A 129,837-nucleotide genomic window follows, 5' to 3' on the forward strand; every position below is an offset into this window, starting at 1 on the left:
CAAGGATCCAGGGAGATAATACTCATACATTGTTAGGACGGCTCTGGGAAGCTTGGAGAAAGTGATAGCACTCACTAAATGAGTAGAAATGCCACAACTATCATGGTTAATAGTAAAGAAGGGGTCAAAAGACTCAGAGACGTAGGCATGCTAGAGTGGAATATAAATGGTAAAAATGAATGCATAAATGAATAAATATCTTCCTTTACCTTGGAAAGACACATTTATACATTGCTGCCAGAATTTTCTTTCTAAAACTCAAATCTGATCACATGACTCTTCATTCTCACATACCAAACAAAATTTAATTGTTTTAGATTTATTCTTTTTATTTTTATTATCTGTGCCTGGCATGTATTTGCCATATCAAAAAATACTTGTTGAATAAATGAAAGGACCTGCTGAGCTCTCAAGACTCAGTTCCTCCCGCTACCTTCTCTTCTAAATACCTCTCATTTGAAAGGACAGACACGATGTCTTTCTCACCACTCCCCAAATACGACAACCATTCACAGCCTGGGCCTCTATATAAGCTGATCACTCTGCCTCAAATGCTATCTCAACCTTCTTTCATCCATTCACCCAACAAATATTTACTGAGTGCTACACACACCCTCCCTGCCAACTCCAATTCACTCTTTATGACATCCTCTCTGAGAAGGGATTCCTGTCTTCCCCAAGATAAGCAGGCTTCTCTGGGCCACGGCACCTTGAACCTTCCCCTCTAGACACCTCCCCTTCGAACTGCTATTTGTCAGTTTACATGTCTTTCTCTCCACTTCACTGAGTGCACTCAAAGCAGGAAGACCACCCTCTAGCTCGGACCCCAGTGAACAGGAAGATGTGTTGCAGATACCTATTTCTTTCATCTGCCTGGTCTCATTTTCAACGTTCTTGTAGCAACACTCCTGCTTCTTTGAGGAACTACTGCACTCTCCCCCTGCTCCCCACTCTGTGTGGCTCCAACTTCTAATCCCAGTTCATCAGTCATGGGTATCACACATGCCCTTAGTCACAGAGGTGGGCATGTGACCCAAGCAGGGACCTGTGTGGTCCCTGCACAGGAAGGAGCTCCCTCTTCCCAAGGAGTGGGGGGGTCACTAACTTAAAGCAGCCTGTGGCCATGACCTCCTGCTCTCAACCACATGAAGGAAGCACATCTGAAATAGGGAGAATGTGGCCAACAAGCAGAGAGAAGTAGAGCGGGGATAGCAGACCTAACATTGTTTTAGTCTCTGAAGTCCCTGAGGCCGGATGCACCCCGAGTCATTCAGGTAAATCATCCCAAAAAATTGTTGAATGAACACAAATGAAATTTTTAAATATACTTTCAAAACAGTGTTCATTGTCAAAACTCAAATCAAACATATTAAATTATTCGATAAATTATTATCGAGCCTCTACTGTGGGCTGGGCCTTCTTTTAGATGTTAGGCTGGCACAAGCCACTTACTCTTTTCATAATATAATGCTAATTCGAAATTAGCACTTACCTCCCAAAAAGGAAACAAGCCCTTAGAATTTTATTAAATATTTGTATTTTAGAGTGATAAGCCCAGTCTTTTTTATTGTATCTATTCTTGGTTATTGGGATAATTTATGTTCTAATGTGAAAGCAAATAATAGCCCTCCAAAATGGTATAGATATTGGATCAGTCATGCAAAAGTCAGCTAAACAGTAAACATAATATATCAAATGAGGTCAGGAATAAAAATGTATATTTTACCCACAATTGAATATATTTACCCACAAGAATTAAAATGGATTTGATTCTCAATAAGGCAAGAATGATAATGTAAGAATCGTATTACTTGTTAATAATCTAACTAACTTGCCACCTAAAGGTGCTGACACATTTCTCCTGAAATAGAGTAGCATGGAGTGGAGGTACCAGATGGCACATTCAAAAGGTCAGTGTTCTCTTGGAAAGCATGCAGCCTGAAACTTAACATCCCTAAAGATGTGATCTACCCCAAACAGAATACAAGATTCCTACCACCTGGTACTGTGAATCCTGACTGTAGAATTTTGGCATTCAAGGATTAAATACATGACGTATAAACTCTTAGAGAATAACTCAAATCAGTGACATGTATTTTTCCCAAGGCACCAAATAACAAGGCTGGTAATTTCAAGCAAATCTCTTAGCTAGACCTATGTGTGTTTCCCAAATCTGGCTATGTCTCAGAATCACAGCTTTTTAAAACTAAAGCTATCTGGGTACTTACCTACCAGTCAGATTCTGAATCAATGGATCTAAGATAAAGCCTGAGCACCAGTATTTTTTTTTCAGTTCCCAAGATCAAAGCGATGTAAAGCCAGATTTGAGATCTAGGAAATAGTCCAGCACTCCTATCTGAATAAATCTTTCTTTTTCTCTACCAGTCATCATGCACACTCAACTTTTTTTGATGTCCATTAAGTGAGAGATAAAATTTCAGCTAATATTGGAGAGATGGTTAACTTGCGTCATGAAGCTATACTTAGGAAATGTGATGTTTTTCCATATCCAAGAATTGGGGAATTCATGAAGATCTTAGAACACAACCCTCCTGAACATCAAGAGTCTACTATATCTTATAAATTTTAAGATTGCAATGGCAGCTATATTATATTTAAAAATCTTGAATTTTAGAACTCACATAGACTTGGGAACTCATTCAGTCTAACTTCCTCATTTTACAGAAGAGAAATCAGAGCTATTGATGTTAATGTATTAACATCATTAATGGATTTCATTCGGATGGCAGATGAACTCTGAAATGTATATTTTAGTGTAAATTTTTCAAATTCTGCTTTGGTGAACACAGCAATGTCCTAAATCACAAAAGCCTTCCAAAATACTGAAACTGATCTGTGGAGTCCACTGTGCCATTGGGTCAGTAAATAAATTGGGAGCTGATTCCATCTGTAAAAGCCTCTCAGTTGGCAACCATGACTACCTTCCACCTATTAAAATGGTCAGTTGATCATTTAGATCAACTGATCATTTAGAAAGGCTCTAATCTGAAAAACAAGGAAATTTCTATAAATCAAGTTGAAAAAAATGTTGACAGAGTACTGTGTTCTAAGATGGAGCATATTCTAAAATGGGGTGGATCATAACATAGGTTTGTGGCTCAGGGTTACCTCCAGGAAACACTCAAGGCTTCTGAAGTTTGATTAGTGAATCTGAGCAGAACATGTAACTTTCTAATCATAACAAACATAATGTTCAAAAAGAATACTACTTATTGGTTTTCAAGAGAATTCTACCTCAAGTGAAACTGATACAACATTTCTTGTAGACATGCACAAATTGGTTCATTTGTATACAGTGCCAGCTTTTATAACATTGAGAATAAATACACTACAAAGTTCTCAAAAGTTATCTTCAGATGTTTAATACCTGTATAATTGAGGAGGCTTGTGGCTCTAGGTGACTTATAGTATGTCACCATTTTATATAGCAACACTCCAAAGAAATCTGTCAAGTTTAGACTAAGTTTGTACAAGGCAAGACTCAGTGTGAAACCTATCTCAGATCACTTCAGACATTTTTAGCATACATACGAAGCTGGCCAGAGACAGAATGCCCACACCAGATCTACAGCATCTACCATCTGTAGCATATGTCATTGGTCAACTGTGCTTCAGACCGTGGGGGAAATATTCCTGAGATGCCGGTGATTTTCTAATTTGTAACAAACAGAGACATAGAACCAGGCCCAAAAGGGTCAGAACTTGAAGGGGGATTATTTCTTTTGTTCATTAATTTGTTTATGCAATAATCCCATATTAAGCACATTCATTACAAATACAAACTAGCAACTTAGATCTGGAGCTTTCCATTGATAAGTTAACAGGTTATATAGTATAACATTGTCTGTTTGAGATTTACTGAACTGGAAAAAGAAAATTTATTATTTCAGTGTAAAAATTGACTTAGAGAAAGAAAAATACATATTCTCAACGAGTTATTCATACTGTAGAAATTATTGAAACTGTTATTTAGGAACTATCACAAGACTGTGCTCTAAGATTTTCCCAATAAGGAAAATAAATCCTCCCCTGAGTCTCAAATCAAAACCAATAAGTTCAAGTACAAAGTCAACAAGTAAGGTCATCCCATCTGTGAAGATTTCTTTAAATAGTGACATAATACAAGGTGGATCCCTCCTATTACTTATTTAGTAATTTCATCTTAGCACATCTGAAATTTTAATAGTAATTTTTTTCTATGCCATCAAGTTTACTGGTTATTCATCCATGAATAATATCAGAGGTAACAGATGCTACATTTAGGAAAAACAATGTCACATGCTATACCAGGAAGTTTTTAAAAGAAAAGAATGGTTTGGAAAAAATAGAACTCAATATCACATTAAAGAAATTTTTATTCTAAATATATTAGAGGAAGTATTTGGAGGGCATAGGCTCATATTTCTAGTTCAGAACTTCCTTTCAACTCTTTCTACTCAGTCAACAAGTTTCTCATTCCAAAAACACGTCTAACCTCACCTAGGCTGTATAATTTTTCTAAAAGCACTCAGTTCTCAAAATGGCCAGTGTCCCAAACCTTTCTATTTGAAAAAAAAGGGCAAAAGACAAAGAAGAACTCAATCTAATCATCTGAATTTCTCTTTTTTCCTATTCAAGAATGAGAAGTATTTCAAAGTAAAAGGTTAGTGACATGTAGAAAAATCCTTGTGCCATAATGCACAGTATAGAAAATACTTAGGACACTTATAATACAATATTGTGTTACCATAAAATGTTTTATTTAAGTCCCTCATCTTTCTCAAAAATAAAAAAGCTTGGAAGAACCCAACAGAAAAAGACATCTTAACATCTTAACACTGATTAAGAAATGAAATTATAAAATAAAAACTTAAGTATTGAGGAGAAAGCAAATATTCTAAAAACATAATTGAGAGTGAAATTTATCTGTGATCATCCTGAGAGGTAGGGATAAAATAAGAAACACAATCACCTATGTTGACCCTTTGAATGTAGAAGTGGAAGCACATCAATTTCTTGACTAAAATAGTATTATTAATATCATCTAGGATTTTATACTGTGTGGCTCAATAGCTAATGTTCTTGACAATGGTTTTCCAACAAATACAGAAGTCCTCTTTAAATGACTCTTTCTTATATAACCCCCAGCTTTCCAGAGAACACATCCTGGAGATAAAAATAGGGTCATGAGAAGAGTATTCTCCAATTCTATGCCAATTGAGAAAGTGCAACCCATGGTAAATTCCTCAACAAATGAAAAGTCCCCAAGAAGGGCCTTCTTGGCTACAATTTGCCATCCACAATTTTCTTTCTCTCCTGTTCTATAGTGACAGCTCTGTCACTGCTGAGGCCAAAAATGGTGGCTACATCACTGTAGCTCACAGAAGTGGCCATCACCAATGGTTAGCAAGGACATTAACGTTGTTGCTAAGAGTTGATGTCTGTCCTGAGACTGCCACCTTCCATTTGAATACACTAAGCTTGACTTTACCTTCGGGGCTTGCCCTAGCTATTCCTCTGCCTGGGAAGCTTTTTCTTCATGTCTTCATGTGGCTAACTCCCTCAGGAGCCCGTGTCTCTGCTCACTATGTTTCCCTGAACATGCTACCTAAAGTTATCATTATCCCCTAGTCCCTCTCTATCCCATAACCCTGTTTTATTTTGGACTTGGACCTAGTCACCAAAACAATCAATCACTCCTTCTTTCTGATTCTTCCTAGAGGACCAAAAAACAAAACCAATCAAATCAAAACAAACAAACAACAAGAAAAACACTTAAAGTTGGCCAAGTTAATGGGCAGATAGTGGGATGAGTTCCTGAAAGTTGTGCAGCATCAAATAAATAAAAAGCAGTCAGTGCCCTCCTTCTATCTGGTTTTGAAATTCAGGTTTACTTCCAATGGGTCCTGATTGGACCTTGTGCAGCAATATAGCAAAATGTTAAAAGGTAGCAAGTATATTTCAGGAGGTTTTTCCCAAATTAAATATCTGCACAAGGGGCTTCCCTGGTGGTCCAGTGGTAAAGAATCTGCCTTGCAATGCAAGGGATGCAGGTTTGATCCCTGGTCAGGGAACTAAGACCCCACACATCACGGGGTAACTAAGCCTGCAGTGCCTCAACTACTGAGCTCACACACCTCAACTAGAGAGCCCACGTGCCACAAACTACAGAGCCCACACGCTCTGGAACCCGTGCACCACAACTAGAGAGAAGCCCGCACACCACAACGAAGAGCCCACGCGTCCCAACGAAAGATCCCACAGGCCTCAGTGAAGATCCCACGTGCCGCAACTAAGAGCCAATGCAGCCAAAAATAAATAAATAATTAAAACAAATAAATAATAAATCTTACCCAAAATATCTGCACAAATTAATAAGGTTAATGTACTACTAACCTCAAATTTTCCATTTGTCCCCAAAGTATGATCAATTAAACATACTTTTTTAAAAGAAAAAGTGCTGATCTCTAGAACAGAGGTGTCGGCACATGTGGTACAAATAGGAAGAATTTCGACTGAAACAAGTACATCTCTGAGAAACAGGCACTCTAAAACTTAGAGCAGTGAGGAATCCAGAAAGTTTGGTTAGGTGTGAGAGGAAGTTCTTTACTTAATGGCAAGCCAGAGCATGTGAAGATGGCAGAACTATTTCATAAGATTACACAGTGGCTCCTTACAAACTGAAAGGATTATTTAGCCATAATCTCCGTACTTCCCAAAACAATGACACTGTGATTACAGCGCATGCCCAACACCAATAAGAATATTTTTATTACTCACCAAGCTGACTTCAAAAAGGTTCAGGATTCGTTTGCAGAATTTAAGACAAGATTTAAACAAGTAAATAAGTATTTGTTTAGGTTGTCCTTTTTGAATGTTGGCATGAAATTGAGGCTGATTATGAAATGTTAATATGCTGACCGCCATGGTGTTACCTGAACTGGATGACCTGGCATTGCTGTTGAAGTCTCAAGGCCACAACAAGGTATATTAAACTTTGGGAAATACAGCCACAGGACACACCAGCAGAACTTGCAAAACTCTGCTGTGATATCGCAAGGACTGTTTAATTAGTATTTATAGTTGATGTTTCCCAGCCAAGTCTCTCAGTACAAAAAAGTAGACTTGGCATTGCAAGGACTCATCTACCCTCTCAGACTTCCAGCACCAAGTATTCATGAGACTTCATGACAGTAAACTTAATTTTTTTCCATTAATGTGTTACAAAATTGGTGAGTGACTTGAGGAAAATATTTTGACCAAATCTAAAGATCATAAACAAAAAAGAGTTGGTGGGGGGGGATTCAAATTACACTTTTTCCTATTTCCTAAATACAAATTTGTCCTGAGAAGTAGAATCAAACATCTTTAGTTTAAAAATAAAAACTAGGTTTAAAAAAAAAAAAAAGAAAGATATACCATGCTCTTTGATAGAAAGGCAAAAGTATCAACTTGGATTTTTCCTAAATTAGTATGTAAATTTAGCTTAATTCTAATAATCATGCACATGGATTTTTTAAACTAGATATACTAAATGAAAAAGAAAATAAAAAATTAGAAATAAAACAACAAAAATAACCACAAAATTTGATGAAATAGCAATAGAATATTTCTATATGGTAAAAAAAATATGTGTATATATATATATTAAATCAAGTCAAAATGCTAAAAACAAACTGGAAATATTATTTGCAATTCATGTACACAATGGGGAAAGGACAGTCTCTTTAACAAACTGTGTTGGGGAAACTGGACAGCCACATGCAAAGGAATGTAACTGGACCACTATCTTACATTATACACAAAAATTAACTGGAAATGGATTAAAAACTTGAACCTAAGACCTGTATCCATAAAACTTGTAAAAGAAAACATAGTCGGTAAGCTCCTTGACACAGGTTTGGATGATGATTTTCTGAATCTGACACCAAAAGCTAAAGCAACCAAAGCAGAAACAAACAAGGGGGACTACATCAAGCTAAAGAGCTTTGGCACGGCAAAGGAAACCACCAACAAAATGAAAAGGCAACCTACTGAACAAATGAATGTATTTGCAATTCATATATCCGATAAGGGGTTAATATCCAAAATATATAAAGAACTCATACAACTTTATAGGAAAAACAATTTTTTAAAGAGCAGAAGATGTGAAAAGACATTTTTCCAAAGAAGACATACAGATGGCCAACAGGCACATGAAAACATGTTCATCATTAATCATCAGGGAGATGCAAATCAAAACCACAATGCGATATCACCTCACACCTGTTAGAATGGATATTATATCAAAGAGACAATAAATAACATGTTGGTGAGAATGTGGAGAAAAAGGGACTCTTGTGCACTACTGATGGGAAAGTAAATTGGTGCAGCTGCAGTGGAAAACTGTATGAAGTTTCCTTAAAAAATTAAAAATAGATCTACTGTATGATCCAGCAATTCCACTTCTGGGTATTTATCTGAAGAAAATGAAAAGACTAACTCAAAAAGATATATGTACCCTTGTGTTTATTGCAGCATTACTTACAATAGCCAAGATAACCTAAGTGTCCATCAAATGGATAACTGGATAAATAAAATGTGATATATAAAATATATATATACACACACACACATCACACATGCGTGCGCATGCGCACACACACACACGTGCACACAATGGAATATTACTCAGCCATAAAAAAGAAGGAAATCTTGCCATTTGCAACAACATGTATGAACCTTGAAGGCATTATACTAAGTGAAAGAAGTCATTCAGAAAATAGAAATACCATATGATTTCTTGTATATGTGTAATCCAAAAACAAAACAAACAAACAAAAAAACCCCACAAAAAACAAACTCATAAATGCAAAGAACAGATTGGTGGCTGCAAGAGCAGGAACAGGGGATGGGGAATGGGTGAAATGAGTGAAGGGGTCATTAAGTAATTTTTTTATAAAAAGAAAAGTGGCATTCTTGGAATAGGCTGCATACTCACAAGAAGCAGAGAGATAAAAACACTAGATATACTTATTTATTATGTGATGTGATACAAAATGGTTTGTGGAAAATGCTTTTAAGACACCATATCTATGGTGGTAAGGAACTAATTTTGGATCTAATCATCATTCTTTAGAAAAGACTGTAATCCAAGTTAGAATTAAATAAATAAGTAACCTTAAAACAAAACTTTTTAAAACTCAGTACGGAAACTTACGTTATAACACAACACAACTGAGATTTTATGGATGTGGGTGGTTAAACATGTGGGCCACTGAAAATTTAGTTAATCTGAAAACTTTCAGAATATATTTCCTTATATGTATTTGTCCATAGTAGGGTTAAAGCTTTTAATCTGCAGTCTGTCTAGTGATCAGAGAGGTAATAGTTAAGGAAAAAAAAGAAAGAAAGAAAATGCCCAAAACAAACTGAGAATAATATTTGCAATTCATGTCAAAAAAAAGTCTAATTTCTCTAATACCAGGAGCTTCTAACTATCAATAAGAAAAGACCAACAAAAAGCAATCAAAGTTTAGAAGCAGATTAGTCACTGAAGAATAAATACAAATGTCTCCTAAAAATATGAAAAGATCTTCAATAAAGAGTAATTTTAAAATGCTGAACTCTACTGAAATTCCATTTTTCACCCACCAGATTAGCAAAGTTCAAAAAGTTTGATGAGGTACAGTGATGGCAAGTATATAGTGAACCAGGAATTAAATTGCTGCTGGGTGTAAATGAGTCCAAACTTCATGGAAAGCAATTGGCAATATCTATCAAAATTTACATGCACATACTTATGGAAATTCTGCCTCTAGGAATTCATCCAGTGGAAATACTTGCATATGTGCAAAACAATATTTACATAAAGATCTTCACTGTAACATAGTTTGTATTAGCAAAAGTTTGGAAATTGCCATCAGTAGGGCATTGCTTAAATAAGTGACAAGTCATCTAAACCATGGCAGCACTCTTGCTTTTCTACATGATGATCATTCTCCAACATCTGTTTTGCTAACAGGCCGTACTTCGCTAATCCTCTCCCCAGCCCTAGGAGATTAGTCTTGAAGTGTGCAAATCGATCATGGTCATTCCATTCTCCCTGTTGGAATACAATAAAACCTCCAGACCACTGTCTCTGGAGGAAACCAGTGGCTGAGGGATAGGAACTGAAAGGAGATTTACTTTTCTCTAAATGCCTCTTTGAACTTTCTGAATTTTTCAACAAGGACAAGTATGTATGAAAAAAAATACATAAAATTTGTAAATAACGTCATCTTCCATTTCTAATTAAGAAAACTGAGGCCTAAAAATTATATTTTTGAAGGTTTTGAAAGTAGCAGCAGAAATGAAACCTAAGTCTATGTACTCTAGCTGTAAAGTGAGTCCCAGCAAGGCCCAGCCTATCTGGATATAAGGTCTGTTGTTATTTGCTTTAATATCATCTCTTTTCCCTGGTGAATATGCAGAATGGTTTAAAAACTGATAACCGTAAATTCAGGCAAAAGAGTTCAAATTCTATCTCTGCCACTCCTTGAGAGCTATATGAGTTTAAACAGGTAATGTACTTATTTGCACCTCAGCTTATTCATCATCAAACAAGATAACAATGAAACCTCAGGGCTGTGAGTATTCAGTTACAGTTGACCCTTGAGCAACACAGGTTTGAACTGCAGGGGTCCATTTGTACGCGGATATTTTTCAATAAACACGACAGTACTACTTACCCCTCCTTGGCTGAGTCTGCGCACGCAGAATCGTGGATGCGCCCACCTTGGGACTTAAGTAGCAGTGGCTTTTGATATCCATCGCGGGTCCTGGAACCAATCCCCCAAGATACCAAGGAAGGACTGTGGTTTAAATGAGATAAATTAGAAAAAGCTGTTAGCCTTGTGCTGGGCTTTAATGAGTGCTCTAGTGGACATTGGTTGTTGTAATGTGCTCACTTAGTGAAAGTAGATTCAAATGAAGTTTTGGTTCAATATTTTGGGAATTTCTCAGCACTCATTAAAATAATCTGAAATACCGCATCAGGGATCGTAAAACTAAGATTGGGATAACTCCTTTTAAATCAGCTAAAAGAGTATTCTGAGCAGTATTTCTCACACTTAAGCTTTGCCTGAACATTGGAATCACCTGAAGAGTTTTTTTAAACTACTGATGCGTGAGTCCCACCTTCAGCGACTCTGATTTAATTGGTTTGGGCTGCAGTCTGGGCAGCAGAATTTTTAAAGAATTTTTAAAGGTCTAATGTGCAGCCAAGGTTGAGAACCACTGGCACAGACTCTTCATAAATCATCTGTTCTTAAGTTATAGCTATTCTCATGGTGTTGGTAGAGGTTTGAGGGCTTATATATTTCCCTCAAAGATTACAAGTTTCATCAGGACAAGAATTATCTCTTTCTTTTTCTTTTCAACCTCTGCTTTCTATTTTTCCTTTCATCTCATTAACTGCCCAGGTGAATCTTTTATCTTCTTCTGTTGATTGATTGGCTATTAAAGATTGCAAACTCTGACAGCAGCTGGAAGCCTCCCTCCTTAAGAGTTTTCTTCAGGCTCTTTTCTGGGGCTAATGGCGGACTCCGGGAGGACTTATGCCAAGGAGTACTTCCCAGAACTTCCACTGCCAGTGTCCTTGTCCCTGCGGTGAGCCACCACCACCCTCCGCCTCTGCAGCAGACCCACCAACACTAGTAGGAGAGGCCCTTTAATCATCAGCACAATGTATGGCACATGCAGAAATCGTTTAGACAAAAAAGTGTTTCAAGAGAGATTCCAGGAGAGGGGGAAGATGGTGGAGGAGTAAGACCCGGAGATCACCTTCCTCCCCACAGATACGTTAGAAATCAATCTACACGTGGAACAATTCCTACAGAACACCTACTGAACGCTGGCAGAAGACCTCAGACCTCCCAAAAGGCAAGAAACTCCCCACACACCTGGGTAGGGCAAAAGAAAAAAGAATAAACAGAGACAAAAGGATAGGAACGGGACCCGCACCAGTGGGAGGGAGCTGTGAAAGAGGAAAGCTTTCCACACACTACGAAGCCCCTTCGCGGGCGGAGACTGCGGGTGGCGGAGGGGGAAAGCTTCGGAGCCACTGAGGAGAGCACAGCAACAGGGGTGCAGAGAGCAAAGCGGGGAGAATCCCACACAGAGGATCTGTGCCACCAGCACTCACCTGCCCGAGAGGCTTGTCTGCTCACCCGCCGGGACGGGCGGGGCTGGGAGCTGAGGCTCGGGCTTCGGTCGGAGCGCAGGGAAAGGACTGGGGTTGGTGGCGTGAACACAGCCTGAAGGGGCTAGTGCGCCACGGCTAGCCGGGAGGGAGTCCGGGGAAAAGTCTGGAGCTGCCACAGAGGCAAGAGACTTTTTCTTCCCTCTTTGTTTCCTGGTGCGCGAGTAGAGGGGATTAAGAGCGCTGCTTAAAAGAGCTCCAGAGACGGGCGCGAGCCGCGGCTAAAAGCGCAGACCCCGGAGACGGGCAGGTGACGCTGAGCCTGCTGCTGCCACCGCCAAAAAGCCTGTGTGCGAGCACAGGTCACTATCCACACCCTCCTTCCGGGGTGCCTCTGCAGCCCGCCACTGCCAGGGTCCCGGGATCCAGGAACAACTTCCCCGGAAGAACGCACAGCGCGCCTCAGGCTGGTGAAACGTCACGCCGGCCTCTGCCGCCGCAGGCCCGCCCCGCACTGCGTACCCATCCCTCCCCGCGGCCTAGAGTGCGCCAGAGCCCCCGAATCAGCGGCTCCTTTAACCCCGTCCTGTCTGACTGAAGAACAGACGCCCTCCGGCGACCTACACGCAGAGGCGGGGCCAAATCCAAAGCTGAGCACCGGGAGCTGTACGAACAAAGAAGAGAAAGGGAAACGTCTCCCAGCAGCCTCAGGAGCAGCGGATTAAACCTCCACAATCAACTTGATGTACCCTGCATCTGTGGAATACCTGAATAGATAACGAATCATCCCAAATTGAGGAGGCTGAGCCGTGTGGATGAAAGGCTCTTGGTGCTGCACCAGGAGTCAGTGCTGTGCCTCTGAGGTGGGAGAGCCAACTTCAGGACACTGGTCCACAAGAGACCTCCCAGCTCCACGTAATATCAAATGGCGAAAATCTCCCAGAGATCTCCATCTCAACACCAACACCCAGCTTCGCTCAACGACCAGCAAGCTACAGTGCTGAACACCCTATGCCAAACAACTAGCAAGACAGGAACACAACCCCACCCATTAGCAGAGAGGCTGCCTAAAATCATAATAAGTCCACAGACACCCCAAAACACACCACCAGACGTGGACCTGCCCACCAGAAAGACAAGATCCAGCCTCATCCACCAGAACACAGGCACTAGTCCCCTCCACCAGGAAGCCTACAAAACCCACTGAACCAACCTTAGCCACTGGCATCAGACACCAAAAACAACGGGAACTACGAACCTGCAGCCTGCAAAAAGGAGACCCCAAACACAGTAAGATAAGCAAAATCAGAAGACAGAAAAACACACAGCAGATGAAGGAACAAGATAAAAACCCACCAGACCTAACAAATGAACAGAAAATAGGCAGTCTACCTGAAAAAGAATTCAGAATAATGATAGTAAAGATCCAAAATCTTGGAAATACAATAGACAAAATGCAAGAAACATTTAACAAGGACCTAGAAGAACTAAAGATGAAACAAACAATGATGAACAACACAATAAGTGAGATGCAAAATACTCTAGACGGGATCAATAGCAGAATAACTGAGGCAGAAGAACGGATAAGTGACCTGCAAGATAAAATAGTGGAAATAACTACTGCAGAGCAGAATAAAGAAAAAAGAATGAAAAGAACTGAGGACAGTCTCAGAGACCTTTGGGACAACATTAAACGCACCAACATTCGAATTATAGGGGTTCCAGAAGAAGAAGAGAAAAAGAAAGGGACTGAGAAAATATTTGAAGAGATTATAGTTGAAAACTTCCCTAATATGGGAAAGAAAATAGTTAATCAAGTCCAGGACACACAGAGAGTCCCATACAGGATAAATGCAAGGAGAAACACGCCAAGACACATATTAATCAAACTATCAAAAATTAAATACAAAGAAAACATATTAAAAGCAGCAAGGGAAAAACAACAAATAACACACAAGGGAATCCCCATGAGGTTAACAGCTGATCTTTCAGCAGAAACTCTGCAAGCCAGAAGGGAGTGGCAGGACATATTTAAAGTGATGAAAGGGAAAAACCTACAACCAAGATTACTCTACCCAGCAAGGATCTCATTCAGATTTGATGGAGAAATTAAAACCTTTACAGACAAGCAAAAGCTGACAGAGTTCAGCACCACCAAACCAGCTTTACAACAAATGCTAAAGGATCTTCTCTAGGCAAGAAACACAAGAGAAGGAAAAGACCTATAATAATAAACCCAAAACAATTAAGAAAATGGGAATAGGAACATACATATCGATAATTACCTTAAATGTAAATGGATTAAATGCTCCCACCAAAAGACACAGACTGGCTGAATGGATAGAAAAACAAGACCCATATATATGCTGTCTACAAGAGATTAACTTCAGACCTAGAGACACATACAGACTGAAAGTGAGGGGATGGAAAAAAATATTCCATGCAAATGGAAACCAAAAGAAAGCTGGAGCAGCAATTCTCATATCAGACAAAATAGACTTTAAAATAAAGACTATTAGAAGGGACAAAGAAGGACACTACATAATGATCAAGGGATCGATCCAACAAGAAGACATAACAATTGTAAATATTTATGCACCCAACATAGGAGCACCTCAATACATAAGGCAAATACTAACAGCCATAAAAGGGGAAATCCACAGTAACATATTCATAGTAGGGGACTTTAACACCCCACTTTCACCAATGGACAGATCATCCAAAATGAAAATAAATAAGGAAACACAAGCTTTAAATGATACATTAAACAAGATGGACTTAATTGATATTTATAGGACATTCCATCCAAAAACAACAGAATACACATTTTTCTCAAGTGCTCATGGAACATTCTCCAGATAGATCATATCTTGGGTCACAAATCAAGTCTTGGTAAATTTAAGAAAATTGAAATTGTATCAAGTATCTTTTCCGACCACAACATTATGAGACTAGATATCAATTACAGGAAAAGATCTGTAAAAAATAGAAACACATGGAGGCTAAACAATACACTACTTAATAACGAAGTGATCACTGAAGAAATCAAAGAGGAAATAAAAAAATACCTAGAAACAAATGACAATGGAGACACGACAACCCAAGACCTATGGGATGCAGCAAAAGCAGTTCTAAGACGGAAGTTTCTAGCAATACAGTCCTACCTTAAGAAACAGGAAACGTTCGAATAAACAACCTAACCTTGCACCTAAAGCAATTAGAGAAAGAAGAACAAAAAAACCCCAAAGTTAGCAGAAGGAAAGAAATCATAAAGATCAGATCAGAAATAAATGAAAAAGAAATGAAGGAAACAATAGCAAAGGTCAATAAAACTAAAAGCTGGTTCTTTGAGAAGATAAATAAAATTGATAAACCATTAGCCAGACTCATCAAGAAAAAAAGGGAGAAGACTCAAATCAATAGAATTAGAAATGAAAACGTAGAACTAACAACTGACACTGCAGAAATACAAAAGATCATGAGAGATCATTACAAGCAACTCTATGCCAAAAAAGTGGACAACCTGGAAGAAATGGACAAATTCTTAGAAATGCACAACCTGCCGAGACTGAATCAGGAAGAAATAGAAAATATAAACAGCCCAATCACAAGCACTGAAATCGAAACTGTGATTAAAAATCTTCCAACAAACAAAAGCCCAGGACCAGATGGCTTCATAGGCAAATTTTATCAAACATTTAGAGAAGAGCTAACACCTATCCTTCTCAAACTCTTCCAAAATATAGCAGAGGGAGGAACACTCCCAAACTCATTCTATGAGGCCACCATCGCCCTGATACCAAAACCAGACAAGGATGGCACAAAGAAAGAAAACTACAGGCCAATATCACTGATGAACATAGATGCAAAAATCCTCAACAAAATACTAGCAAACAGAATCCAACAGCACATTAAAAGGATCATACACCATGATCACGTGGGGTTTATTCCAGGAAATCAAGGATTCTTCAATATACGCAAATCAATCAATGTGATACACCATGTTAACAAATTGAAGGAGAAAAACCATATGGTCATCTCAATAGATGCAGAGAAATCTTTCAACAAAATTCAACACCCATTTATGATAAAAACCCTCCAGAAAGTAGGCATAGAGGGAACTTTCCTCAACATAATAAAGGCCATATATGACAAACCCACATCCAACATCATCCTCAATGGTGAAAAACTGAAAGCATTTCCACTAAGATCAGGAACAAGACAAGGTTGCCCACTTTCACCACTCTTATTCAACATAATTTTGGAAGTTTTAGCCATAGCAATCAGAGAATAAAAGGAAATAAAAGGAATCCAAATCAGAAAAGAAGTAAAGCTGTTACTGTTTGCAGATGACATGATACTATACATAGAGAATCCTAAAGATGCTACCAGAAAACTACTAGAGTTAATCAATGAATTTGGTAAAGTAGCAGGATACAAAATTAATACACAGAAATCTCTGGCATTCCCATACACTAATGATGAAAAATCTGAAAGTGAAATCAAGAAAACACTCCCATTTACCACTGCAACAAAAAGAATAAAATACCTAGGAATAAACCTACCTAAGGAGACAAAAGACCTGTATGCAGAAAACTATAAGACACTGAAGAAAGAAATTAAAGATGATACAAATAGATGGAGAGATATACCATGTTCTTGGATTGGAAGAATCAACATTGTGAAAATGACTCTACTACCCAAAGCAATCTACAGATTCAATGCAATCCCTATCAAACTACCACTGGTATTTTTCACAGAACTAGAACAAAAACTTTCACAATTTGTATTAAACAAAAAAGACCCCGAATAGCCAAAGCAATCTTGAGAACGAAGAATGGAGCTGGAGGAATCAGGCTCCCTGACTTCAGACTATACTACAAAGCTACAGTAATCAAGACAGTGTGGTACTGGCACAAAAACAGAAAGATAGATCAATGGAACAGGATAGAAAGCCCAGAGATAAACCCACGCACATATAGTCACCTTATCTTTGATAAAGGAGGCAGGAATGTACAGTGGAGAAAGGACAGCCTCTTCAATAAGTGGTGCTGGAAGAAAACTGGACAGGTACATGTAAAAGTATGAGATTAGATCACTCCCTAACACCATACACAGAAATAAGCTCAAAATGGATTAAAGACCCAAATGTAAGGCCAGAAACTATCAAACTCTTAGAGGAAAACATAGGCAGAACACTCTATGACATAAATCACAGCAAGATCCTTTTTGACCCACCTCCGAGAGAAATGGAAATAAAAACAAAAATAAACAAATGGGACCTAATGAAACTTCAAAGCTTTTGCACAGCAAAGGAAACCATAAACAAGACGAAAAGACAACCCTCAGAATGGGAGAAAATATTTGCAAATGAGGCAACTGACAAAGGATTAATCTCCAAAATTTACAAGCAGCTCATGCAGGTCAATAACAAAAAAACAAACAACCCAATCCAAAAATGGGCAGAAGACCTAAATAAACATTTCTCCAAAGAAGATATACAGACTGCCAACAAACACATGAAAGAATGCTCAACATCATTAATCATTAGAGAAATGCAAATCAAAACTACAATGAGATATCATCTCACACCAGTCAGAATGGCCATCATCAAAAAATCTAGGAACAATAAATGCTGGAGAGGGTGTGGAGAAAAGGGAACACTCTTGCAATGCTGGTGGGAATGTGAATTGGTACAGCCACTATGGAGAACAGTATGGAGGTTCCTTAAAAAACTACAAATAGAACTACCATATGACCCAGCAATCCCACTACTGGGCATATACCCTGAGAAAACCATAATTCAAAAAGAGTCATGTACCTAAATGTTCATTGCAGCTCTATTTACAATAGCCAGGAGATGGAAACAACCTAAGTGTCCATCATCAGATGAATGGATAAAGATGTGGTGGGCTTCCCTGGTGGCGCAGTGGTTGGGAGTCCACCTGCCGATACAGGGGATGCGGGTTCGTGCCCCGGTCCGGGAGGATCCCATGTGCCGTGGAGCTACTGTGCCCGGGAGCCATGGCCGCTGAGCCTGCGCGTCCAGAGCCACAGCTCCGCAACGGGAGAGGCCACAGCAGTGAGGGGCCCGCATACTGCAAAAAAAAAAAAAAAGAAAAAAGAAAAAGGAAGATGTGGCACATATATACAATGGAATATTACTCAGCCATAAAAATAAACGAAATTGCGTTATTTGTAGTGAGGTGGATGGACCTAGAGTCTGTCATACAGAGTGAAGTAAGTCAGAAAGAGAAAGACAAATACCGTATGCTAACACATATATGGAATATAAGGAAAAAACAATGTCATGAAGAACCTAGGGGTAAGACAGGAATAAAGACACAGACCTACTAGAGAATGGACTTGAGGATACGGGGAGGGGGAAGAGTAAGCTGTGACAAAGAGAGTGGCATGGACATATATACACTACCAAACGTAAAATAGATAGCTAGTAGGAAGCAGCCACATAGCACAGGGAGATCAGCTCGGTGCTTTGTGACCACCTGGAGGGGTGGGATAGGGAGGATGGGAGGGAGGGAGACGCAAGAGGGTAGAGATATGGGAACATATGTATATGTATAACTGATTCACTTTGTTATAAAGCAGAAACTAACACACCATTGTAAAGCAATTATACTCCAATAAAGATGTAAAAAGAAAAATTTTTTAATTAAAAAAAAAAGTTTTCCTCCTCAGGTGGTTACCTGCTTAGTGAGAACCACATCAGGTGGGGCACATCTGCCACACTGCTAGGGCTCCTTCTACAGGCAAATATTTCAGAGATGCATCTGGTTCTCAGCCAAAGCAGTCAAGTTCCCTGTTGTTTTTCCTTTCCTCCCATTTGTTTTCAACTTTTACTGAATTAAACAATGATGCACATGAAACCGTGCCCGGAAGTAACTATCTTGGTTCTTGCCTTCAGGCGTTTAGGGAAGGAGTGTGATACAGCAGAAGAGCACTGGATTTGAAGTCAGGGTGTGGTTTCAAGTCCTGGTCTACCACTTACGCTGAACAATCACTTTGCATCATTGCTAGGTCTCAAATTCCTAATGCATGAGATGGGTAATAATAATATAGGGTTGTTAGGATAATGAGATTAGGTGTCTGGAAAGCACTTTATAAAATATAAAGCATGTTTCAAATAATAATTATTATGATTGTGAAAGGAATAAGTGAAAACCTCAGGCAAAGGATTAAATCGGTTCCATATAACAATCATTTAGCATCCCTCATTTAGAAGAGAAATAATTTCCCTTAAGTCTTTCCTTGTTTGCCAAATCTATCAGATCCTACATTCCTGTCTAAAATTTAACGTGGTTACCCTTATTCCCAACCCTGTAAAATTTGTCATCTAAACACAAAGCAAGTATGTCATTGTTGAGATATTCCTTTTCCCAGTGAACTCTTAGAAGGAAGATATGATGTAAAAAGCAAAGGGAAGGCAGCTAGTAGGCATTCGCTCATTTATTCATTCTGCAGGTGTGTACTGAGAACCTGCCATGTGTCTTGAGAGCCTGCCGGGTGGACAGGGCTATGTGAGGAACTGTGGTGAAGTACCAACCAGGACGAGCGGGGGAAAAGTGATAAATGTTACAACTAGGAAAGATGGCGATCATGAGCAGGAAACCTCACGGAGTCAAAAACTATAGAAGTGGGCTTCCCTGGTGGCGCAGTGGTTGAGAGTCCGCCTGCCGATGCAGGGGACACAGGTTCGTGCCCCGGTCCGGGAAGATCCCACAGGCCGCGGAGCAGCTGGGCCCGTGCGCTGAGCCTGCGCGTCCGGAGCCTGTGCTCCGCAACGGGAGAGGCCACAACAGTGAGAAGCCCGCGCACCGCAAAAAAAAAAAAAAAAAACTATAGAAGTGAAGCTTGAATTCACCGTCCAAATGGGGCTGGGCAGGATTGGTGCCCAGGCATGGAGAACAGGAAGGTCTGGGTGAGAGAGAGTACGGTTCATTAGAATAGCTGAAAGAAACTGAGCATACCTGGAGTGTGTGAGAGGGAAAGTGGTGAGAGAAGAGGCTGGAAGGGTAAACAGGAACCCTAAACCTTGGAACCCCTGTCAAGGGATTTGGATGGTATCCTAGGGGCATTGGGAAATCATTAGAAGATTTGAAACAAGAGTGGGAACCTCAGATTTCTAGGGGGGTTTTTTGTGGGTTTTGCTCTGTTTGGTTGCAGTTTGGAGCATGCTTTTGAGAGAAGGAACGAGGCGAGGAAACTGGTTGTAATACTCCAGGGGGAAAATGCTTGTGATCTAGTCTTGTGACAAATGGAATCAGAGAAAGGAAGGGAGCATTCTTCCTAAAACTCAAATCTGATGATGTCACTCCCACACTTGAAACTCTTCAAACTTTTCCCATTGTCCTTAGGATAAACTTTCAAAAACTCTTAAGACAGCTTAAAGGGCCCTTCACGTTCTGGAACCCCCTTCCTCCCCGCTTACACACCGACCCTCTCTGCTCCTTGTATGTACTAAGCTCTTTGGACCTTGAGGTCTATTACACATAAGCCGCCTAGAAACTTCATAAACTGTTTGGTTTACTGAGGAATAAATGAATGAAGTGAATGACTTAAGAGATGTGTATCAGTTAGGCTTGTAATTGATAAAACTCGGAGGGGAGAAGGACATCAAGGATGAAACAGATGTTTCTGGCTTGAGCAACTGGTTGGTTTAGGGAACCTCTGAAGAAGAGGCAGAGAAGATCGTTCAGTTTGGCTTATATTGAGCTTGAGATGGCTGCAAGTTATCCAAGAGGCGATCCTAAACAGGCTATTGGACCTCAGTACTTAACATACACCTGATTCTGTGCCAGGCACTTTCACACCTATTATCTCCTGTAATTAACTAAAGCCAAATGTAGGTGAAAAACAATTAACTATATGATCTAATTTTAAAACAGGCGCTGCACTAATTATGTTAATCCAGACTATGAGTAGCCCACATCTATTCATCTGGGGAAATGAGAAATTTATCCCTGGAGGAGTTTTAAACTATTGATTTCAATCACTTCATTTCCAAAGTATCCCTATGGCACAATTATGGGAAGACTTAAAAAACAAAAACAAGCGTAGATGGGTTGGCGCATAATTTTATTCCCATGGAGCCATTTTAGCCTGTCCCAGTCTTTTGCATGAGTAATCGTGGGGCCCAGCTCATTTTAAATAAGTCCAACAGAGGTAAAGAGGAAAATGCCCTACCACCTTCAGCTCAGCCAACATTCTGCATTCCATACCACCGTCAACACCAGTCCCTGCAAGGGTTCTCCCTTCCTGCTTTTGACAAAGTATTAAAATCCAGACCTGTGAAATATTTCTTCTACCTGGTTTATATATTTTATGTATCTTTGTTTCATCTCCAGGTGCAACATTAGCATTCCAGAATACATTTCCATTGCATCCTTCAAACCTGCGGACTCTAAGTTCCCCAGCAATAGAACCAAGCTCCTTGCTCCATAATATTTTAAAACAATGTTTCTCAAAATATGATCTATAGCTCAGCACACTGGAATCAACAGGGCTGATTTCTTAAAACACAGACTTGGGTCCTTACCCCCAGATCTACTAAATCATCATTTCTCAAGGCAGAACCCAGGAATCTGCATTTGTAAAAAGCTACCCAGGTGCCATATAGTCACACTAAAGTTTAAGAATTCGGATAATTTTTCTTAAGTAAGGTAGACAATTCTCACTACACATCTTGCTATCAGAAATAGTTATGCCTTCTCACAGAGAAGTAACATACCAGAACAATAAATACGTTCAATAAGTTAATAAAAATTTGAATCCACAAGTAAAAACAAGAGACTGTTTTAACACTCTGAATTGGACTCCTTGAAAGAAAATGTTAGAAGATTTTACCCACCTACTGCTGCCACTAGAATAATTGCTGGAGAACAAAATATTTTACACAGAACTACTAAATACCAGGTAAGTGTTCACTGATTACAAATACAAAAAGTAAGCTAATTAAAGGGGGTACTTTATTTATTTTTTTAATTTTATTTCTTTTTTTTATACAGCACGTTCTTATTAGTTATCTATTTTATACGTATTGGTGTATATATGTCAATCCCAATCTCCCAATTCATCCCACTAAAGCAGGTACTTTATAATTAAGGTATCTTATTGAGAGTAGGGAAGATTCACGTTACAGAGTAATTCCTGTGTTATGAGGGTTTTGTTTTTAGATTCTGTTTTGTTTTGTGCATATTTGTTTGGTTTTTGGTAAGTGCTTTTCAAAGACGTTTTCTAAAAGGAATGGCAGAATTGACTCACTGAATTAAACCCTCAACTACTGCCCACAAACCTTCATTCAATGTCTGTATCTTTCCCATAGAAAGATTCTGTGTGTGTGTGTTTATATATATATTTAATACTCAACCTAAATACAGATATTTCAGTGTGTTTAAAACTCTTGTTTTCCGAGACAAATAAATACTGTTATTTGAGAGATGCTGGACAAACAGAGATATGTGAGACTTAATCTCTGCGTTTCTCTGCATTTTTTAAATTTGAAAAAGAGAAGACAAAATCACTTGTGAACATTTTCATTCACAAAGCTGCAGTCTTTCTTTTATTATTCAGATACTGAAAGGTTAATTTTTAAGTACTTTTCGTTTGCAAAATAAATAGAAAATTCTATTATCCATCAATTAAACATAGGTAAGAAGTAACAGACTTTGAACAGAGGAGAGATACATATTATGCATGCAAGGAAAATTAAAACTCGAGATGCTGCCGGGGTGCGGGGCACGTGCTTTGATGTACAAAAGAACCATTGTTCGTGTGGGACAAAACCTCCCCAGTATGGAACAGAGATAAAAAGGCGGGAGTTTCTAGCAGATCAAGGTCAACTGAGATCTATGAATAACATAAATGCTATTAATCTAGTACCGAATGAATCACGGGAGTTCAGCAGGGTATGGTTATGTGGCAGAGTTCGTGGCAGGAGTGTTTTATGTCACTTTTGTATTAGATAATGAGCATATTCATCCAGATTCCTAAATACCATCCAAACTGGCACAGAAGAAGCCTTAAGGAGCTTGAGAGAACAAATCAAAGAACTAGATCTGAAGCTCAGAAAGGTAATAGGGATGTTCAAACAGTGCGGCAAGTTATGTTTGCAGGCATCCGTACAATCTCACCCTGCAGGAAATAGCGTGAGAAAGGATTTCTTAGTTGGATGGCTAGCAGCTTATTATGTATAATGTTGCCTCCCCCATTATGTTCTAGTTTAATACTTAGAAACGATGCAGACAGTAATACCTTAAAAGACTGGATGCTGGAAAACATGGAATTCTTTTCCTCTGATGACTAATTTAAAATACAAAATGAGCTACTTCTTTCTTCGGGGAAACATTATAAAATCAGTAAGTATCATTCTGTTTTTTTCAGATTAGAATCTACCTAAACGCTTGGGATTCCTTTCATCTAAGTCTTATTGAAATATATATTTATTTGATATATATATATGTTTATTTATTTACATTCCACATCCATTTATATTTTTTAGTCTTTATTGGAGCATAGTTGATTTACAATGTTGTGTTAGTTTCTGCTGTACAGCAAAGTGAATCAGCCATACATATACATATATCCACTCCTACTTAGACTCTCTTCCCATATAGGTTATCACAGAGTATTGAGTAGAGTTCCCTGTGCTATACAGTAGGTCCTTATTAGTTACCTATTTACATATAGTAGTGTGCATATGTCATATATATGTGTATACATATACATATATATATAGTAGTTTGTATATGTCAGTGTGTATACGTATATTTTAAAAGCACAATTAAAGGAGTTGAAAAAAGGAAAAAAAGAGTTGAAAAGGAAGGAGAACTGGGCAGAAAACAGAGGACTTGTAACTGGTGCTAGTAAACTAATCCAACAGAAGATAGGAAGGAAACAAAAGAAAGAGAAATAAGAATAAAAGAAAGTAAAAGTAAGGAAATAATATAAAGATGAATTTTTTTAAAGTAGACTGCAAAGTTGTACACCTTTCGCTAAGGGACTGCATTTCCATCTACCCAATGGAGCATAAAACCTTATAGAAATACATTAAAAACTCACAAAAAGCAAGCACCATAGAAGACTGGCCCATGATGACATCTTAATTTGAACACAGCTGGCCACACGTACTGAGCTCCTACCACTTAGACCCTGCTTCCACTTTATTCATTCTTTTATTCAATAAATATTAAATGCCTTGAATTGGGCATTGAGGATACTGCGGTGAACAAGACATACATAATTCCTGCCTCATAAAGCTTGTTGCTTTAAGATTGATTTCGGTGGTTAAAGAGGGTTGAATAGTGTTCTCCAAAAATTCACATCTATCCAGAATCTCAGAATGTGACCAACGGGAAATAGGGTCTTTGTTAGGATTTTGAGATTAAGTCAACCTGGATTCAGAGTGGGCCCTAAGTCCAAGGACTGGTGTCCTTACAAGAGGAGCAGATGTAGAGACACAGAGAAGGTGGCAGAGGGAAGGTGGAGGCAGAGATTGAAGTGATGCATCTACAAGGCAGGGAAAGTCGAGAACTGCCAGCCGCCCCCAGGAGCTAAGAGGGCAGCACGGATGGTTCTCCCTCTGCTTGCAGAAGGAACCAGCCCTGCTGACTCCTTGATTTCAGACTTCCTGGCCTCTAGAACTGTGAGAGAATGAATTTTTGTTGTTTTAAGCCACCCAATCTGTGGTCATTTGTGATGGTAGCCCTAAGAAACTCAGATAGTGATGCACAGAATTAATGCAGACGTCAAAACCCAGACTACAGTACCACTGAACATGTGAGCAGCCAGAGGAAACAAAGATGCAGACATCAACAAAATCCTTAATAAAGGAACCAAAGAATGAAGGTGGGCTCGCCAACAGAAGGGACTTTAAGATCATCTAGCATCATCCTGTTCATTTTAGAGCTGAAGAAACTGAAGGGATCTGTCCTTTGGCTTCCTTTCTCCTTCGTCTCAAGTGAGATATAGATGGTCTCTTCTGTGTCAGGCAGGAAAACTCTGGCTGGCTGACACCCTGAATGATTCAGCTGGATTCACAGGGAGCGGGAAGTTCTCACCAGTAAGATGGTAACTATAAAATGCTTTTATTCTAGAGCACTTAACCTGTAGGTCACAATGGGAGAAGCAAGAAATATGGACTCCCTGTCCTTTAGAAACACATCCACAATCCCAAATATGAGACCTGTTACATTTAAGCTATAAGTCAAACAAGTATATTTTTGGTTCCTTGGGTTAAAACTAAAGGCTTAAAACAAGGCAGAAGGAAGGGAAAGTGTAGAATATTTCCACCAGTGGCATTTAAAACGAGGGCAGGATGTTGCTATCTGGCTGATAGCAGACCAGTTCTATCAAACCAGAAAAGCCGGACAACACACACACACACACACACATACACACACACACACACACACGCACGCACGCACACACACACACACACACAGCCTATTTAATTATGTTGAAGGACTATGAAAGTAGCCAAAAGCTTGAGGGGGTCAAGAACCTTGGTAGAAGGAAAGTTAATTGAGAAGCCGGAGAGAAAGTGGCTGCTGAGAGGCAAAGAAACTGAGCACAACCGTGAACGGTCTCATGGGACAGGAGAGTCAACAACGGGAGCTCAAGACCATCAGGAGACCCAAGGTGTGAGGAACCAAGATCCTAGAGAGAAGGGAAACACAGGAAAATAAGCCGCTTTTGCTCTTGAGACACTCATCCATTCGTCTGTGGTGCAGTCCAAGAGATGAGGAAGTAGATCCAAAAGGTGCTTTGCTAAGTGGCTGAAACACTGAGCAGAGCTATTGGCAGCCTTACTGCACTGGGAGATCAAAAAAATAAAAAAAAAAGAGTATGGGGGCTGCCAACGTGGAGGTGCCCAGGCAAACATTTCAGGGTTTCAAGTGAGATTTCCTACACCTTCAAGTAAGGGCAAACCCCAAGTAGAGACGCCTTAAAGATTGGAACTCGGCCCCAAGTCAGCTTGTTCCCTAATTGGTTTAAGGTGATCTGCTTGTCTGCTACCTGCCTTCCAGAATCTAAAGAAATTCTCTCCGAAGAAAGAGAACATCTTCGAGCCTTTCTACAGTTTTTCACATGTGAGGTCCAGCCTTCCCTGGAAGGTGAGCAGACACACTCGAGAGAGAGAACTAGAAGGAAAGAAACCATCATGGAACCAGACCCAGTTATGATTCGGATATGGAAAGGATCAGACCCAAACTTTAAAACCAGAGCAGATTTGCACATCCCTTTACCACAGACAGTCCACAAAGCATCAGAGACAAACTTGTAGTGCATGAAACTAGAATGGGACCTAGCTAAGCATCTTGGTGACTCAGAAACTTCTCCTCTGAAGGCTGTTGTCCTGAGGGAGAAGAGGGAACTCTGAACCATTGCGAACCATTGCCCCAGAGGCTCAGTCCTGTACCCCCTTAGTGGCTGAAGCCAGTATTTCCCCAAATACTGCCAACCTGGCAGTCTGCATAAGGGATATGCAGACCAAGTCCTGGAACAGGGATATCCTTGCGGTAACAGCTTCTGGGACCAAGACAGGCAGGCAGAAAGGAAAGTGAGGGGGCCCCTGGCTTTCCCCACTGGCAGCATCAGAAAGGCTCCGAACGGAGAGAGGAGCTCTGATGCTGACAGGTGCCAGCCTGGGAGGGAACCACTGGCTCCACGGTACCAGGACAGGCGACGGGCTTTGCTCTGGTCACTCACGTCTGTGCTCTGGGTGTCTTTGCATGCTGAAAACCAAGGACAGGGCTTTTGCCCTCTCTCTCCCTTCCCCTAATGACGTTTAGTGGTGAAGCAGTTAAGGCAGTATTCCTCCTCTTGGCTGGGACTTCGCATTTTTTACTGGCACCGTCTTATCCCCAGAGACAATAGCAGATTGTGTGCCGTGTTCGCAGAGGGATCTTGTCCTGGCAGGCAGGCTTCCAGTCAACACGCTTAACATCCTCTGCAGAGACCGTGCCGCGTGCCTTGTTCCAACCTGACTTTCAAGTGTCTTTTATAAAGACAATCATCCTAATCACAACGGGCAACTGCGTGAGGAACTTGCACAGATCTGAAACCAAAAATATTCCTAAGAAAGTCTGAGGGAGAAGCAAAGAGAGAGAGAGGATGCCCCAAAGGGTAGTAGGGAAGGTGGCCTCGACTGAAATCCTGGGACCAAAATGCTCCTGACCTCCTGCCTGTTCCCTGATTAGAAAAAGCCCTTCTCTTCCTCATACCTCTGACCTGGTTAACAGCCCTAAACAGCTTTCTGTTGGGTAATTTTAACCACAGCCATCACCCAGGTGAGGAGCTTTCCTGGCAGAAAGGTAAGAAATTTCAAGATACGCAGAACTGCCAACCAGGGCCCGAGGGTCTGTGTCCCCGACCAGCAGCCACGCCCTGAAACCACAGTTCCTCCCCAACAGCCAGGGGGAAAGCACCCCACAGGTCACCCCCAGGAAAGGCTCTCTCGGGCGACGAGAAATATGAACTAAGAGAAACAATGACTAAAGCCCTCGCATAGTCACAGTTCATAAAGCACAAAGCATTCTGGACTTCCATATTTCAAAAACTTATGTGAAGAAGACAGATTTTAAACATAAGGAGACAAATTCATCAAGGTAAAGCAGCTTGCCAGAGGTCACGTGGCTGGAAGATGACAAAGCTGGTTATTCAAATAAACTTTCTGGGGGAGAAAAGACAAATCCGTCACACAGAAAAATTCCCAAATAATTTACAGAGATGCTCTGCCCTCAAGGAGGTGGCACGTAACTGCCCACACCGTACGTGTGGGCTGAGCACCGTGACGACCTTCCAGGAGGACGGCGTGGGATCGTGAGGGTAAGTTCACCGTGGAGAAACCTGACACAACCTCCGCCATCAGGTGGTCAATGGCAACCTCAACACTGATAAGTCACAAGGATTGGATGTGATGAGAATGGCACTTTACCTCTGTGGTCTGCCTCCCAAAAACCCATCAACCCAGTCCAATTGTGAGAAAAACAGCAGACAAATTCCAACTGAGGGGCATTCTACAAACAAACACCTGACCAAACACCTGACCAGCACCTTCTCAAAACTGTCGAGGTCAGCAAAGACATGGAACGTCTAAGAAAGTGTCTCAGCCTAGAGGAGCCTAAGGAGACATGACGATTAAGTGTACTGTGGTATTCTAGACAAAATCTAGACGGGAAAAGGTCATGAGGTGAAAACTAAGGAAATCTGAATACATTATGGACTTCAGTTAATGATAATGTATCAATAGTGGTGCATGAATGGTAACAAATATACCATGCTAATGTAAGATGTTAACAATAGGAGAAACTGTGTGCCAGGTAGATAAGAAAGCTCAGTAGTATCGTCTCAATTTTTCTATAAATCTAAAACTGTTCAAAAATTAAAATTTCACTTGACTAAAATGCCCGAATATCTCTGCCTAACATCTTTCTATAACAGCACACAGTTCTGCCTCTTATTAAGCAAGCATTTTCTTGGTATGTAACTCAGTTAATTAAGTCTAGTTCCCTGACCAGACACTAGATTCTGAGAAAGCAGGGACCACGCCTGGTTTTGCTGAGCATTTGACCCCTACCACTTTGCACAGTGGCTGGCCCCTAGTAGGTGCTCAATAATGCTGAATGAATGAAACTAGTTCCAAGGGTGGTTAGAACAGCTTTCTCTAAACACATTAAATTCAAACATTCAAAGCTAGGGCAGAAAGGATGCTAAAATATTTAAAGTAGCAAAACAAGAAAACAGGATCCCAGCACTGATTTTAATTAAGGTATTAATTCTGATGGTGGGGATTAACATGGACATTTAAGAACAAAGCACAAAAATATCAAAACACTTAACACACACACACACACACACACACACACACACAAAGAGCAAAGCACAAACCATATGATCCAGCAATCCCATTCCTGGGCATACATCCTGAATAGATGAAAACTCTAATTCAAAAAGATACATGCACCCCAATGTTCATAGCAGCACTGTTCACCACAGCCAAGACACAGAGACAGCCCAAGTGCCTATCGATAGATGATTGGTTTAGGATGTGGTGCATATATATATACATATATATAATGGAATATTACTCAGTCATAAAAAAAGCATGAAATATTGCCATTTGCAGCAACATAGATGGACCTAGAGAATATCATACTAAGTGAAGTCAGACAGAGAAAGACAAATGTATCATATGATATCACTTATATGTGGAATCTAAAAAATAATACAAACAAATCTATATACAAAACAGAAGTAGATTCACAGAACTAGAAAACAAACTTATGGTTACCAAAGGAAAAAGGGAGGGGGAGAGGGATAGACCAGGAGTATGGGCTTACCAAATTCAAACTACTGTACACAAAATAGATAAGCAACAAGGATTTATACAGGGAACTATATTCAATATCTTATAATAACCTATAATGGAAAATAATCTGAAAATATATATATATGTATAACTGAATCACTTTGCTGTATACCTGAAACGAATACAATATTGTCAATCAACGATATTTCAATAAAAAATAAAAAATTTTAAAAAGAGCAAAGCACAAACTAGAGCAAGTTTACAAGCATGAGTTGGAACCCACATTACAAAGAAGAGGAATCAAAGAGTCAATGAACTTCAAGATACATACAAACAATCTGGTATCCCATTAAAAGTCAGTGGGATCCGTGTGTACTCACAGAAATACAGCATTTGTAGGCCTGAAAGCTATCCTTTCACTTTCTTGGCTTCTTGGCTTTATTCAAAATTCTTTGTACAGTCTGAGTTTCCCTACAGAAAGAAGACAAAATATTTAAATGGTTACAGAATAGATAATCACCCCATGAAGAAAAGTTAAGAAGTTGAGAAAGGTTATCCAGAAAAGGAAAAAGCTAATAAGTGATCAATAAAAACTACTTAATATGTAACAAGTGTCTGTAAGGAGAGACCTGACTACTTTTGTGGCTTCACAGAAACCACATAAGAGAAAAATTAGCTTAAATTGCCATGAGGCTTTTTCATCAGAAACGTCCTCTCATATCTTGGATAGCTTTAAAATTAGAATGGCCAGCCATCTGGTTGACATGGCCCTACCAAGAAAGAAGGGTGGTCTTCAGGAAAGTCTTTTAGATCCTTATCAATCTATGATTCTATTATTTGACTCTGTCTTGACTCTGCACATACATAAAATGATGGCCACAAGGCCTTCTTCCATCACCAGCCAGACCACAATCTTCACGTGGGCAGAAACCATTTCTGTTTTGTTCACCTCTCTCCTCAGCACCCAACCTTAGTGCCTGGCTTTTTGGTGTTCAATCAACACTTGTTGAACACGCACATTAATAAGTAAATCAACATTGAATCATGAAGAAGATGGCCAATTATTTTCTGCTTTTTTAGACTTATGAGAACTCAAACTAGAAGAACAAGAGCAAAAGAATGTTGCTATCGTTAATTTCTATTCAATCATCTAAAAGAACTTAAGTAGATATTCTACAGAAAAGCCTAGGAAAAGGCATTAACACAGGGCCTGACCCACTATAGTCACTATGGCAAATGTAATTTACAAAGATGGCCACGTTTAATGTATAACCCATCCCACTCTTCTTACAAAGTGACACTGACACACCTCCGTTAGGGTCCACATTCCCTTTCCTTGAACCCAGGCACACCTTGTAACTGTCCTAAATGTTACAAAAATGATGCAATGTTATTTCTGAGTCTAAGTTATACAAGGCAATATATGGCTTTCTCTCTTTCCTTTAGAATGTTTACCCTTGTAACCCAGCTACCATGTTGGGGAGAGGCCTAGGCCACATGGAAAGGCCACAGGTGGTGACCCAACATCAAGCACCAGACATGTGAGTGAATGAGACTTCAGAAGATTCCAGCCCCCAGCCTTCAAGCCTTCCCACTGGGGCCCCAGTCACCATGGAGCCATCTCTCCTGTGCTATGCCTGAATTTTGGACACACCAAAATCATAAAAGTTAATATATGATTATTTTTATCTTAAACAACTGAGTTTCAGGTACTTTGTTACACAGCATGATAAGTAATATAGGGATTACTCGATGTTAGTTCAATTAGTTTAACTGGCTTGAATATCCCCAGGTCAGCTGAACAGATTTGCTGAACGCCTACTCTTATATGTCTGGCACAGGTTTAGGTGCTAGGAATACACACACTTGAGTCAGGCCCCTCCCTTCTACTAGCTTCCTGTAAGGGGAATAAACACAAAGTAAAAAGTTAATTTCAGCATAATATGATCTGTCTTTCTATTACTAGTGGATCCTTCCTGGCTCAAACTTGGATCCTGAAATGGGGAGCTGGTGACCCCTGTGGGCACCTCTTAAACTGATTGGCATGTGATCTCCTGGCTTTTCTTGTGATGGCGGGGACAAGAAAAGTAGCTAAAGAAGGAGGTGGAGGTTATATTTACAGTGGGGTGGGGCTCCTGAGGAGAGGGAGAGGTACAGAACAAGGACAGGCATCGTTTACACAACCCAGGCCTGATTCTGAGTCTCTTTGAGAGGGGAGTCAATTGAGAAGTGAAGAGAGTTAAGCTTTTGAAAGATCTTGTGACACCCTCAGTGCAGTCAGGGCTGTTTCAGGGGCCCAAGTGGTAAAGGCAGAGTCTGCAAGACATCAATACTGTGTTACCGCGTTGGTTATTTCTTATTAATTGGTTATTTCTTATTAATACATTCATGGTCTGCGTTTTTTTTTTAATTGTGATAAAATATATATACCATAAAATGTACCATTTTGGCCATTTTGAAGAGTACAGTTCAATGGCATTAAGTATATTCACAGTATTGTGCAACCATCACCACCATTTGTCTCCAGAACTTCTTCACCATCCCAAACTCAAACTGAAGCTCCACATCCATGATAGCTCCCCGCTCTCCCTCCTGCCAGCCCCTGGTAGCTTCCTTTCTACCTTCTGGCTCTACAAACTTGACCATCCTAGGTACTGGTTCACAAACTCAGGAGCATCCCAGTGAAATCTGAGACCGGTGCCTTACATGGAGCTGCAGGGAGGGACCGAGAAAGAGGCAGCCCACTCCAGGGTGGTAGGTGGCAGTTTTAACAAGCAGGGGAACTTACTTATGAGGCTTGTCTTTAGGGGCCGCACGATGAGTGTCTGTCCGCCCTGCCCGCCAGCATCTTAACTGTTTATACAGACGCCTTAAGGGGGTTCAGTCACGTATGCATTCAGATGGTCTCAACAACACACTGCTCCCTCCAGCCTGCGTCCTTGAAAATGTCTCCTAGTGTGGGAATGGTGAGTGAAATATACATTCACAGAACAGGGGTTGGGGGTAAGGAGCCTCCCATTGCCCGGGTCCAGTTCACGGGTGAACCAGCGGTCACGTTCTCGCGATGACCTCCTCCAACCCGCTACACCTCACAACCTGCTCTTACAATTTTACAGGCCCCTCGTTTTTTGCAATGTGCCCTGAGCGGTCAGCAAGAGGTGTCACTAGCGTGGAGGTAGTTCATTCGGTGGCCCTCTGGCTGCACTGGAAGCCGATACCACAGCAATGATATAGGCACGTGCAAGAGAAAAGACAGATTAAGAAAATGATTCCCAAAATAAGTAAGAATTTTTCCATTAAGAGTTCCATCATCCAAACTTTTGATTTTTTAAGTCCCCTAGGCCAGGGGTCAGATCATTCAGAGTGTTCACTAGTGTCCTCATGTGATTTAATAAAGATGACACATGAGCAGACTCATCAGGTATGAACACACAACAGTCTGTTTGGATAATGACACAGGTGCCTCCTGCGAGGCAGTAATAACGTCCAAGGCCATCCTGTTTTGGAGGACAGCTTTTCTCATTAGAGATTTCAGTATTCAGTAATGACAGGCTTTGCCAGGTATAACTTAAGCCTTGTTCCAGGCTAATGGAAGGGACAAAGATGGTGGCCAAATGATTGTACCAGTGGAAAAGGGAACATGCGCACCTGGCCTTGAGGAGAGGGAGGTTGGTAATGTCTGTTACTATGGGGTGGATTCTCTCCTGCGCCCAGGGAAAACCCAGGGCACAGCTGCCCAATCTCCCAGGTGGCAGCCGCAGCCACAGATGTGTACCATGTAACCACTGGGTCCCACTGGGGGTGACCCAATAAATACATGGGCGTGAGCGGTGCAACAAGTCAATGCCACACCAGTCACTTTCCTTTAATGTGATAGAATGACTGCACAGTTCCAGTGATATCCATCCCTTATTCCTGGTACAATTGTGTTGGTTCTATTTAAAGTGATTTTTCTATTCCCAACATAGGGGTGCCCACGTGCTCAAATGTCTATTACCTGGGTGAGTGACATGAACCCACCCCAAGTCTGAGTATAGTTACCCATCGGTCTGGTGATGGAATTTTTAGGGCCCTGTCGGTCAGTAGGTTGATGCTTGCCTGTGTAGTTTAACTGACAGAAAAAGAACACCCATGCATATTGATAGTGTGTGTCACAGGCCAGGTGTCCGGATCAGTATGGGTGATATCAGACGAATTAAGAGCGCTAGTCCTAGTTTGTTCTTCCTTAATGTACTGCTTTAGGGCCTTCCAATCCCCTTCCTGGAGTGGCGATGCCCACCGTGGCAATCCTGACAAGCTAGAGAGGGGCAGCTGCTCACATACCCAATAGCTGGATTGATTCCTTTGCCAGGCATTCAAGTGGGCCCGCTGAAGAAAAATATTTCCATCAGGTGCCCATTCTGTGACCAAACACCATAAGGGCAGCAGAAGCCAAATGTTGAAAAGACAGATATTTAGTAAGAACTTGCATGCGAAGGTCTTCCCCTTCTACAAGAATTACGCTTGTGGCCTGACCCTTAGATGTTAATGGGGCTGCAGCGTTAGAAGTCTGACCCAGTTGTGCAGACCCTCCATGTTGGCCTGGGGAGGCAAAACTGGGAGGAGATGCCAGACAAGGACCCGCACCTTCTCCCGTCTCTCAGTGCTGCACGTGCCATTCCAGGTAGAGTGCATTTCAGCAGATCCGGTGTGCAGCAAGACAACAGGATGCCAGTAAAAACTGAGGGCTTCCCCCTCGGCCAGGGTGCAAAGTAATCCATCCATCCTCATGGGACATCACATTGCAAATTCTAGTGGATAACGCCTTTCCCAGGCATGATGGGACCTGGTGTTCACCGCAGCTTAGCACGTTGATCCATGGTAAGAATCGGGACAGTAGTTGTTTCCCGTGACTTCCATAACTTTATAGTGTAGGGTGTTTCAGCAGGGGTCCCCAGGGCATATGGGGCAACGCTGTACTGGTTGCTCATGCGAATGTATAAAGGCTGGGATAGTACTTTAGTCCACTAGGCCAAGGCGGCTTTACCTGTTAGCCATTTAAGCTGCTGCTTTAATATTCCTTTCTTCCTTTTCTACCAACCTTGCTGCTTGCAGGTCATAGGGGAGATGGAACCTCCCTTCAGCGTCATGTTCTTTTACTCAGTCTTGCACATCATGACCTTTGAAACGTGACCCTCGATCACTATCAGTTTGATGAGGTTATCTGTACGTGGTATTCAGCTTCTCTAATCTCCTAATGGTGGCAGTCTAGTTTCCATGGCAGCAGGGGAAAGCTTGGGTTAGGCCACATGCACTGTCCACACAAAACAGGGCATATTTAGAGCCCTCACTCAGAGAGGGAAGGGGCCAATATTATCAGTTTGCTAATCTGTCCCTGGTTGGAAACTCCAGTGAACGGCTTCAGACTCCTTTGGCAGTTGCCATGGGTGTTGTTTAGAATACACAGAACGTGCTGTTACCAAATTAACCAAATCACTGTCTATCAGGGGCAAGCCGGCATCCTTGGCAACATGCCATCCCGCCCAGGTGCTCTGGTTGCCACTTTTTCTAAGTCCCTAATCTGCTGTGTCTACTGAAGGATCAGTTGCTAGGCTTCATACCCAGGCTAGGGCAGCAGCTTCCCGATTGCCAGGGGGTGTCAGCACCTTATGAGCCAGGACGAGGAAGACAGTGAGGGTGTCTTTCCACACATCCTGACCCCACAAGGACTTATTCATGATCATCCACCCCTCGGCTTCCCACTGTCCAAGCCACAGGGTTAACCCCTTTAAAACAGCCCAACGATTAGTGCAAAGGGTTAACGGCCAGGGCTTCTGAGTGACCGCCAGCCAGACTGCCCCGTTCAGCCCACTGGCTGCTGCGGTTCGTTCCTGTTTCCATCCAGATGGTGTCAGTGTTGGGCTAATAGAGACTGCAGTCCGTGTGGACAGATGGCCCCAACTAGACCATCTGCATGCCAGACATCAGTGGGAGTTTCCCCCCTCCGTCTCTAAGGGCTGCAGGGGCCGCCACAGCTATGGGGCGGGGAGGGGCATCTGGAGGATCCACATACTCCACAGGGCCTGGAAGCACCCACGTTTCTAGAGACAGTGGGCTGGCGGGCAGGGTGCTCCTGTGCGACAAACGGGTGTGTCATTTAATCAATATGGGAGTTTAAGCCATGACAGAGGTAGGTCAACAGAACATATTTCTAACCCACGCTTGATAGGAAGGGAAGTTCTTGCACAGGATATATTGTTCCTTCATGGGAGGCTGTACCTGGAGGGGCTCTTTGTACACAGCAAGGAGCTAGTGCTCTCTGGGGGTATCAGGTTTCTGCCCTCTTCCAGAACTGAGACCAAAATCCTAGGGGTGCTCTCTCCCTCTGTTGTCTCTGCCACACTGCCCAACCCATACCTTCCAGAGTCACACATGCCTCTAATTCAAATGGTGGCCTGCTTGGGAGATGCCCAGAGCTTTCATCTGCTTCACTAGTTCATTTCTGCCTGCTTGAAGGGAGCTTGCTGCTCTGATTCCCAGGCCCACATGTGCCCCTTCTTTACCAGGAGGTATAAGGGACAGAGGCACTGTGCCAGGTGGGAATAAAAGTCCTCCCAAACCCCAGAAGTCCTACAAAGGCTTGCACTTCTTTCACCTTCTTAGGGGTTAGACAGGCTTGCACCTTATCAATCACAGCTTATGGGACACTCTGGGTCTTGCCCAACGAAACGACTCCCAAAAACTTTACAGTGGTGCCTGGGCCTTGAGTTTTCTGTGGGTTTGCCGCCCATCCTCTCCCTCACAGATGTTCCAGTAGAGTCTGCAGAAGGTCCTGCAGCAGCGACAAGACTTCAGAGGTTAACACTATATCATCAATGTAACAGGCCATTTTTCTGAAGTGGGGAAGACGAACAGGGCCAGATCTTGGGCTACCATCCCGTGACATACATGGGATGTCAGGTAGCCCTGGGGAAGCAATTGTTGCCCCTCCCACGTGAAAGCAAATGGATCTTATGACTAGGTGGCCAGCAGTGTACTGAAAAAAGCACTTGCTAAGTCTAGTACAGCATGGTACATTCCTAGGACAGCAGCCAAGATATCTAAGATGGTGGCAATGTCGAGCACAGCCCCTTGGGTGGGAGCAGTACCTTGTTCAGTGCTCTGTGGTCCACGATCATCTGCCATGAGCCATCTGGCTTTTTCACCAGCCATACTGGGCTGTTGAGAGCACTAAGGGCAGGACATAAGATACCCAGTTCTTGGATGGTTTCTTTTATTTCCTTATGCCCCCAGGCAGTTAACATTGTTTGACAATTACCACTCTTCCCCAGGGGCAGTAGATTTACTGGTTCCTAGTTGGCATATCCCTCAGCACTGGTTTGATTACCCTAGCCTGGAGGCAGAATTCACTGACAGAGGTTTGCAGAGTTTAATTTTGTAGAATATCAGTGCCCAATCTGTTCTCTGGTATTGGAGAGATAAAAACCTCGTGTATTCTTGAGGGGGAGAACACGCAACTTGCAATGTCAAAGGGACCTTCGCCCTCCATAACCATTGATGGCACTAAAGGGACCAGAAAACTTCAGAGGGTGACCATGTATTAGAGTACATTTGGCTCCAGTCAACCAGAACTGTCACCTTTTGTTTACTTCTGGGGGAGTCAGTGAATAGTGAACTCAACAGGATGCCTCCGATAGCCTCCAATGGCCCTCACCTGGAGGTGATCTTGGCCTGCATCCTATACCCGGGGCATGGTGGCAGGGGGCACCCTGAATAGGACTGTATCCCTGAGGCCTCTGCTGGAGCAGGCAGGGCATCAGGGATGGTAGGGGCAGATGGGCAGGTCTGCACTGTTCAGGTTTTAAGGGTTTCCACAGGAGACCAACACTGTGTTTCAAGTGGGTCCTGGCAGCAATGAGGTCAAACCACATTCGCTTCCGCATTACTTTTACAAGATTCTTTACAGCCATTTGGTATAGCCTTTCGGGTTTTTGAGCTCCCTTTCTACCTTGGGTCTCTCCCATAGCCCGTACCCGTTCCAAGGATTTGTCATTTCCCCCCCAGATCAACAGTGGATTGCCTAGCATCACAGATATCTTGCCCACCAAGGGGCTCAGCATGGATATCAGTGTCCAAGCTGGGTGCTGGTGGCAGACTGGAGTATTTTAGCCTTCATTCCTGCAGTGAATGTGGCCTGATCGGGGCTTTCAAAAACAGGGGTGTGATTGGTCTGTCTCATTCCCAGCTCCCTAAGAACTTATCGCACCTCCTCTATAAATTTCCAGGATCCCACATGCCTAGCGAGGGCCCCCTCATTGGGCCAAGCCTCCCCACAGGCTAGACTAATCCGACCTGTAACAGAGTGAGGACGTACTGTGACCTCACCCAGGGGAACACGCAGGCAACACTGAAGGGCAGGGTGTGTGGCTATGTTGCTCATTTTCTCTGCCTCTTACCCAGTCATAAAAATGCCACTGTTCCCACAGCTACACTAACTTTGCCTGTTTACTTTCCCTCCCTTTCGCTGGAACTTAGCAGCTATACCAATAAGCTCAGTGGGAGAAACTTTTCTCATCATGAACGTGTCCTGACTTAGGGGCTGCCCTGTCGACTGGGGTTGTCGCTGTGCTTTTGCTTTCCTTTCTATTAGGGTCCCATGGCACCTATGTCTTAGGGGGCATTTCATCCGTTTCACTGTCAGTCACAGCATCCTCCCCTTCACTCTCCTCACTTTCCCAGGGATTCCAGCTCGTAGCCTCCCGATCAGCCTCTGTCACCAGCCCTCGGACCTTCAGCCGTGGCAGGTAGCACCCTCCTAGGGTTTTAAAACCACACCTAAGGTCTCCAGCCTCGCGTCCTGCTCTCCACCATGTCTGCCTGCCCTGAGCTAGTCCTCCTGTAACCTCAGCTCTTCTTCCCGCTTTCTAACTCCAGCTTCAGCCTCTAGCTGGGCATCGGTGGCCACCCAGCAGCCCAGCAGAAGCCGCCCGCCGTGCAGCCATTCGCTTCCTTCCAGCCCGCGGCGTGTCCTGCACAGCTCAAACCAGCGCGGGAAGCCAGCCGGCGCTCTCGGCTTCCCCAGACGCACGCGGTGGTCCACGGGCATCTAAACCCAGGCCACCCCTCCCCACACGGAGGTCAACAGCCAACCTGGGATTTTCCCGACAGATGCCTCTTTCCCAAGATCCATTTCTTCGGTCTCCTGGCTGGTTCACCAACTGTGGAATGGCAAACTCTGGAGCTTCCCGGGTGAAATCTAAAACTAGCCCCCATACCCAGAGGGCAAGCAGAAGCCAAAGAAAGAGGCAGCCCACTCCGAATTGGCAGTTTTAACAAGCAAGGGAATTTACTTACCAGGCTTGCCTTGGCGGCCGCAAGACAAGTAGCTGTCCGCCCCTGCCCGCCAGCATCTTAAGTGCGTATAGAATCCTTAACGGGGTTTAGTCAGGTATGCATCTGAATAAGCTCAACACCACATTGTTCTCAAGCCTGCATCCTTGAAAACTGCTCCCACTGTGTGAACAGTGGGTGAAACATACACTCAAAGGACAGGGAAGGGTGTGAAGAGCCTCCAACCGCCCTGGTCCAGTTACTGGGTCAACCAGTGGTCACATCCTCTCAATGACCTCCTCCAACGCCAGACACATCATGTAAGTGAATGATACAGTATTTGTTTTATGTGTGTCTGGCTTACTTCACTTAACTTAATGTTTTCAACTTTCATCCATGCTGTAGCATACGTTAGAATTTCATTCATTTATAAGCTGAATAATATTCTATTGTATGTATATACCACATTTTGTTTGTCCACTCATCCATGGATGGACACTGGATGCCTTCCACCTTCGGCTGTTATGAATAATGCAGCTATGCACGCGGGTGTCCCTGCTTTCAGGTCTTTGGGGTATATCCCCAGGAATGGAATTGCACTACATGCTGGATCACTGGGCTCCCTTTTTCAGTTTATCTCAATTCCCCTGCGTCTTCAATCTTTGCTCAAAGCCAAGCAAAACCCCATCCTGGGATCCATGCTGTCTTCACTGTCCTTGCTGCAGGTGGCTGGGCTGCTGGAACAACTCATACAGCCACATAGATTGGCTGGAGTACGGGGCCCACCACACTGCCCATCAATTCTTCCGTTGCTCTAGAACTCCATAGCCCACTCCCACAGTGGCTATTCCAAGCCTTTACTGCACTCCTCCAGCCCCACACCTTCCTGGATTCTCTCCGCTCAACACCTTACTTCACCTCTTAAAGTGAGGTTTCCCAATCTCCTTCATTCACATTGCACCTTCATGATTTTTGCTCTAATCATTTACCCTGGAACTATCATTTAGTATGTCTCTTTAAATCATTTAATTTTTAATTATTTATTTATTGGCAATAACATCCGGAAGGGTCCCAGTTGTGCTATACAAGATTTTTTTTTTTTTTTTTGGCTGCGTTGGGTCTTTGTTGCCGCGCAGGCTTTTCTCTAGTTGCGGCGAGCGGGGGCTACTCTTCGTTGCGGTGCGCAGGCTTCTCATTGTGGTGGCTTCTCTTGTTGCGGAGCATGGGCTCTAGGCGTGCAGGCTTCAGTAGTTATAGTATGCGGACTGAATATCTGTAGCTCGTGGGCTCCAGAGCACAGGCTCAGTAGTTGTGGCGCACGGGCTTCGTTGCTCCGCGGCATGTGGGATCTTCCCGGACCAGGGCTCGAACCCGTGTCCCCTGCATCGGCAGGCGGATTCTTAACCACTATGCCACCAGGGAAGTCCCCAAGATATTTTTTCTATAACACAGCTATTCAAAATGTTCATTCAGACACCACTTACAATTATTACCATCAGTAAGTATACCATAATTTGGAAAACTGTCTTCTGTGAATGAGATGAATGGCATTGAGAGCGTACCTGTTCATCCTCTACAAGCTCTCCTACATCCACACCCAGGAGATCCCACCGTCTGGAATCTTAACTCCATCACCCATTGTCCTTGATCCATCAGGAGCCTCCTCTCTCCTCCCACATTTTGACCTCTTTCAGCTCTTCTGGTTCCCATCTCTTGCGCTAGGACTTCGTCACCTGTCCCACTTAAGTCTCCACGCTCTTCTTTCATCACACCCTACTTCTTGCACAGAAACACTAAACTGCTTGAGTTTTTAGCACATATTGTTTTCTCTCACCTTCTTACCGTTGCCCAGGGTCTTTTCTCGGTCTATAATTCCTTTCTCTACCTCCCCACCTCATCTGAAAAAAAAAAAGATAAGAATCTATGGACTGAAAGAGGATAAGAGGTTTGATTTCTTTCTTTTTATGATCTCTAATTTTAAATGGACACAACATATGGCCAAGTTATATACATTTGCTCAGTTTTACCACCATCCCTCACTCCCAGCCACCATTCTTTTATAAAACTCTATTATAAAATTTTTAATATTTTTTCCATTCTTTACTCTGGCATCAAAAGACCTTGTGGATGTATAATACTGACAATAACGCTACCAAGTCCACAAGTTCAGCTCTGAGTACAAAGTAAAAGAAATGTGTCCAAAATGTCTTTTGCCACAATATAAAGTTGCTCTCAGCAGATATAACATATTTTTCTATGTAACATAAATTAAATCTTTAAACCATATCTTGTTGCTAAAATAAAAGTGCTCTCTAATTTTATCTAGATATCAGACAATATAAATATTTAGAAAGTTTGTTATACTTAATATAATGATCTTTCTATTACCAATTAATAACTATAGAATTACTATATATAATGCTTTTGATTTGCTCAAATTATTTGACCAAGGTAATCTTTCCTAGAAGACTTCAAATGGATGGATGGATTTCTTCCTAAGTTTTATTTTTCCAAGGTCACAGGAGGAACAGAAATTTTAGTTTGCGACCTCAGTTTCCAAGTCTAATACCTGCAACTTTTTATTGCAACAGTAAAGCAGCAGAAATTACAAGAACTTTCTTTCTTGCTACAGACTGCCCATAAATCCTACATTCCACTGGATTCTGGACAGTGGGTACTGGATGAGGCACATTTCAAGTGCCAGTTTTTTATAGAACATGTCTACAAAAAGAGTAATCATTTTAATGTTGTTCATAGTTATCCTTGAAACCTGGGTACGCTAGTAGTTAGAAAATATCCTGTATTTTACGCTTCAAAGTTCTCAACCTATAAGAACATTTTTTATTCTTTCACATATCTCACATCATTTCATCGCAACCATAATCTTGGTTGTGTGGCAAGTGCCCTCTTTTCTTATTCCACTTCCTTCTGAGAGAGAATTGCCTTAGTCTGCATTTGGGGAAGCCATATGCTTCAGGGGAAGCTGGGTAATTCTGCCTCTGCTGTGATAATGAGATTGCCTTTGTCAGTGACTGGTTTGTGAATGACAAAGAAATGTGAGGGCAAATCTCTGAGGGACCTCTAGGGAGGTTTTAAAGCACACTAGGGGAACCCCTCTCGTTTCCTGTCTCTGGAAGCTGAAGCCACAGAGGAAGAAAGTGAGCCCATAAGAGGCTGTAGGCCGAAGGCCCAGGCATTAAAGGGAGTGGATGGAAGGGAGGAGACAGAGGGCAAAATACTTATAAACAATAGACAATATATACAAACATAAAATAAATATATAGAAAACATACAGAAAAGTGTACAATGGCACGCTGACATAGATCCTTAATGCAACCAAAACTCCAAAGCAGTAGCACACCTCAACAAAAGAGAGACTGATGCAAAAAACACCAAGGAATGAACTACAACTACATGTATCCCCTCACCATGTATCCTCTCTTATCGACTCTCTTCATCTCCCCCAACTGTAGCAACTTTATCTAGTCTTGGGGCTGGGGCGTTACCTGGATCTGTCCAATACTCTTCTATGCCTCTTGTTTGTGTCACAGGGTTATTATACTTGGGTCCTTCAGAGTTCTGATTTTTGACACTGATTTTCTTACAACTCAAAAATTTATATCTTCAACTACTGTCCCTGCCATGAATGTCATATGTGCATTTGAGAACATGAAACTAAAATTGACTTTTTTTTATTACTCAAGACCCTTACTTGATAGTCCTGGCATTGCTGTTCTAATAAGCAGACGCTGAGAACACTCAGTACTACCTTCCCTGCTGCCTGGCTAGAGAACGCATGGCATGACTCACAGGCAGATCAAGGAAAGAAGTATAGATTAATATTTTAGGTTATCATCTCGTTACACTAAAGAAAAGTTTGCAATTATTTTGATATCTTATTTCAAAATAAGTATGGGAAAATGTAAGACATTTTCCTTTAACTTATCTTAAATAAGTGAAATAGAACGTTTATTGATGATGTATTGATGAACAGCAAACCTATTCATGAAAACCCTGATTCATTTTTATTTTCAGTTTAATTTTGACATATTGTGAGGGTTCTTTGTTAAAGATATGATGTTAAGTTAAAACATTTCTTAAGTGTATTTCCAATGGGACAACCTTATCCAACAAAAATCCAAAGTTCCAATTTGCCCGGCCAATTTGACGTAGTCCTGATGTGGATGTAGATCAGGACTTCAACAGTAACATGGGCATTAGTCACAACCTTGCCTCTTTCTGTTGAAGAACATTTCCAGTTTGCACTGGGAGCTGAATAGTTTGCCCTATATGGGAACAGCCCTACCCAGGCTGCCTGCAACCAGGGTTTCAATGCAGTTTAATACAGTCCCTCCACACAGTGTCTTTTCCTATCAGGTTATTTTCTCCTATCCTGGATTTCAGAGCCAGGTGACCTAGGTCAGCTCACCACAATAGTGCTTCCTTATATAAGAGCTTGATGGGAAAGAATAAAGTCTACAACTTGTCAACTCATTTCTGCTTGTAGCACTGCCAAATTTGGGGGCAAATTTCGCTTCTCTTTTGCTCTACATGCCAATGAATGGTTGGGCCATCCTTGGGGCTCCCTTATTCGTTACTCTTCTCCTCCCATTCTGTCTGTCAAGTGAAGTTCTTTGTTCGAGACATAACACACAAGGCACTGCCGTAAGATTACTCAGCCTGCTGTGACAGTCAGCTTGACCATTAGGGTCCCTGGAGCTGACCAAAGAACCATGATCAGAATCTTCATCCTTTTGGCTACTGTTGAAAAAAGCACTGATGTCATATTCCATACAGTTTATAGGCTGTGATTTACCACTGCTGGACAATTATTGTATTCATCGTTTAATTATTACATATAAAGCTGTCATGAACTTCTATATAAAGAATTTTTTCTTCAGTTGAATTTTTTCCACGTGATAAATTCCCATAAATGAGATTATTAAAACTACTACAAATGACAATTGTATAGAAATAAAATTTAGGGTAAAACCTATTTTAGAAAAAAAGAGAACACAACTTGCCTGAAAATTTGTGGCAACTCTGTGTGGGGTCAAGACCTGGGAGGAAAGTGTCAAAATGAAAATTGTATTAAGGTAATGAGATTAGGAGTGATTTTTTTTTCAAAAATTTATAAAATGATGTTAAATTTTCCTGCAATTTTTTAAAAGAGCACTGAAGTTTTCTAATTATAGGGGACATGAGTTTCTCATTGAAAAAGTATTTATTCTTATTCTCTAAAGAGTATGTGGAAAAAGAGTGGGTTTTCTTCAGAACATTAGAGCTTTTAATGACATAGTCAAACTATACTGGTATTGTTTGCTGGGGTTTCAATAGTTGAAAAGTATCTAAAGAACAATAACAACAACAAAAAGAATCTCAAAGTACCCTGTTTTTATTGTGCTGCTCTTTGTCATAAATGTGCACATTTGGGGAGTTGTAATAATGACTGATCTACTAATTCAACATAATTGAATAATCATTTTTTCATATTTTAGTCTTCATTCATTCAGATTTGAATTTAGTTTACATCTTGTATGTAGATTCCAGAGGAAAGACAAAGCAAACAATGAGAAGGAAAAAACACTGAGGGTTGGGTGGATTTGCTTTGTGTGAACAAGTAATAAAACATTTCCTCTATTTGTAAAATTGTCTTAAAGGATGGAGAACAGCATTAATGCGTTCTAGTAGCTTACTTTAAATCAACATTTAAACTTCAAGTCTTTATTCCTTTTGCTTCTAAGTATCATTATGTATCACTTTGTCCTTGCTTCGACAATTAGGTAATCTCTAGCATTTAATAGGAAGCTTTTGTTTTATGTCTAGAATGCCCACATTCGCTAAAGTAGATACTATTTTTAAAACTTAATGTGCCTCATTAATTTCATTCTGAAATCACAGTACAAAAGTGCTGTAGACTGCTGCTGTGAATGCTGGGTGTTTTTTTTCTTTTTTTGGAGGGGGGAGGTTGTGTGTTTTGGTTTTGGTTTGGCTTTTTACTTAAGATTTTATGCTGTATGGTGTGTGTGTGTGTGTGAGAGAGAGAGAGAGAGAGAGAAAGCGAGAGAGAGAGAGAGAGAGAGAGAGAGAGAGAGAGAGATTTGGTAAGGTTCAGCAGGGGAAATACAAGGAAAAAGAAGTTACAAGAAGAAAGTTTCAAGTTTTGCAAATAGGTCACTCATTAAAGTTTATATGGTAAATGCAGGAAGGCTCATCCCGGGGTTTTATAGAGCATTCTGGGGGGGCAGAAGCGTCGGCAGAACCCAAAGCTTACGTAAACCATTGCTCTTTCAAATACTCCTCTAACTCCTCAATGAACATTCAGCTACTCCTTACCCTTAAGTAAACACACTCAAGAATCAAAGGAAGACAAACTCGGTTACACAATTCAACAAACTATTCATTTCTCATGCACCTTTTACAGATATGTGAATGCTAAAGAACGCTGGACCTGGAGGAGAAGAGGGATGTACAATAAATTACTTAAGGAATTAGCAGTACTTTTTATTTTCTTTACTTAAGAATGTCATCTTTTCCATTTTTAAAGATTTTCAAAAGTCACCCCCAAATCTGTGGCATGATCAACAACAATATACACTAGAGATGGAAACATCTAAGATTTTTTAAAGCATTTTTAATTTTTATGGACATGGGCAACTAAATAGATGAGCTGCTTCCTTAGGAAAGCATAAAACACTTCTCCAGTAAAAGCTAAAAATGATTCCTACCTCCAAGAATCTTGCTAGCTTTATTTCCCAGGTATTTTTAGAAAAATTTCAGTTTATGGGCTCCACTGTACCTCTGGACTCTTCAGTCTCATAATTCAAGGTCACTACTTCATAGTTCTCTGCGTAACCTTGTTCCTAGAATTCCCCTTCCAAGCTCCCATCACCAGGGAGGGCTCTGGCTCTTATACTTTCCACACAGCATCAAGTTCAGGGCTTAATAATCATAAGGCTTTACCTGCTTCTATTAGCATTCTTGAGATACATTAAAATAAATAGCCAATGACTAAAATTGCTTGGATTTTTCTCCACTCTGAATGACTTATAAGATTACATACTTACTTGAACAGTCACATGAGAATTTCTTGACATTATTTTTCCTGGTTTAGATTTTTAGTTAACTACACAATTGAAATCCCTGTTATATGACAAGAGATTTTTGAATGAAACCTGGAAGTTTCACATTATGTTTTGAGACTGGATCTTAATGAGTACCTTCTGTTTTAGAGGGCTTTCTCTGGACAGGAAAAGGAGTTGCTGCCTTGTTACTGCAGGCAGAGTGGAAGCCCAGGTCTCCCGCTCGGCCTGCACTGACACCCAAGGAGGGGGCCCCCTCATTACTGCTGAGGAGGGAAGGTTATTCCAGCTCCTCACATGGTGTCCACTAACCCTGAGGAGGGGTGGCGTTGTTATCACTGGATGGCGAAAGTCCTAACTCCCCTCTAGGCCTCTTCTGACACCCAAGTGCAAGCGCCCTACCTGGCCTTCTCAGCCCAGTGGAGGGAGGGTGCCTCGTTACAGCCTGGCAAGCATGGAAGTCTAGACTCCTCACTTCGTTGGTGAAGGTAGCAATGAAACCATGTTTATATTCTGTGTGTTTGGCTGCAGCAGAGTGGCTATTGTCTAACAGTTTTCTGTCTTGTTAGGTTGGCCCTTTCCTGGTCCTTTGTAGAGAGATCAGAGTTTTGCTGGGGGCTGTTTGTGTCTGTGGCCTTTAGTGTTTCCGGGATGCTGGCTTCTTTGGCTCCATGTCTGGGATATACAAAGCAAGGAAAACTCAGGGAACTCGCCCCCATGTTGTCTCCTTGGTCCCAAGGTTCCTGGCTGGTCTGCCTTCTTCCCTCCACCTTTTCTTAGTTAGCTATGTTCTATGTAATGTTCAGATACAAGCCTAGCAAAATATGTGCAAGATCTATATGTGAAAAATTACAAAACTCTGACTAATGAAATCAGAGAAGAACTGAATAAATGGAGAGAGTTTCCGTGCTCATGGATGGGTAGACTCGATATTATCAAGATGTCAGTTCTTCCCAACTAGATCTATATAGATTTAATGCAATGCTACCTAGGATAGACTTTCACATATTTGGTCAGAACTGTGTTGAGGGCAAAATATTTGGGCTTTGAAGTTAAATGGAATTTGAGTGTAAATTGTGGTCATCTCATAAATGGTACAGTTTCTTCAGATTTTGTTCTAGATAAAATAAAACTGCCTAAAAGATTTCAGCTGAGGACTCCAGCTTCTAGGAAGACGGAGTAAACATACTTTCCCTATTCCTCCCACTAAATACAACTAAAATTCCTGCTTTCACTACATCTGCATCAGAATTTTGCTACAAGTTTTGATAACTTGTGTTTTCATTTTCATTTAATTCAAAATATTTTTAAATTTCTCCTGAGATTTCTTCTTTGACCCCCATGTGTTATTTAGACGTGTGTTGTTTAATCTCTACATATTTCAGGATTTTCCTGTTATCTTTCTGTTACTGATTTCTGGTTTAATTCCACCATGGTATGAGAACAAACATGGTATGATTTTTATCCTTTTAGATTTTTGAAGTGTGCTTTGTGGTCCAGAATGTGGTCTATCTTGGTGAATGTTCCATGTGAACTTGAGAAGAATGTGTGTATTGTGCTGTTGTGGATGAAGTAGTCTATGATATCAATCATATCCAGTTGATTGGTGGTGGTGCTGAGTTCAGCTCTGTTCTTACTGATTTTCTGCCTGCTGGATCTGTCCAAAAATCCTGCCCTAAAAGACTTCAAATATAAGAATTCAGATAGTCTTGCGTTTGAGGCATGTGTATTGAAGACAGCTAATGGGACATCTAGTCAACAGCAGACCTAATGGGATGTATATTGTGAGTTTCTGAGGAACCCCAGATTTGGGCAGAATTGGGCAGATATACTCTCCCCAGGTAGTACTGGACCGTGGCTGGCTTCCCTGGGCAGGGGTGGAACAGAGCATCCCTGGAGAACAGAGCACAACTGGAATTCCTGTGAACCACTAGCTGCAGAGAGGAAGAAGACAAGTTGAGCAGAGCATACCCAGGTATTTACATTTCAGATTTACCCATGAAATAAATTATTCCCCTGGGGAAGAGCTAATAAAGAGGTGGACGAGGTCAGGAGTTATGCCAATTACATTCCCTCCACACAGATGAAACATCAAAAGTGGTGACCTCCCACCCCTTCCAAAAGTACACATTAAATCTTAAAAAAAAAAAAAAAAAAAACTCACAAACATGTAAGATATTAGCATTATTGGAAACATTTTCCCAGAATTTGAGGACCCAGAGATTTGTCAACTGTAGATGAATGGCTGAAGTTAATACACAGGATGAAGCTCACATTACAAGTAATTTCTCTTGCAGAATATTTTATATTCAGCCTTTACTCTTGCCTTCAGACAATGATAAACTAGGTTTGTGTTAGCCAAGAAATGGTAAGAGAGGAGGGGGAAAGGAAGAAAGGTCAGGAAGTCAGGGAGGTAAGAACAAAGAAGAGACTGGGGGAGAGAAAGGCAGGGAAGAGGTCATCACTGTTAACAAGGAAGTGTGAACAGTCCCAGGGTTTTTCTACCCAGAGTTGAGAGAGTGGTCAGTTTCAGAATCTGGACCCTGAGCAGGCAAGAGGTATTTATCTCTGTAGGGCTTCTTTATATCTTATTGCTTTAACTTTTCTCTGGTAAAAATTATTTTTGTCTGGGGAAGAGAATTTGGGGTGAGGAAAAATGTATTTCTGATTAATATTAAGGGGGAAGGGCTTCCCTGGTGGTGCAGTGGTTGAGAGTCCGCCTGCCAGTGGACAGGGGACATGAGTTCGTGCCCCGGTCCGGGAAGATCCCACATGCCGCGGAGTGGCTGGGCCCGTGAGCCATGGCCGCTGGGCCTGCACGTCCGGAGCCTGTGCTCCGCAGCGGGAGAGGCCACAGCAGTGAGAGGCCCGTGTACCACAAAAAAAAAAAAAAAAAAATTAAGGGGGAGCATGAGGCAGCACTCAAAGCCGCAGTAATCACTGCAAACCCACTATGGGGAGGCATCTGTGCAAGGCTTTCCTGGTGTGGACAACCCGTGAAGCTCAGCGTCCACCTCGCACTAGACCGGAGGGCAGAACCAGGGCAGGTGAGAGTGGAGACTGTGGGTTTTCTTTAGGCCCGTATGAGCAGCAGGGTCTTTACCTAGAACCCTCCTGACTCAAAAGAAGAATCAGACTTATCGTTTCATTTCTAAAAATAAAAACCGAGATCACGCATTTGGGAGCTGGATCACTGTAAAGGGAGTGCCTATTTCAGCTGGCCACTTCCGTTTGTTGTTTTACCAAGCAGAGATTTGAAAATGGCACCTGCTTCCCCTGGCAAGGTTTTGTTGATGGCCAGTGTGGGTAGCACTGAATGATCTTTGAGACAGTGGTTAAATTGTTGCTGTTGACATTTCCACTAAGCCCAGCTCTAGAAGCAATTGTTGAGAAGTTCGTCACTCTGTGGGGCTCCCAACTGGAAAATCAAGAGAATGAAGGGGCAGAGTAAAGCAGATGTAAACCCACTGCTTTCACACTGCTGTTGCAATGACTTGACTGACAATCAATAAACCAGGTGCAAGGAGCTTGGATGATGGTCAGTAACCCTGTGGGCATGCGAGACTTCTAACTTCTTTTTCATGTTGGTGGCTTCTGATGGCCTGAGCAGTTCTCCCGTCAATTTTGGGGAAACAGATAGTTATGCCTGTGTATCAGTTTGAATTGCTCTTAAGTATCAGTAGTAAAAAACTTGACTAATAACAACCAAGCAAATAATTTATTTTTCTCATTGAGCAAAAAGTTGGAAGGTAGGTGGGTCCAGGGCTGATGCAATGCTCGATGATGTCAGGGAACCTCACGGCTCCTCCTTCCTTACCACTCTACATACTTAGTCTACCAACTGTTGCCTCAATGGCACAAGATAGCTGCTTAAGCTCCAGATGTCACACTTGAGCCCAAGGCAGGAAAAATTTGGGAAAAGGAAAGGAGGGGCTTTAAATATCTGTTGCTTTAGTCAGAGAACCCTGCGACACAATTTTGGTAATGAAGCAAGGAAAATTAACTCTAAACCCAGAATCATTTTGTTCTTCTCTAAACCTACCCAGGCTGGTTATCCTCATCAACCCCAACCCCTTTCCACCTAATAACCTGGTTCTAGAGAATTTCTCACCAAAACAGCTGTAAGAGATCATAAGACAGGACATTTAAATGCTGCAAATACCTGATCCCGGAGCAGCCCAGCTCCCAAAGGCCTTGAAGCCACAAGTCACCCTTCATCTAGAGACTAAAGGACCACGGAAATAAGCCTTGGTTTCTCAGGAGTAAACTACATTCGCAGGAAGAAATAATACTCTCCCCTGAGAGCTGCCTCCTGGAATATAGAGAAAAAGGCACATTCTCTCCAACATTGTGCCTGGGAACATCTCACCTTGATGAAATTAGAAGTCATGCTGACATCACAGAACACAGGGCCATTCTAGTAAAATAATGTATGTGGAAAACGTCTGTGAGAGTATATGATAGTTAACAGTGGTTACTTCTGGAGAGGGAGAGGGAGTTGAGAGATATGTGAAAAGGAGATATCACAACTGATTCCATATATTTCTTGTACCCGTATATTTGGAGAAGAGGGTGCTTATACTACTGCTGGCTTCTGAAGTTAGTAATATGTCAAGCAGTAAAGTGAATGGCTCCAACGACAGGTGGAGAATCTCGGACTTGACTTTTTAAAGGTGTAACCGTGTGCTGGGCACACTGGACTATGAAGTTACACTGGGCCTGGATCCTACCCTCAGCGGAAGTGACTAGGCATGAATGCAAATTACTCCGACCCAGAGTAGAAGGTGAAGAGGTTCAGGTGCAGTATCACGGGAACTGAAGAGACAATTAGTTCCTTCTGAGGAGGAGCAAAGAGATGGTAACATATGAAATGTTTAAACATACTTGCACACTTCCATCTTTTCAAGGTCTAGTTCCAGTGTCATCTCTGCAGTGAAGGGTGCCCTAGTTCTCTCAGAGATCAATTACTCAGACCCATGATGTCTGTTCCCATCTATCTCACGTTAGCACCTTTTTCGGTTTATAAATCTGCTTCCATTAGCCTCTGAGCTAAAGGGCAGAAAGCATCTTACATACCCAGGGACACACACAGATCCCGGCCCTAGCAGCTATGCCACCCACCCCAGCCATCCATTCATTCAATTTGTCAAGATCTGTGCTAGGTGCTGGGGAGGCAAGCAAAGCTGAACACGAGAAAATATCCACCACTGGGGACAGAAACACAAAAATCAACAGTGATGGCGCAGTGTCATAAATGCCTTGACGGGAATAATAGAGGGGTCTAAGAACCAAGAGGACCAGAGTCAGGGCAGGAGAGAATTTAAGCTCTTTTTGAAGAAAATGGGAAGAGGAATAAGGTAGGAGATGGATTTCATGTGGCGGCAACAGCATGATCCCTTCAAGAACTATGAACTGACACTCAAAAACATCTCACCCCAACTACGATCACGGTAGAGTCCAAGGGACTTAGCTCCAATCTATGTGTTTCCCTTTCAAAGTCATAGACATTAAAAAAATAAATAAATCCAAGACTAAGAACCCATCATTCATAAGAGAAAGCTGGTGAAGTAATTTATCCTAGAATCAGAAACCACCTGCCCACCAACCTATTTTCTGTTCACTTCCCAACCAGGATTTCAGTGCACTGGCTCCCTGAGCAAAAGCAATGAGTCACCAATGATAGAGTGACAGCATCTCATCAGCTCACAGCGGAACTCTGAGGGGACTGGCCTGTAGGCTTCCAAGCTTCAGCCCAGAGACGTGTGTGCGCTTCCTCTGCCCCACCAGCTGGAGCGCTTCCACTCTTTGCATAACTGGGCCCCTTAAAATCAATGGTCATCTAGGCAACTGTTGCTTTAATTCCACTTGCCACAGAGGAGATACAGGGAGCCAGCACTCGATCAACGTGATGCTACTATAATCACCCTTTCCAAAGGGACTGGCAGATAAAATGCCCACATCAGGCAAGGGCTTACTTCAGGTCCTGGAGGCATTTGCTAACACTAACTGGCAGCCCAGTCAGCAAACACACTGAGCCGAAAGATGTAGTGTCTACCTTTTTCTTTGGCATAAATCTCACCTAATCCTCAGGTACATATTGTGCTTCCCAACAAACAGATGGGGAAACTGAGGTGTGTCGGTTAAGCAAATTGCCTGAGCTTGCATGAGAGCTGATATTTGAGTCCGCGGGTAATCTAGCTCTAAAACCCAGTCTTTCTGTTACGCAAAGCTCCCTCTTAGTCATCCACAGGCTCCTCAAGGATAGAGAAGGGAAGATACTGGTGGAAAAACATTATATTTTTTTGAGGCGAGAAAAATCAACTTTATGGTAATTAATCCAATTCTGCTCACTTTACAGGATTATGGAGAAAGTAACTGCCTTCTCAGCACAAACAGTTCTATTCTGTCCCAACGCTCCCACACTGCCCTGCAGATACAGTCCTGCGGAGAGCCACGCTGTGTGTTTAAAGGCAGGAAAACCAGAAGGCTCTCAGTGAGAGAGGTCATGAAGCAAGAACTCCAGAAATGCTCATTAACCGTTTGAGATCTGTATTACGTGCCTTTTCCTTGCCCTGCAAAGTCTGACTTATGTGTTGATCCTAACACTTGTAACTTCCTATCACTTGTACACAAGGAGATAGATATAGAGAGAAACACATGATAAGAGAGGCATCAGCAGGACTACTAGACCAAAATCCACAACTTCAAACTATGGGAAGGAAATGTGCTGTCACAGGGCAGATGTATTGCACTGGAACCTCTGGAAATTGAGGCTGGGATGTTAATTTCCCCCCAATTCCCAGTTGACTATAATGCACCATATTGAATAACAATCACAGCTCTAGAGATATTCAAAGAATCATTCAATCAAAAATTCACCTCTGGAGATCCTGTAGAATTAGGGATATGTACGACCCAGCTGCCTCTTAAAAGTTCATAACTCTCAGCTGAAAATGGTATTTAAGGTGAGGGTTTCAGCCATTTTGGCGAGTTACTCAGTTTTTCTGGGTCTTTCCCACGTATACATGTTATTAAACTTTTGTTTGATTTTATCCCGTTTGAAAAAAGAAGGTTCATAAACCTCAGTGAACTGACGCTTTCCACAGTCTCATCATTTTAAAAATCTGGATTTAGGAAGTGATATTTCACACTTTATTATATTAGAATGAGTGATCACCAATGCTTGCCAGCAATTAAGGGTCTTTAGGTCTTCTCTCTGAATGAATAAAATGGGAATTAAACGTTCACAGCCCAAATGCCATAGTTAGTCAAACCAAATCACTATGCAGGAATTTACATGGCTGAGAAAACTAAGTTTGATGGAAACGAAATAACATATTTCCACACTAGGGATTTATGCACAAGTACAGTTCTTATACCTCTGAAGAGTTCATCTTTCCAACAAGGTTATTTGTTACTTTTCACATTCTGAGTCCTCCAGATTGCTTCTGAGCTTTGGGCAAACTTTTGTTGTACTTGCTGATCTCACTATGCTTCTGGTAAAGCTAAAAGAAGAAAAGAAACTGCTTTAAGGAAGGATAGTCTGTGGCCCTTCTCGCTGTCACTAAAGGTAAAGCACTGATTTAATTAAAACAAACACGAAGGAGTAGGAAAGTAATAAAGTGGGTTTGTTTGTTCTTTTTGTTTTGCAAGCTTGAGAGGAAAACCACCTCCAAGATTATGTGAACCAGTGTGTGATCTGGGCTTGCTATAACCTCAGCTGTTAAAGGGGCAATAACCCTATCTCTTCCCTATTTAGCTGCTGAATTTTTTTTTTAATGGTTTCCATGAAAACTAAGTGGGTTTTTTAGAAGCAGGTAGCTTAATCTCTCAAAACAAAAACAAACAAAAAAAGAAAGCTAAGTTGAAAACATCAAGAAAGAAAAGTGAAAACAAGCAAACATGTTGAGTTCAAAATAAACATTTTCTTTTTAACTGCTTAACTTTTACGGAAGTATGGAATGAGCTTTTTCTGTTTTTCTAAATAACTTTAGGGAAGGTTGCATTTTAGGTCATATGTCCCAAATAAGAACACACACCCATAAGCAGGTCTGATCTATGGTGACGACTAATCTTTTGCAAAGTAGAAAGAAACATAAATTATCTTCATAAAGCTGATGCTTTTGCATTTATTAAAATTAAACTGCAATCTATCTCCCAACATACAAATTACTGTGACAAGTTAAATGATGTTCCCACACTCCAACCTAATTCCATGCCAGTTGTTTTCATGTAACATAAGTTTGATCATATAAACATTTTGTGAGGCCAAGGTGGTGATAATATATTGTGAATCAAACTGATTTTGAAAAACATGCATGACAGGTTCACATTTCCACATTTACTGAACTTTATTAACACATATAAAACATGTTTTATATATGGGCAAGGACATTCAATACTAAATGGCACATTATCCTCTAACAGTTGAACTTTATCAAGAATGAGGTTTTAGAATATAATACACTAATATTTCATGACTATTTGAAGAATTAAATAGCAAACAATTAAAATAACAATTAACAGCAGTTTAAACATACAAAAAGCTCACTGTTTACTATTGACCATAAGCGGAATCATTCCAATACAACTTCTATTTAAAAAAAAAAAATAGTACCATGTGTGTTCTACAGGCCAAAAAAACGGGTGTCTAGGCAGGGCTGATTAGGTGACTCCTGCCCTAATACTGCAGTTACTTCTCTCAAAGGGCCGTGAGTTTAGGCAGTCACTTCTCAGCACAGTGTAGAGTTATATACAGGGTGATCATATAATTTCTCCTCCAAATTAGGACACTTATGAGAGAGGAGGCACTACATAAGGTGAGGAAATAGGAATAACCAGATCTGTTATGAGCAAACTAAGGATATATATGTCACTCTAGTTAAATACAGTATCAGATGCACTATCATTACCTTTGTGCTTTTGGGGACAGTATAGACCAGTTGAAAATAATTATATTAAATTAAGAAACCCTGAATTTTTCTCCAACTGGACTTTCTGAACTCCACTTTTCCTGTCATCAGAGGTTTTGCTGGAAATATTAGTGATTATTATCTTAACAGGTTAAAATTTATGAACTTCAAAGGCATGGGATATAGCTTATAGACTCAAAAGGCTAGAGAGTAGTATTTTTTTCTATTAAAAAGAGATTTTCATTTTAACCAACTATAATAGAATTTGTCTTTTAATTTCTAAGATGTATCCTGAACACACTATATAGAAAATGTATTTTTACCTTAAATTCAGTTTACTTCATAAAAACATAAAAATGGATTTTTCTGGCCATAACTAGCTTATTCAAATATAATAGAAATAATGTAATATATTTTTTGTATTAACTTCCGAGCTCCAGTTCACACTCATTCAAAAATTGTTTATAGATACCCTAACAAGGATTTTGATTTTCAATCTTTAAGGCAGGGTGCAAAGGCAATTAAGTATCTCCGAAACACAACAGCAGCTATTCTGTCCAAGCTCACAGGAAATGAAGGGAAGTATGTAGGATCTGATAAATCCAGAAGAGAATGTTGTTTTTTAAAATAATATTCTGATTCTCCTGATTGGATGATGAGATTTAAGACTACCAATGAATTGTACCAATTAAAGAGGATCAGGTAACATCACACTTGAATCTTACAGATTTGGGGGGAAAAAAAATCAAAACAAAAAGTGAAGTTTTGGGCTTCCCTGGTGGCACAGTGGTTGGGAGTCTGCCTGCCGATGCAGGGGACACGGGTTCGTGCCCCGGTCCGGGAAGATCCCACATGCCGCGGAGCGGCTGGGCCCGTGAGCCATGGCCGCTGAGCCTGCGCCTCCGGAGCCTGTGCTCCGCAACGGGAGAGGCCGCAGCAGTGAGAGACCCACGTACCGCAAAAAAAAAAAAAAAAAGTGAAGTTTTGACATTGGGTCAACATCCACATGCAGAAACTAAGTATTAACGCCACAGAAACAAAAATAAAATTTTAATAAATTGATGTATGATAGATGATCTAGATATTTTAACTTACTATGTATCATAGCTTAATTTCATTAAAAACTATTACAAAGAACAAAGTACAGGTCTACAGGAAAATTAATGTGCAATAAAGAGACCTAGCACGAGTTCACATTTCTTCTAAGTAAATTTTAACTTTAATTAATTTCCAAATCAGGCAACTAAATCAAACATTTTGTTTCTTTACCCCAGGCTATTGTTTTACTTCAATGGGTGTAACACAGGTACTTTAACAAACAATAAAAATTCTAGCAGGGGAGGAGAATAAATGAGGGAAAACAAGAAAATAGGAGGCTCAATTAGCAAAACAAAACATGTTTTATTTATCAAAGACAATGAAATAAATCAGAAAATACAGAGAAATACAAAAAAAGTTATAAAGCGTAATAAATTTTATTTTTTCAGAAATGGAAAAATGACCCTGAATAGTTTTAGATGTATCTTTTAGTAGTCAGTGTCTAATAATAAACAAGCAATATATTTTATATGTTCTATATAGCTGTATCAACTGATTTTTAAGTTTAAAAGATAATTCCCATCATTTTTAATGTTGCATTTCAAAAGCAAAGATATAACTGAAGAGAAAACAGATGAGACATAAAATGATTTGTAAAATGTAGTAGCTTATGAATGTAAAATAGATTCCAGTTGTAATAATATTCACACACACTCTCACAACACACTCACACCCCTATATTCCACAGACACATTTCCATAACTTGAAAACAGATATTTCACATATCTCAATTCAGGAAATGATTTTTACAAGTTAATCCTACAATCAGAAAGCAAGAAGCTATTAAAAGCACAAGTTTTTATTTGCTAAATTAAACTAAACATCTAAAGGAAAAAATATTACAATGATATTTAAAGATACTTTTTATTGGCTTTTTAAAAGACAAAATGCAAATGAGAGTATCTTATTCAGAAAATTAATTTTCAAAAATGTCTTAAATGAAATAAATATACTATCTAATACAATCTCTTCCTGCAAGAATCTCTAAGATGAACAATGCCAAAAACCAAACTTCTCATTTGAGAAACCCTAAAACTGTCAAGTCCCTTTAAAAAAAAAAAAAAAGATTTTCTTATAAAGGACATGTGGCATACCCACATTTTCTTAAAATTTGTCCTAAAACTATCTTTAACATCCAAATTTTCTATATATATTAAGTTCACTTAATTTAAAATGAATGAAGAGATATCTATCTAGACACAATTTCTAAGAAAAAGATGCAGAAAGTAATTTATGCATGGTTATTTACAGAAAGTTTTGCTAAATAATGATGTAAATATTGGTTCAACAATCTGACAAAGCCTAATAATCAGCACTGCAGGTTTCAAAAAACTTTATATATAACAAAGGATGTTTCAAGTGTAGAGTTACTAGATAAATCTAAGAGCCAGAAAAAAGTATTTGACATGGTTAATAGTTTCATTTTTATTATGTTAAATGTCAGGTCAGAAGTCAATGGCATTTACACGCTGGAAGACTGTTTATCATTCAACTCTTTCAATTATATCAAACACTGATTAATCAAATGTGACTGCACTTTACTGCTACCACTTTATGGTTTCTTTCAAGTATACCCAAATCTTTTAAATGGGCACATATGCAACTGTGCAAAACAAATGAAATATAAATATTTAAGAGAATGAACAGAAATGGCTTTTAAGCATAAACCACTCTGCCATTCAGTTATGAAGCTCTATCTTTTCCTCACTAATTTGTCTTCTGCTTTTAGTAGTCTTCTATCTTATTAAAGTTGCAGGTTTACAGACGATCTGGAAATTTCACATTGATACAAGAAAGGAATGTCTGGTCGATGCAGTCTAGGGACAAAAAGAATTAGCCTTAAAATGTATTAAGTTGCAATTATCTAAACGACAGCATAATGAAAACCGATCTCATAAGAAGTATTACATCAAGTATATAATATCCTTTTGGTAAGAATGACATAAGGTAGCATATATCAAAATATATTCTAAAGTTTAGGCTTCTAACCGTCTAGAAAATATTTACATTACAGTTTAAACTCTTGAAAATGCAAACAAGGTAATCACACTGAATATTCACAGAATATCATTTAAGTTAGTAAAATTACTTTGCCTTTTATCTTACAGGTAATACCGACAAACTCTTAAGGTCACTGCTTGTAAAGACATTTTACCAGTTAAAGAGAAAATGTGACATCTTCTAGGGGGAGGAAGAAACCTTAGTGGAACATTTAAAGTGATATTTAAATATAATCCAGAAATGCAATTGTAATCATTGTTCTCTTCAGCAGAAATAAGTAAATCATGTCAGCTTATGTAAAACTCATATAAGCATAAAATTTAAGCAACCGAATCACAAACCATACAATTTATTTATACTTAAGTCATAGCAACTTGAAGCATTTTGTACTTAAAGATACATCCAGAAGTTAAGTGTTTTAGTAGACATTTTGCTTATCGGTTCAACTACTTTAAAAGTTCAAATCAATGAAGTGTATGGTACTTGCTTTAAAAGTATCAATAGTATAGCGAGTAGAGATATGAGGTCTCTTCATGTGAAGATCTACTAGCTGCACAATAAATAAATGCCTTTACTATAGACACAGCCTCCAGAAACTCACTGGATAACCAGTAAGACAACCTCTGCTCATTTCTTTATATTCCCATTTATTCAAGTTGCAGCCTTGGTTGTTGATACAAACTGGCACACATTAAGAAAATAGTAACAAAGCTCCTATTTTCTTCACTCAACTTTTATTCATTGATCCAGTTTGTTAAGATCAGTGCATGGCAAGTTGCTTTTCAATCAGATTTGTTTTTTTGTTTGTTTTATCCACCAGATATCTATGTGAATTTCACACTGTTTTATGCAAAATGCCCATTTTCTCTGTGTAAGTGCTTTGTCATATTTTGTTTTTCAAGCTTTCAAATGCTGTGCTGGTGGTTACTTCGTATACATCCTGTGGTCAAGCTTTAAAAAGAAATTTAAAAGTCTGATTTAAAGTTTCAGTTTACTCATAATACACTTTTAAAAATTCAAATGTATGAAATTCAATTTTTAAAATGGAAGTTATCTTAAAAGTTCACAACTTCTTAAATTTCAGTAAGTGACTGTTAACAGTATAAAAATCTATTAAATATGCTGAATTTGAGTAAACAACATGAGTACACATTAAGCATTTAATACGCATCTGGTGAATTTGAATACAAAAGGAATAAACAATTAATATATTAATATTTCTTACCTCTATAATAAGAAGAAATATCTTGTTCTATGAGCAGCTGCCATGCTTTCAGACATGTTTCTGACTTTTAGATAATTAACAAATCCTCTGAAGAAAAGAAGCAGGCCTGAGAAGGTTGAAATAATACAGATATGTTATGTTCTTACACAGAAAGGGGACACAATACATTTTAGATAGACAATTATAAACAAGATCCTCTTGGTCTAAGGAATTTAACGTGTAGGATTACAGTCATTCCATAATATATTTTACATTATAATGACAAATCTATTGTAAGGAAATATAATAAAATTTAACTGCCACCCCCAAATTCTTTCAATTTGTTACACCTAGATGTATCTAAAGTAAAGTAAATCCAGCCACGAAAATCCAAAATTACACAAAAATACACACTTACTAAATTATTTCTTAAAAAGCAAAGCTACCTAATGCATTTAAACTGATTCAACTCATAGAAGTCCCATTTTATACCAAACTTTTTAATTACTATAACTACTAAGCAAACTAAGACATATTTACTGATATAAAGTATTCAAGAGAGAACATATGCATGTAATTGCTAACAATTGTGGGATATAACCAATAACAAGCCTGTCTAGCAAGATCAGGTGCCTGTCATCTGCAAGATTTGTATTTAGAGATATGTGCATTATGTAAATAATTTACTTATTAGTTATTATTTTCAAGTAATAAAAGACTAATTTATAATAAAAATTAAATTGAGAAAAATCAAGAAAGAAGACTTTGGAAGCAGCCACTAGTGATTTCTTAAATGATTTGAGATGTATCTTCTATCTATCTCAGTGTTCTCCTCTGTAAAATAGTATTTTTAAATAATAATCATTTACATTAATAATCATTTATAATAATCACAGGTATCTTTAGTAATCAATTAAACAAAGCCTGTGAAATGCTTCAAAGTTTCAGGTGAAAAATATTAGCTAAGTATAAAAAGCATTACCATTATTAGTAGAGCTAAGTCTTTGATATACTTAAGCATACAATTCTAAGGGCAACATTTATTGACTCCAGTAAATTTTTAACTAGGTAATGGTGGGCGGGAGGGCAGGGACCAAAAGATATGTATGCATGCAACTTTCCTCACCAGGAGGAAGAGTCTGTCAATTTAAAATGTAAAGTCTCAACTGAAATTTGTAACCCAATTCTAAGACAATAATCGAAGCACTAAAATAAGAAGCATGGTTATAATAAATTAGAGAGGAAAGATAGAAGAGATATACAAATAATGACTTAAACAAGTGGTATAAGTTTCACCTAGATCTGATCCCATCTGCTTCCCATATCCTCTTTCCACTTGTGACCCCCACTCTGAATTCTCCCCTCATGCCCTTCCAGATGCTGTTCAAAGATAATGATATTGTGATCCAAACGTAAAAGTACTACTGAAAAATGTACACCAAAATTATTTGTGAAATCCTTTCTTTTGTCTATGAAGCTGCTGATTCTAAGACATATTTTGTTCTGCTCAGGCATTTTCCAAAATAAGCCAATTCACATCTAGAAACCAATCACTCAGCAGCTATTGTTTCTCAGCATTCTATGATGTGCTCAACACTCTTCTGAGTATTATGTGAGAGGAACATTTTAATCATGAATTAAGTTTTCACATTCCCCTAAATGCTAGATTATGGCTCTGATATGGAACTGGGGCTGCCCTCTGCATTCTACTCTGTCTCACAGTTGCCTTCCGAAGGCTCCTCAATCCGCTAATAATATTTATAAGCAAGTATCTCATTCAATATGCTTAAATACCTAAAAGACTTTATCAATTTTTTCACTTTTAAGGAAGAAACTCAATAATGAGCACAGAATCAGTCAGAAAACAATTACCAATACAAAAAACTGGCTAAACTTTTGTACAAGTCTGCCTCCCCAACAAAATCACAACATTAGAATAATTTCATTATAATTATTAGAGAAACAATCTAGGATTTTTAGTGACCTTAACCGACCACTAAGATTTCGTTTCCCCAAAGATCCAAAAGATGCAACAGCAGGACTAAATATAAACTCAAGGAGAACACTGCCACCTACTGAAATGCTATTTTCTGGTATAATTATGTTACTAGAGAAATGTGGGCTCTTAAACCTAAAAAGAAACAAAATGTATTCTTCATGTCGGTAAATAAATTTGAAATGTGGATTACAGGTATCATGTGATTTTAAGATTAACTTAATTATCATATATCTAAAGAGGAAAACACAAGGGATTGGAAATCGGAAATCCATAAAATTCATCAATATTAATAAAAGACATGCCTTGTAAGAAGAAAACTCAACAGAAGTACTGTGATCATTAGGCATGAAGCCTTTCCTTATGCCTGACTGATTAATGATTAATGCAGGGTACACTTCCAAAGTGTAAAGAATGTTTCAATGATCCAAAAATAAAAGAATGGACAGAATATCCAACTATCCTCCTCTCAACACTTCCTACGATCATTAAAAGAAAATTATGCATGTATATTTTCCAAAATAAATGCTGAAGGTAACTATTTTTTAATCATTTTAGGATTTTCAAGTTTTGTAGGATTGACTTATCATTCAACCACTGATTCTTTAAATTGACAGGCTCTGAATTTTAAATCAGAAATCCAGAATGCTACATAGAATTATCTGAATAGCCAAGATGATATAAGTGTTTGGATATGAGAATTTTACAACAGAAAAAATTTTTTCCACATAAATTATAAAACAGTATATTTACATCTCATATTTTTAGGAAACATCAAAGTTAAACTAAATGCAAATTAGTCATACTGAAATGCATTAAGAATAAACTTACCAAGTACAAGAAATATCCACCAAAGCCAATACTGTCCATTGAAATATCCAGTAAAATAATCAGAAAACTGTGGAGTGAACATAAATATATGAACCGTATTTGTGTACCTAAATTTGAAAATCATAAGTCTTAGTTTCAGAATGATTTACCTCAAATAATCTTTAGCACTTAAAACAGCACAAAAAGAAAAACAGAAAAGAAAAAAATACTTAATGACATACACATATAATTATTTGAGAAAAAATAACAGCAAACACACTTACGCAAAATCTTTTAGAAACAAAAAATAGTTTCAAACTGCTTGTAAAGAAGAAAGATAAGTGCTATATATCTGAATCCAACATTTTCTCATTAAGGAGTTCACATGTCAGTTCTTTTTTCATAATCTCTCAAAGCCACAACTACCATCCCAAACGCACTACAGCAACCTGCTGCTTTAGATATTAACACCAAAAGCCACATTAGTTTAATCTTATCAGATGGGGATGTTCTGCTGACCTCTAAAAAGAAGAGCTTTTGACCTTCTATACACCCCCTACTGTTAATCACTGCCAAGAATACTAGGCACATAAAGACCCCCAACTCATTAGAGTCTTTTTATTTTCAAACTAGATGCTCCAGCATTCATTTCCCAACAGTGAGCTGAGAACAGCGAAATGAACCTTGAAGCGGCATTTCAACAGTTCCTATTAGTGGCCGTGGTAGACAGTTTATATTCTCTGTGAAGTGAGGATATGAACAGGCAGACGGAAGGCAGGGTTTGATGATATTGGACACAGGTATCTTTTCCTTGATTAGACTAGGGACATGATGATTTATTATCTTCGAAAAGTTTTCTTTTTGAATCAGTCTAATATTCCTGCTTATTTAATCTACTCTGTTTCCATTGGTCTCTGAACCGAATCTGATTTAACTAAAAATGAGTTTGTTAAATGCAGATTTGTCCTCAGATGTATCTATCTCCAACTTTATAGGTTATTATTTCCAACTATTCATTGGTAATTTCCATAAAAGCTTAAAAATCTTATAGGTGTGGTTATAACAAAAACGCTTACAAATTGTAATGTTACTAGTGAGGAAGTATTTCCACTAAAGGTTATCTAAATCTGTTTTTAAAAGCTTTTAAATTATTCTCACAGGAAGTATTTACAATATATGAACCATGATCTAAGTTCTCAGCTTAGAGTTTTAGAAATTACAAAGATTAGAGATTCCAGAGTACCATCATAGATGCAAATCCCACATACTCCTACACCTTTAAAATATGTACAATAAAGGGAGAACTAGAAAATTGTGGGAATATAGCTGGTAAAGTAGTAAAGCACTACACTACTTTTTAATCAAATGATTAATAATTAGAAATAAAAGGTTTTCATACAGGTTTTAGAGATTATAAGAACAAAAGGAATAAAGAACCTAAGCAATACATTTTTAACTTTCTAATTTTTAAATATATTTAAAAATATATTTCTAATATTTAAAATATATTTAATATATAATATTACCCGACAAGAGGCAACCAGAAAAGAACAATGTCATTCTTCACCAAAAATACGAACCTGCAGCTATTCTTTATTTATTCCCAAGTGAAGAATAGAATTACCTTCACTTTGAAGTCAAAGAGAAAAACTCACCATGTAAAAAGGATAAACTAATAAGCTTTGGGGCTCATTACTAAGTTGTCAAGTGTTTCAAAATACTAAAAGTCATAGGGCTGAGCCAAGCTGTGTTTTTGGTTTTTTTAAAATAACTAAATAACTCATGTTGACTGGTCAACCGCAGGCTGCAGAAATCAAATTTTGGAAAATAAATTAACCAACAATAAGAATTTATCTGATTTAAATTTGAAAAAAAAGAATTCATCTGATTTTATTTTATTAATATGACACCAGTATTTTATTGTTTACATCCTGTCTACTTTCTAAAAGACTTGTCAGTTTTTAATAAAATATATATGACTTTTAAAACAAATAACAGAAACATCAAAAGCCTTAAAAATAATATCAGAATCTGGGCTAAAGATATTTACACTAAATATGAGGTTCGCAGCAGCTCAGAAACAAAAAGAAAAGCAGCAGTTAATTTATAAATTGCTTATTATCTAATAAAAGGAAACACCAGGCTTTCAGGAGAAAACCTTTCTCTCAGCATCGAACTACAAGGGAAACTTATTGCCTTAAGCATTATAATAAAAGTCAAAGTACAGTGTTACAGAGGCAGTAGAGAATTAGGAGAACAGGCACTGAACTGAAATCAAGCTAGATTCAAATCCACATACAAACTGTGGGACACTGAGCAAGTTATTAGACTTTTTATTCTTAGTTTCATCATCAATAAAATGGCTGGCTTGTCTCCAGCATCACTGATACAGACAGGGTTAAAGAATTTAGTGCCTGTAATGAATTACGCCTGGAACATAGTAAGTACTCACTGAATGGTGGCTACTGTTATTTTATAACAAAAGATTTTTTTTTTTTGGTACGCGGGCCTCTCACTGTTGTGGCCTCTCCCACTGCGGAGCACAGGCTCCACACGCGCAGGCTCAGCGGCCATGGCTCATGAGCCCAGCCGCTCCGCGGCATGTGGGATCCTCGCGGACCGGGGCACGAACCCGTGTCCCCTGCATTGGCAGGCGGACTGTCAACCACTGCGCCACCAGGGAAGCCCTATAACAAAAGATTTTTTTTAATCCTTCTCTTATATCAATTCTCAATATACACTACAGGTATAATATTAACCTTAACTCAGTAAAGGTATTTTAAAAGGAAACTCAACAGTCCCAGTGATTAAACTTGACGCTCTTATATACCTTACAAAACGTTGAGAAACTCCAGTCTTTGAATTTAAGGTCCCCATCTTATCACACTGACTGGAATTGATTACTAGACAATCTAACCCCTTCTCAACCTGGGATTCTAAGAGAGAATTAGGCCCTGATATCCTAGAGGCAAAGGTTGCATATAATGCACTAATTTCTTTTTTATGAATGTAGAATGATACTAGCAATTCAATAACTTTAGGAGAATTGAGAAAATCAAATCATTTTCTGTGTTCTGTGACTTAGACAAGAAATCTCATTTGAATAATTGTAATTAATTTTATTACTAACATAACCAAGGTTGGACATTACCTAGTTCCAACTCTTTCGAGATTTTCTAGTAATAACTTCTGCAAAGGCAGGGGCTGTCTCTTTATCTCTGCATGCCCCATAATACCTACCAGATTTATGCTAATGGTGGGAACCCACTCTACATTTTTTAAATGAAATTGAAACAAGTAATTGCCAGGGGGGCAGTTCTTACAATGGCTCAGGTTTTAATCACCTTAGAAGAAGCCAGTCCACAGGTCCCACCAAGAATCAACTGTTTAATAACCAAATCCTATAATCTAGTCTGAACAGAGACAGGGTATGAGAAGATTACTGAAACCCTGGGAAGTAATAAAATAAGTTTAAAAATAATGAAGAAACACATAAAATTCAAAGTTTTAATATTTTTATAATGGGTAATTTTTTAAATCTATTTGACAATGTAGGTGCATAACTGAAGTGTGTGAAGCACTTAATAAAAGCCGACATATTAGTATATGATTCTACTGAAAATTTCAGGAGGACTTGACTCATTCAACTAGAAATCAATGTTTAAATATATATGATTTGTAGAAAGTATATATTTTATTAGTTGTATATAGCATTTAAATGTGTGGGTAACTTTTAAGAAGAGTTATTAATTAACAAAGCCACTTTCCTAGCCTTACCTAAAGAAATCAGGAGAAAAGCTTTGTAAAAAGGAGCCAAAAGGGGCCTTCAAGAGGCAAAGGAAAAGAGCTGGGGGAAGATTATGTTAACAATACTACTGCCTGTACAACGGGTACAAAAAATTATTCGGGGGCTAGAAAAGCTGTTGAGATAGGAGAAAGAAAAGGACTTCTTGTTATCTCCCTGCACACTACCTCGTAAATGATACGAGATAGACAGAGGGTGATTTCCAGGAACAACAGGAAAATGAGAAGAAAGGCTTAGAAGGAATGTAAAGGAAAAAAAGATGAGTTCTCATAACCACCTCAAAGGCCTGTACTGTACGTTTTTAGCTCTTAATGTTACCAAAAAAGAAAAAATAAAAATAAAAAAGAAACAGTGAGAAGATATTTAAGTCCATGATAATTTCACTAACCAATGGAAATTTTTATGTTTTAAAACTGATTTTAGGCAGACCTACACTATATCACAATAGTGGCAGCCATGATTTACTGAGCACATATACTTGTGCAGCAACTGAGCAAGGTACTCTCAATATGTCATGTTCATGCCTCACAAAAATACTGAATGGCAGCTATTATCAGCTTACCATGAAGAAACTAATGCTCAGAACAATTTAAAAACTTAAAGTTAGAACACTGATACACAAAAAGATGAGATTCAAACTCAGATTTATCTGATTTCAAAGTCCTTTCCACTTACTGAGGCTTCCCTGGTGGCGCAGTGGTTAAGAATCCGCCTGCCAATGCAGGGGACACGGGTTCGAGCCCTGGTCCGGGATGATCCCACATGCCGCAGAGCAACTAAGCCCGTGTGCCACAACTATTGAGCCTGCGCTCTAGAGCCAGTGAGCCACAACTACTGAGCCCACGCGACTAAAGCCCATGCTCCGCAACAAGAGAAGCCACCGCAAGGAGAAGCCCACGCACCGCAACAAAGAGTAGCCCCCACTCACCACAACTAGAGAAAGCCCTCAGGCAGCAACAAAGACCCAACGCAGCCAAAAATAAATTAATTAATTAAAAACAAACAAACAAACAAAACTTTCTTTCCACATACTAACAAGCTCTCATATAATACAGTCATAAAATGTCCACACCACAGAGATCACTATGATAGCTAAGGATAGAAGTTAAGAATAAGTCTCAAAATAATTGAGCTCATATACACAAAATGAACATTTGTGAACCACATAGGAAATTTTATGTATTTTAATTTTAGAGACAAAAGTGATAGAGGCTATCAAGACACTCACCCTGACAATAAGGATCCACTTGATCAATGAAAGGCCAAATCCACAGATGGCACCATACCTTCCAGCTATGGTATTGGTGATACAGAAGGATAAACAAAATCCAAGCCAGTTGAAAATAAATGCCACTGAAAGCAAGAGAAATAATTCTTTTAAAGACCACACTTTGGAAACAAATTAACAGAGACATAATATAAACACCAATAATACTTCATAACTCAATGGAAACAGCAGTTCTTTCTCTTAATTCTGTACTAATTAAGTCTTGTTTATAGACTATAGTTTACCTTTTGCAAATGTATTAGTTATTTACTATACATTAACAAGTGGGTAAGCTTGGTTTCTTGTCAGTTTGGTCAACAAGAATCAATACCTTACAGCTTATCACCAAAAGGTGAAACTGCATTTTTTTTTCTTTTATACATACATTTGTTATTGAAGCTGCATTTTTAAACCAGTTAAAAATTAGGTCACAATGTAGCTCCCATGTGATCCTACCCAAAAAGTCTAGCTAAGCCATCATCAGCCAGCCAAATTAAAAAGCAATATTAAAGATGAGCCGAATAAATTATAAACTATTGTTCCCAGAGCAGATACTGTTCATTGCCTTCTCTTCTTACCTAACAAAACCTGTTGTTCCCCTTCCCAGGAACCCACCGACCTCTAGAGCCTGTATTTTTAGGAAAGGCTGGACCCCATACTTAGCCCCCAAAGGTGAGTCCTGTCTGGGAAAATCACAGAAGGCCCAAATCCCTTGCCAGTGAATTTTTTTTTAATAGGACTTCTGAAAAACATTCTTAAAAACACAGCAAGGAGAGGGAAGATGGAATATAGGTAAAACAACAGTGGTTTTGAATTGATCATTGTTGAAGCTGGGAGATGGATACACAGATGTTTATTACACTCTTGTCTAGTTTGAGAATTTCTACAATGAAAGTTTTTTAAAAAGAATAGAAGAAAAGGCCCTTCTTCCACTGGGTATCACGTTTAACTGTAATGCCTGGAACTGCTGCAGGGAGCTTGCTATCAGCCTGAGGATTAAACCATCACTCCAAATAGTGGCGGAGTGAAGAAAACTGAAGTAAAGCAAAGCAGAGCCACAGCACTGATATGGTCTGTGCCTGAGGTCTGCTCATCCAGGGACTTCTTGTTTTGTGAGATAATCTCCTAACTATTTAAAACAGTTGAGTAAGGGTTTTCTATTTCTCATAGCAGAAACCATTCTGACATAGGTCCTTGAGATATAATCAGAGCACCTTATTTACGTCCAAGACAGAAACATCATCAAAATAATAATAGTAATAATAATAAAACTAAAGATCAGTTTGAACCTAAATCTGGTTCAGTGCCCAGCCTCTTACCCTAAATATCTCCAACCAAGCCTCAGGGAGAATAAAGTAAATTACCTAGAGAAATTCTAGTTTTTCAGAATTCTAAAGACAAAGAGGAAACATTTTAGGATAAGTTTAAATGAAATGGCTATTTCTTCGAAGTAATGCCCCTACTCCTGTTAATTTCTTCCTTCCTAATACTTTCTAGTCGCAGCTTTTTTGATCATTTATGGGAAACTGTACTATATGGTGTGATAGTCAGAAAAATCAATTTTGAAATAAGAGACTCGTGTTTGAGTCACATCGTACTCACTCACTAGATATATGACCTTGGACTCACTGCTGACTTCTGTTGAGCCACAGTCCTCTGATCTTTAAGTACCTACTTCACAAGATTGATAAGAGGATTAAGTGAGAATGTAAAGAGCTTAAGCATAGTACAGAAGCTGGCACACGGTGACGGCTAAAAAAATGCTAGCCATCATCACTACCCATACAAAATGATCTCTTCACATTACAGACTAGGTCCCAGCTTTCCTGCAAAACAATTTCAAGAGACACTACTATAAATAAAGCTTGTTTACTCTCTGCCGTACTGTACAACAGAGATAGGATATTTCCATCATTGTAGAATAATCTATTGCACATAGCCACTCTGTATCAAACTGGCTAATATTTGTGTTAGGTTAGGGAAAGCACATAACAAAAAATAATTTTATATCTATTTAAACTAAAGAATTTATATTACCAAACAGCAGTAGAGATTCCCAACTGGTTGCTACCTATGTGTTAATGACAGGCTGAGATATGTCTCTCCTCAGCCCTTAGGGCAGGCAGGTGAGGTCTGGGGCAGAGGACAGACTGCCACCAGTCCTGAGCACCTTACTCTTTTATCTCAGTGTGCTATAAACATTCTATCATTTTGCAAGCATGTCGTGTTGTTGAAACATAGGAGGCACTGATGGAGAAAACCCAAAACAGCAAAACATTCCAAAAGTGTATTTTCACCTGAGTATGTGTATGTTTAGCTTTGGGGAAAAAATAATTTAAACACTGTCCAATTTCTTCAAAATCAGATTTACCGATATCTATTATATGTATCATTGTAGCCAAAAGAGAAATAAGATTCAAAAGAACAAAAAAGTAGTTAATGAGCCACCATGTTTTCTTTATGCTCTCCGCCAGCAGTATGAATTCCTATAAATTGTGCTCATGTGATATAATTTGTTATAGGCTGAACTCTGTCCCCTCAAAATTCATAGATTAAAGCCCTGACCTCCAGTGTGACTGTATTTAGAGATAGTGCCTTTAGGGAGGTGGCTAAAATTAAATAAGGTTATAAGGGTGAAGCCCTAATACAATAGGATTGGTGTCCTTATAGGAAGAGGAATAGACACTAGAAAGCTCCCTCTCTCTGCACACATGTAGAGAAGAGGTCATGTGAGGACACCACAAGAAGACAGCCAACTGCAGGCCCAAAGAGAACCCTCACCAGAAACCAAATTTTCTGGCACCTTAATCTTGGACTTCTACCCTCCAGAACTGTGAGAAAATAAATTTTCATTGTTTAAGCCACCCAGACTGTGGTTTTTCGTTATGGCAGCCTGAATAGACAAATGCATAACTTAATCATCTTTAATTGGTTTAAGCACTAGGAAAACAGAGAAGTTGTGACTACTGAAGCATAAATAGATTCACTTTTTACGCCCCTTGGCCTACAAAATAGAAGTAAAGCTGAAGAGGTCTTTACAGTACAGAAAGAGCAAAGCATTCAATTCTGGATCCTCTAGGACATGTCTGTCTCAGTTGTCAAAAAAGAGAATTTAATAGATTGTACACTAAACCTTAAGTATGTAAAATCCATAAAAGAAATAATGTGTAGTAGAGGCAGGTGAACATATACATGCCTAAGAAAGAAGACAAGAACAGAAGGACAAGTTAAGACTGAGAACAGGTAGGCTCCACATAAAGTCACAAGCCAAGTAAGAAGCATAGCTGGGACTGGAGCATCCACGTCTTTTATGCCTATATCCAGTGATCTTTTCATTATATACACCTCCCACCTACCCAAAGAGGTTAGCAGAATAATCTAGAAAGCAATATTGTACACTGTAGTTTATCCATTAACTAGTAAGGCTACACTTTAAAATTTTCAATAGCCACAAGATACTTATAAATAATAAAGGGGAAAAGAGTAACTTCATAGTGAAGAAAGCTGGCGGACACTACCTTAACCTGACGAGAGTTAACATCACTAGTAATGAGACATATCTAGATCATTGTTTCTGATTTGATGTACTGAAAAGAACACATCATTTCTGTGGTATTCTTGAGGGGGAAAAAAGAAAAAAAAAGGAAAGAAATGCAAAACCTGAATCTAATCATGAGGAAACATGAGCTAAATCCAAACTGAAAGACATGCTGCAAAATAACTGACCAGTATTCTTCAGAAGAATCAAAGTTGTTATGAAACAAAGAAAGACTAAGAAACTGTTCCAGGTTGAGGCAGACTAAGGAAACACAGAAACTAATATAATGTGTAATCCTGAAATAGATCCTAGATCAAGAAAAGGACATCAGTGGGACAACTGGCAAAATGTGAATAAGGTCTACAAACTAGTTAGTAGTATTTTGTAACGTTAATTTCCTAATGTTGATCATTGGACTGAAGTTACATACGTTAACACTTGGAAAATGAAAGTTATATGGCAATTGTACTATTTTTGCAATTTTTTCCTAACTTTAAAATTATTTCAAAATGAAAAGTTTAAAAAGTTTTAAATTAAATTTTGATACTTGCTTTGAAAATAAACAAATGAGTATCATAAATGAATGAATACCAATATACTAACATTATGCACTTATTAAATTTTTTATCACAGAAAAATCCTCATTATATCTAAATGCACCAGGTTTCAAACACAGTAAGTTCCCAAAGAATAATCAGTTTCACTATACTTGATTCTGAACTGCATAAAGGCAAATTCCTATCTTATCCTCATGCAATTCTCTTTGTTTAAACTATCAGCCATTGAGAAAAACATAAAGCTAACAATTTATTAATTTTAAGACATTTCCACTAAATTATAAGCAATGAAATTACAAAATTATTTTTCTTATAAACAGAACAAATTCAATAAAATGTTCACAAATATTATGAGTTTCTTAAGGTGTAGTTATAATTCTTAGATGTCCCTCTTTTCTGGATTCACTTACAGTATGTGACCTCATCTAAAAACATAGCTTTACATGAACAGAATAAGTCATCAATGCATTGTTTTTCAATGTGTGGTGCCCAGATAACCCCTCTAAGAGCTGTCACTTTTATGACTCATCCATGGTAGGTACTTGAAAGAATTTACTGAATAAAGATGCTCAAGATCACTAATCATTGGGGAAATGCAAATTAAATCACAAAGAGATACTACCACACAACTATTAGATTTCTAATTTTTTTTTTTTTTCTGTGGTACCCGGGCCTCTCACTGTTGTGGCCTCTCCCGTTGCGGAGCACAGGCTCCGGACGCGCAGGCTCAGCGGCAATGGCTCACGGGCCCAGCCGCTCCGTGGAACGTACCCGTGTCCCCTGCATCGGCAGGCGGACTCTCAACCACTGCGCCACCAGGGAAGCCCTAGATTTCTAAAATTTTTAAAACTGTTAATACTAAATGCTGACAAGGATCAGACCAATAGGAACCTTCATTCACTGCTGGTAGGAATGCAGAACAGAACTGAAAGACAGTTTGGCAATTTCTTACAAATCAGAATTCACGTTTCAAAACACCTTTCTAATTCTTTTTAAAGTTACGTACAAGTAACTTAATATCTTTTAAATTATGTTTCTCTCAAGTCTAAAATGGGAATAACGCCGGTGATTAATTATTACTATAGCATGCTGACGTGAAGATTCACACACAGTACAAAAGGCTAAACCTTAGAAAAGTTTTCTAAACAGAATCCATTACATTTTTAAGCATTAGAGTTCAAGGTCATTTCCACAGAACGTCAATTATCCAACGAACCAAACCTTAATTTCTAGCTTTTAACTAACATATAACTGACTTCTATTCCATTCTTTTAGAGACAAAATCTCTTAAAAGTATGCTCAGATACAAGCACATAAGGCACACATAAGGCATTTTTCAGTGACACTTCAAGGAATTAGGAGAAGCAAAACATTATCAGAGGATACACACATTTCGTTCTTTACATTTTCTGAACATGGACAAGCAATTATCTCACCAAATTTACGCGTAAACTTTTTTTTAGGGTTACATGTGGTAAGAGACTGAATTGTAGACATTGAAAACAGAGAAGGAAAGAATTAAACCAACAGAAGGTTTTAACTGAAATATTCTTATTGATAATCACTGCAGTTTTATTTGCACAACTTGTATAACCTGAAATGCTTAAATTATAAACCACGCTAAAAAAAATCTATTTCCAGACCTTAGAGATAGACAATAGAACAGAACATAGACAATAGCTACTGGATAGTTTAGAGTTTGGAAAGTATAGCAAGTTGCAATTTGTAGAACAGCCACTAGATGGTAGTGACTACAAATAAATCTATGCTCATTAAAGCAAATAAACTGAAGTACTGGCCTACAGCCTACCCAAAGAAATGTATCAGGAAATGAAGGTGAAAAATAATTTATAATCTTATTCTTATAATACTGGTGCAGTATTTGTAGAACAGGAAGCATAAAGATATAAACTGTAGAAACATAATTTAGTAAAAATGTAATAAAAGGCAGGTAATTTACATTAATATATTAAATGTAAATATTTATATTCATATTAATTAATGTAGCACCAGTGGCCAAAAATAAGGTCAACCTTATTTTTGTGCCTAGGTTACTGTGCATTTACAACACTGGTGTATCAGTGAAATGCTGTCAGATCTAAAAAATAAAGATTGATAAGAAGATAGCATGGTTAAGTGAAATATAGAAATGGAGAGATAATAACTAAGCTCTGAGTCAAATAATTAGATGGTGGCAAATAACATGTTTTTATTGCTAAGAAACAGGTATTTATACTAACTACAAATAACTACAATAAATTTAAATTCTTTCTTTTTCCAATGAAGATTTCTTAAAAGACATAACCATGAAAGGAATTAATGTTTATGCTACTCTTTTTGTAAAGAAAATATGTGGGAAGCCTGTTATTAATATAAAGGGTTACCAGGTTGAACTTAAACTAAGAAAAAAATTAAAGTTCACTAGACTAACAGTACAAAACAGAGTTATTTGTAGCCAAAGTGTTCATTTCCTTTTCATCATACTTAACATCATATCTAACTACAAATTATAACTAAAACCACAAGACATAAATATTGCATATACAGGGAGCTTCTCTGGTGGCGCAGTGGTTGAGAGTCCGCCTGCCAATGCAGGGGACACGGGTTCGTGCCCCGGTCCGGGAAGATCCTGCATGCCGTGAAGCGGCTGGGCCCGTGGGCCATGGCCGCTGGGCCTGTGCGTCCGGAGCCTGTGCTCCGCAACGGGAGAGGCCACAACGGTGAGAGGCCCACGTACAACATAAAAAAAAAAAAAAAAAAAATTGCATATACATTAGCTGATTGCCAACCTGAATATAATTTAGTAAATCTGAAGAGAAAAATGTAACTGCCTGCCCATCCACACACACATTTCTGAGCGGTTCAACTACTATTCTTCAGTAGATGAAATGAAATAAGGAAAGGAAGCCAGAAACCATTTGAAAATGGAGGAAAAGGTAAGGGAATTTTCAGACTCAAAAGTAACTCAACTTAGGAAGTATGTATTTTCTATTTTGTCTATTTTTTTTTGTCTGTTATTAAAGTTGAATGTGGTACTTTACATAGGTAAGACATTCCTCAGTTCTAGCTTCAAAATTAACTCTACAGCTGAAATAAATTAAATCAGCATTCTATCAAAGAAGGTATGAAAGCCTGGTCATTTAACCAGGTTGAGGGCAGAAATTAACCCTACCATAATCTAATAAATGTACTTAGTTGAATACTGGGTTTCCAAAAATTATTTTATCAATTTAAACAGTTTGAGTGTCATAATATTATGTACTGAGTGTACTATGTGCCATTCCTGAGATAGGAACTGAAATAATGAAGACTCTAATGAAGTCTTTCCACAAGTAGCTTAAGTCTACTTTATAAAGTCAAATGTTAATTTAAGAATGTTGCAAAAAGTTAAAATTTTACGGTTTCTGGTCTTCTAATTACTCGCCATTCTGCACAAATAAGACAGAACTTCATACTCCTGTGTCTCAAATCACATTGTTCCAGTTCCCCAGAATATCTCCTTTTCCAACCGTCCTCCTGTTTAAAGACACTCAAGTGGAAGTCCTCTGCTCCAAAAGCAGAATTTATCATTTCATTATACATGCTCCTATAGCCCCAAATGGACATGCAGCATTTCACATACAAAATCATATTTAGCTTTAAATATGCTTATATATATATCTATACAGTCAGCATCTAGCATAATAACTGCAATACAAAGTTTCCTGATAAGTGTTTTAACAAATTCTAGGATTTGTATCATATGATCACAGCTAGTTGAATGTCAGGATCAATTTACATTTTAAACAAGGTAAGACACACACTGACAATATCTGCCTTCCCTCACTGTCTATGTTACTTTAAATACATACACAACCAATAAATGCAAACAAATAGTTTGGAAATAGTTTCAGTTTTCACTTACTGAAAAACGCCAGCATGAAAATCCCATCATTACCCACTCTGAGCTGGTCTGCATCACTGAAGTCATCTCTTGTTGGACACTCTTCCTCTTGAATCTGTAAAACATAAACTATTAGAATAGCTCACTAAACTATTGATAATTACAACTTTATTATCTTAAGTGTAAAGATAAAAATTTAAATAAAATCTAATGTCCTCAATGTACTGTATAGGCAAAATGAGATAATGAGTACAGTACCTGATACATAATAAGTACTCAAAAAACATTAGCAAGTATTAATTTTTCATGGGCACCCCTAAAAAGAGTAACTTTAAAAGTAAACACAAAAAAAAGATAAAAATTGAATAACATCGAATTAATGAAAATGACATCACAAAAGATTGATGTGACACTGCTGCATCAGTGTCAAATGGAAAGAGGATTTTTCATAATCAGTGGTGAACTCTAAATTGGTACAAACTCTATGGTTGGCAATTTGGCAATATTTATCAAAAATTAAAACGTACACATCCTCCGGCACAGTAATTCCAGCTCATGAAATATACTTATAAGAAATGATGTATTACAGATAATTCACTGCAGCAATGTTAATAAGAGCAAAAACTTAGACACAATCTAAATGCCCATCAATAGTGGGCAACTGTCAGGAGATAATTCTCTGTGAGTCTTTCATGTTTCTACATGTCTCCCAGGTAGAGGCATTGGCTACCTTTTTTCTGTATTATCTTTTCAAGGATGTTTATATAGTAGATGGCTTTGGGAGGGAGAAATAGTATCTCTCTCCAGAGCAGAGATGTAGGCATGCTTATTGGCCATTAGAAAATATTGGGTTCCCCTGAACTCAGAGTTCCACACTGCGAGCAGAGGCATCGCTTGGCCCTCTCTGAGTTGCCCTGCAGGACCTGAGGCTCAGGAAACTGCCATGAGAAAATGCTAATACCCTGGCTACTACTACTGCTGTGAATAATAAAGTTTCTGTCTCTGACCCAGCAGTCCTGTGTCTTCTGTAAGCATCCACAAAACTGTGACAAGCTAATCAGTTACCTCGCAAGTAGGCTAAAATCTCAGACCGTTTATAATTCTTGAGATCAATGAAATAAATTATTGTATATCTAAAACAATGAAATTCAAAAAGCAATGTAAAGATTTAAAAATAAATTACAATCTCCAAAATATATTAAGTGAAAATCATTTATATAGTACAATACTTTTGTGTACAAAAATAATATACAAACACATTACTGTAGTTGCTTATAAATGTCGAGAAACTTCTCTGGAAGCACGTACAAAGTCTGTTATCACTAATTGCCTCCAATATTCAACAAATATTGATAGAATACCCATTCTACATAAGACTTTGCTTCCTGGTACTTGGGATATATGAATGTATGTAAAACAAAGATGCTTGCCTTTCTGAAGCCTATATCCCAGTGAGGGGAGCTGGACAATAAATAAAGACATAATAAATAAGTTACTTTTACAAAAGGTATATAAATGCTCTGCAAAAAATAAAAAGTAAGGAAAGGATGTTTAGGAAAAAAAAAATGTAAGGAAAGGATGTTTAGAATGTTTAGTAAGGGCTACAGTTTTCAATATGGTGGTCGCATAAGCCTCATTAAGGTGACACTGAGCAAAGAACTAAAGGAGAGGTAAGAGAGTCAGCCATGCAGATATCTCATAGAGGAGTGTTTTAGGCAGAGGGATAAGCCAGTGCCAAGTTCCTAAGAGAGAATCAGACCTGGCATGTTACAAAAATAGTAAGGAGGCTAACATGGTTGAAACCACAGTGAATAAGAGAGAAAACAGGAAGAAATAAAGCCAGAGTCCACTAAAGGACCCTGGATTTTACTGAGTGAACTGGGAGGTCTTACAGAGTTTTGATCAAATGATTGACATGACCTGATTTACAAACTCACTATCTCCATGTTACATATACATAACCTCAGTTGGGTGTTAATTTTCAATTTTGTGTTAGTACACACTGAGGCTCAGAGAAGCTCAGTGCCTTGCCCAAAATCACATAATTAGTTAGGTCAAGGCAGGACTTAAATCCAGGATACCAATGTTCTTTCCATGCGATCATGGTAGTCTCACTACATATATTGCTTTTCTGAAAGAAAAAGACTTTCAGGGACTTCCCTGGTGGCGCAGTGGTTAAGAATCCGCCTGCCAATGCAGGGGACACGGGTTCGAGCCCTGGTCCAGGAAGATCCCACATGCCGCAGAGCAACTAAGCCCATGCGCCACAACTACTGAAGCCCCCGGCGTGCCTAGAACCTGTGCTCCGCAGCAAGAGAAGCCATTGCAGTGAGAAGCCCGCGTACTCCAACGAAGAGCAGCCCCTGCTCGCTGCAACTAGAGAAAGCCTGCGTGCAGCGATGAAGACCCAACGCAGGCAAAAATAAATAAATAATTATATTTAAAAAAAAAAAAAAGACTTTCAAAACCATATTGCTCATTATTTAGGCAAAAAGATCCCTTCAACTCTGCAATCATATATCCTTATGGTCTTATGGTCAATTTAATAACTGGCAATGATTAAATACATATTAATGAATTTTTATATCATTTCAAGTTAATTCAAGAAATAAACATTAAAGCACAGTAGAAGGCCAAAAAAACACTGTCAATATGATGACAAGAATATAAAATTTCATACTCTTTTTGAAACACCAGTCCAAGAGATTTTATCATAGGACATCACTTTTTTTTCTTTTTTTTAAATTTATTTATTTCTATTTTTATTTTTGGCTGCATTGGGTCTTTGTTGCTGTGTGCGGGCTTTTCTCTAGTTGCGGCGAGCAGGGCTACTCTTTGTTGCGGTGCGCGGGCTTATCATTGGGTGGCTTCTCTTGTTGCAGAGCACAGGCTCTAGGTGCGCGGGCTTCAGTAGTTGTGGCACTCGGGCTCAGTAGTTGTGGCTCGTGGGCTCTAGAGAGCAGGCTCAGTAGTTGTGGTGCACAGGCTTAGTTGCTCCACGGCATGTGGGATCTTCCTGGACCAGGGCTCGAACCCGTGTCCGCTGCATTGGCAGGTGGACTCCCAACCACTGCACCACCAGGGAAGCCCAGGACATCATTTTTAAAAAGATAGAAGACATGTGCACAAAGATGTCCTTTACAACATTAACACTGGAAAACACAAACACTCTTGAAAAGAATCTAATTGTTCACTAGAGAGGAATGGCCACTATATTATAGTATATTGATTCCATGGAATTTCACTCAACCATTAACATAACAGAAAAATATTTACATAAAATGCTTAAAAAATAAAAGATAGTAGCTATGCAATAATTTCAATTACATTAAACACGGACTTATAAACCCTAAAATTGGTAAAAAAAAAAAAATTAAAACGAAGAGCTTTAATAGGACAACAGTCGTATTTTTCTTTCTAATTTCCCACAGTGGCTAATTTAAAGAAAGCATTCATTAACTTCATTAACTGTTATTTATTAAACACCAAGGATGTGCCAGATAATAGCAAGGTGCTAGAAATGTAAACACAAGGTCGTCTTGGAGTTGTTCACAATTTATCAAGTGCTAGCTTTTACATTAAAAGACAAGTTACTGACACACAATTTTAAACAAGGTACAAAAAAATGAACACTATCCACTATATATGGTCATAATATGAGACTAAGTGACAAGCCATGTTCTAAAAGTTTTATAAAGTGAATCATGTGAAACAAATATTTTTCAGAGAAATATTAAAAATGGGCAATACATTTCAGTAGATCAATGAGTCATCACATAATCATACCTGCAACCCTACTCATGAGAAATACGAAATAGTAGAAAACAGTATTGTTTCCAAGTCTCCAGGCTACCTACATTCCCCCGAAGAGACTGGATTTAAGAAATAAACTTTCAGCTCATCCAGCTGAGATTCATTTACAACTGAATGTACTCAAGTGCTAATCAGACCAGTTTTTTATCTGAATCAGGTATAGAAATTCATACTGAATGACACTTTGCAGAAAGAGGGTGCTGGAGCACTGGGATAGAAAGGGACGACTTTGAAAGATTTTTTTACAAGGACCTAAGTTATAAGTTAGTCTCTTCATACAACTCTGTTTTTGCTTTCCATAAAATTTTCCACAATTCTCACAAGCTAGAGTTACAATGGTATCGGAAATGGGTAAAAACAGAAAACTTTTCTTTATGGACATATTCCAGCTCAGGCTTGGAATCACATTACTTTCTAAAAACAAGACACTGGAAATGATGAAGAGTTTTTAATAGTAACACTTCAGAGTTTTCTTTCCAAAAGGTAAAGTCACCTTTTTCCTTACCTCAAAGCACAGAGAACAAGACTTAATGCTTCCTACTTTCTCTTTAGAATTCTATCCAACTGTGTAGAAGTTAGGGCAATAGAGGGCCCAAGGCCCTAAACATCCTTTAAGGACCTTTACCATTTCCAAAGTCCCTAGAAAAACACTCCCTGAGAAAAGGAGTTACTGTCCTACTTCACTGAGAGTGAGTGCATGTAAATATAATGCATGTACAAACACACATGCACTAATAAAAACTCCACACCTTAATAGATCTATCCTCCTTCTCCATAATTCTCCCCTCCCAACATCAAAAATCCTTATTGACTGAGCTATATTTATGCCACTGTCTTAACAGAAACTTACTTCCCCCTCAGAAGGAAAAGAAATCAATAATAGGGGCTTCCCTGGTGCAGGGGTGCAGTGGTTAAGAATCCGCCTGCCAATGGAGGAGACACAGGTTCGAGTCCTGGTCCGGGAAGATCCCACATGCCGCGAAGCAACTAAGCCTGCGTGCCACAACTACTGAGCCTGAGCTCTAGAGCCCACGAGCCACAACTACTGAGCCCGTGTGCCACAACTATTGAAATCCGCACGTCTAGAACACGTGCTCTGCAACAAGAGAAGCTGGCGCACTGCACTGAAGAGGGGCCCCCGCTCGCCACAACTAGGGAGAAGCCCACAAGCAGCAACAAAGACCCAACACAGCCAAAAATAAAACAATTAATTAATTAATTTTTTAAAATCAATAATAAATTTGAGGTTTACTACCTTTACTTATGTGCTCAAAACTATTTATGATGACGTTTAACTCTGTGTGTGTTGGAGGATGTGAGTGGGAGCAGGTCTGAAGAGGGTTGTGGCTGATGAAAGAAACCTGTACAGGAAAAATGCTTACCCATCAAATAATCTACGTGCTGGGCTCTGGCCTGATGGCAGCAGGACAAGAATGCTATACATACAAGCACCTTCTTCTCCCTTTTCCCCTCACCTAATTCTAGCTTTCCTGTGTCACATGATATTTCTGTGTCTTTTTCCTGAACAAAATGGGGTTAACCCAGAATCTGACATCTCTAAAGACTAAAGCAAGAAATAAAGGTAACAAACTCTAGTCCTGTTCGCAGTCACATTAAAATGTAAATAATTTCTACCTTTTACCTGACTGAAGAATAGCATACATACATCTCATTGATTCTCCATTACTGAGACAGCCACTCCTTTTACCAGAACAGGAAATAACACACATAGTGTATCACTGACTCTATTACTAAGACAGGGAGAACAAAGGGCAGTGGAATCCTTGACCATCATTCCCAAATTCTAGGGTGGCATGTGTTCAACGGTCAAAAAAAAAAAAAGTGAATTGACAAACATAATTTTGTAGGCCTGGTAACTTCCTTCTTTGTGTCTTTAACCCACCTTGAGTTCATTCATAGAGTCACGAAACTGGCTATGCTAATATATAAAAAATGAATAGAAAAAAATGATCTATAATTATAGTTATGGACCACAGAATCTAAACTATATAAGAAGGGAAATAAGGACATTGAAGACACTTCATTGACAGTGAAGAGGTCAACGGGGTGGGGGTAACTTGAATGAGGAGTCGGAAGTATGGGGGGTGAAGGTTAGTGCATGAGATGCCTGAAATCAAGACTTAGGAAATGATAAATTATTGGTAAAGATTCCACCTAGGATGACCAGGGTGGGTGCAGGAGAAGACCAATAGAAATAGAAATCGAATGAGAAGGTCAAGGAATGCAGAAGGTAAATTTAAATAGGAGAGTGCCAAAAAGTGATGACACAAATAAGTAGTAGTAAATACTAAAAAAACTACAAGCACAAAGAACTACTTTTGATATTACTGAATATACAGATCAATTAACACAAATAATATTCTCAGAAGGAAATGATAACATTGCCTTACTCTTTGAGATGTTTCTGCTGCTGCAGCTGCCATTGCAGCAGCTTTGGCCTTCTCAGCTTCATCATACGTAGGAAGAGAGGTAGCAACACTGTAAGGAGGTGGCACAGGATAAAACTCACTGTAAACTTCTGTATCTGAAGAAAAGGATTTTTAAAAAAGATAACCATTAAAACAAACTAATATTATGTTTATAGCCAGAACATAATTTAATAAGTTACAGAACGCCACTAAAGACTATCACTATTTGTAGTTCTATGTTATAAGCTATATAACATATAAATTACTACTACAATGTATATATTATTTTAGTCCTATATTTATTATCAAGAGAAAGAACTGACAAATGTCATCTAACGGCTGATATACCAAACAAGAACATCAAGAATGAGACTCTGAAAATGTGGGCAACACAAAGGAGGTAAACTCACCTCACCATATATGAGCATTCTCTATGTTCCTACTGCTATGCTCAAAGACTTTATTTGCCCATAATCTCACAGACAAAAAGTAAAAATATCAGGAATAATGGTAACAAACACTGAAACAGCACTAGCCATTTACTATAACACTGCTAAATACATTAACCTTAGCAACTCTGAGGTTCAGTTAAGTGATTTGCCCAGTATCACACAATCAAGAAGTGGCAGAAGCCAGGGATTTCCTGACTCCAAATACTTTATTATTTATTTATTCTCATATTTACTTGATAATATATAAGACGTTAATTTTTCTACACAGGTCAATTTTAACAACTCCTAAGAAAACTCAGTATTTCTCTTTGCTAAAAGATTGATGATTTTTAACTCTTTTTTTACTCTTGTCCCTTCTCCCATTTTCCCCCCATCTACCTAGTTCTTTAGGTTTTCTTTTTTAGAAGAATTTCTCCCTCCCCAATTTTTAAGCTATTTTTGAAATATGATCTCCAGAAGTATATTGCAGTATTAAATATAGACTGCTAATTTTTTTAAAAAACTGCATCATTTATTGCCAACTTTGGTATAAGTAAAATCATACACACAGGTCAATCAATTGATTAGACTTACGCTAGAATCACCGACATAAAAAACAGGCAGATTCTAAAAGTAGTGCACACCACAACGTTTGACATCACCTCTGTGGTTTCCTCCATCATAACTACAGCATAATTCCACATTGTTTACAATTTTACCTATCTTTATCAGATTTTCTTGCATTTTCCACATGAAAAAACACTGCACTCCAGCAATATTTTTCCTGTTGTGTTTTAATATACATAGGGTTTTTTTTTGTACATAGGTTTTAAAATAAGTATTTTTAATGCTATCAATAAGAGCTAAGGATCTGAAGTTAGGCAATTTTCAATCTAATAACAGGAAGTGGTTAGTGGGAGTATAATACTGAATGTTATCCACCAAAAGTCACAAGAGTCATAAATTCTTAGAAAAGACTTATTATTAGGATGTAAAAACACCATATACCGTCAAGTAAATAGATTTCTTTAATTCTGAAGATGGGAGTAGAAGCAAAATTTAAGTAAAAACCATGATTATGAATTTAAACAATAACATTAAAACTATACATTTTTAAAACTGGAACAATGGCATATATATATATCCAAGGAGATGAGATCCTTACATTAAAAATAGATGTGTAAGTTTCTGAAAAATTTTAAGACCCAAGATAGAAAAAATATCTCCACCAATAACAGGTGAAAGTTGGGAAGGAGCACCTTTAATTTTCACTTGTTAATTTTCCTTACTTTTCTTCTACCCTTTGAGGCAGTGGTTGGTTCTCAACCACAGAATTTAAAGTCTGGGGAGCTCCAATCCCAGCTCCTCTTCTTAGAAGTTATGTGACCTCAAGCAAATCACTTAAGCACTGTGAAGTTCCACTTTCTCATCCATAAAACTGACCCAACGAGGCTATTACTTGCTATTATGGGACGAAATAGAAGAGTATTCAAGAGGACTCTGTGAACTGTGCAACGCTATGCAAATGTCACCTTTTATAACTGACGTTGCTCAGATCTATAAAAGCAGCCATAAGGTGACCTACTGAAGAACATAATCTCCACAGAAAACGGGCACTGCGCATGCCTATAATATAACAGCACTGACTAAAAAGCTGAAGAAAAATAATATCAACAGTTTTCATTAAACAGAAACCCCAAATTCTAGAATTACTCAGTTCTTGTGCTCAATTATAGTCAGGAATGGCCTTTTAGCACAGGTGAAAAAATTAAAAAGACCAGAAATCACAGAGGAGACTGTGAGAATAACTGAACTTCTAGGTACCAGGCTCCACTTGTTTCACAGTTGAAATTTATCTAACCTTTAAAAATGTCATGCTACATTATCAAAACTATTCCAGATCACAGAAAAATGAGAAGCTTCTCAATTCACTTTATGTTGCTTCCATAATATTAATACCCAAACCAAAAAGACAGTACATAAAGTCATAGATCACACTAATAAAGCCACAAAAACTCTTAAAAAAATATTAACAAATTTAAATCCAGGAGAGACTAGAACATGATGACAAAAAGAATTTATTCTAAGAATAAAGGGATGGATTAGCTTAAAGAAGAAATCTGTTAATAATACATTTCATTACAACAAAAATTGAAGGAGAAAAACCATGTAATTTTACAATAAGGTACCAAAAAGATGACTCCCAGGTTTCTGGCCTGTTGGAGCCATTTATTGAAATGGGGCAGACTGTCAAAGGAGAAGCTCTAGAGGGTGGTAGAGGGAAGAGGCTGTATACAGTTGTGGTGGTGATACTCTTTGAAACTCTTCCCATGAAGAGGTGGAGACTAATTCCTCAATAATCTTGAATAGAGACTAAGTGACTCACTTCTAACAGCTTGAATGTGACAGATGTGACACTGTGACTTTTGAGGCAATGTCACAGATTCCATTTGGCTTTCTCTCAGAATGCTTGTTCTTAGAAGCCAGCCTCCATTCAGTGAAGAGCCCAGGCCACAACAAGAGGTCACATATAGTTGTTCTGGCCAACAGCCTCAGCTGAGGCCCTAGCATCAGCCAGCAAACGTGTGAGTAAGGAAGCCTGCAATTACCTCCAGTCCCAGAGTCACCATCAGACAACAATCACATGAGACCCTAGCAGAGAACTTCATAAAGAAGCCCAATTCCCCCCAAACCATGAGAATTAACAAGCATAAATGATTGTTATTTTACTCCATTAGGTTTGAGGTAGTCTGTTAAACAGCAATAGCAACAGTAGCCACAACAAAGGGATTGCAATTTCACTCTCAGCATCTTCCATCATAGAATGATTAACTTAGCATTACTGGGAAAATACAAATTGTGACCAGAGAAATAGATGAAGGTAGTTCTTCAGAATGACCTGCAAGGATGAGATCAAGCAGTAGCAAGCAGTAATCACATCAAGGATGAGTAGCAAGCAGTAATCACTGCCTTGTATCCAGGAAATATTACCATGAGTGGGGGGGACATTATGTGTATGCTTCACCTCCATTCACATGTACTTACCACATTCTCACATTCATCATTAATAATACCTTGTTTACGACTATATAAGTAAACACACACACATGGGTATGTTTATATATTCATGTGTGTATGCATTATATGTGTGCATGAATATATATGTATATATGGTTATTTCTTCCAAAAGTTATATGGCTAATCCACTGGGAAGGGATTCTAGTAAGCATAAGAAAGTTTAACAAGCTACACTTTTAAATTAATTTTTAAAACAATGAGACAGGTAATCTATGAAATATTTTATAAACTACCTTTAGAAAAACTTTTTTTAAAATAATCATAAAACCGAAGAAGCCCATTAACAGACTTGATAATTACACAAAACCATACTGGTAAAAACAAAACAAAAAATCGAGCTATTAAAAACATTACTAGGGCTTCCCTGGTGGTGCAGTGGTTGAGAGTCCGCCCCGATGCAGGGCACATGGGTTCGTGCCCCGGTCTGGGAGGATCCCACATGCCGCGGAGCGGCTGGGCCCGTGAGCCGTGGCCGCTGGGCCTGCACGTCCGAAAGCTGTGCTCCGCAACGGGAGAGGCCACAGCAGTGGGAGGCCCGCGTACCACAAAAAAAACAAAAGACATTACTAGTTGTTTCACACTAAAAACAACAATACCTGAAGTTGTAGGTACTTCCACAGTAATACTGCTATAAGGTGGAGGAGAAGAGTCAGTCTCAAGTCCAGATGCTGAAGGAGCAGCCTGCACATTTTGTGGTGTTGGGTTTGAAGTTGACGGCTGCTCTACAGCAGATGATTCTGAATTATCCTCTTCATTGTGAAGCTAAGAGAACAAAGGAAAATGAAAACATTAATGTGAATCAACTTAAAAAAAATTTTTACAGATCATTTCAGGCAAAGAATCATTTTTTAGCTAAAAACAAGGTAAAATAGCATTTAAAAAGATGAACAAAATTTTTAAGAGACATAATCAGTCATTAAGAAGTTTAGAATTTTTATAGTTTCTTTACAATAAGAATGAAGTTCAAATTGTTAGGATTTATAGAGGAAAAAAGTCATGATTACAAATAGATTCAAGTTCTCTCAATCCTACAATAAATATTGTCTACCACGCATCAGTCACTGTGTACTGCAAAGAAAACTTCTAATACAACCACAATACCATATCTATTACACTAGTATCTAAAATAACTAGAAATGTAAAATGAATTAATGAAATAGAATAACAATATATATACATTCCAAAAACGTGGAATACTCTGAGGAGGTTTTCCCAAGTACCAAAAGAATTACTAATAAAGCAAAATAAGTCAGTGTGCACATAAAATTCTGAAAAACGTCATTACAACAAATTTATTGCAAGTTCAAGAAATGCTAGATACTATATTGAGATCTTTATCACTTAACTCATTCAATCCTCACAACAAACCTGTAAGATAGAGACTATTAGACTGTTATCCCCATTTGACAGATTAAAAGAAAAAAAACCAAACCAAAACCACCCTGGACGTGTAGAGACTTAGAGTAACTTGCCAAACATCACAACAGCTAGCAAGGGTAAAGCCACGAATCACACCCAAGCAGTGTGGCTGCACACCTCTTACTTCATTTATAAGGAAGGAAGGAAGGAAGGGAGGAAGGAAGGGAGGGAGGGAGGGAAAGAAATTTTGTCACAGAGCAAATCTGTGTGTTGTGATACAATGCATTTTTGGATTTTAGAAAGAATAGGCGAATTATTACTCCACTTTCTAGGAGCTTCGATAAACTTAGTTTCTCTGTACCTCAGTGTCTCCATATGTAAGTTCTGAATGCAACCAAAATCCTCACAGAATTGTAAAATAATATTTGAAAATCATCCAGCATAATGCCTAACACAGAGAAGGCATTTAACAAATACTAGTTCCACCCTTCTTCCCTTTTATTTAATATACTTTATTTTATAAACTCAAAAGCAGAAATTATGTGGTACTCTGTCAGTCCAATAAGTAGTCACTCACTTGCCTCTAAAGAATTTTTTTAAATATGCCAAGTAAAACAGGAGGTCAATTTACTTCACTGCTGTCTGCATGTGTCTTGGTAAGCGATTACACTAGCAAAACACTTTTGGGAGTTCATAAAGGTATTATAACTTTTAACAAAACAGTATAAACAAACCTAAAATCATCTCAAGTTTAAGAAGACAACTTTTTCCATAACACTATGGACAAAAAATGTTGCCTGCCATTCCAGTAAACAATGAATGTTGCCCACCATCAAATCATCAGCCACTGCAGCCAACCCCACACAGTGCACCCTGAGGGGAGCTCAGGATGGAGAGAAACAGGATACTGGCCCTAGATAGTTAAGAAGCATATCTAAAGAACAATTTCAATAAGCCCAGACTCTTGCATCTCCGCATACACAGAAAAGCCCTGAAATCATTAACTTAAGATGTCTGTTTCGTGTGATCAGCGGTAATCTTCTCATGCCCTACTCTCCCCCACCACCCCAGCAAGAACTCCAGTGCACCCCGGCTCCTCGCCGTCCTCTTTGCAACAGCACCTCAGAGCTATCTGAGAGGCTGTCTCTGGGGCTATAATCCTCAGTACGGTCCTCAAATAAAACATAACTCGCAATTTTTAGGTTATGTGTTTTTCTTCAGTCAACAGCACCAAAGTTGATACAATAGCATTCACTCACAGAAACTGAATTCTAAGGTCAAATAAGCATAAAGTCAACTCTGTATGAGCTTTTACATTTATTTACTTGCAGCACTTTTCCAAGTAGGCACTAAATGAGCACCCTCTTGAATAGCAACACTCTGCCCTGGTGTCATAAAGCATCTTCTGTTTCCCATTACAAGGCACCCAGGAGAATTCCCAATGTAGTCATCTTTGACAACACTTTTAAGAGCAAAAATGTCAGATGAACAAGTTAAGGCAAATAAAGTACAGATCAATACTTAGCATATACTTAGTAATTTAGAATATATTAGTATATTTAGTATATATAGTAATTAATATTACTAAACAAATAATAATGAAGGTATCAAAAAAGAGGAAGCCACTTTTCCATATCTACTATTAATACTGCAAATGTAGATGAAATGTACTAAAGAGAAAATCCTACATGACAAACAACTCTCCTCTAGTTCCTCACAGGAAACACCCCCTACCACATCAAATATACAAATACGCTCCCCAGAATGACCAACTCTCTGCTTAAACCTGTCAAAATATATTCAAATAACTACAATAAAAAGAATAACTACAGATACTTTTACATATGATCTCAGAAGTAAAGCTTTGGAACTTATAAAACACACCAATTTATTTCAACTGCCTTACCTAATACCTCCAGTTTTATTTTTACAAAATTATAATATAGGGGACTTCTCTGACAGACCAGTGGTTAAGACTCCGCACTCCCAATGCAGGGGTACAGGTTCGATCCCTGATCGGGGAACTAAGATCCAGGCATGCCACACAGCACAGCCAAAAAAAAAACCCATATATATATATATATATTACGGTGAACAGTTGCTCTGTGTTAACCGTAAAACCCAATAACTCAGTCAACAATCTCTACCCACTGTAGCATAGAACTTCCAATTTACTTTAAATGCAACACTGTATTTTGATATCTTTGGTGTCTCCATAAATTAACCTACTGTGTGATGAGACAAAATTACTTTTAAGGAAGGACAAGAAAAATTTTAACATAAAAATTTTTCTGCCATTTGAGGCACTACCCCCTCCCCTTTAGTGTGCATTGTACGTCTGCACTATACATTAACTAGATCCCCTTAGAAGACGCAGGAATGCCTCCTCACTCAAAAAAATTAATTTCCATCTGGTGCCAGCAAGGTAACTCCTTAGGAGATAACATTCCTTTCTCAATTCTGTAAAGAGCCACAATGACCCCACTACTCACCTTGTTGCACTATGTAAACTGCCAATATGTTACTTTGTCTCAAAAACTTAAATAACTAACTGTGCTTTGACCTCTAACCAGCAGAACAGCCCTAGGAGCTCTCTGAAAGACTGTCTCCCGGTTTATAATCCTTAGACTGGCTCGAATAAAAATTTCCATTTTGGGCTTTCCTGGTGGTGCAGTGGTTGAGAGTCCACCTGCCGATGCAGGGGAAAAGAATTTCCATTTTCTTAGATTGACTATTGTTTAATTTTTTCGACATTTGATTGCCTTTTACCTAAGTTCTTACAAGGGTTCAAATTAAGTTACATGTTTATCAAATTAGACAATGCCAATTTGTAGAAATTTTTCCTTAATCATGCTGCTATGTTGTTAAATGGTTCTATTTTACATTCTATAACAATTACCTAAACAGCAAGAAAAAAGGGTGGGGGAGGAGTGGGGTGGGACCTACATATATTCAGTAATGAACCAGGCTCTGTGTTCCATCCACACATCACCTCAAAAGTTATCTTCCCAGGGAATTCCCTGGCGGTTTCACTGCAGAGGGAGCAGGGTTCGGTCCCTGGTTGGGGAACTAGGATCCCGCAAGCCAAAAAAAAAAAAAAAAAAAAAGTTATCCTCCCAGCTTGTCCTATTTATGAGCCTCCTGGAAAAAATGTGGGCAATAGCACGTGAAAATTAAAATATCTTTAATCTAGTGACCAGGGTGATGAAAAGTTGCACACTAAACCACAGTTTTTTAGTCCGAAGGGTAAAAGGATGACAAGAGGGCTTTGTTAAACGTATCTATCTATCGCTAGTTTTTATAGATGTATATTAAGTATTTTTAATGATAAGGAAACTGTAATCATTATGATTAGCTAGCTGGAGGTCTAGCCTTCCTGTGTGTAAACTATTGTTTCTTTTACTTTAATTGGCGTGTCTCCTATACATATCCCTTTATTCTATTTTAAGGTGATAAAATACTAATGTAATAACTAGAAACTTTATTTCTGAGAAGCTAGAGATCTCAGTGAATGTTTTCTAAACATACCAAGATGAGAATTATGGAAGTGCAGTCAAGTGTTGTTTAGTGAACAGTGCCCTGTACCAGGGCCTGGTAGGTTAGCCAGTTGTATGGTCTTTTTTTCACCTTCCTTCTCATTTCTTTTCTCTTCTTTTGTTTCAGTTTGGGCACAGAAATTGAACTACAGGGCAGAACTGTAAGATTTTTGGGAAATAAAAACCAAGCTATCTCTAAAGTTGTTTATTTAAAAAAGTTTCTAAAGAACTAATATATGTTGTATACTGCCATATTCTGACTACATTTATTACCAAAGGGCAAAACTGGGAAGAAGAGTTAGTAGTTGCAAGGAGATAAATTTTAGCTCAATAAAAAAATTTTTTAGTTAGAACTTTTTAATTTTTAGAGTACTAGGTTTTCTGTGGGGCAACAAATCCTTTCAGATTTTGTATGACTGACTATCTGGCAAGACTGTTTTATAACTAGGATGACCATACAGCTGTTTTCCCCAGGACTGTCCCACTTTACACCTGTTGTGTCACAGTCCCATTCAATTTAGCGTTTTCTCCACCCCGTTCATTCTCAAAAAAATTGTACGGTCGGTCAACTGACATATAAAGGGATTCTTGGCCTTTGTACAAAATTAGTAGATGACAAAGGTTCCTTCTGACTCTAAGATAACATGATTCTAGAAAAAAACCTCTGGTAGCCTCTATCATTCAATGTTGCCTTATCTAACACCTGATTTAGAGAAGCTAACAGGTATGTGTTGCAGTAAAATCAATCTGTAGAGTCAAGCTACTCATTTTAGTCACCCAAGAAGAAAGTGAGCTACCTTATCTATGCTGCTAGGGATAAGGTGCTAAGAAATTTCTACAAACAGCCCAAGTGTTAAAACCAATAGCTCAGAAGACAGCGTCCCACAAAACAGTGCTGCTTAGCAAAGGGAGCTAGATTTTCTACCAATAACACTAAATTACAGCAGTCGTCCTCACGCACACACATACCATTAAGCAAATGAACAGAATCTTAATTTGAGGTTTACTCCCCACCAAATTTTTTCCACTAAACTTTTGCTGTCTCTGGATACCTTTCTTCTGAGAACTAGCCTATGATAAAGCAATGATTAGCAAATGATTCGAAAATGATACAAATGATTAGGAAAGAGCGCATAAGCAACAAGTAAATATTAAAGGAAAAATATTTGCCGTGCCTAATTTTCAGCTTCTTCTTTTGGAAGTACAGAAGTTTGGTTACAGTTTTATATTTCATAATATAATACAGGCATATTTCTGCTCATAAAAACCTTTCTTGTTAGTATGAGAGAATATCATTATTTCATGGTGTTCTACAAAGAACACAGTGGGCTTCAGATGCTCTGTCACCTGAACAAGTCTGCAAAACAACTGTTAAAAACCAAGTATCATCAGATGTTTTATGAAGACATAACAAAGTGTCTTTTAAACAAAAAGGATTCTTACTTCATTTTTAAACTGTTACTGTCTGCTCATGATATGTCAACTGAAAGAAAGGTGCAAAAGAATATATACAGTATAACTGAGTCTTTTTAAATAATGAGAGAGATAAACACAACACTGTAGATCAACTATATTTCAGTAAAACTTTCTTTTAAAAAGCTTTTTCCTACAAATTCCAAAATAAATAAATAAATAAATAAGAGATTATTTGTGTAGTACATATAGGCAACCAAAATTTCCGGAAGGACACACAAGAAACAGCAAAGAGCTGCAGGTGGGGAAGAGATTTCATCATTCTCTACTATTTGATTTTTCACCCTAAGCATAAATTACTTTGAATTTTTTAATTTTTAATAAATAAAACCAAAATGCAAAAGTCCTCTAATTTCTGGTTTGGCATGTCTCACAGGCAACAATGTACCTAACACTATATCCTATGATAAAAAAGCTTTTTCCACAGAAAATGTAATATCACTATAATACCTTCCCTGGGTTTATGTATATACAACTTTCTATTAAAAATGACACAATCTGAAACTGTAACCACAGGAAAAATATATGTGAAGAATGCAAATGAGGAACTGTATCTGCTTTTTTAAAGGAAAAAGTGAGAGGGATAATTAATGGGGCAACAGAGTGATTAAAGAACATAAGACCAAATTTATATTGCCACACTAGACAGTTCTTCTGAGCTTCTGACCTAGATACCCACTCATTAATTCATTTCTTAAAACAACATTAAACATAATCACATACTAAAAAGGGGCTCTAGGCTCTTTATGTACAATTCTTTTCCTCCCATACTGCACTGCCTAGTTGACTTCTACACACAGTTCAGGTCTTAGCTTAAAATCAAGTTCTCAGACTTCCCTGGTGGCGCAGTGATTAAGAATCCGCCTGTCAACGCAGGGGACACGGGTTCGAGCCCTGGTCCGGGAAGATCCCACATGTCGCGGAGCAACTAAGCCTGTGCACCACAACTACTGACCCTGCGCTCTAGAGCCCGCAAGCCACAACTACTGAGCCCGCGTGCCACAACTACTGAAGCCTGCATGCCTTAGAGCCTGTGCTCCACAAGAGAAGCCCCTGCTTGCCGCGACTAGAGAAAGCCCGCTCAGCAACGAAGACCCAACACAGCCATAAATACATTTTTTTAAAAAATCAAGTCCTCAAGAAAATCTTTCCTATCTCTCAAAAGTAGATTAGGACACAATCTTAAAGCACCCTGTTCTTTAGCACACTTACTACAATAGCAATTATTTATGTGCTCATTCATTTACAATCTGTTTTTCCAGCTAAAGTAAGAGCTCTACAAAACTGGAGGTTATGTCTGTCTTGCTGAACACTACAAAAATAAGCTCCAAAGTATTTGGAATCAACTTTGGTTAAAATTAAAAGGAAACGCAATATAGGTCACCAGTCACAACAGTATAAAATGGAAAGACTGGAGAAATAACCTTGCTATAACCTAAGTACTGTGAAGTCTGTAACAGCTAGTTATTACCTTAGTAAGTTAAAGGAGAAAGAGTTAGAGTATATTTACATCCCAATGACCTCCAAGGAACAAAGAAACCAAACAGATGGGATAAAGATCTTATATAAATTGCTATTTTCAGAAGAATTCAGCCTCCAGTTAAATTCCTTTTTATATGCTAAAACTGCAATGTAAATCGGCTAGATCCTAAGATTCTCTCTTTGAATACAAAGTCCTCTATATGGTACGCTCATTAGTCGTGTTCATAGTCCTTTAATTAAATGACAAATACTTGACCTTATTCTTAAATGTTTATATCAACAGAAAGATACACTTTTCAAAATTCTATTTAGCTTACTCAGATCTTACCTAAGAAAATACATATTTACAAATCTGCCCTATAATTATGCCTCTTTAGCAATAGGTCAATATGATCTTAACACAGATTATCATAGTCCAAGGGAAAAAAAGAGAGAAAAGAAAAAAAAGAAAGGAGAAAAAGATATTTGAGCGGCTGGGCTGGCAATTTCTCATACTTTCATCTAAGGTTGTCTGTCTACGGGGCACTGCTCCCTGCCATCCCCCACTTACCTTCTTGGTCTCCCGCTAATTTCTCAATCTAGCACACATGAATTGAGCATGAAAAGACCATAATGTACGCCATAGCTGTCTATATATTTTATCATAGGAAGATGTTCAGCTTCAGCCTCATCTTTCGTGGTTTTATACCAAAATATGTGTTACATAACATATTTTAAGTTTACTTTTTTTTTTCTTTTGCATGTACAAAGTTTATTTTATTTTATTTTTTTTAACATCTTTATTGGGGTATAATTGCTTTACAATGGTGTGTTAGTTTCTGCTTTATAACAAAGTGAATCAGTCATACATAAACATATGTTCCCATATGTCTTCCCTCTTGCGTCTCCCTCCCTCCCACAAGTTTACTTTTAAAAGACTGCATTTTTCAAATCTGGCCAGTACTTGGGTTTTTGTCCTCTACAACTCAAGCAGCTTTTTGAGATATATTTGTTGATGACTACGCTGTGGTCTTAAGCAATTAAGTTATCTGTGGCAGACTTGTGATTGTCTCCCTCAAATCCCTTCCATCCCTCTTTCATTATAGATTCACAGTAATGTGGGTGGGACTGAGCCCACCCTACTACCTATGTTGGTCAGGATAATTTTCTCCTTTGGCACTGCAACTGCTTCCCAACCAGCCTGGCCCTCCTCCTGGGCAGGGTGCCTGTGTCAAAGGTGGGCAATAAAATAAGCTAAGATTATCCACTTAGAGGATATAGAAAACTGCTGTGGAAATAATGATACAGAGCAATTCCAGGGTTTAAGATTTCCTTAATTGGTTTGGGGGCCATAATTTACAAACCCCGATGGAGAAGGTGCCCCTACGCATTTTTTATAAGCAGAAGAAAATTTTAATGATAATGTTTGAATTTATAAAACTATTCAAACCCTGAGTTTTCAAAATAGCTCAGTGTTCTGATTTTTATAAGCTAACATACTGGTATTTGTAAAGAAATAAATGTTCCCTGCCATTCCAGTTCTGTAAGGATAAAGCCATTAGCTACTGCCACGGCCCAGGGACAGCGCACCCTGAGGGGGATTCAGGATGGTGAAAAACAGGAAACATTCTGTGCTTTGGATATACTGGCCCTTAGATAGTTAAGATACATATCTAAGAAAACATTTCAAATGACCTCAGATTCTTGCATCTTCCCATACACAGAAAAGCACCAAAATCATTCACTTCAGATGTCTTCTTTGTGCTTAGCAGTAATCTTTTTATCTTGACTACCTGGTTTTCCCAGCAAATAAAGTTCATAGGCATCCTGGCTCCTCCCTTACCTCTCTGGAGCAGTTCCTCGGAGCTGAGAGGCTATCTCTCAGGCTATAGTCCTCAGTAAGGTCCCTGAATAAAACTGAACTCACAACGTTTATGTCGTGCATGTTTATTTCAGTCAACATATCCTATCCAACATAAACAATGATAAATATAATGACAATGGCAACTTGTAATGAAAGGTTCTCTTCTGTTTCCATAATCAAATTAAATAAGAACCCTTTGACAGATTCTCCAGAAAGTTTTTTACCTGCATGCACCAAAATAAGTCAGGAAATGTCATAACTGGTAAAGTTTAAAAAGCAAAATTGGCTAAAGAGTATACTTCATAATAGAGAAGTGAATCTCAGATATTAAATTATAGTAATAATATTAAAATTAGCCCCCTTCTAGCAATCAAAATCTGAACATTCAAGAGGTTTTAAAAGCAAAACTATTCAGGCATGAGAATAAAAAACAAGAGCTAGTAAACTCTAACTGCAACCATTTCCTTCCAGGAAACTATCAGTTCCAAGTTTGTGCTGTACTTCATGAGTCCCTAGAAGCTTAGAGATCCTTTAATTAGATCTGGGAATATTATTACCTTCCTAGTCAGATCATAAGCATGTGAAATTTAGGAAGTATGCTTTATTCATCGTGGTATCCCCCTAAAACAAGTAGCAGAGTTTAGGACACAGAATAAGCTTCACATTAAATATGCAGTCCCCTAAGCCTCCCAGAGTTTTTCTTCTACCAAAAGGCAAGAGAGAGCTTGGTCAAGTAATGGATGCACTGAACATCTCAAGATCAATAATCACAACTCATATATTCTATGATTCCCATGGTGTTTTTACACATAGTAGAAACCTGAAATATTTAATCATTCAACTTTTGCGGGCAATCACCATAACTTAATAAGTAAATATCTGTCCCCCAAAGCTTACTGAATTAAACTAACGGTGTTATCCAAAAACCACAGATAACTGAATTAACACACGCTAAAGAAGAATATAAATTCCATCCCCACATCACCCAAGTTTTTAAAGTAACTACTCTAGAGACATTCTTACCACAGCTAGACAAGACAGTCAATAGTAAAGAAAGTCACAAAAATCACAAAGAGCTGCCCCCTCCCAACACAAAATCAAAGAGCTGGCAAGGCTAGGTCAATGCATAAACTACCTGAGACTCTACACACTGAAGAAAGAAGCATCAGTGACTTTGAGCACAGAACAGTAATAAATGTTCATACATAGGACTTTTATCCATCAAAAAGTAGTTTACTATTAAAGAATAGAGATACAAAAACCAAAAACAGGTCACAACAGGGGTGACCTTTTGATATAAGTTAATAAAAATGAAGACTCTAGGAAAAACAGATTTTATTAGACAAAAGAAATGAAACAACAGCACACAGGAAGAACATAAATTATTAATTTAAAAAGTAAATATTTCTAATAATTAAAGACGCAAAAACGGTGTGTTAGAATGGAGTAGAAGTCGAACTACTGCTAGTAAGAATATAAATTCATTCAACCACCTTGCAGATCAATTTGGCAATTCCTAGTAAGGCTGAAGGTGTGTAGGACCCAATAATTCCACTTGTAAACGTCAATATTAGAAAATTCTCACACTTGCACATAAAGAGGCACATACAAGAATGCTCATGGTAGTACTATTTGTAATAGTGAGACACTGATAACAACTGTCTGGTCAGCACAAAATGAATAAATATTATTCCACTATTTGTATAACAATTCATTTTAAACTTATTAATTAGACCTACATGAGTCATCATAGATAAATCTTTAAAACACGGTAAGTGAATAAAGCAAGCTGAAAAAGTATAAAATAGTAAAATACTGTAACAAATACATGCTAACATCTGTTGTCTCCACAGTGGATATAGAAATATCTTTTACATCATTTTCTATACTTCCCTTTATGCTTGAAATGTTTCATAGTTTTAATATTTACATTAAAACAAACAAAAAAAAGCCAGCTAGCCAAGTTGTCTTCCATGTATAAAGTATATATACCATCCATGAGTCCTTGGGAAAAACTACTCCATGATGAAAACCAGGCAATCATAAAATTAAGCAAATAAAAAGTAAATAAGGAGAAAAGCAATGAGAAAAGATATGGTGGTTAACACTGAGTCCTTTCAAAGACAAAACTAATGCTAAACATTGAGCTAAAGACTAAATAAATAGCCGCTGGCAAACAGACAGCAAACCTGAAAAAGTAAAAATATAAGCAACATAAAAATCAGGAACTGGGGAAAGAAAACATGAGAGAAAGTATTAATACCACTCACCTCATCTTTCACAGCAGGGATTTAATCTCTAATATCTAAAATTAAAACATGAGGTTTTAAAAATTACTCCAATTTCTTACTGATTTTTATACTCTTTTAATTTTAGTGAAATCCTACAGAACCTAACAACTCTGTGGTAAAGAAACCTTTATCTAGAATTCAGCAGTTCTTTAAGGATTTTTTTCCTTGCTGTTAAATCCAAACAAAATCGTATTTTGTATTCTCATTTAAAAAAAATAGAATAGTGGGACTTCCCTGGCAGTCCAGCGGTTAAGATTCCACGCTTCCACTGCAGGGGGCATGGGCTTGATCCCTGGTCTGGGATCTGATCCCGTAGGCCATGTAGTGCAGACAAAAAAAAAATAAAGAGAGAGAGAGAGAAAAAAAAAAAAAAAGAGTAGTGTCCCATTCTTATTACATTATTCCTGTCCATAAGCACAAATGGAAATGTGTTCACCAAATGTCAACATAATTTATTTCTGGTTGGTAAGATTTGGGTGCCTAGATTGCTTCTTTTGTACTTACACTGCTTGTATTTAAAAAAATAAGTATATATCACTTTTTATAAGAATATACTTTAGCCTAGTAATTCTCATTTTAAGAGAATTCTTAAATTCTACATCCAAAGAAACTAATCAGAAACTTAAAACAGGATTTCTTTGTAAAGTTGTTCATCATAGTGTTATCAAAATGGAAAACCGAAAACAATCTATTCATCCAAAATAAAATAAACACACTGTATCAATATAATAGAATCCTATACAGCCATTTAAGGTGGTGTTTCCAAAGGATACTTAATGAAATAGGAAATGCTCATGATACAGGGTTAAAGAAGTAACAAAATTGTGTGTGTGTAAATCATATATTATTCATATTATTTTAAATAAGATGAACTGTTAGCAGTTTCAAAATGATTGTTAACAGACAAATGGGTAGCATGGGTGCTTGAAAACTGTATTTTGTTGGGTTTTTTTTTAACTTTTCTGTATTTTTTCTAAGTTCTCTAGAACAGAGATGAAAGAAAGTATGAAACAATCTTTTTTTGTTCTTAATGTAGGACATATGTGATAAAGAGATTTCCATCTATGCTTATAGGAGTAAGTTTCTACACGTTAGAAAACTGACATTTATAAAATTGCTCAATGACACTAAAACTGAAAGAAAATCACCACAGACTTTATATCCATTCAATAACTTTTCATAATCATTCTTGTCTTTACAAGAAAAGAAAGGTACATAAACCCAGATAGATGATGCTTGTTATTTTCCATCAACCAGTTAACAGCACTAATACATAAAGTAATACCAGCATGTAACCATTTGAGTGTTATGATATTCTAGTGAAACTCATTTGGAGGTCAAAATGATTCATAAAGGCTTTCTCTTTGTCTCTTTCCCACCTATAACAAGAGTTTTCTTCATGGTGCCCTTCTGCTTAACTAGTTGTTAATCACATTATATATTTGTCTACATAATCTATTTTCACAGTCAGTAATATTATCTATTCCTTAGAACTTCAATGAGGATGGCACACCAACACTGTGAGCAACACACCACCAATGTTCCAACTGCTTTATTCTACGTCCAGCTGATAAAAAACCTCCACAAACTTTCCACAAACAACTCTGAGAAAATGCTCATTAAGCACTCAGCACAGCAGCAGTAAGCTACTGTGGCAATAACTGTTGTATCGGTCACCATTCTTCCACTGCAGCCCTACATATAAAGCATAGACAGTGCTTCCTCCATCCAAACTAAACTTTAGAAAGCAGATACATTCACATTATCTAACTGCTATATGGTAGGAAAGTGCAAAAACGATAGGGACTTGTCACAAGGACATACGAGCAGATAGTCAAATCTGGGATGATCTGAGCCTCAAAATGATGATAGTATGAGACAATAATCAATAGAATAAAATTAAAATCCATGAATTCATACTAATATAAATGAATAAATAAACTGGAGGCTACAGGAGTTCTTCCTTATAGAATCCTACATAATAAATGCAGAAGAAATGACAGAATTAGGAAATCACCATTTGACAACCATCGTTATAACTCTTTCAGGTAATCATAAACAATGAGTTCTAAAACCAATGGGTGAAAGTATAATTTTTTAAAGGAACTTTGTGGGGTATACTATAAAATAACTGATATGAATCGTTCCAAAACATTAATGTAATCCATGACAAATAAGATTAAAGAATTGTTCCAGCTTAAGGGAGACAAAAAGACACTAACTAAGCACAATAGCTAATCATGGACTAGATCCTAATCTAAAAATAAGTTTTTTCTTTTGCTATAAAAGACACTAGTAGGGAAACTGGTAAAATATGTTTATAGATTACAGTATTGCATAAATGTCATTGATTTTGATAACTGCACAATAGTTTGTAAAAGTATGTCGTTTTTAGAAAATATACACTGAAATATTTAGATGTAAAGGGATAACATGTCTGCCACTCATTTTCAAATGCTTCAGAAAAAAATATAGTGTATGTGTATATATACACATATATACAAAGAAAATATCACAAAGCATATGTGATAAAACATCAACATTTGAGGAAACTGGGTGAATGGTGTACAGGAAATCTGTGTACTATTTTTTCCACACTTAACTATAAGTCTAAAATTAAAATTATTTTAAAATAAAGTTAAAAAAACAAAATGCTATATGGCAAGAAAATAGAAAAAAAAATGTTGTATTAACAAACAGATTAATTTAAAACTCTACAATCCCAGCTTCTAACTTCCACTCTATCACTAGAGACCTATATGATCATTAAAAACCTCTACACCTTCAGTCAGTTTACAAAATGATTTCTCTACATTTAATCAAAATCATAGTTTCCCTGGATGGCACTACATCCCTCAAAAGCCTCTCAAACGTGAAATGTTAATCCTCACACCACCACCCCTTATCTGGAAACAAGAAGACAAAGAAAATGTTCTTGGATACAGCCAATGCTAGATCAAGAGCCTTTCTCAAAATTCACACTGTCTCTACAGCCTGTCAGACTTTCTCTCATCCTGTTCTTAGTATTTACAAGGGTCTAAATCATTCCCCAATGAGTAAAACTTACAAGCCAGCCCCCTACCTCCAATATCATCTCCTCTACCTTTATTCCTACTATAATACAAGACAGCTAAACCAACTTAACACTTCAGCTATGAAACAGGAAGCAATAATATGCAAAGTTGAATGGTCTAATAACTCCATCAGTTCTCTACTTCTCTGACCTGAGAGTCATCTAGAACTGCTTCTACTAGAAACTATTAGATTTCTACCTCTTAATTCGTGGTCACAACCTCCTGGCCTTTTTTACTCCCTTACTTCCACTTAGTCTATTCCTTGGGCCTTCCATTTGCTGCCACCTGGTTTACTTTCCATCCTACGTAGCCTGGACTATAAAGTGAAAAACCTGCATGACACTCACCCTCAATTTCCTAGTTCCCATATCCTCTGCCACAGCTACCCCACCAACACCCAATTTGGGGTGAGTCTGTCTACTATCTCCTGGTAGAAGGAGAGAAGCAAATCCCGTAACTGTATAGACGGGCGCCAAGTACAAATTTAGTTTCCAATTCCAGCAGGGCCATCAGAACTAGTCATCACCATGGCAGGCGTTTCAGCTCCGCCACTCTTCTAGCCCCCGCTTCCAACCATGGAACTCTCAGTCCAAATCTTTGCCTCCTACTTCTCAGAGGAAAACAGGATTTCAAGCAAAAACTCCTTCAGTTTCTCTCCCCTGAAGCTCTAAATTTAGCGTACGGCTTCCATTTATATTCTTTACTCCTAAATGCCAAATAACTGTACAGAGAAGATCCTGCCTCCCAAAGGATTGTTTGTTTGTTTTTTCTTTATGATATGTCTCTCCTTTCTTTTCTCCACTAACTTCTTTCTCTCTGCCCACATGTATATTTTATTCACACCATACTTAGAAAAAACCTGCCCACAGCTAAAATTTACATTTTTATCTTGTGCTTTTTGAACTATTTTCATCTCATCTCGTCCTTCTTTTCCTTCAATAACAAACATCCTAGAAGAAGAAAAAAAAAAAATCTGTGCACTTCTAATTCCCATTTCCTACCCAATCCATTACCATCTGGCTTTCACTCAAACAGCTCTTACTAAGAACAATGACCTTCTTTCTAATTGTTAGATCCAAGAACCTACTCATCCTATCAAAAATCTTGAATACAGTCGTCCCTGGATATCCTGGTATTTATTCCAGGACCCTCCACTCCCACCCTGCAGATACTGAAGGCCCACAGGTGCTTAGATCCCTATATAAAATGGCATAGTACAGTCTGTCCTCCATATCCGCAGATTTCAGAACCCAAGAATACGGAGGGTATGGTGTACATTCAACACAGTTGAGTGTAGTTCTAATTGGTTTTTCTTTAGCTGCCAGCGAAGTAGTTCCTCTGGTTTTCCTCCTACCTTTTTTTTTTTAAGATTTATTTTATTATTTATTTATTTAATTTATTTTGGGCTGCGTCAGGTTGTACTTGCGGCACACGGGATCTTCGTTGCAAAACGCGGGCTTCTCTCTAGTTGTGGCGTAAGGGTTTTCTCTCTCTAGTTGTGGCGTGTGGGCTCCAGAGCACGTGGGCTCTGTAGTTTGTGGCACGCAGGCTCTCTAGTTGAGGCACGCAAGCTCAGTAGTTGTGGCGCGTGGGCTTAGTTGTCCCGCGGCACGGGGGATCTTAGTTCCCTGACCAGGAATCAAAACCGCGTCCCCTACATTGTAAGAAGGATTCTTTACCACTGGACCACCAAGGAAGTCCCTGGTTTTCCTCCTACCTTTGACTATTCATTGTTTCTTTTGTAGGGGTCCTTACTTTACCCTGCCAACTTTAAAGAGTCTTAGCAAAAACTGAATCCAGAGCTGTGGATACTGCCTCCTACACAGAGAGTACACTGAAGCGCCAGTCTACGTCATTAATTAGTTTGATTTAGTTTCATTTGCAAAGGCATAAGACAACTAATCCCATGTAATACTGTTAAAGTTACTATCACAAGCATTCATTTGTCGTTTAAAAAATTACTATAGTGTACTGTCTAGTTTGATTTCACATTCTTTAAGATAATCAAGTAGTTGCTAAATGAATAGAAGATAGTTTGATGCCAAAAAATCTAAATTTGAGTTCTAGATATACCACCTCCTGTATAACTCTGACTGAGTCTTCGAGCCTCATCTTCTTTCTGCAATTCATTCATTTTCAGTCAGTCAGCCAGTTATCAGTCGCTCAACCAATGGTTACTAAATGCCTAATACAGCATGGGTGCAGGAAATAGGTGCAAATCCCAACCCATCAGTCCCTAGAACTTCTAAATTCTAACAACTAGGAGTTCTGAGGCAAGGGCATAATACAGTATGACTAGAGTGGCAACAGGGGGAATAAAGAAAATTAAAGTTTGCATACTGTATCACAGGTAAACCAGGGAGCCAACACCAGCAAGGACCAGGCCTGAAATACGAACCTTCTTCAGAGTTAGTTTTGTTCTTTCCTCAGCAAACACAGAGAAGCTAAGAACGGAATCCTCAAGCAAAACTAAATACAGTAAAATCAATTACCAAGACATGCTGTTGTTGATTAGTCAGTCACCCAGGAAGCACAGAAAATGCCAAGATGCCATTGGCAGCAATAGTTAGAGGGTTCATCCATCAAAGTGTTACATGCCAAAGCAAAGCCTCAAAAACTGGCTGATAAAAGTAAATACATAATCTGAATAATTTCATAATATCAAAAGCTAAATACACATACAAATACACACACACTCTCTCTCTCAAAAAGTTGACATTTATGTGTCCCTAAACTGATTTCTTTATTTCTGTATACTTATTCTCATGTTACAATGATCACTATAATGCCATATTTCTAAAGGTATTTATCAATAAAAAAAAGAAAAAAAACACTGTTACACCAAGATTTTCCACAACACTTGACATGACTTTTTCTAGTAAAAATTTACACACATGTGAATTCATTACTGCATGGATTTGCACTAGGAGCAAAGATGCACAAGACAAAAGTATGTTATAACTTGTGCCTTTGAAGAAACCAGAGCGAAAATACTATCCAGAGAGAAACTGCATAGGTGGTTCTTTATGGTACTCAAATTCCAACTGTCAGCAAACCCATCTCAGCACACATAATAAAACGAATTTACCAAATAGTTTTGGAGGGGTAGAAACTCTGGTAAACTAAGTTTTTAACTTTATCTTTTGAAAGACTGGATTCTCCTTTAAAGAGAAGCCTTAAATGTTTTAGCATACTAAAACACTGATAAATGTTAGTATGCTTAATGTTTTAGCATGCTAAACATTGATAAAAGAGGACTTAAAAATATTTCATTACATACTACAGTAATTTTTGCTTTTAATTAATAAGTCAATGAAAAGCACTACGTAGGAATATATCATGTACCAATAAGCAAACTAACAAAATACTGGCACGAACAGTTCTGAGACTATCCTCAACCACCTACGTTGGACTAAGGATATGAAGCATACTGGTTAAGTACAAAGGCTTCGGAATCAACTTTTTAAGACTCAAATCTAGACTCCAGCACTTACCAACTCTGTGACCTGCTTGGACCTCATTTTTACCATCTACAAAATGGAATCTATTTTCTTACAGGGCTTTCAGAAGGATTACAAAAAATAACACCTGTAAATACTTAGAATAATGCCTGACATAGTAAAGGCCCAATAAATGTTACTTTAAAAAAACAAAACAAAGACACTTTATGTATAGCATCTTCTCTAGTTCCTACAACAATCCTCTGAGGTGAGTATGGCGGAACAAACTTTAAATAACTGAACTGACACACCTAGTTAGGGGCAAAGACAGGATTCAATTTCAGATTTTACTGTCTCTAAATTCAGACTCTTTCTATGTCAAGATGCCTCCCAAAAAAATTCACAGGTAGTAATCTACCCTTCCACAGGATTACCCTTATGAGTATTTCTGATGCTGATTCAAGTACACACACACACATACACTACACACACCTTTGAATTCACCCATCTACTTCTCTTTAATGCCACTAATTATCTAATTATCTAATCCAAGCCACCATTATTGCTTACCTAACTACTGCCATAGCTTCCTAACTAAATGGCAGACCCTGACATTTGGGAGGTCCCCAATGAAAAGGCTGGCTCACCAAGAAGTGACACAAGCCTTGATTAACAAGTCAAAAACACACAAACACAGCTTATAGAATATAAATAAGCAAAGAAAGAACACCCAAATTTAAAGAAAACCTCCAACATGAAAGAAAAACAAAACAAAAATATTAGAAGGAAAGTTAATACAGGGAGTAGAAAAACAAAAACCTCAAAAATCTTTAGTTGGCTCAAGTTTCAGCATGGCAGTATAAGCCCCCAACAGTCCAACCCTCCCACTGACAGCCACTATAACCTTGAACAAAATATGAAAAACAACTATCTGAGCATTCTGAACATTAAGGAAAATAGGGATTTGGAGGGAAATTAAACCTTGGAGAAGCAACCTGCACAAAGAGTTTTCCCTTTTTGTTCTTTTTGCAGCTTTGCTGCAAGGCAGAACCATAGTTGTGGAGAGGCACCTTGTCTTGGGCTACTAAAACCTCAGTAGAACCCTTGCTATTTCTAGCCGGAGGAAGCATGCAACAAATGGAGCCCAGGCAGGCCAGAAAGTGAGGGGAAATCACTACCCCTTGAACCATGCATGTGTAGGACTGAACTAAAACAGATGAGTAAAGGCCTAAGGAATTAAGCTTAGATCTGAACCACTGCACACAGAATGGGAGACAGTATTTACATTTTCCAGAGTACCATAGCAAAACACTCAGAAGATCCAGTATAAATCCAAAATTACCAGAAATACAAAATACTAGGAAATATAAATCACTCCACAGGGAAAAGGCAATCAAGAGATGCCAATTCTAGGATGATTCAGATTACTGTTACCATACAAAGATTTTAAAGCTGCTATTACAACTATGTTCTGGGAAGTAAAGCAATATTACCTTGAAATCAATGAAATGGCAGAGAATCTCAGCAGGTAAATAGAAAACAAAAAATTGAACCAAATAAAAACTTTAGACTGGAAAAATAAAATACATGAAATAAAAAATTCACTGGGTGGGATCCACAGCACAATGAAGATAGAGGAAAGAGATAGTGAATTTAAATTGACAGAATTTATCCATTCTAAAGAAGAGAAAAGAAAAAGGATTGAAAAAATAAATAAGCTAACAAACAAACAGAGCCACAGGGACTCTAAACCTTTAAAAGGTCTAGAAAACATGTCATTTGAGACTCAAAGGAAATAACAGACTGCAGCAGGAAAAAAAAAAAAAAACGGAAGAAATAATGTCCATAACTCTTCAAAGTAGTGAAAGGAGTAAATTTACAAATTCAACCTCAGTGAGGCTAAAACAGAACAAATTCAAAGAAAACTACACCTAGACACATCATAATAATAGAACTTCTAAAAATCAAGATAAAGAAAAGTTATTGGAGCAGCCTGAAAAACCAATATATTACATACAGAGAAACAATGATTCAAATAACTACAGATTCCTCATCAGAAATCATGGTCGTCATAAGAAAATGGAACAAAACCTTAGAGGGCTGAAAGAAAAAAAAACTCGGCCAAGAATTCTACACCCAAAATATGTATCTATAGGGGAGATCCCTGGTGGCCTAATGGTTAGGATTCCACGCTTTCACTGCCGCGGCCTGGGTTCAATCCCTGGTAGGGGAACTGAGATCCCAAAGCTACAGAGCACAGTACTGCCCCACAAAACAAAAAATCTAATACTTCAAGAATGAAGGTAAAATAGACATTTCGAATAAAAGAAAGAAAATTGATTAGAGTTGATCTGCATTTTAAGGAATGATAAAGGAAGTTCTTTAGACTGAAAAAAAATTGATAGTAAAGAAAAACTTATTTCTTCAGGAATGAAGAGAGAGCATAGGGAATGGTAAAAGTCTAAGTACATATAAAAGATTCTTTTTTCCTCATAAGTTTTATAAAATATGTGTTACAGGCTTCCCTGGTGGTTGAGAATCTGCAGTGGTTGAGAATCTGCCTGCTAATGCAGGGGACACGGGTTCGAGTCATGGTCTGGGAAGATCCCACATGCCGCGGAGCAACTAGGCCCGTGAGTCACAACTACTGAGCCTGCGCGTCTGGAGCCTGTGCTCCACAACAAGAGAGGCCACGACAGTGAGAGGCCCGCGCACCACGATGAAGAGTGGCCCCTGCTTGCCACAACTGGAGAAAGCCCTCGCACAGAAGCGAAGACCCAACACAGCCAAAAATAAAAATAAATAAATTAAAAGAAGGCTCAACGTTTAAAAGAAAAAAAAATGTGTTACTATTTAAAACAAAAATGATGATGTTTGTTGGGGATTTCAGTGAATGTACAGGTAATACATATGACAACTATAGCGTCAAGTTTGGCAGGGGGAAGGGAGTACACAGTATACAGTCACAAAGTTCTACTTTTTACATGAAGTCATATGACATTAATGTTAAACATATATATGTATATATATATATATACACCTAACTTTTCACTGGTTATTATAATCTTAGAGCAAGCACAAAAATAATAATATTAACATTAATAATTGATAAATAATAATATTATTAATATTAATTAATAATAATAATATAAAGAGGAATAGCTTAAAAAAGGAATAGAAATTTTGAAAAGGAAACTAAAACAATTATTTTGATCAAATGATCCAAAAGGCAGCAGAAAAGGATGAAAAGAGGAAAAAAAAAAAGAGGACAAACAGAAGGCAAATAATACAACAGTAGAAGTAAACCAACCATACCAATAATTACACTAAATACAAACACTCCAGTTAAAAGGCAGAAGCTGTCAGAGTGAATAAAAAAGCAAAATCCAACTATATGCCACCAACAAAAGGCACATATTAAGGACTCAGGTTGAAAGTAAACAGAAAAAGATATGCCATGAAAAAAATAAGAGAAATAAAAAAAAATAAGACAGGAATGGCTATATTAATATCAAATAAAACAAACTTGAAGACAAAGAGCACTGCCAGAGATAAAGGGGGCATTTCACAACAATCTCAGAACATAGGAAGCAAGAAATTGAGATAATTAAAGGGAGATAGACAACTCCATAACCACAACAGATTTTAACACCCCCTTGCTTAGCAACTAGTAGAATAACACAAAAACAAAAATCAGCAAGGAATTCCCTGGCAGTCCAGTGGTTAGGACTCAGCACTGTCACTGGCGGGCCCTGGGTTCAATCTCTGGTCAGGGAACTAAGATCCTGCAAGCCGTGTGATGTGGCCAAAAACAACAACAAAAACAAACAAACAAAAACAAAAACAAAAATCAGTAAAGACACAAGATCAGAACAATACTATGAACCAACTTGATATGACATTTATACAACACTATATCCAACAACTCAAGAATATACATTCTTCTCAAGTACACATAATACATCACCAGGATAATATACTGGTCCATAAAACAAGTCTCAATAAATTTAAAAGGAATGAGACCATACTGAGTGCGGTCTCTTACCACAAAAAAATTAAATTAGAAATTTTTTAAAAGATATACAAGAAAATCCCAAATAAATGGAAATCAAATGGAATTCAAGAAATAGCCGATCCAACATAGTAAAGTGATGAAGGGAAGTCTCAGTATGACAGCTGCGTACTAGGCCTAGAGAACAAATACTACAGATAGAAACAGGAAGATGGAGGGCTCTAGGAAGAATGTCTTCAAAGAACAAAATAAAGGAACTAATACTTATCCAGTGCATGTGACCATGCAAAAAAAAAAACGTAGCTGGAAAGCAAATTCTGAAAAATGACCAGAGGATCTGCAAAGAATTAACAACAGATACATAAGGGGGGTGGGGGAGGGATAAATTAGGAGTTTGGGATTAACATACACACACTACTATATGTAAAATACGTAAACAACAAGGACCTACTGTATAGCACACGGAACTATACTCAATATCCTGATATATATATCAATATATATTTGCTATACACTTGAAACTAGCACAACATGGTAAATGAACTATGCCTCAATAAAAATTAAAAAATTTTAAATCAATAAAGAAATAAAAGTCATAAAATGTGAACACTAATTATCAATTTAACCAAATATTAGGAGCTTTTCACACACTTAATCCTCACAATAATTCTATGAGGGAAGTACCTATACTATCCTTACTTTATAGATGAGGAAGCTATGGCAGACAGAGGTTAAGTAATCAGCCCAAGGTTACAGTGCTTGTAAGTGAGAAGCCAAGATTGGAAACTACCAGGCTCAGCCTATACCATCCGTACTCCTCATGTCTGGCATCGCCGTCAATTAAAGAAAGTTAACTATAATGAAAGTTCTGTTTCCCAGGACCTTTTAACTCAGCTGACATGTTTACAAGTAATAGAATAAAATTTGTCCTCCAAGCTTTGCTGCATAACCTTAAGCAGAACCTCCCTCAGGCAGTCTTCTGTAAAATGAGACGGTTGAAGAAAATGATCACTAACTACTTCCACAATATCTGGAAACAATTTATTTTCCTTTTTCCATAAGTAAGCCAAATAACCTACCCATGGTTAATTATCTGGCAAATGCAAGTCACCAGTCAGATGAGGAGTTATGTAAAACTACCAGAATTCATCTAAACAGGTTTCTCGGTACTATTCTAAAAGCAAAGTACATACCCTAATTATGGATATTCAGAATATCAACACTGTATGGGCTGGGCCACATACTGTTACTTTTACATAAGAGAACTCTGGAAAACTGTTCACTTTATAAATATATCAGTAACCTCATGGATACACTTGAAATCATTCAGAAACGCATTCATTTATTTCTTCAGTAAGTATTTACAAGGCACTATATAATGGGCCCAGAACTACACTGTATACTATTATAAACAAGATAGACCTAAGCCCTACTTCCCACTGAGCCTACAAAACACATACCATGGAATAAGGACTATGATAGGGATAAGCGCACAGTGTTAAAAGAATACACTGAACTTGGTAAAAAAAAAGGGAGGAAATGGAGACGGTGAGGGAAGGTTTTCTGGAGAAAAGAACACCTGAACAGATTTGAATAAAGAATAGAAATTCATCCCGGAGGAAGCAGAACGAAAAGAAAAAAGGGCAATCACATGTTCAAAAGCCAGAAGAGTCCGAAGGCAGGGGAGATCATGGTCGGGAGTGGTGCCTGGAGAGGAGCAGGGCAAGAGAACAAAAGTATTACAGTTTACAGTTCAAGACACGGCACGCGTGCAGGGCAGTAACAAAGTAAGCAAGGTGAGGTTAGCGGAGGCTCATGTTGTTCTCTAAGGTTACAAACAAAAACTTAAAAGGGTCTCAAGTGTTATTTCCAGTGTTAATCCTTCCCCTTGTGGGGAAATCACACAAAAAGTCATGCTGATATAAATGAATGCCCTACCCAAACGAGAACAAATGTTCTCTAAAAACTATTGGATTTCTTCAGTCTAACATCCAACAGGCTACAAGTCCTACGAGCCTCAAAATTAGTAAAGAAGTAAAACTATCCAGTTTATTTCCTTATTCTCAAAGCCTCTGCCAAATAGCACAATTTCTTTACATAATGTAAAGGGTAAGTCTGGAGAAACATCATAGACAAACTAAACCACAGCACATTTCTAAACTTTTAAAATACTAAATCGCTGATATTCAAATCTTAAAAGTCAAAACCTTGAAATAATCTGATAGTAAATCTTAGACTACTTGCAGTATTTCCCAACTTGCACTTGGCATGTCTTTAACAAGAATTTTACCTACACCTTAATTCCAGCTAAATGATCAAACTTTTGGAAGAAACCATAACAACAACATGGCATGAAAACATAGAGGATGATTTATATAACCAAATGGTAGATAGGCTAGCCTTAATCACAAGGATCTTTTGAGTAAATTTACATTTAATAAGGTCAGCAGAATGTATTCCATAATTATTTAAATTTAAGTCAGGCCTACACATGTAGAATATGTATAAAATTCTAAAATAATATATTATTAATACACATATAATCAGACAGTGTTTTAGCATGTAGGTGTGACATTAAGGAAAGAATAAAAAGAAAATAGTCTCTAAGTAGTCAATATAAAGCAGATGAGAAAAATCAAAGCAGTACCGACAACTCCACAGTCAATGAAGGTACTAAGCAGGACCACTGCACGTGGCTTCATGGGTTCCTTACTGAACAACCCTATGGGGCCAATCATATATCACAAACAACCTGAGAGAGCCCAAGTCTCAGTAGCAAAAAAAAAAAGAATTCTTATAAAAATAAGTGTGTGTGTGTGTGTGTGTGTGTGTGTGTAGAGAGAGAGAGAGAGGGAGAAGGGGAGAAGGAAGGAGGAGAGAGACACAGACACTAAGCAACATACTGTTAAGCTGTAAGGTAATGCAAAACATGCACACACACATACACACACACACACACACACACACACACACACACACAATCTGAGAGAGCCCAAGTCTCAGTAGCAAAAAAAAAAAAAAAAAAAAAGAATTCTTATAAAAATAAGAGAATAAAATAACATAAGCAAGGTTTTGAGTCTATGGAATTGCTCTTGAGCTAGCACCACTCATTCAGTCATTCTTATCAAATACTTCCTAAGTGCCTACCATATGCCAGATAATGGAACATACAGCAGTGAACAAAACATACCTGTCCTCATGAAGCTTACACTCAGGGGAAAGAAGGAGGTAGGAATTAAACACGTAAAAGGTTTGAAATTATCAGGTCGTGATAAGTACTATGGGAAAAATGAAGCAGGAAATGGGGCTAGGGAGTACTGTGAAGGGGGTATTGTGATTTTAAATGGCCTCAATGAGGTGACCACTCCAACAGAATGAAGATTCCATCAGACATGAGAAACTTGTCTTTGCTGTTCTCACAGGAAATTTTATACTCTAACTGGGGTCTCCACACCAATTCTAGTGATAGACCAAGTGCCTGCCTGATTACCAGGTACAAAAAGTAAGTGATGCAAAACAACCTTTACCACGTCCCTAAGGGTTTATTTCAAGACTCAGTGAAATAAAAATTTGTCAGAAGCATCCTGCAACAGGCCCAAACTTAAGGCCTTTATGAGGTGCATTCCTCTTTCATCTACACCAGGGGTGGGCAAATTACAGCTAGCAGGCCAAATCCAGCCCACCATCTGTTTCTGTAAGTGAAGTTTTATTAGAACACAGCCATGTTAACTTGTATACATATTAAGTATGGATACTTTTGCACGAAAGCAGCAGATCTGGCACACAGCTGTGACACAGACCACATGACCTGGAAAGCCTAAAATATTTACTATCTGGTCCTTTACCGGAAAGTTTGCTGACCCCTGGTTCTAGATCATCACCACCACCACTACCACCGTCATAGTGAGATTCCTTTCAGGGCCCTCTTCACGAACACATGGCCAGTGCAGTCACGTGGAACCTTGCCTCAGGAGGGCCTCATGCTTGGGGTTTAATGCTCTATGGTCACCTTTCAATTCTTAATAATTTTATCTTTGAATCCAAGTTTTTTAAGTGAACTCCAATGGGACAAAAAAGCATGTGCCAGGGACCTGGTGCCTCGGCTCACAGGCAGTCTGCCTCCCCAGGAAAGATTCTCAGGCAGCTGAACGCCCTGGCTCAGCTCAACTCACCACCTCATGACTAGGAGTACGGCAAGGTGGTAGCTATGCCCATCCCAGGCTGGCGTCACCATGATACATTCCCAAGCAAAGCAGTATCTAGCAAGTCCTGGCATGGAGGCTGCAATCCCTTGGGGGTGCTGTGGGCTAAGACAGCAGGCCTCTCGGAAGTGGAAACGGGCTTTCCTACCCAAGGCCGGGACCCCACGTTTTCATGTGGCAATGCACCGGACTTGACTGCTTTCACGAAACAAAAATTACAAACGAGAGTTCCATTCTTCTATCAAATCTATCATAAAATTGATTTCTTTGTTTTGTCCCATTCCACTGAGCCATCCCCCTTCACCTTGCTCTAGGCACACAGCTCTCTTATTTCTTAAACCAACAAGCTCATTTGCACCACAGGCCCTTATCACACCTGAAATACTCATCAGCTAGAACATTTCAATCAAGTCTTGGCCTGAGTGTCACACCTGCAGAGTGGACAGAGTTTCCTAATAATCCTGATTCCAATCCACTGAGGAGTCAAACCCACTGGTGAGGCATGCCATCTCCAAAGATGCCACCATCAATTTTTTGCCTCCATGTATGTGCACTGCCTCTCCCTCATTGGGAAATGGAGTTTATTTCCCCTCCTTATGAACCTGGGCTGGATTTACGGCTGCTTTAACCAACAGAATGCAGCTGAAATGACATTCTGGAGTTCTAAGCTGAAGCCTTAAGAGGAATGGCAGCTTCCTCTTCCTTCTGTGATGTGAAAGGCCAAGGTCACACTGAGAGGGCACATGAAGAGGACACACAGAGGAGAACTGAAATGATCAACATTCAACACTGCCAGCTGAGCTCCCAGTCAACAGTCATCAACAACTGCTAGCGAAGGGAATGAGTCATCTTGGAGGTTCCAACCCAATCAAGCCCCCAAATGGCTGGAGCCCCAGCTAACATCACATGGAACAGAAGAACCGCTCTGCTGATCAGAGCCAAACCAAGGAATCTTGAAACATAATAAAATGCTTGTGTTTTGAGTAGTTTGTTACAAAGCAATATAAAACTAAAACACCAAGATTTGAATACCAGATCCATCACACCTAGATCCACACACATGCCTGTATATATGTAACCTCTTTATGTCTCAGTTTTTTCATCTGCAAAATGAAGATCATAACATTACCTATTTCACAGAATTATTCTATGGAATAAATTGTGCTCATGTGTGTAAAGCACATAGCAGAGTGCTCAGCATATTCCTGACATAATGCAAAAAGATATTATTATTCTATTATTGCTATTTTATTATCGATAAAATGTATTACTTATACCATCATCCTGCTTTACCTTCTTTAAACCATCTATTACTATCTGAAATTATGCTCACTTATTTATCTACCTCCCCTCCATCAAAGTATGAGCCATAAGACACGAACTTAACTGTCTTGTTCACCAGCACCTAAAACAGAATTTGACTGACAGAGATACTTTATAAATTAATATTGAATAAATGAGTTATAGGACCTCAGTTTCACAGTTAATCAATAATGATATCTGTTCGTGCCCCGGTCCGGGAAGATCCCACATGCCACGTGAGCCATGGCCGCTGAGCCTGTGTGTCCGGAGCCTGTGCCCCGCAATGGGAGAGGCCACAGCAGTGAGAGGCCCGCATACCGCAAAAAAACAAACAAACAAAAAATAATGATATCTAAAAACTGCTCCCATACCTTGTCTTAAGTATAAATCTGACAAGAGGCACTCAAAACACAAGATACACACATAAACTATCTATAATATGTTATTTTCAGGATACAATTCCAATGCATTTACTTGTTACTGCACAAATACTACACCATTACTGGATCATGTACTGTTCAAATATGCCTAAGTGATGGCTAGCATCTGACTCAGCACCGTTCAGGTGCTCTAAAGTAGCTTATTCGTTTGTATAATTTTTTTTAAATGAACTGTACTCAATCAAACTAATGACACACTCTCAGTTACTATTGCTACATGCACAGAAACAGCCAGAGAAACTTCCATGTGGGGTCCATTCAAAACCAAATTACCCTGGCAACACAAATTAACATAATACTAATCTTCAAGCTATGGAAACTTGGTTTTAAACACATCTGAGAGTGAATTTCCTGAGTTACAGTATTTTAAAAGTTTAAAATCTATATTAAAGATGAAATAAAAATCAGACATTCACAGAGCCCTGAAGCACCTCTGAGGAAAAGCAGCAGTCTAGAAGGTACACAAAGATACACAAAAACACAATTCAGTGTAACAAGTTCTCTAATGCTGTGATTCTCAACTTTTCCTCTGCCGTGATGTAGAGATGACAGATGCAAGAAACTCACCCTGCCTCCCTCTTCCAATTATAATTTCGTAGGAGTTTTTACATCTAGGAACAGGATTTTATAAGGCAAACAAACCACAGGGGTGTGGTACAGAACGTTAGGTGAGACATAAACACATGTAAAGTCAGGGAAGTAAGTAAGAGAGAAGACATTATGGTTGAAGCTAATAATAAGTATACCCTGCTGAACTCCAGCAGTTAGTGCATAAAAATTAAGACAGGCAGGGGGGCGGGGAGGAAGGGGGTGGGATTGCTAAGATGTGGCATTGTATAGGTATGGAAAGGTCCATTCAAGGAACTTGTATGTTAAGAACAGAAATTTATACTTCAAAATCCAATAAGCCTGGGCTTCCCTGGTGGCGCAGTGGTTAAGAATCCGCCTGCCAATGCAGGGGACACGGGTTTGAGCCCTGCTACGGGAAGATCCCACATGCCACGGAGCAACTAAGCCCGTGAGCCACAACTACTGAGCCCATGTGCCACAACTACTGAAGCCCGTGCTCTGCAACAAAAGAAGCCACTGCAATGAGAGGCCCGCACACAGCAACGAAGAGTAGCCCGCGCTCACTGCAACTAGAGAAAGCCCACGCGCAGCAACAAAGACAACACAGCCAAAAATAAATAAATTCATATAAAAAAAAAAAATCCAGGGCTTCCCTGGTGGCGCAGTGGTTGAGAGTCTGCCTGCCAATGCAGGGGACACGGGTTCGAGCCCTGGTCTGGGAAGATCCCACGTGCCGCGGAGCAACTGGGCCTGTGAGCCACAAATACTGAGTTCTATGCGTCTGGAGCCTGTGCTCCGCAGCAAGAGAGGCCGCGACAGTGAGAGGCCCGCGCACCACGATGAAGAGTAGCCCCCGCTTGCCACAACTGGAGAAGGCCCTCGCACAGAAACGAAGACCCAACACAGCCAAAAATAAATAAATGAATAAATAAATTTATTAAAAAAAAAAATCCAATAAGCCCACCAGAATGGCTAAAATTAAAAAGTCTGAAACACCAAACTTTTGGCAAGGTGGTGAAGCAGCCAAAGCTTCCATACATCGTTGGTCTAAGTGTAAAATGGTACACTTGGAAATGGTACACAGACTTGGAAAAGTCTAGTGGTTTCTCATAAAATTAAGCATACGCCTACCCTATTACCCAGTAATTCCACCAAAGAGAAATGAAAACCTTCGCCCACAAAATGATTTGCACAAGAATATTCCTAACCACTTTGTCCGTAAGAGCCAAAAACCGGAAACAACCCAAATGTCTATCAACAGAGCAATGGATAAACAAACTGTCCTATATTCGTACAAGTTATACAATGAAATACTATTCAACAATAAAAAGGGATGCACTACTGATACAATAACAGGATCAATCTCCTAAACTTCTTGCAGAGTGAAAGAAGCTTTATAGACTATATGCTGTATGATTCTAGAATAGGCAAAGCTCATTCGAAGTGAAAAACAAAAACGAAACAGTATAGCGATCACCTGGTGGGTAGGAATCAACAGGGAAGGGTCATGAGTGAACTTTCTAGGGTGACAGTAATGTTCTTTCCCAGTGGTCAGGAAACTTTCTCTGTAAAGGGCAGAATAGCAAATATTTCAGGCTTTCTGGGCTCTGCCTCAAATACCCAATTCTGCCACTGTAAATGAATGGCATGGCTGTGCTACCACAAGACTTTATTTACAAAACAAGAGTTAGAATGTAGTTTGTTGATCCCTGCTCTATACTTCAAAAGTGGTTTGGGTTACACAGATGTATGTACTTGTCAAAACTCATCTAATTGGCCATGGAAGATTTGTGCATTTCACTATATGTCAAGTTTATCCTAAAGGAAAAAAACCATAAAGAAATATTGAACTCTAGGCTGATGATAAGCATGTGGTTGGCAGTGAGGTACACTGATATCTGCAACTTATTTTGAAAGCTCAAAAAATAAGATGGAGGGGCTTCCCTGGTGGCGCAGCAGTTGAGAGTCTGCCTGCCAATGCAGGGGACACGGGTTCGAGCCCTGGTCTGGGAGGATCCCACATGCCGCGGAGCAACTGGGCCCATGAGCCACAACTACTGAGCCTGCATGTCTGGAGCCTGTGCTCTGCAACAAGAGAGGCCACGACAGAGAATAACACAGATGCAACAAAATGTTGGGAATTGTAGACCCTACAACTGGTATATGGTATATGGAAGTTAACTGTGCAATTCTTTCAACTTCTGTATATATTTGAAAGTTTTTTCTTTTGTTTTGTTTTTGGCTGCGTTGTGCGGCTTGTGGGATCTTAGTTCCCAGACCAGGGATCGAACCCGTGCCCCCTGCGGTGGAAGTGCAGAGTCCTAACCACTGGACCACCAGTGAATTCCCTGAAAGTTTTAATGTTAAAGTGGCAGGAGAGGATATTCAGTAAGAGACCACTGAAGATTTTTAAGCAAAGAAATGAAAATCAAATTTATATTCTACAAATACAATTTATGCAGCACAAACAATACACAGAAGGATGGTCAGATGAAGGAAGAAAGCACTAAGCAAGCTATTACAATAGTCCATGCCATAGAAAGTATCAACATTTGAGGAGTAAGTACAAAGTGAGTTCATGCAGAGAAGGAAAGTCAGGGGAGTAAAGAGTAGAAAGCTCCTTCATTTCAGGAATGAGGAAGGAGTTTCAAGGAGAACGTTCACAATGTCAACGTAAAAGAACTTAAGCAAGAAGAGAACTGAAAAGTACCTAATAGATTAAGCAATGGAACTTGATGATGTAAAAGAGGTGTGGTAAGAATGTAAACCAGATAAAGGATATTGATAAGTTCAAAGGAAACAAACAAGTGATGATCAAAGGAATCTAGCTGGGCCAAGAGAGGAAGGCAAAACTAGGGAGCATCGTAAAGTAAAAGACTGAAATACTTCTTTAAAATGGAAAACAAAAGTAAACAACTGCACCTAAAAATCACCATATATTATCTCATCCATAAAATGTACTCTTGGGTAAGGCAGGCTGCTATGGGCCTGAGTGTCCCTGCACATTCTTGCTGAGTGTGAAAGAAGGTCAAGGTTACCACAGCATTTAACTGCCTCTCAGAGAGAGGTGAACTAGCTTGTTTGTTATTTGCTACAATGTTTGCAGCTTGTTAAAAAAAAAAAAAAAAAAAAAAAAAAAGTGCTAGACCCTTGGTCCTGAGTTCCTTAGCTGTGATCCACTCTGTTCTTCCATTAGACCCATCACCCTCATGGGACCTGGTTACAAGGAAAACCAGCACAAATATGCTGATGTTCATGAGTCTACAGGGCTGTGAGTAATAATGTCATTTGTTTCTGACCTGGGAGTCTCCTGTTTTTCTGCCAGCAACCATGAAAAATTAACAGACTATCAGCTTGTAAACACGGTAAAATCAGATCTTCAGACTTTTCACTGCTCTTGACAGGGACAACAAAGAACTAGTTGATATTCATGTTGCTAAATAAAACAACAGACAAAAACATAGTCACTAGCAAAAACTGAAATATATACAATATTTTATAGTTTATTTACCTTACATTATTCATAATATTTATCATGTACCAGTCTCTACACTGTATTTTTTACTTGCACTACATTATATAATTCTCATAATAATCCTAATGAGGTAGGTACTAATATGAGGAAACTGAGGCCTCAAAATGCTATGTAACTAAGCCAAGGGCTCACAAATTGTAATCAGCACAACCTAAATATAAGCCCAGATAACTTTAAAAGATGTGAGGGTTTTTGTTAACTATTAATAGTCAACCTCCTTACCAGCTGATTTATCAAGGGCAACTCTAATTCATATATAACAGCAAAGTATCTATATCATCACAGTATGGATAGTTCATTATTTTTATAGAAAACTAACATTTTGGAAATGTTAATATAATCAAAGTTTTCTCTAAAAATTTGTGGTCAAGGTTTAGGAAGAGCTAAGTTAAACAAATCCAAATCACCGTCTTTACGGCAGAAGCTCTCATGGTTTTAAATGTACAAATGGATGTCTTTATATGCTAATATATATTATAAATCTTCTAAGACCATCTATTATCACCATTCTGAATGACACAGTTTGGGAAACTACTGCTACAATCCACAGTGCCAATTTAACTTATACACAGAATACCTCTGAAAGCTTAGTAGTCAGCTTGGTGGTTCACATACACAAAACCTTTAAAAGGGAGAACATCAAAGTTAGAGTGTGGCATAACAGTTCCAAGCCAAGTCACCTACTTCATAGTTTGGCAACACTGCCCATTTCCTACCAGACAAAATTGAATTTCCCATAACACAATGGAACTACCTGGCTTTTTCTGAAATTAGAAGGGTAACAAGTCAAGGCTTTTTGTATTTGTAGCTCTGTACATTGTTATCACTTAACAAAATTTGGACGCTTTTAACAATGGAGGAGAGATCACAGAAAAAGTAGTTTCCACATAAAGCTGTGAATTGGTTAATGGTAGTAAGTCATTCTGATGGTCCTAGACATCACCATTAACTTACCAATACGGAAAGCTAAAATTTAACTCTATGAATAAGTGGAAAATTAATATCGTATACCATTTCAACACCAAGCATGTTTTCCTGTCTCCTACTTAGTCAGCTCTAAACATTCAACAACTGAACCTGTTTATTGCTCCATTGTTATTAATCATTCCAGAGTTTTTTAAAAAAAACAAAATTGAGTTAAAGTCAGCCACACAACAGTTGTGTTCATTATACAAGCCAGAGCTGTAAGCTGTAGATTGGTCCCTAGCTTGCTGCGAACCAACTCAGATGCTTTTTTTTTTTCCTTTGCCCTCTGCTCTGAAGGAATGACTCCACCCATTCAAAGTCTATGTAGGACACATCTCCAGTAGTTTGGGGTGGGGGGCATATACCTAGGTAAAGTTACTAATCAGGCCATTCTCAACAAAACTAAGAGTTATTCTAGACAGATGAAATTACCATGTAATTACACAGGAATTGGAATCAAAATCTGAATGTAAACTGTACTAAGATTTTCAAACACTTCACATTACAAGGAAAACAAATTGATGTCCTACCTACTTGAAGCAAGAAGTATCTTTAGAAGGGCAGATTTTTGCCCTCTGCTCTGAAGGAATGCCTCCACCCATCCAAAGTCTCTGTGGGACACATCTCCAGTTTGGGGGGAAAAAAAGGCAATAAAATATGATACTGTCGGGACTTCCCTGGTGGCGCAGTTGTTAAGAATCCGCCTGCCAATGCCAGGGACACAGGTTCGAGCCCTGGTCCAGGAAGATCCCACATTCTGCGCAGCAACTAAGCCCGTGTGCCACAGCTAGTGAGCCCGCGCTTTAGAGCCGGTGAGTCACAACTACTGAACCCCGCGCACCTAGAGCCCATGCTCTGCAACAAGAGAAGCCACTGCAATGAGAAGCCCGCACACAACAAACAGTCCCGCTCGCCGCAACTAGAGAAAGCCTGCATGAAGGAACGAAGACCCAATGCAGCCAAAAATAAATAAATAAATTTATTAAAAAAAGAAAAAAAATGATACTGTCCACTTATTTTGAAAGGAGTTGTAGAGAAAAAGAAAATATCTTAAAGCTGACAGCAATTTCCAACATTTTGGTGTTAGGAATTCTTAAAAATAATAATCATAACTACTGAAAGCAAATGTGACACTATAATAAATTAAGGCACAAATACATCAATTAAAAATGTTTTGAGGGCTTCCCTGGTGGCACAGTGGTTGAGAGTCCGCCTGCCGATGCACACGGGTTCGTGCCCCGGTACGGGAAGATCCCACATGCCGCAGAGCGGCTGGGTCCGTGAACCAGGGCCGCTGAGCCTTCGCGTCCGGAGCCTGTGCTCCGCAACGGGAGAGGCCACAACAGTGAGAGGCCCGCGTACCGCAAAAAAAAAAAAAAAATGTTTTGAGCAGTGATTTTCATATGTGAACATGGTGGATTCTGATAAGCAAAACCCCCAAAGAGAAAGAATTCGAATCAGTTAACACCATTAAGGAAAACAAATAGCAACAGGAAAGAAAAGAGATTAGAGAAAAGAAATCCCACTAGTAAATGCAATAGGTATTCAATATTTACCTATTGCATTTTATTTTTACTAACATCTGCAAAAATAGTAATGCCTTAAAAAATAAAATGTGTATACACTAACAACCTGAAAAATGCCTTCCCAAACTGGCAACATTTTCCAAACCATTCCAAAAATACTGATAAATTTTCACAGAATTCAGAATATCATCATTTGGAGGTTTTACCGGATGTAAACCAGATGAAGTGGAAGCCTCCTGAGCTTTTATCTTAAAAAAAAAAATGCAAAATTACATACATCGGGATTTCATCTTTCAGTAGCCTTTGCATATGTCAAAATACACTTATTAATAGAAATTCTTTACTTCACAACTTAGTGTCTCCTATGCAAATAGACCTGAAACATGAAATCTGCACTAACATACCTATATTTGTAAATTTCACAAACAGTACTATTAAATTGCATAGTCGGTGCTCCATATTAATGTTTTTCTCCTCTCCCTCAGTAAATAGGTTTAACTAAATTTCCACCTCAAAGTTTACAGAATAACATGCTACCTAGCTGCAACGAAACAGTCAACTATGCTGGGTCCATTTTTAAAATAAGGTTTACGCAGGAATCTCCAATGACACCACCGGAATTAGTATCAGAGAAAAAAAAATTAGAAAATTTGACACGGAAAACATAGAGGGGCACTTTTCACTCATTTCAACATACAAAGGTTTATACGGTTAAGCTGGAAAACCTTGTATTTAAAGAAAAATTTTCAAACAAGATTAGCATTTTTTAAGTAAAACTTCCTGTTTCCCCTCCTACCAAAAAAAAAAGTGATAGAAAACAGAAGGCAATCACTTTTAATTCTAACAAAACAGAAAAGGACAAAATGACAAGGTTAACTAGAACTGAGAAACAAGTTCAGCCCCACGACTATTCTCTACAGTTGCACGATTTTTAAGCCCACATTTTTTTTTTTTTTTTACCAAATCCACTTCCCACCCTACGTAGGGCTTACACCTGCCTCCTCCCCACCGACTCCATCTATGACGGCGACACCTTCCCAGCAGGTATGTGAACTCATTTCCAGTATACAATCCGCAGGAATATCTCTGAAGTGTCTGGGTCAGGGCATAACGAAATGACCGAGAAAGTGAGACATAAAACAGATACAAGTTTTAAAGGGAGGCGTAGGGGTATCTAACAGCGGAGGGATGGGGACCTCGAAGGAGACTGGGGTGTGGAAAGAAAGGTCTCAAAGGAGCCACAGGCAGGCTCCATCCGAGAGGTGTGAAGGAAGCAAGGTCCTGCCAGAAGAGCCAAAAATAAATTAGCCAGCACGTCCATTCCGCGAATAACCCGAGGAAAGGGACTCTGGGGGCCACGGCGGGGGGCAAACCCGGGGTCCCCGGCGGCGCAGGAGGCCCGGGCTGGGGCCAGAAACTCACCACCTGGTAGCGGCCAGTCCCCGGCTGGTGATGATCCATCCTGCCCGGCTCGGGATCCGGCTTCCGAGCGGGCGAGTGCCCTCGGCGCTCAGCCCCCTCGGTCACCCGGGTCGACGACGTCGTCGCCGCAGCGACCCTTCCGCCTCTGTTTGTGCCGCCGCGGTCGCCCAGCCGGACCACCTCACTTCCCGTCACCGCCGCAGACGCCGCCGAAACCTCCGCGTCGGCCGCAGCTCTGGGCCGAAGGTCCGGGGCACCGCAAGCGCTACTGAGCATGCTCGGGATGGTCGCGCATGCTCGCTGGGTCCTCCGCTGTCCCATCCGCGTCGCGAGTTGGCGGGGGGCGGGGGGTGGGGGCGGTGTTTAGCTGGGTGGGTGGAGGTGGAAAAGTCAGGCAAGTCCCAGGGAGCAATCTAGGTTGTCAGCCTGTCCGGAGTGGGCGGTGGCAAAAGGATCAGGGGAAAAAACATCACCGTCCTTGATTGGTCTTTTTGTTTGGACGGGTTTCGCGCAGGCACAGTCACAGCGCACAGATACAGATGTCGAGGAGAGCGGGGACGCATTCCTAGAACACCTGAGGACAGGTCACCCTGTTTCCCAACACTTCCTCGTATTACTCACCCAGCCTAGGACAAGGCACAGAGATCCGTCTCTAGGACCTTCCTAAAACTCTTATTCGGAATCATCAGTGAGCTAAGGGATGTCTTGTCAGCTTGTTTTGTTTGTCCCCTTCCTGGTAGTAAGAGATTTAAGAATCCAACAGGGACTCTTCAGCCATACTCATGTATCTCGCCAAGGAAAGAGGCCTCTAGCCTCTAGAGCACTAGGTTGCTGGAAGGATACAAGAAAATAATGAAACAATATAGGACTCTTGTGGCCATATTCATATCAATAATTCCAAAGGGTTTAACAGTAAGGAATTACTCCGTGTTTAACATTGTCAGTCGATCTCAGTATCCGGTTAACCACACATGACCTACTATGTGTGAGTATCTCCCACGGGGTGCAAAGCATGTTTCTCTAGCAAGTAGAAGAGTATGATGGGGCAGCGTACTCTTTAACCCAAAGACCTGCTTTCTATACCCTGAAAACTATGATCCCACGTGACCTGGCTCAGCTATCTTTTTTACTTAACTTCCCTCCTGAATCGCCAAAGGAGATTCCTGGAATGAAGAAGGCTACTGGGTGGGCCTGATCACCTAATTAAAATAGCAAAAATACAATAAAGAGAGAAACTCATTGAGAGATCAGCTGAAAAAATGTAAGCCTTCCTCTGATTGCTTTATTCAAATAGATGAGCAGTTCTTCGCATTTTTGCCGTCTTGACACATTTGGTGGTTAGAGAGTGTTAATTAATAGGCTAACAATAAGAGGCAATGATATTGTCATACTTAAATGTCCTTAAACTTTCTTTAGGTCTAACTTAATGTGTTTTAGACTCTAAGATATTAAACATGACATTTCATTGTGTAACTGTACAAGAGCTCACTCTCACAATTTCACCCCAAATGGTATCACCTTTCAATGATCAAAACAACCCCCAGTTCAGCAAAATGCAATTAGATTCCTACACCATTTATGGTCTGTACAGTTCATTTAGAACTTAATTTTATATGCAGTTGCACTTTCATTAATCATTTATATGTCCATTTGTTTTTCAAATAGACTGCTGCTCAGGACAGAGGCCATTCTTTACACCTAGCACACCCGAACAGTAATGGGAACATACCGGTGAAAACCAACATCCTGACAAAAAGCAAACATCCTAAATCTTGTTAGAGTAACAAATTCTTTCAATTTTACTCTCCTCCCAAGTTTTGTAAATGTTTTGCTAATCTAGAGAGGTGACAAAATTCAACAGGAAAGGGGGTCTTCAGTGAAGAGGAGGAAGAGAAAGAGGGGAAAGAGAAGTAGAATAACAGCTGATACGTATTGAGCCCTTCCCAAGCCAGGAACTGCACGTGTTATCTCATTTCATCCTCACAACTGTTCCATGATGTAGGCACGATTGCAATCCCGGTTTAACAAATCAGGAAACTAAGGCACCGAGAGCCACTTGTCCAAAGCCAAATCACTCGTAAGTAGTGACAGACTCCAGAGCCTCCACTATATTAGGCACCATGGTATAATACACCCTTAAAACGAACAAAGAAACAAACAAAACAAGTCTTGTCTCTTTCTGTCCACCACTACTGTGAAATTTCTGCAGAAGACCCAAAAAAAAAAAAAGTGATGTGTCACAAAGAGCCAATCTGACTTCCTTAAATGCCACCTCCTTGATCTGTATGAAATAAGAGATTCTCATTGTTCTCCAAAGAGCTACTCTGAGCTCCTTTTGCCCATTTCTCCACGAAGCCAGTGTGACCTGTAATGGGCCATCACAAGCAGAGGCCCTGAGTTGTCCCACTAGGAGCAACTTTTTGGGGAAGATATGGGGGTAATGATATTCTTATCATTCTAGAGCCCTTAAGCAACATTTGAGATGTTGATATTTAATCTTTTGGTGGCGACAATTTGATATTTTATCTTTTGGTGATGACAAGTCTAGTTACCTAAGGAATTGGTGGTGGTCTACCACTATAAACTCAAGTGGGATTTTAGAATTAGAGTACACTTCACTAACACCTCTTGTTCTGGCCTAATCAATATTCATCTCCAAATACACAGCCACCAAAAATTTAACTAGTGCCACACTGCCAGTGTGACAGACATGGAGATAAGATGGCTGGATTCCCTGTCATGAAAGCACACTCTGCCTAGCGCCATCCAGCTGTTAGTTTTGTTGATGTTTCCTTGGCTTGGCTTTCTACCTTGAGGTCATGCTGTCTTCAGGGTTGCACCCTGCTGTTTACTAAACAAGGCAGTAGTCTAGCCCCACTTTTGCCTCACGTTGGACCCATTTAAGGGGCAATCTCTGCTTCAGAGTTCCCTGCTGAACTAGCTGAGATTTTGTCAGCTCTGCAGTATGAAGTGACAGCTCTCCGCACCCAATCCTTTTTGCTCTCACAGATGTTAACTCTCCAATAAATCTCCTGCACTCATAACTTCATATCAGCATCTGCTTCCTCGAGAGCCCAACCTAGACAAGTACCAATATTGTCGACTGAAAGAAAAACGCAAAACGTTGTGAGTTAAGTTTTACTCAGGGAACTTTCTGAGGACTGCAGCTCTGAGACAGCTTCTCAGATAGCTCTGAGGAACTGCTCCGAAGAGGCAAGGGCGGAGCCAGGATATCTATGAACTATTTTTGCTGGGAAAAACATGTAGTCAAGCATAAAAAGATTACTGCTAATCACAAAGAACAGACATCTCAAGTTAAAATGATTTTAGCGCTTATTTACGTATGGGAAGATGCAAGAATCTGGGGTCCTTTGAAATTTTTCCTTAGATGTGCATCTTAACTATCTAAGGGCCAGTATATTCAAAGCACAGAATGTTTTCTGGTTTTCTCCATCCTGAATCCCCCTCAGGGCACACTGTCAGAAGACAATTGCTGTGCCTGATGGCTTGATCCTTGTAGTAGAACTGAAATGTTGGCAGGCAACTCTTTTTTTATAAGATATAAAGTGATAGAACGTTATTATCAAAATTATGTTCAATGACTACAACTGCCCTTTCACATAATTGATGTTTCATCTCCAGAATAACCCTCAGTACCCTCCATTGTTACCATTTTCTCATGTGGACACAATGTGTCTACAGCCTTCCTGTTAAGAATGACTTTGATTTTGTTCTTTAGAGTGATGTTGTCAAGCCAAGTCACAGGGACCCCTTTGCCTGGACATACTTCCCACTGGGAATCCCTCTTACCTTCCCAGAAGCAGAGGCATTCGCTCCAGAAGTAAACCAATTTCTTATCCTCCCTATCCTCCTCTGAACCTCTAACCAGGTATGCTAAACTGTGTATACATGTGTAGGATTTTTGTTGAGATTCCCACCAATTAAAGAGCAGCAGAGGACTTCCCTGGTGGCGCAGTGGTTGAGAGTCCGTCTGCCGATGCAGGGGACACAGGTTCGTGCCCCGGTCCGGGAAGATCCCACGTGCCGCGGAGCGGTTGGGCCAGTGAGCCATGGCCACTGAGCCTGCGCGTCCGGAGCCTGTGCTCCGCAACGGGAGAGGCCACAACAGTGAGAGGCTGGCGTACTGCAAAAAAAAAAAAAAAAAAAAAGAGCAGCAGACATGCCATTGCCTGCACATGACCATCTACACTGGCCTAAATCACAGGTAGGCAAATGCTCCAAATTTTCCTTACTTCTTCAGTGATTTTTAGTTTTTATATCCCTTCCTCTACAACACAGAACTACTCCTCAAGTAGCTACTGATGGTTAGTGTGACCATAGGTCCTAACAGTTCGTTGCATTTGGAATATGTATGATTTTGTATATTTATCTAGAGAATGATCAAAAAGAGGTAAAATCACATTCTCTGTCTGAAGATTTCTATCTCTACCTAATAAAAATTCACTAGCCGTTATTTTCTGTATATTAAATTCTAAAGTAGATTTTAGAAAATACAAGACACTATCGTCATTTTAGTAAATGAAAATAAGCATAATTATTACTGCAGTTTTATCTCTGTTACCATGTATGTGGATTTTTTTAAGCAGTTTGTAGGCTCGAACCTCATTTTAGCTTCACATGGTGTTCCTTATTTAACTGGTTCTGACATTCCTGTCATCTGTTCAGCTCTACAATTTTAGAGAGGAAATCTTGTAAAGCGAGCAACTTGACAATCAGGTATCTACTTCCTTTGTCTCTTTTTTCTCCTCCAGTATGTTGAAAGACTCTAAAACATAGCTAATGTTCTTTTTAAAAAATATATATATATATATTTATTTATTTATTATCTTTGGCTGCGTTGGGTCTTCATTGCTGCGCGTGGGCTTTCTCTAGTTGCGGTGAGCGGGGGTTACTCTTCGTTGTGGTGCGTGGGCTTCTCATTGCAGTGGCTTCTCTTGTTGCAGAGCACGGGCTCTAGGTGCGCGGGCTTCAGTAATTGTGGCACGTGGGCTCAGTAGTTGTGGCTCACAGGCTTAGTTGCTCCGTGGCATGTGGGATCTTCCCAGACCGGGGCCCAAACCCATGTCCCCTGCATTGGCGGGCGGATTCCTAACCACTGAGCTACCAGGGAAGCCCCATAGCTAACGTTCTTTATCAGTCAGAGTTCAACCAGAGACAGACCAAGAGCAGATAGATATGAAGAGATTGTTTGCAAGGAGTTGGCTTACCCTGTTTTGGGGACCTGCTAGGCAAGTCCAAAATCTGTAACTCAGGCTACTGGAACTCTGGAAGCTTCTGTCTACAGGCAGAACTTCTTCTTCCTCAGAGAAGCCTCAATTCTGCTCTTAAGGCCTTTCAGTAGATTGAATCAGGCCCACCCAGATTATCGAGGCTAATCCCCTTTACTTAAAATCAACTTATTTTGGACTTTAGTCATATCTCTAAGATACCTTCACATCATGCTTAGATTAGTGTTTGATTGAATAATTGAGACTATAGCCTAACCAAGTTTACAAAGAAAACTGACTATCACATGTTTATTTAAATGCTACAAGCAGAAATTGTCTCTGTATAATAAAGGACGGGGTGGGGGGGGGGGAACAGAAGAGAGAAAGGGAGGAAGTACCAGAGAGTTAGCTTAGAGAATTAAAATAAATTTTCATGTTGTTATTTCCTATCAGCTTTATTTTTGTGTAAGTACTGTTGTGTATAGAGGCACCACCAGGCAACAATTAGAAAAGGTTTGAATTTCAATAAGCTCCAATATTTTTATTTAGCATTTTCATTTTCCCTTTGTGTGGTCATGAGCAACAAATGTGAGCAAATCGACAGCCATTTTACCTTAAGGATTTTACATATTTTAAATTGGGCTAAGTTGTAAGTTATTAAAATGGTCTTTGCTTTACCTTGAATACGGAAGGCTGTTCTTTGACCATACTAAAGCAGGACATTTTTGGGTTGTTGTTTGTTTCCTTTTCTTCTCTGAAAGCCTGATAATCACCTTCGTCACAGAAGCGCAGGGCTGGCACTGAGTATGTTGCCTATTATGACAGGTTTCTCTTGACTAACGTGTGATCATCGTGTAAGAAGACAAATACTATAAGTGTGTGGGAGCTGTGGGAGAGTAAAAAATACTAGGAAAGAAAAATGGCTCCTACATATCAAGGTGTTCTTAACATGTTAAAGATCATGCTCTTGCTTTCTTCATAAGAGGAACCAGGCCTTATTTGTTAAACAGCCTGCTGTCAGTATGCTGCTTCACCATTAACAACATAATACAACATTAACAGTAGGGTCACCATATAACAAAGTTGCCTGATTTCAGTACTGAGGATAAAGGGCATTCAACATCTGAAGGGACAAAATGATGACAGTAATTAGACAGAGTGACTTACCAGATGCTGCCTTTCTGGAACTAGGAAAAAATTCATAGCCATTACCTGGCCTTAAGATTCAAATCGGGGGGGGGGGGAAAAACTAAGGGCCTAACAGAGCCAAAGTAAGCCAAGATAATGAAAAAAAGAGGGGCGAGGGGAGGGGTGGAATTCCCTTTATATCTGGAAGTTATGTCCTAGAATAAATAAAATATTTATAATGTATCCCACTTCACCTGTCAATAATATGTAAAGTTCCCATGAAATATCTGTAAATTCTGCTTATAGAGAATGATCACTGAGAAATCTGGCATTATTTCCCCAATAAGGGTAAAGACACCAAGCTCAAATCTTCTTTATCTAGCGTCTTAGTCTGTTTGGGCTGCTACGACAGAATACCACAGATAGGGTGGTTTATAAACAATAAAAATTTATTTCTCACAGTTCTGGGGGCTGGAAGTCCAAAATCAGAGTGCAGTATGATTTGGTTCTAGTGAGGGCCCTCTTCTACGTTTCAGACCGCTGACTTCTCATTGTATTCCCACAGGGCAGCAGGGGCAGTGAGGGATCTCTCTAGGGACTCTTTTATAGGGACGTTAATCCCATTCATGAGGGCTCCACCTCTGAACCTAATCACGTCCCAAAGACCCACCTCTTAATACCATCAACTTGGGCATTAGATTTTCAACATTTGAATTTGGGTGGGACACAAACATTCACACCATACCATCCAGGTACTGACTTTTAAAAAGAAAAGCATCAATGTTACAAAACACACACATACACATAAATATAGCACATAGAGTAGAAAATCAAGTTTAGTTTATTTTTGGTTTGGATGGGGCAGATGATTTGGCTCACTATAGGCCCCTGAAATTTCTTTAGCATCCAATTGTTTGGAAAAGAGAGAATCCAAATGTTTGTTTTCATGGAGCCATAAAACTTTAGCATTTGAAGGGACCTTCCAGGTCACCAACGCTTCATTTTGAAAACAAGGAGACTGAGGCTCAGAGCGGTAAATGCAGCCTTAGAGTGCTGTCTGCGAAACTGCCACTCCACTTTCAGCTTGGTTCAAATGCAGTAACTCATAAAACAATCCAAAATACTCCATTGACTGTTCTCACCACATCCAGCAAGAAATAGCCATCCAAAACAGTACCAATAAAAATCACAAATTTAGAACTCTGACACATCAAGAACTCAACATGTGGGACTTCTCTGGTGGAGCAGTGGTTAAGAATCCACCTGCCAATACAGGAGACACAGATTCAGTCTTTGGTCCAGGAAGATCCCACATGCCGCGGAGCAACGAAGCCGGCGCACCACAACTACTGAGCCTGAGCTCTAGAACCCGCTTGCTGCAACTACTGAAGCCCTCGCACCCAGAGCCCGTGCTCCGCAACAAGAGAAGCCACTGCAATGAGAAGCCCGCGCACCACAACGGAGACCCAATGCAGCCAAAAAAAAAAAAAAAGGAACTCAACATGTCAAAATTTCTTTGGAAGAAATATTATAGTCAAATGTACTGCCACCAAAAAGGATTAATTCTGAAATAGTTGCTAATTCTCTCAGGGGTTGCTGCTTTGGAAACAAGTAAAATATCTTCTTTTTAAAATACAATAAATGGACCCTCCAAAAATACAGTCTTTGAAAGCTGAGTAGATACCTAACATTAGTTGTATGCATGCAAGCTTAAACACCAAACAATCCCAACCCCATACATACATACGTGTCCATTCATATAAGGTTAGGATATAAGATGACCTAAACACATAAAGTTAGCCCCTGACCATGGGATTTTTCCATGATTCCTGAGACAATACAGCTGCACATACATACAGTGGCCCCTAGCTACATGTGACCATTTAAATTCAAATTAATAATATTAAAAATTTAGTTCCTCAGTGACACTAGCCACAAGTGTTTAGTGGCTACCGTGTTGAACAGTGTGCTGATAAAGAACACTTGCATCATCACTAAAAGTTCCATTGGACACCATTGCTCAAACAAAGATTCTCTTACTATTCACCTTAATCGCCTTCATTTATGTCCTGAATGATCCACATAATTTTCTAATAGCTTTTGTCCCAACTATGCCATATCTTAGCAATGAGGCTCCTAAGTAAGTCACTGAACCTGCTGAGCTGGTTTACTCATCTTTTCTTTTTTTTTAATTATTTAATTTATTTATTTTGGGTGTGTTGGGTCTTCGTTTCTGTGTGAGGGCTTTCTCCAGTTGCGGCGAGTGGGGGCCACTCTTCATCGCGGTGCGCGGGCCTCTCACTGTC

The 129,837-nt window shown here is 39.0% G+C and overlaps 1 protein-coding gene and 1 long non-coding RNA gene across 4 annotated transcripts in view; both read right to left on the reverse strand.

The window, feature by feature from the left end:
• Positions 1 to 53,018: 53,018 nt before the first annotated feature.
• On the reverse strand, positions 53,019 to 121,537 carry NDFIP2 (Nedd4 family interacting protein 2). 3 transcript variants are annotated; one of them, XM_027116011.1, is made up of 8 exons: positions 121,176 to 121,537; positions 85,299 to 85,464; positions 81,176 to 81,309; positions 74,973 to 75,066; positions 66,935 to 67,059; positions 61,923 to 61,989; positions 59,117 to 59,222; positions 53,019 to 53,385 (listed from the first exon to the last, which is right to left on the reverse strand). In XM_027116011.1, the coding sequence occupies exons 1-7, from the start codon at positions 121,494 to 121,496 to the stop codon at positions 59,119 to 59,121; spliced, it is 1,011 nt and encodes a 336-aa protein (XP_026971812.1). In that variant the 5' UTR covers positions 121,497 to 121,537; the 3' UTR covers positions 53,019 to 53,385; positions 59,117 to 59,118. The 3 variants fall into 3 exon arrangements, with proteins under 3 accessions (XP_026971812.1, XP_026971811.1, XP_026971813.1); XM_027116010.1 differs by lacking the exon at positions 53,019 to 53,385 and adding an exon at positions 56,249 to 57,707 and having other exon boundaries at positions 121,176 to 121,534; XM_027116012.1 differs by lacking the exon at positions 53,019 to 53,385 and adding an exon at positions 57,718 to 58,842.
• Positions 121,538 to 125,848: 4,311 nt separating this feature from the next.
• The window catches only part of LOC113625449 (uncharacterized), an 18,475-nt gene continuing 14,486 nt past the window's right edge, over positions 125,849 to 129,837 (reverse strand). Inside the window, exon 3 of the long non-coding RNA XR_003434683.1 lies at positions 125,849 to 125,861. This is a non-coding gene — a long non-coding RNA (uncharacterized LOC113625449). The remainder of the gene's footprint in view (positions 125,862 to 129,837) is intronic.

This window comes from Aethalodelphis obliquidens, unplaced genomic scaffold (genome assembly GCF_003676395.1).
Source record: "Aethalodelphis obliquidens isolate GAN/ISIS:26980383/991018 unplaced genomic scaffold, ASM367639v1 scaffold15, whole genome shotgun sequence".
Lineage (NCBI taxonomy): Eukaryota > Metazoa > Chordata > Mammalia > Artiodactyla > Delphinidae > Aethalodelphis > Aethalodelphis obliquidens.

Coding starts and splice junctions, on each gene's coding strand:
- NDFIP2 (XM_027116011.1), bottom strand. CDS start 121,496: ATGGGACAGCGGAGGACCCAGCGAGCATGCGCGACCATCCCGAGCATG. Junction 85,465..121,175: donor GGACTGGCCGCTACCAGGTG/GTGAGTTTCTGG, acceptor TTGTTCTCTTAG/CTTCACAATGAAGAGGATAA. Junction 81,310..85,298: donor GGAAGTACCTACAACTTCAG/GTATTGTTGTTT, acceptor CCTTTTCTTCAG/ATACAGAAGTTTACAGTGAG.